The 143,175-nt window shown below is 50.5% G+C and overlaps 3 protein-coding genes across 3 annotated transcripts; all 3 read left to right on the top strand.

Annotated features, from left to right (window-relative positions):
- Positions 1 to 34,881: 34,881 nt before the first annotated feature.
- On the top strand, positions 34,882 to 47,743 carry LOC147916199 (cysteine repeat modular protein A-like). Its single transcript, XM_087435771.1, is given in 9 exon segments — positions 34,882 to 34,939; positions 36,482 to 36,599; positions 37,485 to 37,570; positions 38,338 to 38,451; positions 42,918 to 43,019; positions 46,346 to 46,537; positions 46,937 to 47,078; positions 47,409 to 47,676; positions 47,678 to 47,743. Coding segments are annotated over 9 exon segments (1,146 nt in total).
- Positions 47,744 to 52,019: 4,276 nt separating this feature from the next.
- On the top strand, positions 52,020 to 104,134 carry LOC147916198 (uncharacterized). Its single transcript, XM_087435750.1, is given in 44 exon segments — positions 52,020 to 52,143; positions 52,435 to 52,575; positions 54,635 to 54,761; positions 55,490 to 55,623; positions 56,951 to 57,130; positions 57,133 to 57,153; positions 57,782 to 57,931; positions 58,149 to 58,313; positions 58,983 to 59,099; positions 59,632 to 59,781; positions 59,956 to 60,171; positions 60,943 to 61,047; positions 61,584 to 61,725; positions 62,200 to 62,414; positions 62,714 to 62,923; positions 64,317 to 64,423; positions 65,584 to 65,652; positions 65,654 to 65,738; positions 65,949 to 66,052; positions 66,457 to 66,625; positions 69,085 to 69,202; positions 69,615 to 69,708; positions 69,710 to 69,815; positions 70,969 to 71,097; positions 71,100 to 71,178; positions 76,459 to 76,604; positions 77,249 to 77,408; positions 77,817 to 77,973; positions 78,290 to 78,458; positions 80,212 to 80,320; positions 81,904 to 81,974; positions 81,977 to 82,039; positions 82,433 to 82,558; positions 82,669 to 82,839; positions 82,950 to 83,174; positions 83,420 to 83,546; positions 84,380 to 84,579; positions 85,209 to 85,421; positions 98,361 to 98,506; positions 98,848 to 98,880; positions 101,366 to 101,493; positions 102,204 to 102,348; positions 103,375 to 103,441; positions 103,998 to 104,134. Coding segments are annotated over 44 exon segments (5,850 nt in total).
- Positions 104,135 to 104,900: 766 nt separating this feature from the next.
- LOC147916197 (uncharacterized) lies at positions 104,901 to 125,375 on the top strand. The gene is given in 13 exon segments (XM_087435749.1): positions 104,901 to 105,083; positions 105,777 to 105,955; positions 106,284 to 106,495; positions 107,297 to 107,456; positions 107,698 to 107,783; positions 110,511 to 110,671; positions 110,800 to 110,965; positions 114,390 to 114,505; positions 115,386 to 115,504; positions 117,950 to 118,057; positions 120,905 to 120,953; positions 123,217 to 123,354; positions 125,127 to 125,375. Coding segments are annotated over 13 exon segments (1,926 nt in total).
- Positions 125,376 to 143,175: the final 17,800 nt, after the last annotated feature.

Raw genomic sequence — 143,175 nt, 5'->3', positions numbered from 1 at the left:
ATACATTAATTATTTGGAGCTATGCACATATTTATTAATTTTGTTGTTCTTAATTTGTTCCTACTTCTCTATCCTGTTATCTGGGATTTTCTGCCTTCCTCTTAAAAAATATCCTTCATTATTATCCTTTAGTTTTATATTGTAGGGGAGCAGGAAACTTTCCTCTGACCTCTAGGTTCTTCTGGCTGGTCTAAGAATTAAATTGACATGAGACAGAAAAACAGGAGAAAATCAAATAAAGTTTAGTAACATGTATGCAAGGGAGAAAGCCAGGAAAACTGAGTAACTTGCCATAATATCTGAAGCCACCACCTTAAATAGCTGGTGTCAGGAGATAAACTGTGCTCAGAGATAGAGAGAGAGAGATGAACTGCTAGGTGTCGGAGTAGCCAATTAAATCAACAAATCCAAAATGAAAGAGTTAAGCCTGTAATCACTTACTGTGATAGTGTAAGCAAGAGATTAAAACTGGAGAAAATATCAACTCCTCCTACTTCATTTTCCCCATGGAATGGCTCACTGGTTGAGGGTCTTGTGGATCAGCACAGATGTGAGGGTCATCTCAGTGTTCAGAGACCCCAAACAAAGGCCGTGGTTTCTCTATGGAGCCTGGGGTCTGGCAGAGGCTTAGGGGAGTGGGCGAGGAGTGGGAAAGTATGGGCTACTGAGTCAAGAGGTGAAAAGTGTCTTCAAGTTTTTCTCTTCCTGTCCCCATAAGGAATCTTCAGCAGAGGTGCCTGAGAAAGACTTCTGTTGGAGGCCTCAGAGAAAGAGACCTAGGAATGGAGGCTACATGGCTAGGAATGCAAATATGGGAAGAGCATGCCTGGCTAGAGGGGCCTGAGTCCTTGACTGCAGTTCCCCTCAAAGACCACAGTGCACTGGCCATGCCCCAAGTCTGGAGCAGGGAGAGCCGCTTCCCCCGTGAGGCCAGTTAAGTAAAGCCTTTGTAGTTACCTATGGTCAGGCCTAAAAACTTGCACAGAGTGTCTTAGTCCATTTGGGCTGCTATAACCAAATACCATAGACTGGTTGGTTTAACAATGCACATTTATTTCTCACATTTATGGAGGCTGGGAGTTCGAGATTAAGTTGATGGCAGATTTGGTGACTCAGGAGGGCCTGCTTCCTGGTTCATGGATGGCCTTCTTCTCACTGTGTCCTCACAGGGCAGAGACAGAGTGGGGTCTGGTATCTTCCTCTTTTAATAAGGGCACGAATTCCATCATGGGGCTCCACCCCATGATATCATCTAAACCTAATTGTCTCTCCGAGGCCCACCAACACCATAACATTGGGGATTAGGTCTTCAACATATGGATTTGGGGGGACACAAGCATTCAGTGCACAGCACACAGGTTTGTAACCAGGAGCTGGACTCCTCAGCTTATGCCTAGTGATTCCCATGTCTGGAGCCATTGCTCATCTGCTTCTATTGTTGGTGCTCCTTATGCTCTCCTTTATGTTGTCACATCTCCACATTAGCCTAGTTATCTTTGATTTTAAGCTACATATTTCATTTACAAAGTTATTTGTGGAAATAATTTAAGGCCTAAAATATCTTCTTCCAGGGCTTGAGAGAGGACCATCAATCTGGAATCTCCTTAATCCAAGGTTAGGGACTGAGATTTTTGTGGGACAACAAGAGAGCTCAAAGGTGGGTTGCAGTCCTTACGAGAGCTTAATTATTTCTGGTTCACCTTTATTCCTAAAGTGTGGCTGTTCAGGGTCCCAGTCCAAGTTCCTAGGAAGGGGATTACCGAAATGCCAGCCTCAGTGGGCTCTGGACTCAAACACTTGTCCCCCAGCCTTGTCCTTCTGCCAGAAGTGGAGGTTGGCCTCTCTTTGGCCTCCTCTAGATTTGCAAATGGCCATAAGGCAAAAGCAGTTGGAAAATGTCACGTGCAACTCTCTGGATTTCTATTTTATCTGAGATCTTGGCCTAGCAATTCTTCATTACAATGTTAGGTCAAAAACACCCTCCAGGAGATGTTATTATATAAAAAGAGAGACAGAGAGAACTCTCAGTTTGCATGATTCCAGTAGGCACAAATTTCAATTACTATGGTTTTGTTAAATAACAGCAGTACCCCAACAACGTGATTCTAATTTCAGTTACCACAGTTTTGTTAGCTGTGATTGCAAGAAGGACCAAGTTCACTGCAGCCTGTTCAGTCTGCAGTCACTGCATCAACAGCAGACATGCACCATGATCAGCGACCGATCTTCTCTCAGAGCCCGTCAGTGATTGCTTGGTGTGTAGCTGTTATCCAGGTCACACACACACAGCAAAGTGTTTAGTTGTGTTGCCTCCCCATCTCCTCTAAAAAAATGGATGATCAAAAGAGGGAATCGCCCAAGAAGGATAAAAGTGCAGCAAAGAAAAAGTGATGGTACTGGAAGTGACCTTGGATGTGACTAGGAGACAGATGAGCGTGGATATGATGACACCGTCACCATGTGAGAGACTGTAGATGTGTGACCAGAGGAACCGAGTGCAGGGGCTTATCAACATGAAGGAGGACAGGCTGAGGACATCCTGGGGAAGGGATACGGTGAAAGTTTTTACATTAATGGAATTCTGAGAGACATTTCACAACATTGAAAGTGCAAAGGGTAAAATGTCAGAAGCCGATCTAAACTTAGAAAAAATATGACAATCTAGCAAGACAGAGAAAAGATATGAGGCAAAGAAGGAAGCACTATTCAGACTACTTTTAATAAGATTTTTTCAAAAGAAATTAGACACTTTAATTTTCAATGTTTTGCTTACAGTATACTAAATAAGTACTAGCTCTGCTATTTTTAAATTTCCCTATACGCTTTTAATTGTAAGAGAGTTTCTAATGTTTTGACCAAAAATTTTGGATATTGTAAAGCAGTTGTATTTTTCCCATTGATTTTTAAATGCCTTCATGGTCATTTTATGGTCCTGCATTACCCTGCAAAGTGAGCACTGTCTTGTGTTTGTGTGTGTGTGTAACTGTGTCAATAAATACTACACTATAACAGCAGTGCATTTCAAATGTGTGACTGTTGATGAAGAAATTATCCCATCTGTCATTACACAGTGTCCATATCTACCAAAGCTGTCAAAGGTCTCCTTAATATTTGACTCCCCTGGGTAAACACGGTTGTACTAATTATCTAGGGCTGCGTAACAACCACCCTAAAATTTAGGGGCTCAGAACTACGACATTTATTATGTTTGCAGATTCTGTGGGTCGAGACTGTGGACAGGGTACAGAGGGTATGGCTTGCTTCTCCTCTGTGATGTCTGGGTCTTGGCAGGAATACTCAAAAACTGTGGGCTGGAGTCATGTGAAGTCAACTTCACTCCCATGTCTGGGGGTTGATTCTGACTGTTGCCTGGGGGGTTTCATTCCCTCTCCCCTCAGCTGCTCCACATGATCTTTCCTCATGGGCAACGCTGGGCCTCTTCTCTGCACAGGAGCGGTATTCCACCACGGCAAGCCAACCCTATCTGTATCATGTTTTATGACCTAGCCTCAGATGCCATGTAGCATCAGTTAGATTCTCCAATGGGCCAGATTTAAAGGGAGGGAGCATAGACCCCCACCTATCAGGAGAAAGGGTATCAGTTAAATTGTAAGAAGTGCATGTGGAATGGGATAAATATATTGGTGTGGTCATCTTTGGAAAATGCATTCTGCCACAAGAGTGGACCCTCTATGCACCCTGAACTATTTCCTGCATAAATACTCTAATCACTTTGAAACCTATGTTATCAGGACCTATTTCAAAAACTTATAAAGTTTGTGAATTTATGACCTCAGGGTCCAATCCCCTTTCCCCTTTTGAATCTTATTAGACACCACATCTCCTTTCTGAGGTGATACACCCCTACCTTCACTGTAGGCCATAAAGCAATTCTAAAGGGGTCTTTGTATTTGTGTATAAACAAAAGTTTGTATTATTAGTTAGGGAACCTGGGATGGTTTCCAGTTTCTAGCTGGTGAACACGACACTTTGTACTTCTTGCTATACATAAATTATATACACAAGGCTTTCTTTTTAAATCCTGAATCCATTTCTTATTGTATTTTTATTTTTATTTATTTTATTTATTTATTTTTTTGTGTGTGAGGAGATCAGCCCTGTGCTAACATCTGCCAACCCTCCTCTTTTTTGCTGAGGAAGACTGGCCCTGGGCTAACATCCGTGCCCATCTTCCTCCACTTTATATGGGACACCGCCACAGCATGGCCTGACAAGCGGTGCATTGGTGCACGCCCGGGATCCAAACTGGTGAACCCCAGGCCGCCGCAGTGGAGCACACACACTTAACCGCTTGCGCCACCGGGCCGGCCCCTTATTGTATTTTTAAATCCATACCCCTGTTGTTCAATGTTCGTTTGCTTCTAGTTTTTCAGTATGATACACATAAAATGAATATTCCTTTATGTATGCCTTTGACAGTGCAAAATCAGGCTCTTTTAATGAGTTTCACACGAAGTGTGTGCGCTTCCACAAGGGAATTAAAATTTGCCTATGAGAAGCATCCCTCTCTTGATCTTCATTCTGGAGTAGAAATCTCCTCTGTGCTGGTCCGGCAGTATTTCCACCCTGGTTGCACATTGGAATCACAAATTCCAAGACCCCACTCCATGTCAATTTAATCAGAATGGCTGACTTTAAGTCTGAGGTGTAGGTATTTCTAAAAGGGCCTTCATGTGATTCTGGTGTACAATCAGAGTTGAGAAGTTCTGCGCTGGTGCCCTGGAACACTGAAATCAATCCCTACTTATCAGGAGGAGTTAGTTACCAATCACTTTACATCTCTGAGCATAAAACTTCAGTTACAAACTAAAAGGAGGGTTTGGGCATAACCACCTCAGCGACTTTTAGGGACCGTGAAAGATCATAACTCTGTGCTCCGTGCATAAGCCTGGTGTAAGATATTGGGGATATTTTCTGTGATAAACTGAAGAGTGCTTGCCCCACCTAAATCATTTAAATCTTCCTCTTCCTCCTCCTCCTTCTAACATCACAATGGCTGATCAAAACATCTCTGAAGCCAAATTTGGCTCTTGACTCCTGGATTAGATGACTGTCTAGGTCCCTTCTAGTGTCAATACCCTCCGCAAACTGAGGTCCATCACTGTAGAGAGTGGATGTTTGATTACACTGTCACATTACTCACACAAGTGGGGAGAGTTATGGGAGACAATCAGACTCTAGGGAAAGTGACTAATACATTTGCAAAAGTGATTTCCACATTTTTTCATTTAATTTGGTCATTTTCTAAGAAATGAGAAAGTAGAGACAGGCAGGTACTTGAGTTCACATATTTTTACTGGAAGATAGAAGTCTGGATTTCTCAAAAGTAAGAACTAAAGAAAATAAAAATTGGCCTTTCTATGCTGAGAAATATCTCTGTGCAGAGCTCTATAAACATTATTTTCCCTCTGTGTGTGTATGTACGTGTGTGTGTGCACCTGTGTGTGTGCATGTGTGTATGTGTATGTGTCTGCACTTAACTAAGAAAACTGCAAGGCAAGGCCTGCAGGTGTCTTTGGAGGGTCATATACCCACAAGGCAGGAGCCGGTTTCTGGGAGTTGGGGGCAGAGTGCTACAAGCCTGCTTCAAGCAAACGCAACATTTCCTCTTTCATGTCTAGAGCTCTTCCCCCACTTTGAAAAGTTGCCCATTTTTGCTTATCTAATCTTCTTCTCTAGAAAAGTACGTCAAATATGGAGCCATGGATTTTTGATGTTGTTAACGCAGAAAATGGGTCAAAGGCAGTCTTGTTCTATGTTAGCTCAATGGAACCCTAAAAATAGATTTTTGTGAAAACTGTCACCAAGGTCATGTCTTATATTCTCTCCTAAAATGACTTTCCTTTAATCTGAAGGTTCTAAACATAAAGTTTATTTCTACACACTAGCAATAAACAATCAAAAATGATATAAAAATGTCCTTTACAATATATCAAAAAATATTAAATACTTGAGGATAAATCTAGGAAAAGATGTAAAAACTTGTACGTGGAAAACATACAAAACATTGCAAAGAAAAACATTTAAATAAATGGAAAAAATACACACGCTTTGCTCAGAGGTTGGAAGACTATATATTTCTAAGGTGTCATTTCTCCCCAAATTGATCTGCAGACTCAAGGTAACCTCAATCCAAATCCAGACAGACTTTTTTTGGTAGAAATTGAAAAATTCATTCATAATTCACATTAACATACAAAGCATCTAAAACAGCCATAACAACTTTAAAGAATAAAGTTGGAAGACTAACATTGCTTGATTTCAAGATTATTATAAAGTTAATTGTCAAGACCGTATATAGAAAAATACACCAGACATATACAGAACACTGGTTTTCAAAAAAAGTTGCAAAGGCAACTCAATGGAGAAAAGATGGTCATTTGAACAAATGGTGCTGGAACCATTAGATATCCATATGCAAAAAAAAAAAAGAACTTCAATCCATGCCTTGTACTATATAAAAAAATGAACGCTAAATGGACCATAGGTCTAAATGTAAAGCGTCTACAAGAAAATAAAGGAGAAATTCTTTGTGATTTTGGATAACGTCTTAGATATGACACCAAAAGCACAATCCACAAAAGAACAAATTAATAAATTGGGATTTATCAATATTAACAACTTTTGCTCTTTGAAAAACACTGTAGAGAGAAGGAAAAGACGTCACAACCTGGGGAAAAAATTCCAAATCCTATCTCTGGTAAAGAACTTGGAGTACATACAGAACTCCTAAAACTTAACAATAAGCTGTTTTGTGCCAGTCTCAGCCTATCAATAACCAGGGTTATGGTTGGACCAGCCCTTGTGGTTCTTATCACGATTGCAAGATGCCCTTCAGCAATAGCCATCAGGAAACTTTGAAAAAATAAAGATTTAATACTTTCAGGACCTAGAAATTACACAGCACATCTGGGGCAACACATCGAAGCTTTGGTTAGAGACAGAGAATGCCCCTGGGGTTCTGCTTTTATTGGGGTGGACGGTGGGGTTCTAGCGTTTCACGGGCTCACTCTTTATCCATGAATTTAAAACATAAGAGTGAAATTTAAAGCATGAGAAGAGAGAAAAAGAAAGAAAAAAACCCAGGCGGCCCAAATGGCCAGTTATCTAAATCAACCAAGGTCTCTAGAAGAAGGGAGCCTCAGTGGGAGGAGGTGGCCTGGCTCTTTATTGAGTCATGTGGCTGACACGTGACTCAATGTTTGTTCGATATAGCTATCTTTGAAGTGGATGTCTTTCTGAAATGGATGCCTCCACAATCAAAGCTTAAGTCAGGGACTTGCATTTCAAAAATGAAAAAAACTCTCAAGGCTTCCACTACACCATGGAATGGGAGAAAATATTTTCAAATAATATATTTGCTAAGCAGCTACCATTCAGAATATATAAATAACTCTTATAACTTGTGATGGTTAGTCTTATGTGTCCATTTGGCTAGGTTATACTACCCAGTTGTTTAATCAAACACATCTACAATCAGTTGACTTTGGAAGATCAACTTCCAGAAATGGGGCAAGGTAAACAGCTGTGGTCTCACTATGGGGAGGGTGTGGGTGTGGAAATCAGAGACCCCCTTGTTCATGAACCTCTCCGGCCCTATCCTTTGGGTCTTACATTGATTGGGTGAGCTAGGTACACAGGGCTGGGGAGCCCATCACATTGGCTGGTGGGGGAAGGGGCTGGCATCAAAGACACCTTCCTGGAGTAGGAGCTATTTCAACCCAACTGTGAGAACAGGCAAGTCCTGGATGGAATTGGAGGGAAGGAAGGTTCATGTGTGAGCAAAGACCCCATACTGGCTTCTTGCCCCTCTCCCCACTCCCCGCAAAGCCCCTGAGAGGTCCCCCCCCCAGGTTCTATTTCCTGTCCTTCATCTGTCCCAGCAATCAAAGTAATCATGGAGATTCAGCTGCTCCAGGAGGCCTCAAATCAATACAACCTTGAACTTGAGCAGTTTGGGGCCTGATTCTAGGCCGTGGAGCCCCTTAGCAAGGATGAGAGATGAGGTGGGGGAGGAGTTGGACAAGGGCAGGGAGGACTCTCTGATGGCCAGCTCCAGAGCCAGTGGCTCCCTTGCCAGCCCCAGACATTGTTGCATGGTGACCCCTGGGTCACTGGGACTCCAGCTGCTAGCAGGCTCTGGGAGGGACACCTGAGGTGTGGCTCCTGGTAGCTCACAGGTCCATTCTGTCCTCTAGCTACAGCCTGTCCTGCCAGCTGGAGCCCCAAATACAGTGGGCCAGCAAGATTTGAATGTTCTTCAAGGCCAAGAAGAACCTACTATCTTCCAGCTTAAGACTGAGTCAGTGTCCAGACTGACAGTGGCTAGATCCAGGGGCTCTGTGAAGTTTTGGGCTAAGTGTGGTCCTGGGGAGTCAGACAGCCAGTGCTGGGTCCCAGCTCCACTACTGAGCAGTCCTATGATGGGTAATTGCTCTCAACTACTGGGGCTCAGTTTCCCCCTCTGTGAAATGGATGATGCTAAATAACAGTTCCCATGTCGGGGACAAATGGGGTGGCGTTGATTGAGCTCTCAGCACAGGGTTTGGAGCACACAGTGCAGTGAAGGCAGGGAGGTGGGCCAGGATACTGGGGAGGCCCCCAATAATCAGTCTCTTCTATTCAGTCATGAGGCCCCCAGCCCAGAGCCTGAGCCAGAGGCAGGTCACACTCCTGAGACCAGATCAAGTGCAGCCTCTTCCTCAGCAGTGGGGACACAGCTGGGACACTCAGAATGCACTGGGCCAGCTCCTTTCACCCTTATGGGAAGGAGAACATTGTAAGCCTTTTCCGGGAGTCCCTGAAGCCCAAGAGAGAGGGGACAGACTGCCCCAGCTCCCTGACATCTGTACCCCAGCACTTATTTACCTAGTGGGGAGGGGCAACATTTATTTGTTGTTAATAGTAAATGTTAGATTTAAATATTATATTAAAATCCTGTTTCTTTTCTAGCCTGGGAGTGGTGGTGTGGTTCTTCCATTTCCTGTACTCATGGAAATGAGACATAGAATCTCACATTCGTCCTTGAATTAAGGAATCTTGCAGGGTCTCAGCTTATTGTATGTGGAAGAAAGGAAAAGAGCCAGCTCCCCTCCCCCACTGCTGAAGGACACACCCAAGTCCCCCTTCCTCAGAGGACAGGCTCATTTCAGTGTGGTTCACCTGGACCAGGAGCAGAGACGGCCCCTCAGAACTCCCAGGATTTGGAGGTTGGAAGGACTTTCACAGGCAGAGCAACAACCACTGAAAATGGGTATCCTTAAAAATTGCACTTACCTAGATGATGTCGTGCCCCAAGGAGATTTTCTGCTTCTCTACAGCTTTGGAGGAAGGAGTGTATTCTGCTTGTCTTGTTGAGGTTTCTTTTGACCAAATATTAGAAACTTGTAGTTTTCTATTTCAAACTCTGGATTACACAGCACTAAATGGGGAAAAGCATATAAAACAGTAAAAATTTTTATGTGGAAAGGACAAGACCAGAGGAAGGTCATTTGCAGGTGGACTAAGGGCAGGCAGGACTCTCCCTCCTCAGGCCCCCTCTAAGGGCTCTCTGATCCCCCTTTACTTAGATCGGAATGCTCCTCGGATCTGGGTGCATGACTCTAAAGTCCCTTTCCTGCTTGTTTTGTATCCAGGGAGGAAAATTTGTGATGCAGGCTACGTGTGGGCTTCATTTCATAAACATCACTGCTCCCTGTGAACTAGGATTTCCAACATCCCTGCACTTCCTCATATGATTCTTTTTAGGGCAGATATTCCCCAGAAGGCACCCACCCTCTCTGTCAGGTGCATCATGGCCACTCCTCCCTGGCTGGGTCTGATGGATCAGGGGTGAGCTGTGGTTTTCCCAGATAATGGACCATAATTCTGGCCAGTGAAAGACCGATACTCTCCCTTGCTGCCCAAGGTGAATTGTCTGGGCGCATGTGGTTCTGAGGTCCAAGGTCTCAGACAATCACCAGTGTACACACTCATTCTTGTTGTTACTGACTCATCCTAAACGGGATGCTGGGCTGGAACCCATACAGTACATAGCCCCTGAGATGGCTGTGTTCTTTTCCCCAGTCTTGTGCTGTGGTTATATCAGGCAGCTGTGAATCTTTTCTGTTGGGAGCTTTGAAAGATGAGGCATGCAAGGGGTGTGGGTGGAAGGTCCATCAGGGAATGCCACCAAACTGATGATCCATGGATGTGCATGGACACAGCCTTACCAAGTAAAATACTGAAGTTCTTCCCATCTGGATGGTAAACAGACACTGCTCTGAGCTCACCCTGAGAACCCACCCCAAGACCAAGAGCTAAAGTGTTACCACCTTCATTTTGAACATCTTCCCCTGGAAACACCCTGTAAGACAAGGGCCAGATGAATTTCTTAGCACTTCTGAGTTATCCCCTCCTTTCTGATGGCTGCAAGTGTCACTCAGACACACAGCAGGCTGGACTCCTCTAGTGAGGCCATCTCAGGACAGCCAGCAGCTGAGGATAAACCCTGGTTCCTGGCAGCCCAGGCCCTTCTCAACAGGACACAGCCATCCAGGAAAGTGACTTGCTAAAGGAAGGACTGGGAAGGCTATACTTTCCCTCTGAAGAGAAAGAGAAGTGCCAGATCCCAGGGCTGGGAGGAAGGCACCATGTCCAAAGGGTTTCTCCAGCAGGACTGTGAGGCCTCTGAGAGCAGACCCAGAATGTAGCAACATTTAATGTCTTGAACTTACCATATGGCAGAGGAGGGACAATTTACTGCATCTTTGGGCATCCATTGGCCAAAATGCACTCATGGTCACCCAGAAGAGACCCATGTTTGCAGCAAGGGTCTCATATCAATATTTTTTATACATATAGTTTAGCTCCAAAATTTGTTTCGTTCTTTTTTGTGTTTCCTGTTTTTGAGCTTTTCATTTTTTTCTTGTCCTGTTTCCCGCATTTCATTAACTTGTTTATCTGTGTTCCCTTGTAGCTTTCTGAGCTGCTTTAGAATGATTATTTTGGTACCTTCTTCCACAGTACACCAGGGCAGTTTAATTTTAGTTTGTGTTCTCCACCTTTTGGTCCATATTAGAGCCAACTAACTGAACAGACTGTCAGAACTCTCCATACCCCCTCGAGACACAACCTTGAATAGAGAATCTCTGCTTAGTGGGGCCAAATCAATGCATTCCCCCAAATCCAACTGTGTGTTCCTTCCACCATTATCCCAAACCCCTACTATGCCCCTTCTTCACAGTTTTCCTAGGTTTCTGTCTGTGTGAACTGGGAAAAGGATACAGTTATTTTGGTTGGATCACAATTCCTCATGAGTCCCCTTTTGTACCTCATGCTTTGGGACCTGCGGGGAGTTGAGTTCACCTCAATGGAGTCTTAGTCTAGAAGCCAAGAAGGCTGTAGGTCCTGAGGTGGATGAGCAGTGTCTCACAAGGCAATGACCTCACGGTAGACCATTACAGGTTCCTCAGGAAAAGCTGGAGGAGGAAGAGGACTTCTTCTATTGACAAGGCAGCCTCAGCACGATTTTGGAGTCTAATGTTCCAGCTTAATCAGGAACTGCCTGCATGTCCCCATTCCAACTTTCAGGACCCCATTTCTTTTACATCAAATCCATCACCTTCAGCGCTGTGTGGATGGGAATTCCATTTGTGTTGTAATTCAGCCACTTGCAGGAGGAGACTGTGAGTTAGGTTTTCAGAAATCTCGCTCTGGGGGCCGGCCCGGTGGCTTAGCGGTTAAGTGCGCGTGCTCCGCTACTGGCGGCCCGGGTTCGGATCCTGGGCGCACACCGACGCACTGCTTCTCCGGCCATGGTGAGGCCGCGTCCCACATACAGCCACTAGAGGATGTGCAACTATGACATACAACTATCTACTGGGGCTTTGGGGGAATAAAGGAAGAGGATTGGCAATAGATGTTAGCTCAGAGCTGGTCTTCCTCAGCAAAAAGAGAAGGATTAGCATGGATGTTAGCTCAGGGCTGATCTTCCTCACACACACACACAAAAAAAAGAGAAAAAAAGAAATCTCGCTCTGTAGCTACAGGCAACAGCTGTTTATTTCAGGGAAGATATAGAAACATCAGGTCAGTTATGGTGCTTGAGTTGAGCTGACAAGTTGACACCATCAGCTCATTTTTTGCTTTCCTCATTTAATCTTGTGCAATTAGGAGCATTAATGAATTTCATGACAATTGTTAGTTTGTCATAAATGATCTAAAGTATCAAATACATGGTCACTGAAAACCTTGCCTTTTATACATATTTGGTTAGGAATATCCAATGGTGATATTTTGCATATCTCTATTGCCACATCCTCCTACCATGGACTATCAGTGCCCTCTTTAACACTGGAAATAAGAGAACAAATTCCAGAAACCCCAGAACCATTTCAGAAAACACATATTTTTGATTCTATTCCTCTGGAACCATCCTCAGCACCAAAATCTGTGTTAGAGTTCTCCAGAGAAAAGGAATGTATATATTTATAGCATGAACATATACATTTGTACATCCATACATACAGTCATGTGTAGGTTAATGACAGGGATACATTCTGAGAAATGCTTCACTAGGTGATTTAATCATTGTGTGAACATCATAGAGTGTACTTACACAAATCTAGATGGTGTAGCCTAATACAAACCTAGGCTATATGGTACTAATCTTATGGGACCACCATCATATATGTGGTCTGTCATTGAGCGAAATGTCATTATGGGGCACACGACTGTATATTTATGTGTATGTATACGTATATGTAGTCACACTGAGAAACACAAATAAACAGATTTATTTCATGGAATTATGCTTTGATTGTGGGAGGTGGCATGTTGGAAGTGCAGGGAAGGCCAGCAGCCTAGAAACTCAGTAGGATTTTAAACTGCGATCTGAGACATAATTTTTTCTTCACCAGGAGATCTCAATTTTTCCTCTTATGGGTTTCAACTGAATGACTAACACCCACACACGTTTTCAAGACAATGTCAAAGTCCATCAGAAACAGCCCTCTTAGCCCATAACTAGCCCACATCCCCACCCCTTCTCATATTGCACAACGGACAGGGGGCAGACATTTCCAAAAACAGGACTTGGACCTGGGCCAGGCTCTGGGATCCAGAGCAGGGGCAACAGGGGAGCTGAGGCCAGAGACCTTGTAGCCCAACCCTCTCTGATGACAACAGGGAGACTGAGACTCACCTGGAAAATTATCCCCACATCTTCATCAAATGGTGAATCAACTGGTTCTGCAGAGCAGAGGCAAAGCTGTTCAGTGAGGAGAAATTCCTGAGGACTTAGTACTCTGGGGCAAGGGAAGAAAGTGAGCTGTGAGGGGGAGCTGGAGCCCTGCTTCCTCTGGCTTCTGTCCCCTCATAGACTTCTGCTGTCCTGGATGAGACAGATGCCCAGGGAATTCGGGAATGGCACAGCTGGGACTCAATGAGTGACACTCCCAGGCAGGAGGATTTGAGCTCAACCCAAGGAAGGAGTCCAGGAAGGAAGTGACCTTGTCATCACTGGGACTGGGAGTCAAGATCAGCGTGGCCATAGCAGGAGGGCCCTAGGGACTGTACAGGAGCTCAGAGCACAGATTCAACCCTGAGAGCTGAGAAAGGGAAGAAGCAGTTCCCACAACTCCAGAGAGGGCCTCCCTGGGGCCCCACAACTTACTTCAGCCACCTGGACCCAGAGCTCCACCCCCCTGGCCCTGTCCTGGGCCGTCATGCTCGGGTCCCTGAGGCATGTGGTGATGATGCAGTTGGCCGCAGTGTTGAAATGTGTGATGGTGGCATGGATGGTGGGCACTAGTTATGAATTTTCCCTGTCATCCCACCAGAACCAGATGATGTGCAGGCAGTGGCAGGGCACCACCTTCTTGAAGCTCCTGAGGAGGTTGGGGAGTGACACCCTGCCCTGCCACATCCCAGCTCAGTGTCCACAGTCCCCCACAGTCCCAGGCAGGGTCAGTGGGCAGAGCTGGAGCTCAGGAAGCTGAGGATGAGGTCTGAGAGTTGTGGGAGTCCCTGGGTTTTGTCTCTGTCCACTGAGTGTGCCCCAGCACAGGATGACCCAGGACACAACACTGTGAGGAATAGAAGTGGCATTTACACCCAACAAAGTCTCACTTCACCAAAGCACCAGAACTCAGCTCTCACCTGCCCATCTCAAGGGGCATCTTCCTCCCATTCTCATCTCTTCTTGGGCCCAATTCCCCTTTCAGATGCACACTCCCCTGAGGCAGCAACAGCCACTAGTATTGTTTGTTTGTCTCCCATGTACTCAAGTACACATCAGGTGCCTAATATGTGCTGAGGTTGTTGAGGCCTCTTGGGCAAATGGGGGATCAACCCAAGGACCTGGCAGCACTTCAGTGAGTTCCCCTCCCCCACCAAAGGGCCAGACTCTGCCCAACATCCTCTCTGTTCCACCTCATTCATCTGCACAGCCACTCTGTGCAGCAGGTGCTCTCAGTGTCCATCTCTACTGTCCACGTGGGGACAGCAAAAGATTGGGAGTTAAGAAAGTTGCCCAGGTCACAAGGTTGATAAATTGTGGAGCTGGGATTTGGACTCAGATTGTCAGATTCCAGATCAGGTACTGGCAGGTCTGGGGAGCTGATGGCACAGGGAAGGCTGGCCCCACCCGCCCTGAGAGCCCCACTGCTCACCACATCCATCAGAATCAACAATTCTGCCACCAGCTGCGGAGGGAACTCCAAGAGATTAGGCTTCTCCTCCCTCAGCAGTTTCCTGGTGGTCACAGCCCAGGTGCAGGCAGGCTCTGGGGCTGGATCCGGCTCTGTTGTTACTTCTTGAGCTGGAGGTGGAATTCACCCAAGAGCCCATGGTCCATTTGGCTCCAGCTCAGGAGCTGGCACTGGGGCTGAAGTCAATGTTGGTGCTTGGTCCTTCCCTGTAGGGGCTGATGGAGGTGACTCTGGCTCCAGCTCTAGCACAGGTAGTAGAACTAGAGCTGGAGCTGGCTCTAACCCAGGAGCTGGCCCTTGCTCTGGCTCTGGAGCTGTCAGGAGCTCTGGAGCTGGTGCTGGAACAGGGTAAAGAGAAGTTTCTCCCACATACCCGACTTTCCCTGTGTCTTTCCAAAAACAGGAAAGAATCCACTGCCTTTAAGGGAGCTCTGGCCCTTGAACCCCAGAACAGATAGTCTTCCCAGACTGAAGTCCCCTCACTGTCTAGTTCTGACTCACTGGGCTCTAGATGCTCAAGCTGAACCCAGAGATGGTCAGCATGGCCCTCCATGTCTGAGCCAGGCAAATTGACATGTACATAAGCCAGCTTCAGCTTGACATAGGGCAGTACAGGGGCTCCCAGAAGTCCTGCATGTGGTCCAGCCAGGTTCGCACCATATAAGAGATGGAGCTGAGGGGAGGAAGTTGGGCTGCAGAGTCAGAGGCCTGCCCTTTCTTTCAACACTGCCCACCGAAAGCACCCTTGTTTGAGTCTGGGGGGCTATGCCTGCCCCTTCCATCCAAGGGAGAGCCCCATCCCAACCCCAACCCCAGTGTGGCCATCCTGGTAGTGGCAGGTTTGCTCATCCAGCAGGTTGAACACAGAGTCTGTGTGAATTTCTTCTTCCTACTGACACTCCTCTCTAAATGGGCCTGGACACAGCCACCCAGCCTTCCAGGCACCTGGGCTACTAGATTGAGGAATGAGGCATATTTGTGAACAGGTTGCCCACACACCTCCTGTTCTGGGCCTGGTGGTGGTGGCCAGAAGGATTGGATGTGGAGAAAGGAAGGCAGATCAAGATGGGACTGTGGTGGGAATGGGCCTCTTGAGTACAACTCATCCTAGCCTCCCCTCTGGTTCCCAGGTGTCCTGGGACACCACTCACAGCTCTCTTTGACTCCTGTCCTCCTGGAGTGGAAGCCACCAGACCTCAGCCCTCCCACAGAAATTAAAGGATGCGTGGAATGCAGGATTCTGCCAAGCCCATCCAAGCCACAGCCCTCCTAGTCTCCCTCCACCCTGTTCTGTAGAGACAGGAGGCCCTCCTTCTGGACCAAACACTACTCACATTTTTAGTTGGTCTCATGGTCTGTAATTCTGGTCAGAATATGGGAATATGCCTCCAGGTGTTGAAGAGTCTATGAGGGCATCACATGTGGTGTATGGTGGACAGGACCTGCAAATGATAATGATGTCTACTGTGACTGTCTGACTTCTAGACTAGAATTGAGGCCCAAGTATTGTGTCTGCTTCATTCACTGAGTTATGCTAAGCGTGTCAAAAAGTCCTGTATGTAGTAGGTTAATATACATTGTTGGATGAATGAACTCCAACCAGAACCTTCGCAGATGTCTAAGTGGGCCTGGGGCTCCTCTATTGGCCAAGATGCCTAATTGGCTACACCAAAGACAAGAACCGAGACAAGCTGGATAGAATCTCAAGCTCTATTTGACAGGGTGCTTTCCATGTGCTTTTCCAAACTCAGAAAGGCCACATCCCAGTGATGTGTGAGGCCAACTACTTTTCATAGAGGAGAGAGAAATAATCACCATGAACAGCCACAGCATATCCCACAGTCCTTTCTGCAGAGCCAGCCACCAGGTAAACACCTGCCATGGCTTATCCAATGATTTCCTACAATAACCCTATGAGGTCTATCTTCTTACCACTCCATTTTTCAGAAGAGCAAAGTGAAGCTCAGAGAGATGTGTTGACATTCCCCAGACACACAATTAGTAGGTGGGAGACTCCCCACTGCGCTGTGGAGGGGGTGGGACTCATTTATGGAACAGCTGGTCCAGGACTTGTTGGGTGGTAATAAAGGCCTAGTACATGCATGGGAAAGTATGGATGTAGGAGATGTTTTTATCTGGAAAGGCTGGTACCAGGGACTCTACCACTTCCTCTATCGTGCCTGCCTTGGGGGTCAGCATCCTGCTGGCCTCATCCAGGAGCAGGATTGACTCCATTTCACACCAGGTGGACAAGGGCCACATCAGCAGCAGCATCACCATGAACTACCAGGAGGATAAGGATCTGAAGCTCAGAATAGAAACTCCTATCAATTTGGGAACTTGGGCAAGAGGAGGGACATGAAGGTCCACACAGAAAAAGGTTCTAGGCTTTAAAATCATAATTTGACTTTGAGGGAAATGATAAACAACTGGTATCTTCAGGCTGTGTGTTAGTTAAGGAACAGTAGCACCTCCCTGTATTAATAACCTGTATCTAGAGCATTATCCCAGGGAGTCAACAAACTTCCCTGTTGTAGATATTAGGAAACAGAGGATTTGGGATTTCAAGTGGCTGCTCAAGATCACACAGGTTAGAGCTGAGAACTGCCCATAGCATGGGCTGCATGACATTCCCTCTCAACTACCTGAGGCCTAGTCTTCTCCTGACACAGAGGGGAAGGCTCTGGGGAAAACACATTCCTGGGAGGACCCTAGGGGAGTTGCAAGATTCCAGTCTGGCTTCTGGGTCCACCCCAGTCATCTTGGGGTCCTGGATGTGGAGACCCTTCTGTGGGCACACTTACCCCAGAACAGTGTTGGCCATTGTTGGTCGCCTGATGCACCTGCCTCTTGTCTAAGGAGATGGAATAGTTGAACCCATTGACCAGCCCCTTGACTATGTCCTGAGTGGAGCTCTTCAAAGACAGAGCCTGGTACCAGGCCAGGAGGCACCAGGGGTCTTCCACCCAATTGGTGGTCCTGTGTTATGGCAGACTCAGCAAACTAACACAGTCTATGAGAACACACATAACATGCTCCCTGCACTACTGCTGAAATGGCAACATGACTGAATCATGTGAAGTTCCAACAACACTGAAAGGCTGAATCACTGTGGTAAATGACTTCCTTTACGGGATATTATGAAATCACATAAGGCCACAGCTCCTGACTTGACAGGGCTACAATCATTTGATGTGTTCTCTGTGATCACAAGTTGCAGAGAAATGTATAGGATCAAGTAACCCCCCCTCCCTTTGTGTACAAATTTCCCTACTGAGTGTGATGATTTGTAAGGCTTGGAGGAGGTCTGAGAGGACAGTGGAGCCTACTGTTTCACAGGATACCTAGCTGGGTAGTTGAAACAATCAAAACAGTACAAAATGCTAAGATACTCATGGACTTATGAAAAGTGAAAGCATTACTTTCTCTACTATTCCAACAAGTATGTGAAGAGTTTATTTCTACTTTACCACATAGTGGGTGGGTTACATGTGGAGTTCCAGATACCTTTGGGATCCAGCCTGTGACACTCATGTGGGAAAGACTGGGAGGGCCCCAAGAGAGGCCTCAAATTTGAGTCTGGGTTCTGGGCCCAACCTGATCATCTTGGGTTCTTGGGTGTGGAGACACCTCTGCATCCGTTCTCACCACAGACCAGTACTGGATGATGTTGGTGGCCTGGTGCACCTGCCCCTCATCTATAGAGTTGGAGTATTTGAGCCCATTGGCCAGCTCCTTGATGATGTCCTGAGTGGAGTTCTCCAAAGAATGCCCAGGAACCAGGCCAGGAGGAATCAGGGGACTGACTGGACATTGCCACCGGGGAAACTCCCAAGAGACATTCTTTTCCTCAGTTCCAGCACAGAGGGTCATCTGCAAAGAACTCTAGTCAGTGAGGGAATGAGATGAAACCTCTAGGGCTTGGGTAATATATGAGTAGAAGAGCTCACTTTCTCATGCTGCCAGCCGTGACCTGGGGTATGAACATGACAAGCCCACCAGGCTTCCAAAACCTGACCACCTGCTCCTGCCCAGGAAGCGCATGCCCCTCATGCCCTGCCTTCCCCCCTCAATACATAAACACACGATGAGGGGCCAGGGGTGTGGGGCTTCTCAGGTGGGTTCACAGTTTTGCCCTACCCTGCACTGAACTGCATTGGGCTGCCCTGCGTTAACTTTGGATGCCTCCTGCCAAATGACCAGTGGCGTCGGGGATGATGGCTGAGCCAATGTCTACAGAAACCAAAAATCTCTCAGTCTGGGCTTTCCATAGCCCAGAGCTTTTGAAAGTTGGGACACAACAGCAGAATATCCTGTTCTCTGGAGTGTCTCCAGTCAAGTGAGCTGGATAGGGGGCTGTGGGTGCCTGGTGACCAGAACGCTAAGTTATGTTGGGGCCATTCACCAAGGAAGTTAGGTCACTTTCTCAAGATTCCATTACCTGGCCCCTTCCTTCAAACAGATTACCCAAATCTGCCTCCCCCACCCCACCGCAGGCTGTTACACCTTCCTCCCTCATGTCATCCTCCTAACTGTACACAATGAGCCAACAGATCCCTAGCCACAGCTCCATAGAAATGAAATTAGGATCCTACTTTTGAGCAAAAAGCTGAATTCAGACCTCCTTTTTCTTACCAGTTCTCTGCCCTGGAAAACTCATTGTGTCTCTCAGGTCCCCCCCACCCCATTTCCCAACCTGCCAAATGGGGATCAGGCTAAAATCTACCTCCTAGGGACATCATCAGGTATATAGGAGATAATATCTATAACATCTGTGGGTTGTGTCATGTGTATCTAAGGCACAAACTTAGCGATGGAAGAATTACAAGAAGGGGTGGGACATAGTATGGAACACCACTCAAACCAGGTCTAGGTTCCAGCAATGTGATATTGGAGCAGTCACTTCTAACTTGGCCTCATTTGAATGTCAGAACCATGAGGGGGTTAATGAATGAAATTCAGACACTGTCACCCTCTTGATTAAAACCTGTCAATCGTTTCCTGTTATATTCAGAATGAGACCCAAGTGCCTCATCTTGGCCTATGAGGTGGGCAGCCTCCACAGTGGTCCCCAGTGATCCCCACCCATGGTATACACATCCCTTCCACATTCCTGTGTTACCACTAAGTGGTTAGTAACTGGCTTCTAACCAATAGAATACCAGTGGCCAATGGGATGGGATGCCATGCCTAAATCTTAAACACAAGAAGTCTCTCACTTCCTTCTTACTCCCTCTCTTGTGTTCCACCTCTGTGTGTGTGTGTGTGCATGTGTGTGTGCACGTTTGTCTGTCTCTGTCTCTCTCTGTAGTGTCCCTGAACTAGGGCATCAAGCACAGATGTTTTGAGTTGTCCTATGTAGAGGCCCACATAGGAGAGAACCGAGGCAGTGCCCAGGCAAACAGTCAGAGGGGAACTCACACTCTGGGTCCAAACTGCATCCTGAATCCATTGAGTGAACTTGGTAACAAATCTTCCACCAGTGAAGTCTCAGTTGAGGTTGCAGCCCAGCCTGTGAGACACCTTGAGCAGAGGAACCAAGGTAATCTGTGTCTCGATTCCTCATCCACAAAACTTGAGAGATATAAATATTTGTAGCTTGAAGATGTGAGGTATTGGGGCAATGTGTTCAGAGAGGAAAGGGTAACTAACAGCCTACCAGGCCCCAGGACATGGCCCTGCCATCCACCCCATCTCTTGTTCTCTCTTCCCAGGCTCCCTCCAGCCACACTGGCCACCTTTCTAAACTCCTCTGGTCAAGCTCACTTCTGCCTGTGACTCTCTGCACCAGTGGTGCCATCTCCCTGACACTCCCAGACTCGTGCAGGGCTGACTCCCTCTTGTTATTCTGGTCCCAGTAAAAGTCACCCCAGTAAGGCCTTTCAGACCCTCCTACCCAGTGACTGCCAGGCCCTCCCTCACAACACCCTGCTTTATTTTTGAATTAGCACTTACTCTTTTCTTTCACTTATCTTGCTTTTGTGCTTTTGTCCTTCTCTCCTCCAGACTGAAATCTCCTGGAAGACAGAGACTACTTGGCCATTTTCAGCACTGAACTGGGACCCTCCAAGGCGCCTGGCATAGGGTGAGTTCTCAGAGCATAGTCTCTGAATAACAAAGGGGAAGATCTTGGAGCTCTTCTTCCTGCCTCTGACCAGCTCATTCTGTAGACATGACCCCTAATAACAGGAGGTGTGTGTTGTTTCTGAGGCAGGGGCATGGCCAGAAGGACGTCTGCATGACTGTTCCTCCTCCGGTTGCTCCGGCAAAGCTCAGTGGGCACCACTAAAAGAGGAGGCTGCCTGCCCCCTGCTGGCCAGAACTAGCACTGCATCCCTGGGCAGAACCTTGTCCTCAAGTCAGACGCTCTCCAGTGTCCCGGGGGTAAAGGGACAGGACCTGCAGGGTTTCAGGGCTGTGGAGGGGACCTCAGAAGACACTCTTGCCCCCACGTTTGCCTCTTCCCTCTGGGGTGTCTAGTTTGCTCAAAAGGCATCCTCACTTTGTTATCAAACCTGAAGTGAGTTTGCTCGCCCATCGTGCAGCAAGTCAATCTCTGACACCGGGTGTAGTGAAAGAAAGTAGGAATTTTATTGCAAAGCACTGAGCAAAGAGAACAGGCAGCTAATGCTGTAATCCCAAACTCCTCAAAAAGCTACAAGCAAGGATTTTTATTTGGGGTTTTAGGTAGGGGAGGGGGAGCATGTGGCTAAAGCTTACAATCGGTCATTGTAGCTTCTCAATGCTCCTGTGTGATGCTTAGGCAGGTGGGGGCTATCGGCAAGCTGCTCTCTTATCAATGGTCTTCCTGCTGTTCTGAAAGCAAGCTCAGAAATGCTGGTTATTTTCTCATGTTAACCTTGTGGGTACAGGCACAGTTTCACCCTAATCCAGGGAAATTTTAACCCCTTCATCCTCAGTTTCAACCTCAGCCTGGGCAATGACTCCCCCTACTTCCAAATGAGGACGCTGAGGATCCAATTATGAATAGTCTTGTTCCGAGACCCCTGACTCTCAGTACCTGGCTGTCCCTCATTCTGCCCTACCAGGTCTTCATTCCCCAAGCCTCTCCCTGCCCTGCAGGACCTTCAGGGAGTAGAAAGCATTTATCTATGTCCTGGGATCACAGTGGGTCATTGGCAGAGAACCAAGGTCTACAGACTTTCCAAGCATGCAGAACCCTTGGGGTCAGCCACTGTAAGCATCTTGTAGGGAAGGAAACAGAGACCTTCTGTCCTGTGGTCCCTGTCTGTACTGGGGGGTGGGGTGTGCTCAGCCCAGTTCCAGGAACCCAGAGTGGTGGATGGCAGGACCCTGTCCTCTAGAGACTACTATGGAGATGGCCCCTGTCCAGGCAGGACTGTGGGGAATTTGAGGACAGGCCTCATGTTGTGGACCTCTGGATATGTTCCAGGAGAATACATGCCCCTACTCCATTACAGAGCTGTCTGCAACCCCTTTCTCCTGTTTCCCTTGTCACTTACAGGGTGTCTGCTCTTCTCAACCACCCTCCCATGGTCCCCAACTGTGAAGTCTGCTTCTGTTTGTGCATGCCTGTGTGCTTGTAGGGATGCAGGAAGGAAAATGGCCCAAATTGGGTGGGGTTCGGCAGAGTTCACCAAGATCTTAGGGGATCTCATTTCCAAAGCAAATATTATTGGAGAGGTTGGACCCTGGCCTAGGAAGCTGATGTCCTCATTTTTCTTCTTGACTCTGTCCACATACTGTGCCCTTGGCCAGTCCCTGCCTCTTTCTGGGCCTCAGTTTCCCAATTATACAAGGAGGGGTTGAATGCAGAACTTCATAAGTGCACACACAGCAGGATATGTCAGGCTCCATCAACACTGGATGGCATGTTGGAGTGGGCAGGCTCGAGCAGGCACAGGCCTCCTAACATGGGCAGATGCTGGTGGACATGGAGCAGGAGCAGCCAGGTCTCCTGTCAAGGGCCCAGCGCTCACAAGCAGTCGTATACGGGCCCCAGCACAGTGAGCACACCTGAGCCCTGCCTTGCCGCTGGCATGTGCTGGGTGCCTTTTGGAGCACATTTAGGGAGAAGGCTAGGGCTGGGGCTTATCTTGGGCTTCTGTCTGAGATCTGGAGATGTGGCAGGTGTGGGTACAGCTGGCCCCAGACCAGACCACTGGGAAAAGACCAATGTGGGCAGCATCCATCTGGATTTGTGATTGAAAGCAATAGAAAGAGCCTTAGGCCAAGATCAGGAGACCCAGCTTTCCTCCAAGCCTGCCTCTCACTGTGTGAACTTGGGCACATCATCTCACTTGTCTGTGCCTTTGTTTATCCTTCAGAAAATTAGGAAGTTGGACCAGATCAGTAGTTCTTAAACTGAGCTGTTTGAGAAATGGGGGTTGTACATGGAGCCTCAGGGGCTGTCTGTATGGCAAACTGAGGAGAGAAGGGGCCCCTGGGCCCCCTACTTCCCTTCAAGCCCACCAGAGCTGCTCCACTCTGATCTGCTTTGTTTGCTGGCCATCTGTATAAGACTGAAAGATAACCCTCTGCAAGTGACAGAGATGCTGGGTGGGGCACCTGTCCTGCCTTCACTCCTGCCCCAAGGACTCACCAGGCACCCACCATTGGCCGGGCACTGCACTGGTCACTGGAGCCACAGAGGACAAACTGACCAGGTCCCTGCTGTCATGGGCTGAGAGTCCAGTGGGGAGAGACCAACAATCTGTGAACAAACAAATAAGATAAATACCAGTGGTACTGAGTGCAAGTCAGAGAATTAAAACAGGGCAGTGTGGGAGTGACATCAGCATCATGGCGGAGTGAGCTTTCCCCCTTAGACTCTCCCCACCTAAGACATAACAAAAAGGACATTGTCATACCAACAAAGGACACTCACAATACAAAAGACATCTGAGAGACCCACCCAGCCTTACATCTGAAGGTAGAGGTGCTGGAACCCCTGGAGGAAGTGGGGAGAGGTATGGAGAAATCCTCCCCCTCCCTTTTCGATCAGTGACTCCAGGTCTGCGTGGTTCCCAGAGTGGGGGGAGGGGTGACCCTCTGCAGGAAAACTGTTGCTCTCCAAGTTCTCTCACAGCCTATGGGAAATTCCCATACAGAGGAGAGTGAACTGTTGCAGGGGTGCCATCAACATCTGAGCACCCCAGGAGAGCAGATAGGGAAGAATGAGAAATCCCAGGATCGAGCAGGTGAAAGAAAAAGCCCCTCCCCCCGCATGCCCGGTGTTTCAGCATAACCAGTCAGCCACAGTGCCCGCAGATTGCAGCGGGCTTAGAACACACAGCTCTTGACCACCACCCAGTGGCAGTGGGTGGAAACTGCGACCAGATATTTTTTGGATGAGGAAAAACAAGCCAACATCTGCAGGCACGATGCAAAAATATATTAAATCTGCAAACCAGAAGGAAAATGACAAACACCCAGAAATCAATCCTGAAGGCACAGAAATTTATAACCTAAATGACAGAGAATTCAAAATAGCTATCATAAAAAAGCTCAACAAATTACAAGAAAATACAGACAGACAATTCAATGAAATCAGGAATTTGTTCACAAAAGAGATTGAAACCATAAAGAAAAACTAATCAGAAATGTTGGAGATGAAAAACACAATGGAAGAGATAAAGGAAAATCTGCAATCTTTAAAGAACAGAGCTGACAATGTGGAGGAAAGAATTAGCATTATTGAGGAAAGGAATGCAGAAATGCTCCAGATAGAGGAGAAAAGAGAACTAAAACCAAAAAGAAATGAAGAAATTCTCCAAGAAATATCTGACTCATTAGGAAATGCAGCATAAGAATTATAGGTATTCCTGAGGGAGAAAAGAGGTAAAAAGGAACAGAGAGCTGGTTCAAGGAAATAATAGCTGAGAACTTCCCAAATCTGGGGAAGGAGCTGGAAATACCAGTGAATGAAGCCAATAGATCACCTAAATATATCAACATGAAAAGACCCTCTCCAAGGCATATAGTAGTAAAGCTGGCAAAAGTCAATGACAAAGAAAAAATATTAAGGGCAGCTAGACAAAAAAATAAATAACATACAAGGGAATTCCCATCAGGCTCTCAGCAGATTTCTCAACAGAACTTTACAGGCTAGGAGAGACTGGAATGATATATTCAAAATTCTGAAAGACAAAAACTATCAGCCAAGAATACTCTATCCAGTGGAAATATCCTTCAGATATGATGGACAAACAATAACTCTCCCAGATAAACAAAAGCTAAGGGAGTTCATTGCCACAAGACCCCCACTACAAGAAGTGCTCAAGAAGGCTCTCATGCCTTAAAAAAAAAGGAGAAAGGGGATACAAAGCTTTGAGCAAGGAGATAAATAGGTAGATAAAATCAGAAAAATTACAGCTCTTTATCAGAATAGGTTAGCAAAACAATTATAAAAATAAAAGATTAAGGGAAGGAAAACACCAAATGTAAATACAACCTCATCACTTTAAACACACACTCACAACAAAAGATGGAATAAGTTGTGACAATAATAACTTAGAAGGGGAAGAGGAAAGGCATCAAATCAACTTAGTCTAAGGAAATAAGAGGTCATCAGATAATGGACTATCTCGTCTACGAGATTTTTTATATAAACCTCAAGCTAACCACTAAACAAATAATCAGAACAGAATCACATATGATAAATAAAGAGAAAACTAAAACAGTCATCATACAGAACTACCAAACTGAATTGGTCGTCCAAAACACACAGGACGAGAAACAAAGGAAATGCAACAGAGTGATATAATAGCAACAGTAAGCCGTCATGTATCAATAATCACTCTAAATGTAAATGGATTGAATTCTCCAATCAAAAGACACAGAGTGGTGGGATGGATTAAAAAACAAGACCCAACAATATGCTGCCTCCAGGAAACACATCTCAGCTCTAAAGACAAACACAGTCTCAGAGTGAAAGGATAGAAGACAATACTCCAAGCCAATGGCAAACAAAAGAAAGCAGATGTTGCCATACTTATATCAGACAAAGTTGACTTCAAGATAAAACAGGTTAAGAGAGACAAAGAGGGGCAATATATAATGATGAAAGGGACACTCCACCAAGAAGACATATCAATTATAAAGATATATGCACCCAACACAGGAATACCAAAGTACATAAAGCAACTATTAACAAACCTAAAAGAAGGTATTAACAACAACACAATAATAGTAGGGGACCTTAACATCCCACTTACATTAATGGATAGATCATCCAGGCAAAAAGTCAATAAGGAAATAGTGGACTTAAACAAAAAACTAAATGAGTTGGACTTAATAGATATATAGAGAGCACTCCATCCAAAAATGGCAGACTACACTTTCTTCTCAAGCATGCATGGAACATTCTCAAGGATAGACCATATGTTGGGGAACAAGGCAAGCCTCTATAAATTTAAGAAGATTAAAATCATAACAAGCATCTTTTCCGACCATAATGCTATGAAACTAGAAATCAACAAGAAAAAAACTGGGGAAGTGACAAAGATGTGGAGATTAAACAGCATGCTACTGAACAACCAATAGATCATTGATGAAATTAAAGGAGAAATCAAAAAATATCTGGAGACAAATGAAAATGAATATTGTCCATACCAACTCATATGTGATGCAGCAGAAGCAGTCCTGAGAGTGAAACTCATAGCAATACAGGCCCACCTTAACAAACAAGAAAATTCCAAATAACAAACCTTAAACTACACCTAACAGAGCTAGAAAAGAAGAACAAACAAAGCCCAAGGTCAGCAGAACGAGGAAAATAATAAAAATTAGAGCAGAAATAAATGAAATGGAAACCAAAAAAAAAAAAAAAAAACAGGACAAAGGAACAATAAAACAAAAAGATGGTTCTTTGAGAAGATAAACAAAAGCGACAAACCCTTAGCCAGACTCACTAAGGAAAAAGAGAGAAGGCTCAAATAAAATTATAAATGAAAGAGGAGAAATTACAGATACCACAGAAATACACAGGATTATAAGAGAATACTGTGAAAAACTATATGGCAACAAATTGGAAAATCTAGAAGAAATGGATGAATTCTTAGACTCATACAACCTCCCAAAACTGAAACAAGAAGACATACAGAATATTAATAGACCAATCACAAGTCAAGAGATTGAGGGAGAGAAGTCAAGATGGCAGCATAGGCAGACTCTGAACTCACCTCCTCCCACGGACACAGCCAATTTACAACTACTGGTGGAAAAATTACCCCTGAGACAGAACTGAAAACTGGATAAGAGGAACCCCTGCAACAAAGGACAATCCTAATTGAGGTGGAAGAGGCAGAAACTCCCTTCTGGAGAGAAAAACCGCCGCCTTCACAAGCCGCAGTGCCTCATGGCTGCCTAGGAGCAGCCCACAGGTCTGCAGCCCTCCCTGGAGGAGCGGGGCCCTGAACCAGGGAGGGGCCCCACTGTAGGCATTTTGTGAACCCAGCACAATCGAGACAAGTGGTATAATATCTGACTTTGCCTGCTACTAAAACATTGAGGAGTACCCCCAGAAAAGCTGGTTCACAAAGAAATTAAAACCGGCTCTTAAAGGGCCCACGTGCAAACTCACCCATTTCAGAAAGCAACCTAAAATCACCAGAAAGAAAGGTGCACAGAGCTTTGGTGAAAAGAGACTCACCTGATAGTCTCTGAGTGCATTGCAGTGAGAGATGGACCTCTCCAGAGACTGGGACATTGGTGGCAGCCATTGTTGTGGCCTGGTGTGGGCATGCTGAAACAGACACCATTGGAGTTCTCCCTGGGTCCTGCTAGCCCAGGGTCTGCCCCACCCCCTAGACCACCAATTTAATCCAGCTCAGCCAGGGCAGGCAGCCCACCCTAGCGACTGGCCTCACCCAACAACAAGCCCTCAGGCAATTGTGGTCCTGCATAGATTGGTGACTGGATTCTCTGCAGCCTGGTGACTGTGCCCACTTCAGTTGGGCAGGGCATGCACAAGGAGCGGGTGGAGAGTGTGGGGCAGTGGTGGAGTGTGTCGGGCTCCTGCTGTGGAGAGACTGGGTCCATTTCAGGAGGTCGGGGTGTGCATACAGGGCAGGATTGTAATGACTGTGTGTGTGGACCTGTGGGCAGCGGGGTTTGTCAGCGGCAGAAGACCTGTTCTTCTCAGAGACCCACATAGGGGGCTTCCCCCACCTTCCAAAGACTGAAACAATTGGGTGCTCCCATGCCTGAGGACAGCCCCACCCAGCGGCAATTCTCAGAGAGCTGACAAGAGACCTAAAGGCTGGAGGCTTATAGCAATTGTAAGCCCCTAAGCCTAACAACCTGCCACGCTGGGGGCCTACTCACTTAAAAGAAACACTGCAACACAAATGTGGTATTAGAACTTGCAGCCAACTGTGCGGGGGCTTTCCACACCCGATAAAGAGACTGAAGGGCCCACAACAACTACAAGCAACTGAGCATTACAACAGCTGGCCAGGAGCATAACTCAGCCTCCCTGGCTGCCTACGGGAAGAGCAAACATGCCACAACAGAAGGACTCACATAGCCCACATAGGGGTCACTCCTGGAACATTGAGAATTGAGGGAAGCACACTGCAGGTCTCCTAAGGCATCACTTATATAAGGTCAACTCCCCAAGAGCAGGAGATGTAGCTGACCTACATAATACACAGACACAAGCATAGGGAAAGAGGCAAAATGAGAAGGCAAAGGAATACATTCCAAGTAAGGGAACAGGACAAAACCCCAGAAAAGGAACTAAGTGAAACAGAAATGAGAAACCTACCCAACAGAGAGTTCAAACAAAGAGTGTTAAGGATGCTTACTGATCTGGGGAGAAGAATAGATGAACTCAGTGAGAATGTCAACAAAGAAATGGAAGATATAAAAAGGAACCAATCAGAAATGAAGAATACAATACTGGAAATGAAAAACTCATTAGAGGGACTCAAAAGCAGAGTAGAGGATACAGAAGAATGGATCTTTGAGCTGGACGAAAGACTAGAAGAAATTACCCAAGCTGAACAGGTAAAAGAAAAAGTTAATTAATTAAAAAGAGGGAGGACAGTCAAAGGGACCTCTGGGACAACATCAAGTGCACTAACATCCGTGTCATAGGTGTCCCAGAAGGAGAAGAGTGAGACAAAGGGCAGAGAATCTATTTGATGCAATAATAGATGAAAACTTCCCTAACCTAAGGAAAGAAACAGACATCCAGGTACAGGAAGCACAGAGAGCGCCAAACAAGATAAACCCAAAGAGGCCCACACCAAGACACATCATAATCAAAATGTCCAGAATTAAAGATAAAGAGAGAATCCTAAAAGCCGCAGGAGAAAGTCAAGTTACATACAAAGGAAACCCTATAAGACTATCAGCTGACTTCTCAGCAGAAACCTTACAGGCTAGAAGAGACTGGCATGATATATTTAAACTGCCAAAAGGAAAAAACTTACAGCCAAGAATACTCTACCTGGCAAGGTTATCATTCAAAATGGAAAGAGAGATAAAAAGTTTCCCAGACAAGCAAAAATTAAAGGGGTTTGTCACCAAGAAACCAGTACTACAAGAAATGTTAAAGGGATTGATTAAGGGGAAAAGAGAAGACCATAAATAGGAAAAATTATCCATTTCCATGATAAGAGGGTAATGGATACAAATGCACAAAAAAGAGGTTAGATATGATATCAAAAACATAAAATGAGGGAGGAAGGGAGTTAAAGAGTAGAGCTTTCAGACAGAGGTCATACTAAAGAGACCATGAATTCTGCATAGAGGACTACTAAAACACTGAGAAAAAAAAGTGAAAAAATGGCAGTAAGTACATACTTATCAATAGCAACTTTAAATGTCAATGGACTAAATGCTCCAATTAAAAGGCATAGGGTGGCTGATTGGATAAAAAAACAAGACCCATATATGTGCTGCATACAAGAGACACATTTCAGACCTAAAGACACTCACAAACTGAAGTGAAGGGATGAAAAATATACTCCAAGCAAATAGCAATGAAAAGAAAGCTGGGGTAGCAGTACTCATATCAGACAAAATAGACTTTAAAACAAAAACTGTAAAAAGAGACAAAGAAGGGCATTACATAATGATCAAGGGAACAATCCAACAAGAGGATATAACACTTGTAAATATCTATGCACCCAATGTAGGAGCACCTAAATATATAAAGCAATTATTAACAGACATAAAAAGAAAATTAGACAGTAACACAATAATAGTAGGGGACTTTAACACTCCACTTACACCAATGGATAGATCATCCAAACAGAAGATCAATAAGGAAACATTGGCCTTAAATGACACACTAGAACAGATGGACCTAGTAGATATATACAGAGCATTCCATCCAAAAACCAAAGAATACACCTTCTTTTCAAATGCACGTGGAACATTCTCCAGGATTGATCACATATTAGGCCACAAAACAAGTCTCCATAAATTTAAGAAGATTGAAATAATACCAAGCATCTTTTCTGACCACAATGGTATGAACCAAAAATCAACTATAGGAAGAAAATCAGAAAAGCCACAAATACGTGGAGATTAAACAGAATGCTACTGAACAACGATTGGGTCAATGAAGAAATCAAAGGAGAAATAAAAAAATAACTGGAAAGAAATGAAAATGAAAATACGACATGCCAGAATTTATGGGATACAGCAAAAGCGGTTCTAAGAGGGAATGTTAAGGCAATAGAGGCCTATATCAACAAACAAGAAAAATATCAAATAAACAATATAACAATGCACCTAAAGGAACTGGAAAAAGAAGAACAAACAAAGCCCAAAATCAGTAGAAGAAGGGAAATAATGAAATAAATGAAATAGAGGCAAAAAAAAAAATAGAAAACATTAATAAAACCAAGTTCTTTGAAAAGATAAACAAAATTGACAAACCTTTAGCTAGACTCACCAGAAAAAAAGAGAGAAGGCTCAAATAAGTAAAATCAGAAATGAAAGAGGAGAAATTACAACAGACACCTCAGAAATACAAAAGATTATAAGAGAATACTATGAAAAGATATATGCCAACAAATTGGAGAATCTGGAAGAAATGGATAAATTCTTAGAATCATACAACCTTCCAAAACTCGATCAAGAAGAAATAGAGAATTTGAATAGAACAATCACCAGTAAGGAGATCGAAACAGTAATCAAAAACCTCCCCAAAAATAAAAGTCCAGGACCAGACAGCTTCCCTGGTGAATTCTACCAAACATTCAAAGAAGACTTAATACCTATCCTTCTCAAACTCTTTCAAAAAATTGAGGAGTGGGGGGGAAGCTCTCTAACTCATTCTATGAAGCTGACATTACCCTAATACCAAAACCAGACAAGGACAACACAAAAAAAGAAAGTTACAGGCCAATATCACTGATGAACATTGATGCAAAAATCCTCAACAAAATACTAGCAAATCGCATACAACAACACGTTAAAAAGATTATACACCATGATCAAGTGGGATTTATTCCAGTTATGCAGGGATGGTTCAACATTCGCAAATCAATCAACGTAATACATCACATTAATAAAATGAAGAATAAAAATCACATGATCATCTCAATAGATGCAGAGAAAGCATTTGACAAGATACAGCATCCATTTATGATAAAAACTCTGACTAAAATGGGGATAGAAGGAAAGTACCTCAACATAATAAAGGCCATATATGACAAACCCACAGCTAATATCATCCTCAATGGTGAAAAACTGAAAGCTATCCCTCTAAGAACAGGAACCAGACAAGGATGCCCACTCTCACCACTCCTACTTAACATAGTACTGGAAGTCCTAGCCAGAGCAGTCAGGCAAGAAAAAGTAATAAAAGGGATCCAAACTGGAAAGGAAAAAGTGAAATTCTCACTATTTGCAGATGACATGATTTTATATATAGAAAACCCTAAAGAATCCAACAAAAAACTTTTAGAAGTAATAAACGAATATGGTAAAGTTGCAGGATACAAAATCAACATACAAAAATCAGTTGCATTTCTATACACTAACAACGAAGTAGCAGAAAGAGAAATTAAGAATACAATCCCCTTTACAATTGCAACAAATGAATAAAATACCTAGGAATAAACTTAACCAAAGAGGTGAAAGATCTGTACACTGAAAACTATAAAACAGTGCTGTAAGAAATTTAAGAAGACACAAAGAAATGGAAAGATATTCCGTGCTCTTGGATTGGAAGAATTAATATAGTTAAGATGTCCATACTTTCTAAAGCAATCTATAGATTCAATGCAATCTCTATCAAAGTTCCAACAACATTTTTCACAGAAATAGAACAAAGAATCCTAAAATTTATATGGAACAACAAAGGACCCCGAATAGCTAAAGGAATCCTGAGAAAAAAGAACAAAGCTGGAGGTATCACACTCCCTGATTTCAAAATACGCTACAAAGCTATAGTAAGCAAAACAGCATGGTACTGGCACAAAAACAGACACACAGATCAATGGAATAGAATTGAAAGCCCAGAAATAAACCCACACATCTATGGACAGCTAATCTTCGACAAAGGAGCCAAGAACATACAATGGAAAAAAGAAAATCTCTTCAACAAATGGTGTTGGGAAAACTGGACAGCCACATGCAAAAAAATGAAAGTAGACCCTTACCTTACACCATACACAAAAATTAACTCAAAATGGATTAAAGACTTGAATATAAGACCTGAAACTATGAAACTTCTAGAAGAAAACATAGGCAGTACGCTCTTTGACATCGGTCTTCGCAACATATTTTCAAGCACCATGTCTGACTGGGCAAGAGAAACAATAGAAAAAATAAACAAATGGGACTACATCAAACTAAAAAGCTTCTGCACAGCAAAGGAAACCATCAACAAAACGAAAAGACAACCTAACAATTGGGAGAAGATATTTGCAAACCATACATCTGATAAGGGCTTAATCTCCAAAATATATAAAGAACTGATACATCTCAACAACAAAAAAACTAACAACTCAATTAAAAAATGGGCAAAAGACCTGAACAGACATTTCTTCAAAGAAGATATATAGATGACCAAGAGGCACATGAAAAGATATTCAACATCATTAACTATCAGGGAAATGCAAATCAAAACTACAATGAGATATCACCTCATGAAAAAAACAAACAACTCGATCAAAAAATGGGCAGAGAATATGAACAGATACTTTCCCAAGGAAGATATACAGATGGCCAAAAGGCACATGAAAAGATGTTCAACGTCACTAATCATCAGAGAAACGCAAATCAAGACTACACTAAGATATCACCTTACACCTCTTAGCGTGGCTATAATCACCAAGACAAAAAACAACAAATGTTGGAGAGGTTGTGGAGAAACGGGAACCCTAATTCACTGCTGGTGGGAATGCAAACTGGTGCAGCCTCTATGGAAAACAGTATGGAGATTCCTCAAAAAATTAAAAATAGAAATACCCTATGATCCAGCTATCCCACTACTGGGAATCTATCCAACGAACCTGAAATCAACAATCCAAAGAGGCTTATGCACCCCTACGTTCATTGCCGCATTATTCACTATAGCCAAGAAGTGGAAGCAACCCAAGTGTCCCTCGACTGATGATTGGATAAGAAGATGTGGTGTGTGTATATATATATATATACATATATATATACACACACATACAATGGAATACTACTCAGCCATAAAAAAAGACAAAATTGTCCCATTTGCAACAACATGGATGGACATAGAGGGTATTATGTTAAGTGAAATAAGCCAGAAAGAGAAAGACAAACACCGCATGATTTCACTCATATATGGAAGATAAACTAACACACTGACAGAGAGAACTGCTTGGTGGTTACCAGGGGGAAGCGGATTGGGGGGTGGTCACAAGGGGTGAAGAGAGGCATTTATATGGTGACTGACAAAAAATAACGTACAACTAAAATTTCACAATGTTATAAAATATTAAGACATCAATTAAAAAAAGACAACAAATTAAAAAAAACGGGCAGTATGGGGAGAGTAATAGGATAGACAGGAAAGCAGTGATATTTAAGCACAAATCCAAAATGGTCCTTAAGTGCATGAGGAACAGAAAGGTGGCATTCTGGCAGGGCACAGGGGTGAGGGAGAGTCGTGTGACGGAGGCAGGAGAGGTGGGCAGATCCAGGGTTGGAGGGCTCCGAGGTCCTCTGAGTCCCTCCCCACCATAGATCAGCAGCTACAGTCAATATCACACTCACCGAGACCACCATGGAGGGGTAAATCTTCATCCCGGCCTGGCAATACCTTAGACCTGAGGAGTGTCCCCCATGAGTCAGACCAAAACTGCAAAGCCCCAGCCCCTACCGCCCGGCCATTACGGTCCCAGTCCCTCAGGGAGGCCAGCTCTAGGTAAATAAAGGAACACCTACATCCATGTCTGGGCAGTCCCCTGGGGCCCCCAGAACCACAGACTTCATCATGGGAAGTGTGCTCAGTCAGCAAGGGCTTCAGCACACACAGGACAGCTTCTGCCGCTCACTTGCTGGCCACCTCAAGCAAGTCACTGTTCCCACCGCATCCGTAGAGATTACACCTCTCAGCAGGGTTTCTGAGAAAAGTAAATGAAACCTGGCCCACTGGTTTATGATGACTATGTTTTAACAGTCTCGGAATCTTTCAGTTCAGCTCTAGGGACGTGAATGGGGACTTGCACTTCTCTGCCCCTTGTATGCTGCCGGACAAGCGGTTGAACACTCTGTAAATGCTTGGCAAATGGAAACATGAATTAGCAATGATGCTGAGCTTGTGTGTGCGGGCACTCCTCTGAGGACACCCCAAGACTCCTTTAGCCCTCCCACAATCCTAGGGGGTAGATACTCTTGTCACCTCAGTTTTACGGCCAAGGAAATTGAGACAGAAAAGGAATAAGTTATTTCCTGGATCCCACAGCTGGTAAGTCTCACAAGGCACCAGATCCTGGCGTCTGGCTCTTCTTGGCTGCCACCTGGAAGGAGAGGGGCGTAGCACTGGGCAAAGAGCACGTCCCGCCTGTCTTCCTCTGATGCTCTCAGGGAGGCCACACTTCCCCGGGGACCTCAGTGGGAGGCGTACTGGGTCTGGTCCTAGACAGCTGCAGAGGGTCAGGTTACAGCAGCATGGGTCACATGCTCCAGCCTGGATAGGCCAAGGATCTGGCACATTCTCTGGTCTGGACTTTCCCATCACCACTCCAGCATGCTGCAGCCTGTGCTCTGGATGACCCTGGCCTCTTTGCTAGCTGCTCTCAATGCAGGTGAGTCAACAACAGGATCAGTCAAATAACGGCCATGACTTCTAGGTGCATGCTGTGTGCTGGGACACTGCATTCTCTGTGAGAACTCTCATCAACTCCATGCATACACATGACTAACGCTTGCTGTCCAGGCGAGGACACTGGGGCTCAGAGAGAGGAAATCACTTGGCCAATAAGTGCTGGGTCCAGGTACAAACCCAGCCCATGGCCTTCATCACTGCTGGGTCAGTGCCCTAAGGGAAGGGCCGGAGGGAGCACCCACTGCCGGCCTCCCTCTTCTGGGTTTCTCTAACCTGCATTTGTGTTCCCCTCATCTGCAGGCCTCCACTCTCTCCTTGACCCAGGTGAGGCCACCTCCTGCACACAGCCTCCCTCCTTTCCCAGGTTCTCAGAGTCACTCCTTCTCTGGTCCCCTCGTCCTTCCACTCTATACCTTCTCTCAGGGCCTGAATCACAGGCAGCCCTGAGTGGCTCCAGTGCCCTATTGGGTGCTGGCTTTTCTCTGTGAACTGTCTGCCTCTCTGGGCCTCATGTGAAAATAGTACTCGTAGAAGGCATTATCAAATGAAAGTTTTATATATATGTATAAAATCTTATATATTTATTTAAAATATGAATCTTGTATACAATCTTGTATCTTATATATTTCATATATAAACATATAAGTTTATATGTACTTATTTATTTAATATATAAATCATGAATATATGAAATCCTTGTCATGTATTGTCCACAGTTCTTTGAGGTAGGTACCGTGTCCCAATAAAACACAATAAGAGTGAGGTGGAGAGAAGTTGCTAACTGGTAGTGTGTGGAGGAGCCGGGATGTGAACCAGGTCTGTCCGTCCCCAAAGCCTGTGGCTTCCCCACTAGAACCGGAGCCTCTTGGGGTCCCCCATAAGCACTTGCTGAGCAGTTTTGAGGGAAAGCTCAGGCAGCCCTTCCTTGGGTGGGTTTTCTTGGGGAGCAGGGTGGGGACAGGAGCACAAGGGAGGAGCCTCCTGAACTGCAATGTGGGCACTGGCAGGAGCCCTGTGCATGACCCACCCCCAGCCCTTCGACCAGGGCCTCAGGGTGGCTCTGGCCAGTCACACAATCCCTCTGAGTCCCAGCGTCTTCACGTGTAAAGTGAGAGGATTGCCCAGATGAAATGTCAGGTCTGCTATTCTATGATGCTGGTTGCAGGATGCTCTGGGCGCCTGGAAATTCTAGGAGGTGAGGGTGACAGCTGAGCCATGAGGCTTCCTCACAGTGTCAGGTTTCTGGGGCCTCAGGGAGCATCTCAGCCCACCTGTGGCCCCTGTTACAGGATCTTTGTGCTTTTCTCTTCACATGTCTCAAGCTGGCTGTGTCCAGAAGAGCCATCATCCTCACACTGGCCACTGCACCCCACATTCTCAGTGAAGGCCCATTTGTTATGACAGTTTGCCAGTAAGTGCAGGCTTTTTTTGAAGTCACATCATCACAGGAGAAGGCCCAGCTCAGAACGGGGAGCAGCGCTTTCACGCCAACCTTGCCCCTCCTCTCCTTTGCTCTTTGCAGGGACGGCCACCCTCTCTCCCTGCAGTGGGGCCCGCTGCCCCCTCCTGTGCCTCGTCACCTGCTCACCAGGCCAGCACTCCATGGATGGGAGCTGCCTGCAGTGCCCTTTGGGCTTTTAGTAAGGAGCAGACACCCTCCTACCCTAGGCGGAGAGGAGGGACAGAGCAGGAAGGGCAATGCTGCAGGGCAAGGGGTCGGGGGATGCTGGGGCTGCCCTCTGTCTGGAGCAAAGGGGTCTTGTGGAGGGAAGCCTGTACAGATCCCTTCCATGATGGCCCCAAGTGTGATGAGCTTCCAGGGGGCTGAGCCCTACCTGAGGCCGGGTCCAGTGAACGTGGTGACTTGATCCTCCAGAGCTTGCCCAGGACCCAATCCCTGCAACTTCTGACCTCAGTCAATCCAAGGTGGAGGGTGGATGCGGAAGACATGGGGTCTGCTTGGGCTCTGCTTTTCACCCGTCCTGTGACCTGGTGAGTCCTCACCTGGGAAGTGGGCTAGCCATCAGACCATCTGCTCTCTCCAGGGTCACTGGTAGCAGCTCCTGCTGCTGGTGGTCCCTCCTCAGATCAGATGAAGAAGGTCATGCCTCAGCCCATAACTTCACAGCTCCAACCCCTTCTCTTTGAGCCCCCAGGGCAAGCCCTGAGTGGTAAGACTGGTCTGGGGACCCTGCACAGACAGCCTGGGGCAGGGCCTCCCAGGGGCCTATGTAGGACTGACCTGATCCTCAGGCACTGGGCATCAGCTCTGAGTCATCCAGTCGGGGACACTCTCCCCTCTCCAGCCAGCCAGTCCCGTTTGGGGCAGGCAGACAGTGGGCCAGATGGTGGGCCAGGCGATGGTCCACCCAGGCTGATGGCAGACTGGAATGTTCCCAGGCCAGGTGTGAAGGGCCTCAGTGCCACCTCTGCTGCCATCAAGGCCCAATTGTACCCTGGCTGGGAGGCCTCCCTGGCATGCAGGGGCCTCTCCTCAGCTGCTCAGCTTCCTTTGGCATTTGCAGCTTCCTGGGGGGCAGGACGGCTCTGCAGCCATGCCCAACCTGTGGAAGCCCCGGTGAGCTCCCAGGACTCACAGAAATCGAGGACTGCCAGGTGACCCTCAGGGGAGGGCAGCTCCTGTCTCAACCATTCCTGGGTCGGGAGCACGGAGGTGATCACGAAGTCCCCAGCAGAGACTAAATTTCTTGGGATCAGGAACAAGCCTCATCCTCCCTGACAGGGTAAAAGCCGGGTGGCGATGACGTCCCTGGGGAGGCAACTGACACTCCCCCCACTTCCAACCCAGCACCTGGGCCTGGCGCAGCCAGCTTAACCTGGAAGCAAGCGTAACCCACCTCTCAGGCTGCTGTGGGGATCAAATGAGAAGCTACATGTGGAGTGTCGGGAGCTTCAGTGCCGTTGTTCCCACATGACACGCGGTTAACATAGAAGCTGTGGAACTGTGGGGCAAACACCCCCAGCAGCCACCTCAAGACTCAGTCACTCCCCACGTGGCACCAGGCACCTACCGTGTGCCACGCGGGGTACAGAGGACAAGGTCAGGAGGCCTCTGTGCCCTGGGAGCCTGCCACCCTTCAGATCTGTGCCCCAGCAGCAGCTACACTCAAGGCGGTACATGCTGGAGCTGCAGCAAGCGTTCCGGGGGGAGGTGAGAGCCACCCCTCAGCCGTGGAGCACCAGCGCTGGTGGTGATTTTCCTTTACTGAGGAAACTGGAGGGACAGAAAGGTTAAGTGATCTACAAAGACACTTGGCAAAATAAGCATCTGACCTGAGATCCCAACTCTCAGCAGCATCCAGATACAGGTGTTAGTCTTAATCTACCTGCCCTCTCTTCTTTTTTTCCCTTGTTGTCCCTCGGGGTACCTGCCCAGACAGGAGCCAAGCTCGCAGAATGCTGGCTGTGTCTTCTGCCCTCTGGGCTACTTCTTCACAGACAGAGGCCCCGGCTGCCAGCCCTGCCCCACAGGTAGGTGAGAGTGGGTTGGGGACCCTAATGACATTTAGGAAGAACTAGCACAGGGTGGGCCAGGAGGGTGATGGGGGTCTATAGTGCTCGGATTGGCCTGCACACACCGGGGAGTCCAGGTGGTCTCTGAGGGGCGGAGTCCAGCTACCCTGGGCCCCAAACACACTGTGGGTACAGGGCTGTGGGGAGAGCGAAATGAGACAATGCAGAAGGAAGGAAGCGTGCAGAGTGGCGAGGGGCATGAGCATCAGAAGATGGTACACAGGCTGGTTCTGCTCTTTAACCGGATATGTGATCCTGACAGAGTAGTACAGTTCATCAGGACAGGGCCTGCTGCACATATTTTGTTAAATTTATCTCCAAGTATTTCATGGTTTGGGATGTTATTGTAAGTGGAATTGTATTTTTTATTTCAATTTCCAGTTGTTTGTAGCTAATATTGACTTTTTTAAATTTGTTTTTTATTGTGGTAAAATACACATAAAATTTACCATCTTAACCATTTGTAAGTGTACAGTTCAGTGGTATTAAATACATTCATAATGTTGTCCAACCATCACCACCATCGATCTCCATAACTCTTTTCATCTTGTAAAACTGAAGCTCTATACCCATTAAAGAATAACTCTCGGGGCCGGCCCCATGGTGTAGCGGTTAAGTGCGCGTGCTCCGCTGCTGGCGGCCCAGGTTCGGATCCCGGGCGTGCACCGACGCACCACTTGTCAGGCCATGCTGTGGCAGCGTCCCATATAAAGTGGAGGAAGATGGGCACGGATGTTAGCCCAGGCCCAGTCTGCCTCAGCAAAAAGGAGGAGGATTAGCATGGATGTTAGCTCAGGGCTGATATTCCTCACAGAAAAAAAAAAAGAATAACTCTCCATTCCCTCCTCCCCCAGCCCCTGGCAACCACCATTCTACTTTCTGTCTCTATGAATTTGACTACTCTAGGTAACTCATATAAGTTGAATCATACAGTATTTGTCTTTTTGTGACTGGCTTATTTCACTTAGCATAATATCCTCAAAGTTTATCCACAGTGTAGCCTATGTCAGAATTTCCTTCTTTTTAAGGCTGAGTAATATTCCATTGTACGTATATACTACATTTGCTTATCCATTTATCTGTTGATGGACACTTGGGTTGCTTCCATGTTTCAGCTATTATGAATAATGCTGCTGTGAAAGTGGGTTTACAAATATCTGTTTGAGAACCTGGTTAGTATTGACTTTTTTACACTGACACCTGCTTCATTTATTTGATTGAGATGAGAATATGGTTTTTCTCCTTTGTTCTGATAAGATGATGAGTATCATTTTGAATGTTAAACCAAACTTGCATTCCTGAGACAAACCCCACATGGTTGTGACATTTTATCCTTTCTACAAATCATTGAATTTGATTTGCTAATATTTTGTAAGAATTTTTGCATCTATGTTCATGTGATATATTAGTCTGTAGTTTTCTTTTCTGATTTCTTTGTCTGATTTTGATATAAAGCAATACTGATCTCATAAAACTAGTTGCAAAGTAATATCCACTCCTCCATTTTATGAGCGTTTATGTAAATTTGGTATGAGTTATTTCCTAAGTGTTGTATAGAACTCAGTAAAGTCCTAGGGCCTAAAGTTTTCTTGATGAGAAGGTCTTTAATTACAAATTCGCTTTCTTGAATAAGTTTAAGGCCATTCAGATTTTCTGTTTCTTCTTGTGACAATTTGGTAATTTATGTCTTTCAAGGAATTTGTCCATTTCACTTAAGTTGTAAAAGTTATTGTCATGGAGTTGTTCACACTATTCCCTTACAATCTTTTTAGTGTGTCATCTGCAGTGATATCCCTTTTTCTTTCCTGATGATGGCACTTTGTGTTCTTTCTTTCTTTCTTTTTTTTTTTTTTTTTTTTTGGTCAGTATATCTAGAGCTTTATCAATTTTATTTGTCTTTTCAAAGAACTAGCTTTTGGTTTTATTAATTTTCCTTATTTATTTTTCTATTTCATTGATTCCTGCTATCATTATATCCTTCCTTTTACTTGCTTTGGTTTTAATTTGATCTTCTTTTTCTAGCTTCTTAGGGTAGAAACAGATAATTGATTTTACCCCTTTCTTGTTTTCTAATGTAGGCATTTAATTTATAGGCGTTTAATATTTGGAGATATTTAAGCCTATAAATTAGAATCTATGCACTTCTTTAGCTATATCCCACAAATTTTATGATGTTGGGTTTTAATTATCATTCAAGTTAAAAGGTTTTCTATTTTCTTTTGTGACATTTTTTGACCAATAGATTGCTTGGAAGCGTGTTGTTTAATTCCCAAATATTTGGGGGCTTTTCTATATGTCTTACTGATTTCTATTTTAACTCCGCTGTGGTCAGAAAACATACTCTGTGATATTTCGATCTTTTAAAATCTATTGAGACTTTTCTTATGGTCATCTGTGTGTTTGGGAAGGCTATTTAAATTTTCCTCAAGCCTCTCTTTCCTTATCTCTAAAATGGAGTTGATAATAATAGTGACTAAATATGCCTATTAAGTGAAGTCATATGTCAAAAGCTCAAAGTAGATACTCAGTAAATGGTAGATCCTGTAGTCAGAACCAGGCTCCTCACATCAAGCTGGGAACTCTGTGGCTAAAGAATGACTAACAGGCAATTAGATGCCTCATCTCAGGTACAAGGTCTTTGTCACTTCCCAGCAGGCTCTTCTTCCCATTGGTAAGGAGCCTTCTCTGTAAGCCATGCAGCCTCCAACACATACAATCCCCCTATTCTTCCTCTATCTCCAGCTTCTGAGTGTTCAATAAGCCCATCACTGCCCGTGTTCTTAGAAGTGGGAGCAGGATAGACAGACAGGAGTGAGCTAGGGAGAGGCCTGGGTGGAGCCATGCTTCATTCCAGAGCCCATAAATGGCAGGTGGAAAGGGATAAAGAGGTCCTTTCAACCAGTTACCTTCCCTCCCCACTGCTCTGATGCCTACAATCCTTTTATCTTCCCTCTCAAGAGAGGATGCTTGGGGAATCCCGTCCCACTCAGGGGTGCACAGATGATGCCGTTGCCACGCAAGGATAGGTTCAGAGTGACAAAGACCATGAAGGACACTGAGGGCCTGAGGGAGGAGAATGTATATGGAGAAAATAAGGGACACCAGAGAGTACCAAGCCCCCAACAACCAGGGCTCCCCAGAGCTCAGAGCAGGGTGGCCAGAGCAGGGGAAACCAGGAGTTGGGCTTCAAGATGCCCCCTCCGGCCCATCAGCAGCACTCATATGGCCACAAGACAGATGTGTTCTGAAGATCAGAAAGAGGACATCTCAAGGCATTCATTATTTTTATTATTGTTAACTTTGGGACTGTGGAGGGGTTGTTTTTCAGCAGCAAAAGATTTATCTCCTTAATTTTGTTCCAGCTGAAAATGAAATGTATCTGCCTTCCCAGTGCACTGGCCAAAGGGCAGCGGCAGGGGCGGGGGGAGCACCTGCACCCATGGGCAGGGAGAGAAGCAAGGCTGACATGCCAGGTGCTGACACCTGTGTGAGCAGGAGTGGCTTCCCATCTCCTCTCCTCTCCCTCTGCGAGGGATACTGCCCCCACCTCAATGTCACTTAGCTTCTCCTGTGCCCACCTGCTCTTTGGTGTGAGTTGGGGAGCAGACCAGGTGCCAGGGCTGGGGGAAAGCCCACTGTATGAATGGTGGGCAGCAGAGAGAAAGTAGACTTAGGCTAAAGAGCCATTCCCAGTGGGACAAAGAGGGCCCCTCAGGGAGAAGCACCCTGGGGAAGTACATGGCAGAACCAGAGTCAGGCAAGGGCCTTGGCTAAGTGTCGGGCTGCCTCAGAGGGAGACCAAAGGTTACACTGCAGTGGCAGTAGGGCTGGACAGGTGGCAGTGGAAAGAGGAGTGCAGCCGACCGGTGGCCCCACTGGCCCGCCATCCACCTCTGCTTTGCCTTGCACACTCCTTCAGCACCTGCACATCCAGACACTAGGCCAGAACCCAGGCCCCAGGAGCTCCCCATCATGGGAAAGATAGACACCTGAACCACCCCTAAACTGCAGTGTGGAGAGTGTCAAATCAAGGTAGGGACAGAGCCGTTGAAGCTCATACAGAGGCACCACTGAGAGTCTGCTTGGCAAGGGAGGCTTCTTGGAGGAGTGGACATTGCAGCCAGGCCCAGAAGGTGCCAGGATCCGATCAATCAGTCAGGGAGGGCAGGGAGAGCCCTCCAAGGAGAAGAAGCAGATTTTTGGAGAGGCAGAGAGCAAAGACTTTGCTGCCCTGACCTTCTACCTGCCAGTGATGCCACCCCAGGGCCCCGGTTGGGGCCCAGCCATATCTTGGGTGGTGCAGACTCCCTCAGAGGTCAGGCCTGGTCCAGGACCCCCAGCCCACCCTCCCTCAGCCTTCAAGCTCCTCCTAAGATGCAGCCCTGTGCCCTGGTGGGACCCACCAAGGAGGCTTCCCCTCACAGACCACATCTGCCCAGATGGTGCTGTTGCTACACTGTGCCTGGCTAGGAGCTTCAAGGGCAAGAGAGAGACTCCACACTGCAACACCGGCTTCTGCTCAGCAGGTCAGTTCTCAATTGTCTGCTGTTTGCACAAAGGGAAGAGTGGGAAGAGTGACTTTGTTCTAACTTTGCTAATTAGGTGCTTATACAAAGGCTAACAGAGGCTGAACTTACAATGCTATGAACAGCAGCGTGTCCAGGCACTGCTGAGAGGCAAACACCAGGAAAGCCACACCCAGGGTGCAGCAGACCCATCAGGCCCCCAGCTCTAAGAGCCCCCCGTCCTCTCTGCTCAGCTGGGAAAATCAAGACCTGTTCAGGAAGTTCAAACACAGCCCAGATTATTCACCTGTCAACTTAAAAGGCAAATTTGCCTATTACTTTATCTAAAAATGAGTCTATTCTGGAATAGCCAAAAGAATTGCAGTTGGGGATGTACACGCTGTGGCAAACCATAGGCAAATCCAGAAAACAAAAGAGGGGAGCTGCTTTTATAGAGAAAAAGTGGGGGAGTAGGGAGAGGCTGTTGAAAGGAAAGCCCATTGGGGGGAAACAGTTCAGGGTGGCAATGGCTTCTCATTGGCTGAGCTACAGCAGCTTCTCATTGGCTGAGCTGCGGCATGTCTCATTGGCTGAGCTGCGGCATGTCTCATTGGCTGGGCTGTTGCCAGTTTGGGAGAGAAATCTTCCTTCAGTGGTAAAGTAGTTGTGCTTCCTGTGGGAGGTGCAAATGTCCTCTCTTCCTGTTTGGTGTCATTGACATGTGAGATGGGGTGAGAACCCCCCTACAGGCATTCCCCATTCCGGTTTAGTCGAGGTTTCTTTTATTAATTTCCACACAACATAGAGCATAAAGACAGAGGGGTGATGTGGCTGGGAACCACCAACACTGAGGACATGGAGAAAAAGAAATAAACAGTTTTAAAGTGAAGAGCAAGAGTGCTGACAGGAACAAGGGAAGCCTTTGGCGGGAGTGGTCAGGAGCAGGGGCTTGGAGAACGCCAGGTGGGGAGCGAGGAGGGGATGTCCCAGATCTGCTATTTACCAGCTGTGTAATATCAGCAACTTCCTTGACCTCTCCGAGCCTCTTCTTTAAAAGAAAGGCAGTAATATTTGTCTCCTAAGGCAGTTGTGATCATCAGATGAGATAATCTATATAAAGGGCCTCACACTGAGTCTGGCACCAATTGAGTGTTTGGTAAAGAGCTCCTGTCATCTTCACAATCACCATCATCAACAACTTCTCCTCCCACCTTGGAAGAATGTGTCTGGGGAAAGAGAAGGTGCATTTGTTCAGTCAGAGCATCCAGTGTCTGGAGGGAATATTCCCCCTCTCCTGCCTCGGCATTAGCAGATGCACCACCGCAGATCACAAAGCACTTTCACATAAGTGCTCATGACAGCCCAATAGTAATGGAGAGCTTGTGACCGTCCTATAGATGTTAAGAAACAGAGGCTGTGGAAGCTCACTGGCTCACCGAGGTCACATATCTAGTTGCTGGCAAAGCCAGGACCAGAACCTAGGTGTCAAGACAACAAAGGCTGTTGCCCTCCCCTAAGAGCCTGGGCAGGGTTGGAGCTCCTCAGCATCAGCCCTGGGTGTGGCCCTCTCTGCCCCATTGATCCAGCTACTGGGCTCAAGGTAGGCCACTACCCTCAGCAACAATGGCATGTGGCCTTGGGGAGCTCTGCTTGCCCCAAAGACCCACCAGAGGGAGGGCCCTCTGCCTCTGCTCCCTGCACACAGTAGGACTCACTGCCTCCTGGGTCTATCCCCCTGCCCAAAAAGGTCTCTCTCCTTGCCTGCAATCTCCACTCTGGTCATTCTCTTAGTGACATCTCTGAAGGCCACCAATAAATGCAGAGCTCCTGCAGGAAAATATAAGCAGCCACAAACATCTCCCCACTCGCCATGTGCCACAACTCAGCATCAGCTCTGGCCCCAGGTTACCCACTATGGGTTGGGTGGCGTTTGAGGCCATCCCAGCTCTGACATTATGAGTCTGTGACCTGGTACACACTACAGGTCTGACCTGGTAGTGAGGAAGGGCCCAAGCGTGGAGCGGAGCCCCAGGCACTGGTGGGATGGGGCTGGAGCACCTACTGGGTGTCCGGCTCTGCACCAAGTGTTACCACATATATTAGCTCCTGTAACACCATCTACCAGCCCAGGAGTTGGAACTCATAATCCTCTCTGAACTTCATAGGTCAACTGAGTGGCTTGGGTCACAAAGGGTGAGGTCACAGTGCAAACTCACATCTGTCCCAATACTCTGCACCATTCCAAAATGCTCCTAAGTCCCCCACCCCGGCAAAGGATAGGTGATGGCCAGGCTTTGAAAGGAAGAGAATGAGACCCCAGGGACAAACTCTTCAGAGCCTCCAGTTTGCCCAGTTCTCAGGCTGTTCCCCAAGGACAGGGCCCAGTCTTGGGTAAATGGTTCAAGGAAACAGATTCCTGTGATGGGGTCTCTGGCTGTTTTTCCATGAAGTTCTGAAGCCACCAACCCCCTGGACCATCCCTCGGAGCTGCGGGAGAGCATGCTCCTCACCCCACGCTGGTGTCTCCTTTGCTGGCCAGGGCCGAGGCCGGGCCCCACCCAGGGCCAGCCCCTGAAGGGGCGGGCCAAGCTGGGCACTCAGGGCAGACAGTTCTCGGTAGGAAGCAGCCATTTCTTCCTCGGGCCCCAGGAGATGGAGTGTGAGTGGCGGTCCCACAGCACCATCTGCTGTCAGACACCAACTCCTCCACCAAGAGCCCCAGTCCTCCCTTGAGGGCAGAGTGAGGGCAGCAGTTTTCTGGGCCAGAGCAACAGGCACAGCAGCTGGGAAGTCACCGAGCCTCCAAGGACAGTGAACGTGGGGCTGGCATGAGCCGGGGTGGCCTGCGAGTTTCACGTCTCCCAGGGGCACGGCGGCCGTGACGGGGTGACTAGCACCCGCTAAGGCTTGCCACGTGCCCGGCGCTGGGCAGAGCTCTGTCACGTTGACCAGTGTCATATTTAGTCCTCACAGCAAGCCCAGGAGGATGTGTTGCTATGATCTCCATTTTACAGAAAGGAAAGTGGGGGCTTGAGAAGCAGGGAGCGTCCCCATCACAGTGGCCCCTGGGCTGTGCTGCTGAGGCAACAGGAGTAGCACCGGCAAAAGAGCAGGGAGGCCGACGGTGCTGGTGGCCAGCCTCCACACGGTGGGGCAGGCCCCCACACTGCTCCTCGAGGGGCCTCCCTTCCTGGTAAATAGGGACAGCGGCCCACTCCCTGCACTCCCAGGCCCAGAGGAAGGTCAGGTGCACCAGGGCTTGGGGAGTGTTCACTGCTTTTCTTTTGAAGCCAGCAGCCCATGCCCTTCAGAGAGAACTAGAGTGACGTGGGCTCTTTTCTCCCCAGTTCTTGGCCAGTGTCTGCAGTGCCCAGTGGGACACTTCTGCCCCAACAGAGCCACTCACCCCATCCCGTGCCAGCAGGGCACATTCGGCCCCCACCCAGGCCAGGATGAAGTCACAGACTGCACCCCATGCCCAGCAGGCAGGGCCTGTACTCAGGCTGGGCTGCCTCAGCCAGACTCAGGGTGCACACTGGGATAAGAGGCTCTGATTTCTCAATGATGGGATGACCAGATGGGGGCCCAGAGTCCTCCCTCCACCACTGCTAGAGAGTCAGACCCTTGGGTTCAGGCAAGGCTTTTCCAAGCACCCATCCCCCTCGGTGTCCTGGGAGGGCCCTGCCTCCAGACCAGGGCTCAGTGTCACTTCAGCCCGGGGCTCCAGGACCTCCCACAGGAGCAGTGGGGCCTGAGCATGCTCAGGAGGCAGCTGGGGAACTCCCACCTTTCCGTGGAGAAAAAGGAGCTCAGAGAGGCCAGGTTACTATGCCAAAGCCACACAGCAGGCTGGTGGGCACAGTGGGATTTTACTGTGACTCTCCAAGATGTTAGGCTCTGCCCAGTGGGTACCCAGCTCCAACTCCTTGGGTGTCGTAGGTACGTGTGCCCTGTGGGCTCTTCCTGTCCCCACGCTCCCACCCACAACTGCTCACCTGGCATCTTCAGCAACCGCACCAGTCTCTCTGACCTGTCGCAGTGTGAGCTTTGCCCTGCGGGACTGGCCTGTCCTAGGGGTGAGTTAGGAGGCGAAAGGCACCCTTACTGACTACTGGTGACCCTGCCTTTGGGTCAAGAACCAGCTCCGCTCCGAGGCAGGGAGGCCAGGAGAACAGACCTTGGCCCACAGCCCCTTTTTTCCCCACAAAGAGGATAGTCCACCTCACCCTAGGAGGCCCAAGGATGGGAGCACGAAGAACACTCTGAGTTCCCGCCCCGCTGCTCAGGTTGGGTAGCTTCTGGGGCACTGCTAACCCAGATGACCCCTTCCCCAATGCCAGGCCCCAGCCCATGTCGCTGCCACTTGCCAGAAGCACATGGCTAGAGGGGCTGCTGCTCCTCTGGCCCTAGTTCAGGACTGTGTTGGCAGGAACCAGGGCTCCAAACCGGCCCCCCCACCTCCTGCCCAGCTGGCCATTATTTCCCTGGGAGCACCAAACAGCCAACCCAGTTCCAGTGTCCCCTGGGCACCTGGAGTAACCGGACTGGACTGAATGCGGGCGAGGAGTGTATGCCCTGTCCCAGGGGCTGGTTCTGTGTCAGTGGAGCCCAGGGGCCCTCAGGGACATGCAAAGCTGGGCATTACTGCCCACGAGGTGAGTGGGGCCAGAATCTGCCATGGCAAGGTCACAGGTGAGTGCAAGGAGGGAATGTCATGGGCCAGCCTGCACACCTCCCAGGATTAAGGTTAGATTTTAGGAAGACCTTCCTGAGAGGAGGGCTGGGACTGGTCAGCCACTGAGCATCCTGACTGGGGATTCACGGGGCATTTCAGCCCAGACAAAGGCTGGGTGCTGGGTGAGTAACACCCCCTGTCCCCTGCTCCTTCGTCAGTGGCCTCCCTTGAGGAACTGTCCCCAGGGAGTAGGATGAGGAGCTCTGTGCTTGGATGATGCAGCTCTGATCCCCTTCTTCCCTCCTCAGACCCCTCTCCTTCTCTCTGAAACAGGTACAAAGTGGGGTACCCAGTTCCCCTGCCCAGCGGGCACCTACAGCTCTCAGGCAGGCAATGGCAGGATGGAAGACTGTCTACCCTGTCCCCCAGGGGCCTTCTGTCCCAGGGGGGCCCCCAAGCCTGTGCTCTGCCCACGGTAAGAGAGGCTGAGGAGTGTTGCTGTTTTTGAAGTTAAGTTACCACCTGTTTATCCAGTACATGTTGGAGCCCGGCGCTGTTTCAGGCACCGAGGGATCTACAAAGAGAGATGAGCACTCGGCCTGCCCTCAGCACCTGGCAGTTTGTTGAGACAAGACACAGGGGAACAGGCGAGGCAGGGCCAGGGCTCAGGGCTGCAGGGTGACGGGCTGGTGTGGGCGCTGCACCCCACTGCCCATGGGCCCCAATGTTGAAAGAGAGAGAACTCACTCTGGGCTGGAGTCTGCGGGGAAGGTGCCCACACCCCTGCAGAGACGCTGCTTCAAACAGCCCACCCCACAGGCTGCGTGCTCTGGAAGCGAATTCCAGCCAAGGTCTCAGCAGAGATCATTTAGCCCAAGCTCTGGAGTTCTCTGTTGGTTTGTCTGTTTTATCAAGATGTGCCTTTTATTCCACAGGACAAAAAGTAAAACTTAGAGTTTTCACATTAAAAAAAGCAATACATGTTCTTCGTGTAAAAAGTGAAAACAGTAGTAACCGAAATAAGTTTCAGACCAAATACAGGTTTCAATGTAAAAAACAAAATATAGGATATTTATAAAATCTGAGAGAATGTAGAAAATCTAACCATGACATGAAAGGCAGAAATAATCTAGGAAAAGACTGCAGAGTCTGAATGCAGTGTTTCAAGGTTCTGTCCTTCAAAGGCGTCATAAACAAAGTTAAAAGGCAGATAACAAAGCAGGGATTTTCAATGTGAATGACGGCTAAGCATCCATCTTCTTACTACCTTATTATATAGGGAGTCTTACAAAGCTGTTAAAATAAGACGGAGATAGGAAGAGAGCCTGCACCAACAGAAAAATATAAGCAATGTGGCAGAAGAGACAACTTTAAAAAGAAGCGCTATTAGCCCATTAGCCTGGTTTTAAAACCTCTCTCAATGCACTAGGCCACGTTTGGAGCCACACCAGCCTCATCCTCAGCCTGACTCAAGGGCCTGCTGCCAGGCTGGGACTCAGCCCTTGATCCCTGTGGGTGAGACTGGGGGCAGTGGAGGGCTCCCCGCCCTCTGACAATGGTGGCCCCATGGGGATGACACAGCTCCTCCCCCAGGAAGGCTGCAGAAGCCCACACCATCAGCTCTCTGCTTCTCCTCTAGGGGAACCTCCCGCCAGAGTCTGGGTGTGAGGCTAGCTGTGGCCTGTGTGCTGTGCCCCGCTTGTCACCACTGCCCTGAGCCAGGCACCACCACTCCGTGGCCATGCAGCGCTGGCAGCTTCTCAGTAAGGGTTCCCAGAACAGACACCATCCCTCAGAGGGTCTGGAAGTAGGATAACCCTAAAGTCAGGGAGGCGGGGAGGCTTAGCAGAGCCTCCGTCTTGGGTGCCTTTCCTCCAGGCATTGACAACCTGTGGACCAAGCTAGATGCTCAGAGAGTACCTTGCTTCTACCAGCATCTGTCCTGCTCTGAGCCCCTCCCTGCCCTGCCCTCCTCAGAAAGGGAGGTGCACACACAGAGCCTGGGGCCCCAGACAGCAACATTCCCAATTCAGTTCAACACATTTTCTGAGTACCTGCTATGAACCAGGCCTGGCCCAAATGTTAGAGGTGTGGAAAGAAACCAACCTTACCGCCAACCCTCCTTTCCAGGGTCCAGGCCATCTCTGGTGCCCGAAGTGCCCAGGAGGAACACTGCAACCAGACAAAGCTGGCTGGCCCCACAGCGTGTCCACCCAGGCACTACTGCCCAGCCCAGGGCCTGCTGTCCATCCCTTGCCCCGTGGTGAGAAGCTCCCCTCAGCCTTCTGGCATCTGCTTGCTTCTGCATGGGAAGGCTCTGGAGCCATCGTCCCTGCACTGGGGGCTGGGATGGGTGACATCTCTTCACCGTGACACAGCTACACCCCAGCCCTCTGCCTCCTGCCCCCACTCAGATGAGGACTGGACCACTCACTTTCCTGCAGCTAGTTTCTGATAGTGGTGCTAGAGCTGATCATCACAAGGGGCAAAGTAACCCAGGGTGTCGAGGTAGGAGGGAAGCCGGGAGGAGGAAGGAGGGGCTGGGGAGCTGGAGGGGAGGCTCAGAAGGGGCACCCAGCAGGGACCGGACAGCCTTGGGTCTGCAGACTCCAGAAGCCCCTCTCTCTCCACTCCCCACCAAGCCGTGGCCTCCTCTCCCCAAGACACATCCCCCTCTTCAGATGACATAGTGTCCTCTATTCTATCTTCCCGTCTGCTGTCAAAATCTGGTGGGAGTCCTAGTTACCACGTTCCTTTCTGGGTGGGTATTTTGCAGCCAAACGCTTTTGGTCTATTGAAAAGTAAATCTCACCCATTCTTGCAAGTGTCATGGAGGCTCAGTTCCTTGAGCAAGCCATCTCCTCCTCCCCAGCCCTATCCATGCAAGGTAAACCTGGAGGGGCCCTGCTCTACTCCTTTCCTGGCAGAGCAGCCAGACTGTCCAGGCTTGGAGCCCCCATTCTGGCCTCCAGGACCTTGACCTTGGCGGTGTCCTCTCTGCCTAGGGCACTTTCAGAGAGGCCCCCAGGGCCGCCCACATGGAAGACTGCCAGCTGTGCTGCCCTGGGGCCTTCTGTGGCAGAACCAGCCTGGCCGAGCCCCAGGGGCTGTGCCATCCTGGGCATCACTGTGGGCCTGGTTCCAACACCTCCACCCCAGTGAGGGCAGGTCCCACTGGGCCTCCCGGAGGTAAGGCTGGCCTCGGCTCAGATGCCTTGGCTGGGGTCAGGGGAACACACCAGAGGGCGACGGCCCAGCTCCTGCCTTCTTGGGCTCACTGACTAGTGGGGTGACAGGGAACCCCCAATGAGGATGGGATGAAACTACTGCAGGGGCAGAGCCAGTAAAACCACAGCTGTCACACGTGGCCGTAACAACGTGACACAGTCAAGAAAGGGCCAGAGTGCTAATGTCGGTTTCCAGCTTCCACCTAAACAGGGACTGAACACAAATCTGCCATCACTAGGAAAAGGCACAGTGAGCTGACAGTGAAGGACACATGAAGCAAAGCTGGTTTTGTGTGACATGCATCTGCTCATTATCGAAAGTAAACAGAATTGCCGAAGCCCTAGGAAGGCACTGCTGGGGACAGAGTCCCTTCACCCACTGTGCCAGCCCAGGGCTGCTGGAGACAACCACGCAGATGCAGCAAGAGCCACCGGGCTGCTCCCCACTCTGATCCAGGAGTTCCAGTGTGGGAGAGACCCAGAAAAGGGAAAGAAAGTCATTTCTGTAAAGATGTTCAAAACACCACAAATTTTAATAGCAAAAACAAAACAAAAACACAAAACACCACAAAGGCCCAGTATAGGAAAATATCTAGGCAGAGATACAGCGTATCAACCTGGTGGGGTACTAGATAACTAGAAAGAATTCCCTTGCTCTTGACTTTTAAGCCTCAACAGGCCTGTCTTCCTCCAGGAGGGACTCCCCTTTGGTGACGTCTGCCCTCTCGGTCATTTTTGCCTGGCTGGCACCAAGGACCCAAGGCAGAGGCCCTGCCCAGTTGGAACCTGGAACGCAGAGCGAGGGGCACCGGATGTGAGCTGGTGCCTGCCCTGCCCACCTGGGCTTTTCTGTGCCACAGCAGGCCAGGCTGCCCCCAGGGGCCTGTGTGCACCAGGTGAGGGCATCCGCGCCTCCCCAGTGGCCTGGGGGGATGGCACCAGGCAGAGCACAGCCAGGCCTGCCACATTGGCACTGGCCTGGGACCCTCAGCCCCTGAGGCAGAGACGTGTTAGTCAGAGCCCGGGGGATGTGGGCCCAGGTCAGTGAGCCTAGACTGGGCTGGAATAGGAGGGAGGCAGGCTGGAGGCTACTGGGTGGGGATCCTAAATGCGGGGGCGATGCACAAGCCATTTGGATCATCTCAGCCCCGGCAGAGAGGGGCGCTCCTCCTCCAGAGAGAGCACTGCCTCAAAGGGGACCGTGACAACATTTTGACCAGCCCCAAGGACCTCCAGGATGCAGGTATGCGTGGCTCGGCAGGGAATGGAGTGGAGTTTTGGTCCAGATGGATGAGAGGCAGGCACTGTCCCCCACTGTCTTGCCACCCCCTCAACCTCCCCTTGACTCAGTGGTGCACATGGATTTGAAGGTGTGGATTTAAAGGGCCTAAATTATTAGCTCAGCTGGGATACCCATAGAGCCTGTTCCCATCAAAGCTATGATTGATGTGGCAGGACCTTCGTGGACAGGAAGGCAAGGAGCTGGGCTCCAGCCTCAAAAAGCAGACCAGCCTGAGTCTCTCTCTGCTTCCAGGATTTTATTGCCCAGGAGGGACACAGACCCCGAGACCCCTCAGTGGGCCATGGGGAGCTCTCATCCCTGAGGGCCGCACCTGCACTGAAGGCTCACTGGTGGCCACGCTGCGACCGGCCAGGCAGCACAGCAATGGCTCAGGTACTTGGGCTGGCTCCAGGGGCAGAGCAGAGCTGCCATGGAAACCGTCTACAGATGGGGTGGGCTGGGCCACAGGGTGACCAAAGCCGCCATGCTTTCCAGGCCAAGAGAGCCATCAGGAGAGGACCTGTTCCCCTGCTCATTACTGCCCCCAGGGCACTGGCCACCTCCCCCTGCCCTGCCCTCACAACATGTCTGGTCTGTGGCAGCGCCGATGCCAGGCTCAGGGCTGCTGGCCATGTCCTGCAGTAAAGAGATAGAGGGGGCAGATGGCGTTTCTCCTGGGGAGACAGGTCACGGCCACGTCTTGGGGCCTGAGGAGCAACAGCTCCCTGGAGACCTCCTCCCCCTGCTGGCCCAGCACCCAGGAGGCCCTGTGGACGGTGGCTAAGGATGGAGATTTTGGACTGGGCAGAAGCCCAGGGGCACCACCCCTTACTGTGGGAATCACGAACTCAGGTCCCACCCGTGCCCGATAGGAATACTAAGATTACAAGAGTGCGTGATGTTGAGGTGAGAATTAAATAAGTCACAGCATGGGAAGGCCAGTGAACAAAGACACCCCCAACTGAGGCTGAGAAGTGGCCGTGACACAGGGGAGCAGGTCTGTGCAGGAGACAAGGGGCTCGGCGTGGACCCAGTGACACGTCACTGGCCCTGAAGGGGGAGAGTGGGGCTGGCCTCCCACAGGGCAGGCTGAGCTGGGCCCCACCCGCAGCTCCATCCCCATCCATCCTTGGAGGGTAGGGGCACTGCAGGCCCGACCCCAGTGGCGCTATCTCCCCAGGTCAGCATGAGCAGGCCTTCTGGCAGGGTAAGCTGTGAAGTGTGGAGCTAAGCAAGGGGGGCCCGTATGAGCGCGAGTCAGAGAACTTCCAGGCTGGAGGAGCCTCAAAGAACAGGACTTCCCACCATGTCCTTCTTCCAATGACAAGACTGGGCCCAGCTGGTGGAGTGACCCTACCAAGGCCCGCCGAGGTCCTGTGTCTCCCGAGGCCCTGTGTGTGTGACCTCGGTGCCACTCGTGCAGGTTCTCTGTGGCCAGGGCTGGCACGCGGCTCAGGTGCAGAGCTCCAGGACTGTGCCGTGGAACAAACACCAGCCCAACAGGCCATGCCAGGCAGCACTTCTGCTCCTCAGGCATGTCCAGGGGTGCACTGGGGATGAGGTTGTGGGGCCCAGCCCCGGCCCTCCCGCTTCCCAAGAGGGCCCATGAAGTGAGGTGACTTCTCATCCTCCCCTTGTCACATCAGTGTCCTTAGAATTGTGGAGATGACTTTCATGCAAGCTGTGAGACCACAGATGTTTAAAAATGTGTCATTCTGCCTTCTTCCTCCCCTCTCGGCAGCCTGTTTTGGAAGTACACCGTGCGTCTGTGCAGTGCACCACCCGTTTCCTACGCTCGCACCCGCACACAGATGCTTCCACGTACGTGCTTCCATAGACAAGTCTGCTGGCTTTGGGAGCGGTCGCAAAAATGGGATCACACACTCTTCTTTCTTTTCTCTTCCCAGAACAAGCACTTCTCGTTAGAAATTGTTATGAGTATAAGTATGTGCCCCATCTCATCCCAAAAGGGTTTGAGCAAACTGTAAGGGGACATAATGGCACAAATAGAAATGACAGACTTGGCCAAGATAGGAACAGGCTTCCAAAACAAACGTCGCAGAGGCCTGCATTTGCTGCTGAGGCTCTTCTTACCGAGCTGAGCGTGGAGCCCCCAGCTCTCCTGTCCTGCACCCACATAGGCCAAATGCTGGCACTCCCATACTTTCTCCCCACCTTTGGGATCCTAAGCAGGCCCACTCAAGTAACCTCTAATTAATTCAGAAGGGGACCCATCTCAGGACCCACCCTGCACCTGGAGCCCCACCCACAGTCTCTGTGGAGGTGATGATTGGGTGGGACCCTGGACTTGAGAGCCACCTTGGCAGGCAAGGGTGCTGTCACTCCAGCTTTCAATCTCCAGGACATGTCCTACTGCGGAGGGTGGGCGAGGTGGGGGCTTTGGGCTGAGGAGGGCTACTCTGTGACCTCACCCACCCCTGACTTGGGGCAGGAGCTGGCATCACCCACCCCGAGGGAGCCATTCGTGCCATGGCAGGGAGGCCCTGCCCTCCCGGCCGCTTCTGTCCAGAGGGCACAGCAGTGCCCCTCCCCTGCCCTGTGGGCACCTCCTCAGATCAGTGAGTGCTGCTGCCCCCAAGCCCACAGAGTGGGCCCAGAGCTATCTTCCTCCTGGTCTTCCTCCCACACTGACCATCTATCCCACCAGTGACACCCCCCCACCATGGAGGAACATGGACCCCAGAGAGCAGGACTTCCACCTGGGCTATGAGGGCAGAAATCCCTGAGCAGCCGTAGAGGGAGAGGGAGGCAAGCTGGCCAGAATTAGGGCAGATGATGCGGGCTGTTGCGGGCTTGAGAACATGTCAGGCCTGAGAAAGCAAACCATGAAGAATCCTGTGTCTCTGCCTTGTCTTATTTGAGAGTAGAGCCCCGTCTCCCACCCTTAGGAACCGCCCAGCCTCCAAGCGAGGGCCCTGCAGAGCAGGGGACAGCTGAGGAGCCTGTGGCTGAAGGGCTGCTGGATGTTCTGACTACAGCTGCCAGACCAGGGGTGTGTGGCCCTGGACAGCCTGAGTGTGAACTGGGGGTTAGGAGGACAAGAAAAGTGTAACCAGGAGCCCATCTTAGGAGAGAGCCAGCATGCTGTCCTCGGGCACCTGCCAGACGCCTCTCTGGACCGCTGTGAGCAGGAAGACTCCCACCAAACCTCAAAGAGGGGAAATGAGACGGCAGCTCAGAAGAGCATATCCTTCGCCAGGATGTAGCCTATCTACCCTAAAGGCCTCCTGTCCCACTGACCCACAGTTTCTCTCTGTGTCACCACAGTTTCTCTCTGTGTCCCCAGGATGTTTCTCTCCACGGCCCCTGAGTGCCTGCCCTGCCCCTCTGGCCATTTCTGCGGTGCGTCTGGCCTTGCTGCTCCCTCTGGACCCTGCTCCCCTGGCTACTTCTGTCTGGCAGGAGTCTCCTCCCCAACAGGTAAAGCCTCGAGTACAGGAGCGGGCCCCACACCGGCCAGATGCCCAAAGTAGATGGGCATTTGGATGATGGGAGGTGACTGGGTGTGGGGCAGTCAGAGGATAGTGGGGAAGCATGTGGGCAAGGGGCCTGGAGCTGATCCTTGGTTAGAGTGTTTCGTGGTCTGACCACTATTCCTGGACCCACTGGCCCCCATCCTCGGTCCTCCACACTGCTTCTCACAGTGTGACTCACTGCCCTCCTGCACTGCGGTCATGGGGCTCTTGTCACACCTGCAGCTCCACGCCCACCGCAGTCCCACCCCAACCTGAATCAAAACCCCACTGGCCTAAAGGTGGGAACATCCCAGATTGGCAGGGAGGACCAGGGAGCTTCCAGAGACCAGCCAGCAGGTACCAGAATGGTGCCCAGTGGGCCACCCAGAGGTGAGCTGAGTGTGGACCTCGTCTCCCTTGGGGGCAGGGATGGTACAGTGTGGGGAGGTAGGTGCAAGAAGAGGCTCACAGGGCAGACCCTCTGCATGCCCAGCAAAGCGCAGGTGAGGCAGAGGGGCGTTCAGGATGTCCGACTCCCTCTAGTGGCCACTGACCTTGTCCCTGGAGGATGCTCCTCATTCCTAGGGAACATCTGATGGGGGGCACACAGCACTAAGCTGCAGCTCTGGTGAGGGCGTTGAACCTGGGCGAAGGCCCTTAAAATCCCTCTTCTTGAGCACTTGCATTTGTCCAGAAAACATCCGAGGCAGAAGTCCAGCTTCTGGGTGGAAGGGTAATTTCTGGGGAGTCAGGTGGGGAACAAGAAAGCAGGAGTCATGTCCTCGGTGCAGGAACTGGAGGGATACATGGGGCAAAGGGGGCTGCTCAGCCGGGACAATCCACCAAAAACAGAACCAGCCATCCTGGTTTATTACAACTACACATGAAAGCAGCATTCTCTGAATATGTTTTATTAAAAAATAAACGATCACAGAGCATGTCCTCGAGAGAGTACCAGGGGACTGTCAGACACCAGCTGAGTCCGGAGAGCACAGAGAGACACTGGGCATGATGTCACCCCAGTAAAACCAGCTCCTTATTCCTGCCCACCTATCAAAGAGGGCTTCTGCAAGGCTCGAATGATATAACGCATGTGTAAAACACATGCTTTTTGATCTGGAAGGTGCTATACTACCATTAGCGTTATTTCTTTCTAAAACCCTCGAACCTCTGACCCAAACCCAAGTCTGCATTTGGTCCCATTGGTGCCAGACCAGTTGCCCCAGGCTGCTCGCGCTCTGCTGTGACTGGGCCTGCATCCCTCACTCAGCTTCCTTCCTTCCTCTCCCCAGGCCACTCGGAGCAGGAGGTCCCCTGTCCCAGAGGCCACTTCTGCCCCAGGGGGACCAGCCTACCCAAGCCTTGCCCTGTTGGCTCCTACAGCAACCTGACTGGTCAAGCCTCCTGCTTCCCCTGCCCTGCCGGCTATTACTGCCCTGAGAACATCACCACCTTCCTCAACCACCCCTGCCCCCCGGCTTCTTCTGCCCCAGAGGTGAGTGCCAGGGCTCAGCTCCCAGGGGCAAGGCTGGACAGCAGGGGCTGATGTGGGTGCTCTAGACTCAGCTGGGGGCTTAGCACTCCCCACTCTGCAAACTGCTATGGCAACTGAGGAGCACACGTTATGTCCTCTGCTTCCAAGACTTGCCCACCACCCATCCCAGGGGCCCAGGGAAGGACCAGATCTTTCACAGGGGCTGAGCCCAGAGCAGCTGGCTTTGAGCAACGCATTTCACCCAAGTCCTTGGCTTTATCTTTAAAATCCATGAGAGTTTTACTTTCTATTCTATAACATATCCACATTAGCTAAAAAATAAAGATTTAAAATTACTTTACCAATACATTACAAATTTTGGGCCCCATGCCTTTCAGTAAAGTTGACTACAGGAAGATGAGTCCTGCGTATTCTGTGGCTTTGTGGACCCCAGGCCAGGGCTACACAGGCTGGGAAATCTGGTGTAGCCATTGGTGAGGTGGTCCCTCCTGAGGCTGAGGCCAGGAGTTTGCGGGGACAGGCCCTGCAAGAGCAGGTGGGTGCGTGAGCTGCACGGCCTCCTGCCCCAGCCCTGGGCCCTGCTGGACTCCAGCAGGCTGGGCTCCCTCCTCTGAACTTTGCTTCTCAGGCACCAAGTACTCCACCCAGTTCCCCTGCCCTCAGGGTTACTACAAGCCAGACCCACTGACACACAGCCTGGACAGCTGTCTGCCCTGCCCACTAGGCCACTACTGCGGCCAGGAGAACCTGACCCAGGCCTCTGGGCCTTGTGATGCAGGTGCGTGTTCCAAACCACCCTAAGAAGCTGCCACCTACGCCTGGGCTTCCCACTCCTGTCCCCAGACCTGGAGTGACCTGGACTGTCTCCCGGGGCAGCTGCTGGGAGGGGTGGGCCTGCAGCCTGGGTGGGCTTGGCATCTGCGCGCCCCCCACCCTGGGGTCACTGCTGGCCCTCCTGCCCCACCACCTACCCCTCCCTTCTGGTTCCCACCCAGGCTGGTTCTACATGTTGGCAGCGTGGACCACTCATCCCTTCGACCTGGACAACTACACCAGCACCAATTGCCTGTGCCCAGCCACAGCCACAGGGGGGAAGTGCCAGCCGGCTCCTTCTGCCCCGAGGGCAGCCTGCCCACCAGGCTCTTTCTGCGCCACCTCTGGTAAGGACCTGAGAGCCCTCTCTGGCTGTGGTGCTGTGACCCAGGCTCAGTGGCAGTGAGAGAACAGGGTGAACCCTGACCCGCTCTCACCAGCTGTGCTCCAGTGTGCAACCGCCGTGCGCCTCTGTAAAATGAAGACTGGTGTCCGGCACAGCCTCCCGAGGTCATGCTTGGCGCTCACAGGCAGGGCTGTGCCACATAAATTGTCCCTGTGGCCATCACAGCAGAGTGAGCACAGGGGATCACCACAGAACAGCACAGGGAGGAGGCAGGTCTCTCTGCAGGGGGCTCAGTGGCCCCTTGCTCATCCCTTCTCACTGCTCCCCTGTCCGAGTGACCGCACTTCCCAACCACCTACTGTGGCCAGACACTGCCAGTCACTGGGGACCCAGACGTGACCTAGAGTCTTCCTGCCCAAGATGCTTTGGCTCCTTCAGACTGTGGCTCACAGTGAGGTCAAGACCCCAGCCCAGGTCAGATCTCAGCCCTGCCACTTCCGACAGAGCCCTCAGGCCCTCTGTGAGATGACAGCAGTACTCGTGTCCCAGGGCTGGGTGGAGGACACTACAAGGCCTGATGCCACGCAAGGACCCCAGCCTTCCCCACAGGACCACCCTCTTCTCATAATGAGTCCGCTCAGCCCCAGCCTGGCTCCCCTCTCACCCCTAGGCCTCTCCACACCCAGTGGGCCCTGCCAGGCTGGCTACTTCTGTGCAGAAGGAGCAGTGTCCCCAGCTCCACAGGATGGGCTGACAGGGGCCCCCTGCCCCACAGGAACCTTCTGCCGTGAGTGTCTCCTTGGGCCCCACTCTCAGCCCCACTCGCCATCCCGTCCTGGGGCTGCTGACACTCTATTCCTCCACATATGTCTGGACCCTGGGGCAGTTGGGAGGAAGCCAAGTTGGGAAGGAAAAGAGGTGCCAGTGGTGATCCAGCCCAAGGCTGAAAAGTGTTGCAGAGGGGCATGGTTAAAATATACTCCGGGTGTTTTCTGTGGTTTAGGTTGTTTGGGTGTGGACAGCTGAGAGCCAACGGCAGTGGCCTTGCCGTACTGGGAGCCTGATTAGCTCCAGTGGTCTGAGCCCTGCTGTTGCTCCTCCAGCTACAGGTGAAGGGTCTGGGGTCTCTCAGTATGTTGCAGAGGGACCAGGGAGCCAGGCCTCAGGGAGGTTGGGCAGAGGTGGGCTTTACAGGTGATGCTATGATGGGCCCCGCCCCCTCTCTGAGGCTGAGTCCCTGCCTGCTGCCCACGAGAAGCCTGCTCCCTGGACCTGAGGCCTCCCCTCAGCCAGGCCATGCTGCCTCCCTGTGCCCTCAGCTGCAGCATCACACAGGCCCATACCATGTCCCGCTGGCACCTTCTCCAGCCTCCCAGAGCAGACCATGCCCTCTACGTGCCAGGCCTGCCTGAGCAGCTTCTACTGCAAGGAGCCTGGTCTCCAGGCCCCCAGCGGGCAGTGCCCAGCAGGTGAGAGGCAGTGAAGACCTGGGTATGCAGACAAAGGGGACGAGGCCAGGAGGGCAGCGCTCTGGGCCCTGGACTCTACAGCACAGGACTCTGAAGGCAGAGGCAGAGACCCCGGCAGGACTGACCATGTCAGGAAGGGGAGCACCCTCCCGAGTGTGCCTCACTCCTGGCCAGGTTATTACTGCGACTCTAGTGCTGGGCCCGTCCAGGACTTCAGCCTGTACCCTTGTCCCCAAGGCTACTACTGCCCTCTAGGCACAGCCGTGGCCACAACCCACAGCTGCCCAGTAGGCACTTACGGCCCTCGGAAGGGGCTGAGGAGCATCACTGAATGCCAGCTGTGCCCCGCTGGGAAATTCTGTGCGCTGGCAGGGCTCACAGCACCAACAGGTATGTCCTGGGGGTAGAAAAGGGCTTAAGCAGTGAGTGGGTTTGACTATGGGTCCCAGACCAGGCTGAGGAGGAGACACTTCAGGGAGAAGCTGCAGGCAGAGCAGCACAGGCTTTTGGGCTAGAAGGGCATCTATATCCCCACTGCCTTCCCTAGACCCCTTGCATGAGAAACAGCGTCCCTCACCCCACCCTAGAAAGCCAGGACAAGCGGGGTGGGGCCTCTCTCCACGGTGACTCTGCTGTCACCCGGGGTCAGGGGTCTCTGGTTGCTGCATGCCCGCCTCAGAGTAGAACTATGCTCCAGCCGCCATTCCCAGCACAGAGGCTCCACCAACTCCCCCGCACCAGACTCGGGGGCTCCTCAGCAGGATCTTTAGCGTCTCTGCCCCGCCCCCCTACCCCACCCATTCACTGGTTTGGGTAGAGGAAAGAAGGAGAGTGTTACTTTCTTGGGGTGTTTGGGTGGCTCTTGTATGAAATGACTGGAAATGCTTTGATCCGCAAGGAAAATCCAGGCCTGGCAGTTGACAGTCTCGGAGGAGGACAAACTCCAAACTGGCCCAGACCCACCCCCCGACTCTGACCCTGGAGCTTAGTACTGACTGAACCTGGAGGAGGGCGTCCCAGGGCCCAGGGCTGGCTTCGGGTCAGGGACTCCTGGCCGTCGTGAGGGATGGTGGGCGTAGGGAGAGCATTAGCGCCCTGCGCCTCATGCTGTGTTCTCTAGGGAGGCACAGCGGACTGCTGACAAGGTGTCTTCCCTCCTAGGAGACTGTGCTGCAGGGCACTGGTGCAAAGGAGGAGCCACCAGCAAGGACCCTGCTGACAGGGCACGAGGCCTCCTCTGCCCCACTGGACACTACTGCCTCGAGGGTACCTCACCACCTCTAGGACCCATCCAGTCTTGGGAGGGCGGAAGGAGGTCAAAATCCCTTCTAGCCCTCTGCTGGTTGAAGGCAGGTCTCCAGGGCCTTGAGCCCTTGTCTCAGCACAGGCCACAGTGGCCCTAAATGGTGTGCAGTGCTGAGCTGTGCAGGGCTGAGCAGAGGACCCTTCCCTTCCCCCAGCATCCCCTCTCCCCCGGAATGCCCTCCCCACTATGCTCAACAGTCCTCACCCTTCCTCTCCCCGAGCCTGGACTTTAGGGATACTTTTCAGGCTCTCTCATTCCTCCCCAACCTCGGGCCTCACTTGCAGGATGGCAAGCATCTTTCATTGATTCAGTGAAGTTGACCCAAGGACTCCAAAGCTGACCCGCTTCCTGGCCTCTGGAAGCTGAGAGGGGGAGGCATTTCTAGCCTGGTCTGCTGGGAGGGAGAGATCCAGGGGATGGGAGCCCAGCACAGTCCAGGGTCTCCCTCAGATCACTGGGAGCTGGGGAAACTGCCTGGCGTCTTTCCCTTCTGCAGGACCTTCTGTCCCAGCCTGATGCCCACCTGGTACCTGGTCTGAGGAAGGGAACCGAACCCCAGAAGGATGTCAAGATTGCTATGGAGGATGACTCTGCTCTGGTAGCCACCCACCAATCTGGCCAGCATCCTGCCACCCAGGGTGGGCAAACAGTTTGTTTCCTCTGATGGACAGGGAACAGTGTCCACAGAGTGAAGAGTTGGCTCCACTCCAGGGTCTGGACCCAGGCGGAGAGCATGGGGAGGGAGGAGCCACCCCCACTGGCCTGCGAGGCCTGTGGGCCACTCGCAGACGTGCAAAGTCAGGCCACACCGGATACAGCGTGCTGGAACCTGATTGCTTTACAGACGAGGTCACTGGAAGCACATACGTGTCCAGAATTGTGGCAGCACTTCTCATCTCTGCCACCTCCCATCCCACCCCTGAGCAGGGCCCGGCTGACCGTCCTGGGGGCCATGTTGGAGGGTGGGAGGCCATGAAGGGGGAGGATCCAGGAGCGAACAGGCTAGGAAGGGTCTTGGGCCCTTGCTGGAAGTCCATCCACTGCCCCTGGCTGCATGCTCCTCAGTGACTCTCCTCGGCTGAGGCCCTTTTGCTTGGCCCACATTTTTCCAGCATTTCCTGCACTGGGGTAACTGTCCCTGCTACCCCCATGGAGGGGCTCTCCGAGCGGTCCTGTTCCCCAGAGCCCATCAGTCCTCTGGGCATGGCTGAGCCCACTCCATGTCCTCCTAGCTCCTACACCTCCGTTACCCACACAACAAAATGTCACATCTGTCCCAGTGGCCACTACTGTGTTCCAGGGCTGAGGCCACAGCTGTGTCCAAGAGGCTTGTGTCCTGCCAGCAGCCTGGCTCACTGAGCAAGGGCCCAAAGCAAAAGGGAGGAGTGGGGGCAGTCACCTGCAGGGCAGTTAACATGCCTATCTCCCCCACTTCCCTCAGACAAAGGCCTGGGCTATACATTCTGATAATAAGGGGGTAACCCCTGCATCTAAGGAGCATTAACGTTTACACTGCTACACAGTGGCCTGGCCTCCATGCCAGGCCCCCTATGCCCAGAGACTTCTTTCCCCCACCTCTTCTGGCTTCCTCCTCAGGCCCCAATCTCAGCCCTGCTCTCTTCACAGGTTTCTATTGCCCTGAAGGGACAGGGCTCAACTGGCAGCCCTGCCCCCCGGACACCTACAGCCCCGTGCCCAGGCTGAGCAGTCTGCCAGGATGTTGAGCCTGTGACGGAAGCAGGTTCTGCCCCAGGGCCAACGCGACAGAGGCAGGCGGACAGTGCTTCTTCTGCTCCAGAGGGTCCACCCAGCCCAACCCGGAGGCCGGCACTGAAGGTGCTGGACCCTCCCCACTGAACACTTCCTGAGCCCCCAACTGGGAGGTAGGGGACAGATTCAGGGCTCTTCACCCACTCACTGGTCAACCCAGAGAGACTGAGTCTGTTCTTTCCGAGATACCTGGGGTACCTATCCTGGGCCACCAGTGTTCCTGGGCTCTCGTTCGTGGTGGGCAGAACACCGTAGCCCAGCAATGAACAGTGCTCTGGCATTTGTCTCTTCCACCCACTGTCTACCCCGGGCGGGACCCCCCAGGATCCCCATATCCCACATGGGCCAGGCTGAGGGCAACACCAAGGCAGCCTGAGGGAGCTCGCCTTAGGGGTCATGGTGAAGCAATCTGGGGCCAGGCCATGCATTTGAGTTGCCTGGTACATACTGATACTTGGATGAGAGAAGGGACAGGCCATCAAACCAGAGTACTTGGGCTGGGGACCAGCCAGGTACGGTCAATTTCTAATCTTCCCAAATGGTTCTCATGTATAGCCAAGGGATCATTCCGGTAGTTTTAATCTTCTGGGGGTCAAGTCCCCTTGAAATCCAGGGACTGCAGGACAAAATCCCATGATGCAGTCCAACCTCTGTTTTTAGCAGAAGGGGAAACTGAGGCTTAGGAAGAGGGTCTGCTTTGCCTAAGGGTATACAATCAGTAGCGAAGTTGGGCGCCCAAGCCCACTGACCCTGGTCCAGCCTCCTGCCACTCTGCAGCTGCCCTGCAGCCCTAAGGGTACCACCAGCCTCAGGGAGGCCTGAGTACTGGTGAGGACACTGGTGCGCAGCTCATCCCCCCAGCTTCTGACCCACCAGCTCCAATGGCCTAGTCTGCTCAGCAACAGCCCAGAAGCCCCGGTTCCCACGCTCAGTCACCGAGCAGCCCTGGTGGCAGGCCTCTTGGAGCAGGGTCCATGTGGGGCAAGGGAGAGAAGGAGAGAAGACACAGCTGGGTGGCTCTGGAAATGAGAAAAATGGGAAAACACAAGCCATTGCAGGGAGGTCTGCAGAGGCCTCTGCAGCAAGAACTGAAATGGGTGGTCATCCAGTCGGTCCCTTGACCCCATCTCAGATACTGTCCATCCACCAGACCCCAGGGCTTGAGTCTTCAAAGGAGGCCCTGCCTCCCTCAGGCGCCCCTTCCCAACGCCACTGTCCTTTGTCAGGAAGAGTGTCCCTGACCTCTTCCCGGTGTTAAGAGCCTCATGGGCTGTGGGAGAGGGCAGGTGCAGAGGGTGCAGCCTGCAGGAGGGACCTCTCCCAGGTGGGCCTTGGGAATCAGCAGCCTAATTCTTCTAGGGCCCTGAGTCTGTGCCAGCGATGCAGGGGGAGCTGTCCGGGGCACCTCTCCTCACCCTGCACTTCCCAGTGGCCAGGCTGACTTGTCTCTTGGGTCCAGAGGGGGCTGGACCATGTCCTCAGGGACACAACTGCCCCAGGGGCTCGGCTGTGCCCCAGCCTTGCCCTCCTGGTACCTTCAGCTCACGTGCCAAGCTCAGTTCAGAGGTAAGGGGCCCCCAGCCTGGAAAGGAGGCTGGGTGTGGGGAGGGCCCTGTTTGGATCTAGCCAAACTGCCCTGCCCCCAAGGTCAAAGGTTGTCAAGGAGATTGGAGAACAGGGCCACCTGGCCAGCTGCTTCCCTTCTTTCAGGTGTTTACTCAAAAGTCCCTTTCCAAAGGGGCCTTCCCTGGCCCTCCTTAGCACATATCACAGTCTAACATCCTGTTTACTTGTTGCCATTACTGATTTTCTGTATTCTCCACTAAAATAGAGGCCCCACAAAGCTGGGGAGTCCTGTCTTTGTGCTCACTGCCCTACAGTCAGAATAGTGCCTGGCACATAGCAGCCTCCCAGCATGTGTCTGTTGGATGTAGGCATAACTAGAACAAGCTAATTTTGGAACCTTGGAGGGAACAGCAAGCCCCCCTTGGGGACTGTAAGGAGCACAAGGAGGGTGCTGGGTGAGGGTGGGCCAGAGGAGGCTGGAGAGGGAGCAAAGGTCCAGCTACACAGCACCTGTGCCCACCATGATGACTGAGCTACTGCCTGAGTGGGATGGAGACCAAAGGAGGGTTTGAGCAGAGGAGTGACGTGGGACGTTACTTTCAATACACATTAATAAATGATTTATAAAGGGCCACCATAGGATACACAAAATTCTATTTAAATTGCCAGGTTCCAAAAGCAACTTTAATATCTAGTCCAATTCACGAACTCCTCCAAATTATAGTTTGTACTGCATTTACCAGACACCCTGCTGCTGTTAGACAGATATTCCCCGGAATGCCTGGCTTGTCAAAGGCTCCAGGAATCCCAGCTCTCGGGAGCACTTGGTCTCCTCGCCCAAATGAGCGGACAGGGCTTCCTGGAGGTGGACCCGGAGAAGAGGCTTCCCCTGGTGTTACTAGTCAAACTACAAAAGGGCATGGCAGTAAAGAGCAGAAGAGAAAGCCAGTAGAATGACAGGCTGCTGGAGCAGTGCGGAGGGTCAAATCCTGGTTGTAGGAGCCATGGGCTATTGCAGGGAGGCACACCCGCATGGAGAATGTGCAGGCAGAGCAGTGGGAATGCCTGTCAGGGGTGTGGTGCACGGAGGGAGGTGAACTAGGACAAGACACTCTCTGATCTGAGGCCCCTTTCAGTCCTCTTGGTGTGGCTCTCCTCAGGCTTCCTGCTCCTCCTGCCCGCCCGGCCACTATTGCAGCTCTGCTGGCCTTGCCAGCCCCTCTGGACTGAAGCAGCACAGGCTTCTTCTGCCTCAGTGGGGTCCTCATCCCCAACAGCTTCCTGGGAGACCGGACCAGTGGCCCGTGCCCTGCAGGTACCCCGGAGGCTGGCCTGAGGAGGGGTCTGGGGAGGTGGGGAATGAGCAGACTCCAAGGCTGCCACCCAGTGAGGGGCCAAGGGCCATCAGGAGGCTGCCAGTGGTCCCCTGGGCCCTCCAGGAACTGAGTTTAGGATGGGGCCACTCTGAGTGCCAAACAGTAGGATTTCTTGTCGCCCTGACCTGTTGGGTCTGCTTCCCTTTCAGGACACTTTTGCCCCCCAGGCACCGTTACCCCCAGGCCCTGCCCAGCAGGCACCCACAATGGCCTGGCCTCCCTGGGCCACTGTGACCCTTGTCCTAAGGGGTGAGTGCAGAGAGGCCATCCACGGACCCACGTGTCCAGCTGAGCACGCGGTTTGCATTCCTGCCACTGGAGGCGGCTGGACCAGATGCTCGCTAAGACCCCTTTCTGCCTGAGTTTTCTGTGACTTTAAGAAGACAGAAGAATTTCCACAACTTCTTCTAGCCATCTTTCTTTCTGTCTCTTGATCTCTTTGTTGTGTATGGCTGAGTCATTCCTAATTTCGCACCTGCGTCTCTTTTGCTGCATTTTAAGCCATTCGGCCTCCCCCACCAGTGCCCTGAGCTGGAACAGAGCTGGGCCCAGCCAACGATTACTCCTGAGGCCAGTGGGGGAGGGCGTCCCCGCACACTCCTGGCTGCAGGGGCCATACAGCCCTCTGAGATCCCTCCTCCCCCGCCCTCTCTGTAGTTTCTTCTGCCCAGAAACACCTCCTCTGTGGTGGGGAACGAATGTCCAGCCGGCCATTACTGCCCTGCCTCCACCTCCTTTGCTTCTCAGTTCCCCTGCCCCAGGGGCACCTACAAGCCACAGGGAGGGGGTGTTCAGCAGTCAGACTGCATCGCCTGTGAGCGAGGTAAGGGGTCACCCCCACCCCAGGCGCATTAGGCCGCATCCTCCCTGGCCAATGAGGGCAGCACTCGGGCCTGGCTCAGACGGGAACACTGGCCACAGCCCACAGCGCACATTAGATTAGCCCACGTTTACTGGCTGGGGTGTGGGGTGGAGGTGGGTGGGGAGGGGCAATCCCTCTGCCCCCCAAGCCCCGGGGATCCTGTCTTCCCCTCTTCCATACAGGCTCCTATTGTCTCCTGCCTGGGCTGGTGGCCGTGTCTGGGCCCTGCCGTGCAGGGTTCCACTGCACTCAGGGAGCATCTGTCCTGAATCCTACTGATGGGATCACAGGAGACCCCTGTCCTCCTGGCCACTTCTGTCCCCAGGGCAGCCCCAGGCCCACTCCCTGTCCCCCCGGTGAGTCACTGATGCATGAGCACCAGCAGTTCAGGGTCTGCTCTGGGCCCTTGAGAGGGAAAGGAGTGGAGGCCCAGCCTGAGGAAGGACCCAGAATAAACGCCCACATTGCACTTAGAGAGTGACATCCGTCCTGCATCCGTGCAGCATGGGGCGTGTGGTGGAGTGTGGAGGGGAATTTAGAGCTCGAGCCCTCTGGGGAGGCTTGACCAGGGAGGGGTGGAGGGCAGGAGCACAGCGAGAAGGGAGTAATTCCTAGCAGTGGAGATGGGGGACAAGATGCACCTCACCTGTGTCAGCTGAGCCCAGGCTCCAGCACCCCAGGTATAAGGTGGACCCGGGAGGCGAGGGGACTTGCAGTCACTGCTCTGTGAGGCTGAGCAGGATCATGGCTCTGCCGTCTGAGATGGGCCACCGCGGGGCTTCATCTGGGAGGCCTCCTGGCGGTGGCCACAGTGTGTGGACCTGCAGGCTCTCTCCTGCCCATCCCTGGGGCCACATCGCTGGAGGACTGCCAGCCATGCCCGGCCGGCTGGTTCTGGGGCTGGCCTGAGCTCCCCAGAGGCCCCGTGTGAAGGAGGCTCGTTCTGTCCCAGGGCTTCTGCCTCTGGGCACAGTCCAGGTAAGGGCAGACCCTCCTCATCTTTTGGGAGGGGGTGGGTGCTGTGGGACCTCCAGGGGGCCAGCCTGGAAGGGAGACATGGGCCGTGGGTTCTCCCTCTGCACTTAGGCTCCTGTACCCAAAAGCAGTGAGAGGAGCCCTCATGACCTGGGGCCTGCTGAGGAGGGGCCGAAACACCATGTGTTAGCAAGGCTCTTGTGCACCCAGAGCTCAGAAAGGGAGAGAAGAGAAGCTTGGGGTGAGGGAGAAGGAAGGGACAAAAGAAAAAGCATTAAAACAAAAACAATCAGTCAAAGATGGCAAATCCTGTGCTTTGGGGGAAGGAATACAGGTGCTCCGGGGCCAAGACCCTCTTGTCAGGGAACAGGCAGGGGCTTCACTCCTCACACGAGACCCAGGGCCAGGCAGAGAAGAGAGAGGACAGACCCAAGGACAAGGCCTTAGCCCAGCCGGCACAGTTCCGTCTTCTGGGCCAGCTCTCAACAGGCTGGCTGCAATCAGTTTTGAGATGCTGTAATTGTAATAAAGTGTCGGTGACCACTGGGCGCTGGGAAGGGCTAACCTGAGGGGGACGCTCCCTCTGATACTCCAGCTCTCAAAAGGGTGCCCCCACCTCCCTACCTGGAAGCTCTGGCCTCGGCGTGGAACAGCCCCAACCAACCCTAGAACATAGCTGACCTAGGACAGCATCTCCAAAACAAATTCATTAAATATCCCAGGAAATAAAGTTGATATGTAAAAACATAAAAACAGTTCCATCCCCCAGAATATGGACACAAAGTACAGGGTTCTGACCCTGCACCATCCCTTCCCGGGGTCGGCCTCCTACATTAACTCCACTGCAACCCAGCATCTCGCGCCTTCGTCAGTCATGGGCCCTGGGAAGCCAAGTTTGTGAGTGCAGACGGGCTTCCTCCTGCAGGCCAGTGCTCCATGTGATAAAGAGCACAAGGGTCTCCCCAGGCTTAGTGGACACACCATTTCCCAAACTTACACGCCCAAAGACGCTGTGTTTTGAGGAACATCTCATAGGACTAGGACCCCTGGGAACAGCTTTGGTGAGAGATGCTCTGACCTGGAAGCCTGGGGCTGCCTTCTGCGCCCTGTGAGGCTCCCAGCTCTGACTCCCAGCCTGGGAGAGCACGGTACCCCCGCCCTCTTGGCCCAGGCACTGCAGACCTGGCCCCTTCCCACCCAGGCTGTGAGAGGTTCCCACATGGCCCTCCTACATAGGGCTAGCTTTCAGCTGGAGCTGTCTCCCCTCCAGGTGCCCACAGGACCAAGGTGGCAGGGGTCAGGGCCAGAAGTATCATACGTCATAGGCACCACAAATCACACACCCACACTTCTGTGGAGGGAGTAAGAAGTAGTCCTTCTGGGCGCTGGCTGGAAGGCGATGGGGAATCTCCCAAGAGGAAACACCTACCTCCCTCGGCTTTTCTAGGCACTCTGTCCTGCCAGGCACGCCTGCCCCCAGGGCAGCCGGGAACCCCACCTCTGTCCCCCAGGGCAGTATCAGGATGAATCTGGACAGACTGTCTGCAAGACATGCCCCGCTGGAAAGTGAGGACCTGTTGCTGGAGCAGGGCTCATCTTCTATCTGGGTGACATGGGACCTTTCCTGCCCTCCCTGAAGCCAGAGGGGCTCAAACATGCTGCAGGGACCAGTGACCATGGGCCCCCCAGGCCCCATTGCCCTAGAGAGCCCCTTGTAATAAACACTCAACTGCTGATACAGGAGCCTTGGAGGGCTACAGGGCTTCATGCAAAAGACTCAACAAGCCAGGAGGCTGTTGTCCACCCTAACGTTCATTTCCTCCAACCTCGGATGGTCCTGTGGGGGTTTGGCTTCTGCCCAAATGCTCCAGGTCCCTGCAGCCTCCTTCCTCTAGAGGACCCTCACTTCAGTGAAAGCCTGAGGATATAGAAGGTATCAACTCCTTCATTCCTGACCACCCACTGGCTGTGTCCACAGGTTCTGTCCCTTATGGATCCAGGGACCAGGAGCCAGCACCGTTTGGCCAGTGGACTGTCCTGCCAGCTACTACTGCCCTCTGGGTACCCAGACGGCCCACCCAGCACTCGTGTCCCAGAGGCACCTTCCGAGAGAGGCCCGGTGCACGCGGCACTGAGGATTGAAGGCCCTGTCTTGCAGGACAGTTCTGCTCCAATTTGGGTGACAAGAGCCATCTTTCTGGGACTTTGCAGGGTCCCTGACTGACCCACTTGTCCCAGAGATACTTAGCCTGCCTGCAGGCTGCCTGCAGGGACACCCCAGGTCCCCTCGCATCGCGTAAGACCTGCAGCCCCACATAGGGAGCACCCCTTGAGGCCTGGGCGTGGGGATGGGAGGGAAAGGCAAAGGTGACCTGCCCTGACCCTGCAAGTCCACAGTGGGGAAGGAAGGGGAAGGGACAGCCAAGCGCACGAACGCCCCAGCCCAGGCCCACACAGATCTCTGGTGGACGTGGTGCTCTGGGTGTCCTGGGTGGGTGATCCTGGGACGGAGGTCCGGGCAGCACTGGCGCCGTCTCTGAAGGCCCCCAGGCCTGAGCCAGTGGGGTGAGAGCAGGAGGCTGCGGCCATGTTCAGGAGCAGGGCTAGACCCAGAACTGTTGGGGGCAGGGCCTCAGGGAGATCCCACCAGGGCTGAGCCCAAGGAGGAGAGCGTGGACATAGCGGTAACCACGTGGGGGAAAGTGTGGTGTGCATTTGTCCATTTTAGCCATCTACTCCATTTATATGTAAATCACCTAGAACAAGAGACAGCTGGGCGGTAAATAGACCAGTGCCTGAAGCTGGCAAGCAGACAAAGGGAGATGTGAGTTCCCTCAAATGGTCCTCAGGCCCCCAGGGGTCCCCACAAAAGCACAGGTGTGTCACACCACAATAAGGCTTGAGATATGAGGCATTGGCCCATCACCTGCAGCCAGGGCAGCAGAGCCCTGCACAGCTTCAACCACCACAGCCAGGCTTGCATGTCTATGTTCCTAAGTCAGCACTCTCTCACCTTGGCTCTGCATGCCCATTGGATGTGACCAGACAAGCCTTTTAACTCATTTATCCTCACAACCAGACTACTATTTTACAGATGAAAAGCCTGAGTTCAGAGAGGCCCCCTGCAGAGTGCATAGGTAGTGAGCAGCAGAGCTAGGAGGGGACACAGAGTCTGGCTCCAAAGACTTGCTCCTTGAGCTCCAGGTCACACTGCCGCTCCAAGCCTAGATGCAGCTCAAGACACTCTTCCTGGTCCCTTTTCTCCTTTTCCTTCTAATTTGAAGCCAGGCCCACTGTGGTGAACTGAGCCTGTCTCCACCCCCTCTCCACAGGGGCCGGGAAACGCTTCCCAGATGGGCCATGCTCAGCAGGTTATTACTGTCCCTCTGGCCAGACCTCAGCCACTCCTATATCTTTCCGGTGCCCCCGTGGCTTCTACTGTTCCGAGGGATCTCCCCAGCCACATTCCAGCCCCAGGAAGCAAAGAGCTCCTGTGAGCCCTGCCCTGCAGAATTCTACAGTGAAGCCTCTGGCATAGGTGGGCTCACTGGGGCTGAGCTCAAGGCCTCCACAGGGCGCTAGGTCCCAAGAAAGGTGCTGGTAGTGGGAGCACCTAGCTCTCCATGAGCCCCTGCAGAAGCAATGCCTCCTTGACGACCAGGAGTTCCCCTGCCCTGTTAGAGAGGGGGAGGGACTAACCTGGGGTGGCACAATGAGACCCCTGGTGTCCCTGTGTGCCTTCCTTTAGTATATGTCTCCAGAATTCTTACGCCAGAAGTTTGGCTGTCATAGTCACACAAGTCAGTGCTGTGATCCACAGGCAGCCCTGTGAACCGACAGCAGAGTGGAGGGAGGGGGCCCTGAAACAGGCCGGGTACGAGGGAGGGGCATGTCAGGGACTTAAATAAACCAGGACAGGGCATTGCATGACGACTCATCAGGATGAGGTGTCCAGCCCAGCTCTGGGCACAGTAGGCACAAGGTGCAGGACAGGACAGTCTGAGATCTAGGACCCTAGAATCTAATTGGCTGTGGCCTGACTGAGTTTCCCAAATGTACACGCTGCACACATGAGGTTGCAAATGGCCTTGGCCATCTCTAAACACAAGTGGCTGCAGGCCACTAAGCGAACTGAGGGTGTGGCCCCAGTGTGACCAGTGTGGATGAGTGCCATGTCCTGGAGAAAGGGAACTTTATGCTCAATAGCCAGGGCCCCTTGAAGATGGAGATCTTAGGGGCCCACAGAGGTTTCCTGGGCAATGTACCTTCTGATGCAATGGCAGATGGTCAGCCATTGAGGGCCCCCCTCCCAGTCAACACACCCAGAATTAGACAAAGAATAGTGCATCTTGACTGTGGGGCTGGGCCAGGGCAGGTTCAGAGCCCGGGGGTCCTGAGTCTCCAATGGTGAGGCTCCCACCACAAGCTAGAGCTGACCCTGCCATTGCCCCCTAGACCCCAGCCTCTGCCTCCAAGGCTACTTCTGTCCCCCTGGCTCCCACTCAGCCACTGTCCACCCATGCCCTCGGGGGATATTTGGACCCAGGCAAGGGGCCACTGCAGAGCTGGATTGTGAGCTGTGCCCGGCAGGTTTGTAGACTCCAGACCCTGGGCCCTCAGGAAGCCTGGGCTGAAGGGTTGGGGCAAGAGCGAGGAACAGTGGAAAGAGGGTAAGCAACAAAGTCATGAGGGAGCACATTCCCCGGCTCCCTGGGCCCACATCGTCATGGCAGCACCTCACCAGTCCAACAGGTGGGACACGGAAAGCAAAGTCAGGCCAGACGTGGGCCAGGGCCCCATCGATCTCCTAGCAGGACCATAGCCCGCGCTGTCTGGATTTTAGGGCCTCCCTATGCCCAGTGCCCCAGCCCACCCCACAAGCACTTCTAGGGCGGAGGACAAGACCAATCCCATGTTCTCTTCAGACAGCAGGTGTTGCTGGAGAGAGAGGACTGCCCTGGTCAAGGCAGCTCCACATCTCTAGCTCGTTCCTCCCTCACTCCCCCTCTTTCTGCCCATCACACCAGCACCATGCGCTAGTCACGCCTAGGGAGGGAGAGAAAAAAGTGGGGAGGGAGGGGAGGGAGGAGAAGGTAGAGGAAGGAGGGGAGGGAGGTGAAGGTGCGGATGGAGGGGAGGGAGGTGAAGGTGGGACACAGTGCAAGAGAGTCCGGGCTGGTGCCAGAGCAGGAGGGAGGTGGGAGGGGTGGCTCTGCTGTCCCTTGGTTCTGCTTCTTCTAGGGATGTTCTGCTCATCGGAAGGGCTATCCCGGCCGTCGGGGCTCTGCCACTCTGCCCACTACTGCACAGGGGGAGCGCTGTCTCCCACCTCCATCAAACACAAGGTACAGAACACTGGGCTGAGCACCCTAGACAGGTGTCTGAATCCACCCTGCAGCACCCCACGTGTATTGGCTCAGGACCACAAAGCTCGCCAGGGGTTCCTGCTGGGCTCCCACCCAGGTTGCATCTCCCTGAGGGCAGGACTCTCCTCACCTTCGTGTCCCCAAGGCCTGGCACTGGGCCCAGTGATATGTTATTTCAATGATTCTAAGATGTGCATCTTTTTCACATTTAACATCTCTAAAATCAGCAGCACCTTATCATCCATGGCATCTGGCAATCAATGGCAGGGATTTTTTTATTTTAAATTGCTCAACTTCCAGCAGATAACATCTTGGGTTAGATAACATGTGGCAGTAACAGCAGGAAACGTGCACAGAGCCTTTCCTCGTGCTGGGCCACATCGTGGGCTGCATACACGTTGACTCAGCAGTCCTCACTTGGCCCTGGAGGAGGCCCCAGGGCCGCCCCACTTTAGACATGAAGAAACTGAGGAGCACATGGGGTAATGGAGTTTCTCAAGGCCACACGGCGAGAAAGTGACCATCAGTCTGCTGTGTGACTATACCGTAGAGCAGTGTAGTGCAGTCGGTTGGGTGGATAAATGCACGGACCGGTGCTGGACAGACAGATGGACAGATGTGCATTGGTGTGTTAGTTGACTGGCTCTGATTCTTGTTGGTACTGGCTTGCTGTGTGACCTTGAACATACATGCCCCTTGCCCTCTCTGGGCCCTGGCTTCCCTTTTAGAACAGAGACTTCCCCTTCTGGAAGTTGCCGATTCTACATCAACACTACAAAGAGAATAGGCCAAGAGATGAGGAAGGGAAAGGAGGGAGGCCATTGAGTCAGTGCTACGATTTAGAAAGTGGGGACCCTCCCCCGCCTTCTCCTCACTCATCCTCCACGGGCCTCAGCTGGCACAGTTAAAAGCACATATTAATGGGGTGATTTTGCATGTGATGTTCTCGTGTGCAGTGCAGCCTCATTTAGGTCCGTCCTGGTCTCTGTCTTCTCATAGCAGTGGGGTTTGCAGCCTGAGACCACAGCTCTAATTTGAAATCCTTTCTTCCTTCTTTCCAGCTGCACAGGTAGAGGTCCCAGGACTTTCTGCGAATGACATCTGCCCCCCTGGCTTCTTCTGCCCCAGGGGAATGGGCTCCCCAATGCCATGCCTGCCTGGGTTTTACTCCTCTGCCCCAGGCCTGGCCAGCAAGGACCAGTGCCAGCCGTGCCTCCAGGGGCACTACTGCAGCCATCCTGGGCTGTTCCACGTCCTAGAGGCAAGGATCTGCCATGCAGGGTGAGGGGACCCTGGCCCTGAACTCCTGGGAGCAGTGGCCTGAGGAGGGAGGAGGGTCCCTAGCTCAGGCCTGCCAGGTCCCGCAAGTCACAGACTAACCCCAATTTCCATGGTCTCTTCTCAGCCCCTCTGAGGAGCCCCGGCCAGGGTGACTATCTCCCCCAAGCATGTGGCCATCTGATGAGCCATCCCTTAGCTAGGGCTGAACTGAACACACCCTCACGGGCCCTCCAAGCATTGACCTTCTGAGGTCCAAGGAGCTCTGGGTGTCCCGCTTGGTCCCCAGGCAGGTGGCCCCTACCAGACCTTGGTCTTTATCCCGTTGGCCAACATCCTCTGCCAGCAGGTGTCTGAGATTCCTGACAGGTGGTGCGTCTTCCTCTCACGGTCAAAAGGACTGGGGACTGGCCATGGCCACTAGAAAGCTCAGCTGGGCCCCATGTGAGAGAATACCTACCCCACGTGCTCAGGGGCCTTGAGGACAGAGCAAGGTTGGAGAGGGGCTGTACCCATTCTGGGAAATGCTGGACACTTCCCAGAACCAATTTCCTGAGCTCTACTACTTAGTTCCCATCGAGGGGCTGGAGCATGTGTCAGAGCTGAGGGCCAGAGGGCTCCTTTCACCCCAGGGAGGGCCCGTGGCCATGGCCACCCTGGCCTTACCCCCAGCACAACTCTGATGACTGCGGTTCCAGAGGCTGCACTTCCTCTCGCCATCTACCTGGCCAGGACCCCGTGGTCACGCTGGAGGAGGTTCAGCCACAGTTCTCCATTTCCTCAGGTACATCTGCCTGACAGACAGTGCTGTCCCCTCACCTTCCGATGGAACCCACGGATACAGATGTCCCCCTGGCTTCCTCTGTCCCCCGGGGGCCCACAGCGAGCTGCCCTATGAGCCAGGCACCTTTAGCCCCTTGCCTGGGGCTGACACCTGCCTGCCCTGCCCAGGGGGCACCTACTGCCAAAAGGCTGCCACCGTGGAGCCCACCACCTGCCCCAAAGGTAATGAATGCCCTCAGGCTGGCCTCTGCCCTCGCTTTTGGGGGCAGAGGGACATTGGGCATGCCCACAGTGGACAGAACACCTCAGGGTTCAGTGTAAATGGGACCTCCCCCAGCTCCTCGAGCTTGGCTCTGTCCCAGAACTCCATGCTTGATGGCGAGATTTCGGCCCTCTTTGGCAGCCGGCAGCACGCCTATAAAGGGGGCTGATCATGCTGCAGTGGGAGGACACGAGGTGAAGATTGTCAGGGAGCCACACCCCCCGGGGACAATACCAGTACCCTCCTTCGTTCGGCCTGTGACCGAGCAGCACCTGGCTGGTCCTCAGCGTGTGGCTGTCCTGGGGTGAAGGAAGGAAGGGGATGCCAGACAATGGCCGAGCAGCCTCATGTGTCCACAACTTCCTGCTTACCACAAGTTCCTAGTGGTTGCCCAGGAGATGAGCAGACACGTGTTATGGATGGAAGACCACAGGCCTGGGAGGCAGGGCATCTGGTCAGTCCTGCCCTGACCCTAAGGAGCTGCTGCCCTTGGGCAGCCATAGCCTGTCTGCAAAGAGAGACCAGAGGACCTGAGAGAATGCCCTGGCGGGCTGACTCCCTCTCAGGAAATACCCCAGACCCTCCAGCGTGTCTGGTAGTGAGACTCTCCACACCTGGGGGCCAGGCTGCCTGGAGGGGGCTCCTAGGGCAGCCAATTCTCCAGAAGAAGCACTGGAGGGTTATGAGTGAGCACATGACCCCACTTTCTCCAGGACAAGAAACTCTTCCTCTCAGCACCACAGAGCCAGGCACATCTCTCTCTTCCACTCACTAAATAATGACCCCAGAAACCTCAGTGCTGATGTCCCTAAGCGCTTGCGCACACATGTACACACGCATCCGCGCACACATGTACACACGCATCCACGCACACATGCGCACACACAGGCACACCTTAGCCACCCGACAGAGCTCCACCAGAGCCCCCAACCACCGGCCTGGAGTCTGCACCCTCCTCGCCTCTTCCCACCGCCAGGGCCAGCGCCTCCCCACTCCATGCCCTCCGGCTGTGCTCTCTGCACCCCTCAGGGCTGCCCTGACTTAGATGCCATAAATGATGGGAGGTTGGGGCACAGGGAGCAGCTGTGGGCTCAGGACATTCCGTGCTCACTCCCCAGGGCCTTCCCCCCAAGTCACTATTGCCCAGCAGGGACGCCCTCTGCCCTTCCCTGCCCAGAGGGAACCCTGAACCCGCAAGAAGGCTCACTCTCCCCCAGGGCCTGCCAGCCCTGCCTTGCAGGGAGGTATTGCCCTGGGGAAGGTAATGGGCAGCCTGAAGGTAGGTGCAAGCACCCAGCAGAGCTGTGTCTGGCCCCTCCATACAGCCGCCACTAGGGCTCTCCACAGCAGGGCCACAGCCCGCCTCAGTGTGGCCTCCTGCCACTTCCTCCTTGAGCCCTGCTCCTCCCTCCTGCCCGAAGAGGTCCAGCTTCAGGGCCAAGAGCAGCCTCAGTAGCCACCACCAGAATTCTCATCCGTGCTCTGCGCTTCGTGCAGGTGTGACCCTGGACCAGTCACTTAACCTCTCAGACCGCAGTCTCCCCCCGATACAATGTGGGTGATAATGGCCCCCAGACACACAGTTGCTCTGGGGAGTGCGGTCCTTACAGGTCAGGAGCTCAGAACAGCACCTGGTGCACAGTAAGTGCCCACAGCTGTGACCTCCTGTTGTCACCCTCACCCTAGATTCCAAGTGGAAGCCCCGGCCCAGGGCCAAGGACACCACAGCTGCTCAGTAATGCCTTGTTTCCCTGACTTTTTCCTTCTTCCTACTTGAACGTCCATGATTCTCCCAGGTTAGGGACTGCAAGCAGGGCCCAGGGGAGGGCACGATCTGGGCCTACCCAAGTACACACAGGGTTTGAGTACAAGCTGGCAGGTTTCTGTTGCTGCCTTCAACTACCATGTCTTTCTGTGTCCAAGGACCCTGCTTGGCCAGTTACTACTGTGAGGGGGGTGTTGCCAGCCCCACTTCCTGAAGAAACTCTGCCTTCCCCCTCAATGGACCCTGCCCCCGTGGCCACTACTGCCCACGGGGGACTCTGTACCCCGTGCCCTGCCCCATGGGGACGATGAGGAGCAGCCCCATCATGAGCGTCTGCCCTGTGCCCCCTCTCCTCCCAGCTGTGGGCCCCTCCTCCTTCACGCATGGAGGGGACACAAACAGCACGACAGGAGCAGGGGTGGTTGGGGCCTCTGGTCCCACTGGGGTGACAGGCCTGTGCCATGGTGTGGATGTGAGGACCTCCCACCCCCAGGACAGGATCCACTCCTCCACCCCATAGGCTGGGCTCTGCCCGCAAAATGCAAGCTGTGCTCTTGGCCAACCTGAGGGAGGCCCTGGCCAGCAGCTGTTTCATTCGACACACATTGTGCTAGGCTCCATTCTAGCACCGGGGTACAGCAGCGAGCCAAGCAGTGCAAAGGCCCTGTCCTCAGAGTTGATATTCCAGTGTGAGGACACGGAGCCCGTGCACTTCAACCCTCCCTATCCAGGTGGCATCTCCAAGGGGAGCTGCAGGCCCTGCCCAGCTGGCTCCTTCTGCCCCAGCCTGGGCCTCAGCTCTTCAACTGGCTCCTGTGTGACCCTCTCCGAATGGCCCTTGGACCCCAGGGCCTCCAGCCCTGTGGCTCTCCCCTGTCCTCAGGTACCCCCCTGGGAGCTGTGGGAGGGAGCCCAGTCCCACAAGAAGCCAGGGATCCCGTCCAGGATGCAGGCTGGAGCCCTCCAACTGTGGGCCTCAGGCCAGCTCTCGGTGCCTCACAGGAGAAACCTCCATACCCCCATCTCCCAGACTCCTCCTTTCCCCAACTGTCCCACCCAGCCTCCTGGCCTCCTGCACTCCAGATCCCATGGCCTGAACCAGTCAGAGGCGGGACCTCACATTGACTATCCCAAGCCCTGAGCACCCCAATCACGCCCAGCCTGGTTCTCAGAGATGTCACTTTGTGTCCAATGCCCAGGGTCACTTTTGCCAGTCGGGGGCTTCTTGGCCTGCCCCATGCCACCGAGGAGAGTACCAGCCCTCCCTGGGCTCACACACCTGCCTCCAGTATCCACCTGGCCTTCACTGCCCACATGCTGGCACCAGAGTACCCAGGCTCTGCCCAGCACACGCCTACTGCCCAGCTGGTATGCCCAGGAGCCCTCAACCCCCTGTGCCTCCCGGGCCCTCTGCTTCCTCCCCAACACCCCCATCTTCCTTTCAATCATTCTTTCATTCAAAATTCGTGAAGTGGCATGAGGACCACCCATGACGAAGAGCATGCTCATAGCCTTCAACCTCCTCTCACCTCTACCCCCCCTCCCCGCCCCCGGTTTCTCTTCTCTTCATCTGTCCACTCACCCATGCTCCATGCCCTGCCTCTTTCCTGTACTCAGTCTGGTGGCCTAGGGTGATCACCTGGACCAGAGATGACTGCAAACAGGTGTCATCAGCTGTGCCAACAAGCTGGGTCAACAATCTGGAGTGGCTTCCTGAGCACCACAGGGAGAAGCCTGGCAGTCGTGTTGGCGCTGCAGAGGCGGAACCCGGCAGATCAGACGGTGGTGCCGCAGCCACCGCGAGTTTGCTGTCTTCGAGTTTGAGTCCAGTCACCCTGTGACTGGAATACACTGTGCATGAGCCCATACTCACACAAACTCACACACACACACACAAACTCACACGGGCATGTGCAGATACATACACACACGCACACACGTACATTCATACCCTCTCACAGTGCACACACACACATGCACACACACTCACACAGCACACAGTATATACAAGCACACACAAACACATGCACACGCACATACATATGCTGTCCCCAGGCAGTGCAGCAGACAAATAGGTGTCCACAAAAGTTCATAATCTTTGTCACACCTTAGATAAATTTGGGGAGAAATCTTCCTGCCAGCTTCAGGAGTTGTGAGCGCATTATGTTTGCAAGTGTTTGATCCACAGGTAACCAGACATTTGTCTTTCCCATGACTATGGTGTGAAAGGTACACCTGCCCCTTTTAAAAGAGTGACCTCTTACCCAGAATACTTAGAACATCCCAAGTTCAGAGAGCCTGGTCTGTTGTCCCCGTGGTGACATGTTGTACTAGTCACACACACACACATCCCCCCAGGGAGGACGGCCCCTCTGTGGGGAAGCGCTGTGCTCCCGGACCCCCACCCCACCCTTGCTGAGGAGCCGACTCGCTTACTCCCTGCCTCCTGCCTCCTCTAACTAAACTCGCACCCTTCAGCTTCCTACTCCCATGCCTGGGCAGAATTTTTTTTCAGTAGATCCAGCTGCTCCCTTTAAAACTTTTCCCCTGTTGGAGGATTTCTTCTCCTATTTCCCATTCAAGGTGCATACACTGTGTGTCCCTGGCACCTAGCAGCACAGCCCACGAGCACAAGGAAGTACTGAGGCCGGCAAAGCCAGAGGATGGGGCTGGGCGGAGGCCTGAGTTGGAGGACAAGGGCAGCTGGCACTGGGGGTTGGTGGGGGCCTTCCAGGTGAGACATGCTTGGTGTGGACCAACATGGTTCCAACTTAGTCCCAGAGAGCCCACAGTGTCTGACGCCCAGTAGGCACCCCACTGGCTAGATGAATGGCACTTGCCCCACGTAGCTTCCCTGCTATCTGGAAATCCTCCGTGAGGTAGTTACTCCTTTGTAAAGGGACAATAATTCTAGGGAGAGAGACTGAAGCCACTGCCACTTCATCACTTCATCGCCTCTGAGAAAGCAGCACAAGACTCAGCACCATCAGGGGTAGCAGGATGCTGACAGGTAGGGAGCCTGGCACAGAAACGCCCGCTGTGCGTCAGTCCGGGCATGGAGGAGGCGGGTCCACAGGCTCTGACCGACCACCCGTCTTCACTAGCTGCTCCCATCCTCCAGGAGCGTGGTCCCCTCCTCCGTGTCCCCCAGGGACCTTCACTCCCCAGGACGTGTCAGGCCTCCAGGAAGAGGGTGACTGCTCCGTCTGTCCCTCTGGTCACTACTGCAGGTTAGTAACAGCCCAGAGTCATTCACCTCAGGCCACTGCCATCAAAGTGCACCCTCTGGGTGACGAGGCGCAACGCACCCCCTGGCCTGTCCCGAGGCTCCAAGGCCCCGGACCATGTCGGGGGAGCGAAGGTATGAGGGGCCGGCTGTAAGACCTCAGCCCCACCTGGCAGCACAGGCCTGAACAGGGAGGGAAAAGCCTGACAATTAGGTGAGAGAGCCAAGACAATCAGCACAGACCTAGATCTAAAAGTAAATAAATAACATACATTCCAGCAGAGGGAGGATCAGTCTGAGAGGACAACAGCTCTGCTCAGTCTCTGCGCAAAAGTATGGGGAAGTTTCTTAGAGGCAAAATCCTCTGTGCCTCTGGGCCATCCCCAAGTTCTACACACACACTCAGGGAAGAGGGACAATTCTCCCTTCTCCTTCTCTTCCTGAACTTTCTACAATATGAATAGCTTTTGTAATCAGTTGGGCTGCAAAGACAAACAGTACCTATAAAGAGAGTGATCAGAGGGCAGGCCTCAGGGCACCCAGATTCCACCTGACTATCCAACACCCACTCGGGTGTGTCAGACATGTGCTTTGTGCCTGGCTTCCGTGGCTGTGCGAAGTGGTCATTCTCACCAGAGCAACAGAGGTCACTTGGGATTCAGAGACTCATAGTCCCCAGGGCTGGGTGGGGGGGTCCCGCAGCCTCCCCTGAGTCCTGAGGGGCAGGTCTGGCCCCTCAAAGTGGCCCTCAGCCCATCTCCCCCAGAGTAGCCAGACCAAACCAGAGCACACTGGGGCCTCTGGTCCAGGGAAAGCTCCCAGCATTTGCTGAAGGCCCACACCTACTATTTCCCAAGACTGGGAGTAGGGGGCGTCAAAGGAAGGGTTGCTCTGCATTTCACACAGAGGTGAACCTGCTTCATAGCAGATTCTTTTCTACCCAAAAGGTGACAGCAGAGGGTTCCTCAGACAATCCTTCTGGAGGTTCGTCTCCCTATGCTCAGGAAGTTCATCCTTAGATCTAGCCTACTTTCTCTCGCTGCAGAGTTGGAGATCAGACTGGGGGCTCTCAGAGCCCAGGCCCAGGGACCTGGCAGGCCCCAGCGACCCAGGCATCCCCTAGAGGCAGTGCAGGAAGCAGGTGGAAGACCTGCCAGTCTCCTCCCTCCTCATTTTCACAGTGAGCGCAGCCGGGCCCTCGTGTTCCTCCAGGAGGGGCTAGTCCTACTGTTGGCAGCCCTGAATCCTGCTCTTTATCCACTGAGCTCCACAAACTCAGTGGAGGAAAGACATCCAGGAATCCATCTTTTCCTGAAAGATGCAGGTTGGGGCTTCAGCTGCTGCACTGGGCTCAGGACCCCGGGTCTGAGCCTCACACCCGCTTTATTGCTAGGTGAATTGTCCTGTTTCTGTCTTGCACGTGGACATATTCACGCGTTCTTCTGGGGCAGAGGTCAAAAGAATTTCACACTGTGGGTCACAAGAAAACTGACAGCAGGGCCTGGTTCCCCTCTGGTGCTGGGTGCTGGGCTCAGATGGGCCCTCCATCTGGCCTTCTCACTCTTCTCCACTCTCTCTGGCTCTTAGACGTGGACAGGTGTGGGGGAAATGTCCTGCTGGTTATTTCTGCCCACCTGGGACCTCTGAACTGATGACACCAGTCCCAGGGAGTCCCAGACTCCCTGTCCCCAGGGTCAGCTGTGCGCCCAGCAGTTCCCACCAGGTAACAGCCCGTCCCTTGCCTTTGGGATGTGAAAGATGCCAAGACCAAGGCTGCCCAGCTGTCACTCCAAGACCCACCAGGGCAAAGGAATTTCTTTTGGTCAAAAACAGATTCTAAAAATAGTTGACCCCCAGTATTGTACATCTAATATGTATATACATAAGCATGTGTATGTAATTACATACGTCATATGTATATGGTTACTGATTTGACCAACGCAAAAAGCAAGTGGAGTCAGGACGGGTGTCCAGGCTTCTCAACTCCTGGGTCCATAGAATCCCCCAGGCCACCCCTGGACATGTGCCCCCACAGTCCTGGTGCTGTCCCCCCTCTGCCACAGTGGAGCAGCCTCACAGCCTTCCAAAGGACCCAATGGAACCCCACGTGCTTCAGGTTTTTACTGCCCAGAGGGCAATGGAGGACCCACCCTGTGCCCACCTCACACCGTGGCGGCTGCCCCTGGAGCCAAGCAGCAAGAGGACTGTGGGCCTTGGCCCCCGGGGCACTGGTGCAAAGCCGGTGAGGCACCCGCACCGCAGCCTGGAGTGCACTGGTCCTGGGAAGGGCATGGGGAGGCCCTTTGGGCAAGAGGGGCAGGATGGAAAGTGAGCGCAGCCCTTACTCTCTAGGGGACCTGGCCACCTGCCCCTGCCCTGCGGGCCACTACTACCCTGGAGGGAGTGAGACCCGCCCAGGAACCCCCCAGACCTGCCCTGAGCACACCTACCTGGCAGCAGAAGGAGGCCAGGGTCAGGCAGAATACCTCCTCTGCCCCGCCAGGTACTACTGCCGGTCCCCAGGTGAGAGGCTATCTCCAGGCTGGATGCTGAGACCTCTGAGAAAGAGAGATGAGAGCTCATTGGGAGGCGCTGTGGGGCATCCTTTCTTTGCCTGCTGCTTTTGCCCTCAGGTCTCTCTGCCTTTGACGGCCATCCTTGTCCTCCAGACCACTGGTGTCCAGGTGATCAGGGTGCCTGTCTCTGCCCACCTAGAACCTTTCAGACAGAGCCAGGAGCATAGTTGTGGGAAGACTGTGAGCTCTCTCCCCCTGGCTACTACTGCCCTGAGGCTGAGCTGAGGGGCCATGCAAACGTGTTTCCAATCCCCTGCAGAGCTGGATCTGAATGTCCTGCAGGTGAGACTGCTGGCCCTTCCCTCCCTTCCCAGCCCCTGCCCTGACCCTTGAAGCTTAAGCCAGGGGCTCACATAGGAGGCGCTTATCAAGCACAGAGCACATCACACAAGCACGTCATGTCCGCCTGCTTGCCTTAGCAAGCCATCTGCCCAGCCCCCCCAATGCCCACCCAGTCTTTGGTTGGGTCTGTGCTACCTAGATCTCCCCAAGACTAAGGTGCCTTGGTCTGTTCCTGTCTCCCTAAGGTGCTGTGGCTGAGGTCCCATGCAGGGCTGGCTGCTAGTGTGGGCCCCAGACTGGAGTGCCCCCACTCTGCCCTGGGGGCTATGCCTGCACTGCCGGCTTCACCACCTACACCAGCCCAGGGCAGCGGTGAGTACCCTCCCGGATCTGTGTGAGTCTAGGCCCCCATGTCTCAGCCTCTAGGTTCTCCAGACAGGAGTCAGCCCTCAGTATCCCACAGGATACCGGCCAAACAGCAAGGCCCAGAGACAAGTGCTGATAACCCTCTGCGGGCACTTCCCAGCTCGGGTGTTCATGTGCCCCAGCCCCTGCCTCTGTCTCGGGGAAGGGAGGGTGAGGAAGCAAATGGCACCGAGATGCCCTTCATAGGTTTCCAGGGCCATCCTGTGTAAGGTGACCAGAACTAGCAAATAAAAACACAGGAATCCCAGTTACATTTGCATCTCAGGTAAACAATAAATAAATTTTCAGTATAAGTATGACCCGTGCAAGATTTGGGATGTATTTATGCTCATTGTTTACCCAATGTTAATTACTAATTGTTGGTCTGAAACTCAAATGTGACTGGGCATCTTGCGTTTCATCTGGCAACCCCCAGCCTGTGTCCAGGACTGACACCCCAGCATACCCAACTGTGCCCCCTAGCCAGTCAGGTCCCTTCCACACGCCTTTCTCCAGGGTGAGGTGAGCAGGGAGCATAGGCCTGGACACTGCCTGGGGGCCTGGCCACCTGGGCATGGCTCAGCCTCTTCTAGGAGGGCACGTTGACCTGTTTAGGCCCCATCGGACAGAAGGCCACCCCAGGGCCCCCTGCCTGGGATAATATCGGAGCGTCCCCTCCCACTGCCAGCTTAAGACCCAGCCTGGGGAATGTCAGGGGCCCCGCTAGTGAGAGGAGAACAATAGCACACACAGACCCCATCAACATGAAACTGGGGTCTGGGGGTCTTGTCTCTGTGCAGTTGTGTGTTTCCCTATTACTGCCCCCTGGGCAGCGCCCATCCACTTGCATGCCCTGGGGGCTCCGAGGCCCTGAATGGGAGTGGCCTCAGGGTCTCCAAGGAGTCTTGCTGCCGCCTCTGTCAAGTGGGCACCTACCGCAACTGGGCCCTGGACGCCCTGCCCTGCCAGCCCTGCCCGGCTAGATTCAGCCGCCACCAGAGTGAGTTCGGAAACCTGGGCAAGAGCAAGAGAGGGGGCCCAGGCTTTCAGCCAGAACTGGGCAGGGCCTGGTGAGGAGGACGGAGGTGGCAGGCAGGGGCTCCACAGGCCCTGGGAGTGTGCAGGGGAACCGGCCTGTAGTTTTTCTCAGCTAGGCCAGTCACCTGGTACAGGCCCAAGAAGGTGGAGAAGACCCATGCAAGGGAGGACTCAGAGCAGTAGGTGCCTCGTCTGTGTGATGTGAGGTTTAAACAACCTCTGAATTACAGACAGTGCATAGCACTCTGCAGATTAGCCTGTCAGAGCCAGCAGCCCAGGTGCTCCCGAAAACAGGACAACCACTGCCCAACGTGTCAGCACTGCCCGCTATGCCCCCATGTCTGCTAAGAGGGACAGAAGCATGTTCCAAAGCACCCAGGAGTCCAAGGGGACCGTTGGGGAGTGGATACAATAGAGTACAGAGCCTCCACTGTCCTCCCTACAATCTAGATTCTTCCTGTATTGGCTTTGCTGTCTCCCCACACCCCCACGCCCTCAAGCAAGCTCATTCTTCCCCTGGACTCTGCCATTTTTCAGTCCCCTCCTCAGCCAGAGTCCATGACTCAGAATTTCCCCTCCATTTCCCTCCAGGGACAGACTGTTACCACAGCCAGCCCTGCCCCGTGGGGCACTACTGTCCTCCCAGGACCCACAACCCCATGCCCTGCCTGTTGGAAACCTTTAGAAACAGCAGCCAGGTGGAAGCAGCTAGAGAGTGCCTGCCGTGCCCCGCAGACACCTTCAGCACCAGGCCTGGGCAGACTGGCTGCCTCCCCTGCAGGACCTCTGCTTTCTCTCCACCCGGTGAGTCTCACCTACACCCACCCACCCCCAACTGGCTAATTGCCCTCATCTGTAGACACTGGCTCTAAACACACCAGTTCTCCTGTCCTCTGCAGCTTTGGGGGTCAACAGTGTCAGCTTTCAGAAAAACACCTTATCTTATCGTTGAGTGTAGTTATTTAAGGAAAGCTGCAACATGTGAGAGAATGGGTGTCCCTCTGGCTCCACGGTCCCAGCGTGGTGTGTGTGTGGGGATGAAATGAATCTGTGGAGGGACTTCAACAAGCAAATGAGTGAGTGCAAGGAAACAAGCTGAGAGGGGCTGAGCAACTTGCTCTAGATGACTCGGCTGGTGGGGGAGCTGGGACTCTGACACTCTCCACAGGGTTCTGGGGCTGCTGCAGGCTCTTAATGTAGGCAGCAGCCATACCCAGTTTCCCCAAGCCCATCCCTGTCTTATAATCTGTGCAGCAGGAGCAGGTACAGAGCTGTAAGCACAGCTTTCAGCTTAGACCAATGGCTTCTTGCTGATCCCCTGCCTTCTCCTCATTTCAAAGAAGTGGTCTTCACATGGTTTTGCTCTGTGAACCATTTGCACATGGTCCGCTGTGCAAGCAGGAGAAGTAACCAGATAATCCCACAGTGGGAAATTTAAAAGGCAACCACTTCATCTTTAGCCTCAATGGGGGTTCCCTCCAATCCTGACCCCTACTGAGGGCTGACCCCAGATCTCTGCTGACGGTGCTGGCAGACTTTATCTAGAACAGTAATAATGTTACCACACAAAATTGAAGTTCTCTTGCCCAATGCACATTTTAAAAACCAATTATTACAGTATCAGCTTTTGGGAAAAGAAAACAGCTTTATTGCTAGATCGATCTGCAAGGAGATGGGGCATATGCTCTCAGTTCTGTCTCTTTGATCCATGGCTTGGGGCAAAACTTATGAGATGAAGGGCATGGCAGTCTGAAGTGTGGAGATAGATGATTGGATGTAAGGAGAAGTGAGGTAATTGGTGATCTGCACAAGTATAGTCAAGCTTCATGGCTCTTCACAGGATGCATGTTCACAAAATGGCAACATTACCATGATCTGAGGGTGGAGTTTTTAGCTCCTTGACATCAAAAGGGTCACATATGGAGCATTTGGGCAGGCCCACTTGATGGATTGATGGTCTCAACTGGCCTGAACTGGACAACAGGGGACTCTCTCTTCCTCAAAGACAACTCTTAATTACTCTGTTGATAAGGTGGGGTCGGTAGAACGGGTCCTAGAGGGCCCGTGGCTACAAATCTCCCCCTTTTTGTTGTTCATTCTTGTTGTTGTTCATTCATCCCTCAATCTTGAGGGATATAGGGTGATGACTGCTCTAGCTTCTTCCTACTGATAAGGGGCATAGGTTGTTCCATCTCATCGAACCAGTCTCTTAGTAAAGTGATGATGCAGGTGGGCTCCCAAAGTTAGGCCTATATTGTGTAAGCAAGTAACCAGGCATTTAATAAGAAGCATTTCTAGAGAGACAAAAATAAAAACAAACTTAATGGTTGGAACAAATTGTAAACCATTTTCTGAGCCCAGGGAGCAGCCAGTCAAAAAAATTTCTAGATGTCAAGGTCAAAGCATCTTGTGCAGTTTGAAATGTCTCTGATGATGTTGTCAAGTGTTCAGGTATCTTTCTGAGTGGCTCACGTAGCAACAAGAATGAATCTCTCTTAAGTTTACATCAAGTTGTCTGGCTTCAGTTTGCAGGGCTTCAGGAAATAGGGTGGTTTCAGTTCTCAATGAGTCAAAATGAAAATGATGGACAAAATTGAAAATGTTAGTTTGGAGATTTGTAGCCAGATATTTCAGGAGGCTAGGAGAATTCAGGATCCAGTCAAGTTTACAGATATAAAACAAAACCTCAAAGACAATTAACAGAACTGGAATCTAATATCCACAAATGTGTACTATAGTTTCTATGGAAACATAATTTTTCTCTCTAAAGTCACTCTCATTTTTACCAAAGATAGTCAAATTAAGACTAATTGATTTGCAAAATAAGTCTAGTTTCAATAAAATGGACCCAATTATTTATATAAGTACAGCAAGAATAGCAATTGATCATATGGGCTCTTTTAAATATGCTTTGCTGGAACTTTTTATAAGGAATCTCAGGTTGAACTTCAAAGGCCTCTGAAGGCCAGGAAAACCAAGCTAAGGACTTGTCATCAGACTCTGCCTGCAATACCTTTAGATTTGGGTGAATTCCTCTCTTCTCTTGAGGTTCCCCAAAATATCCTGAGGTTCTTTGCACCTGCCAGGGAAGTGACCTTCTTCACTCACCTGGTAGGGTTGCTGGGAACCCTGTAAGCAAGGTACCAGGCCAATATATCTAAGTGGCCTTATTTTATAAAGCCAACCTTCGTTCCTCAAAAGCTGTCTGGTCATATCTGAGTTTGCATGTTTCTCTCAAATATGACATTCCAGTCAAAGCCTTGGTAATATAACCAATGTTTCCAATTGTATCCTGCTATAAGGAAAACAGATTCTTATTGAATGCAAATAACTACAGTGCCATGAAAATAAGAATACTCACTCATTAAGAGTTTCCAAATTCTGGAGGGATTAGGTAGGAGGAAAAAGAATTGTTTCAATTTTGCTTACGAAGGTATAATTTTACCAAATTTCTATAAGTCATTGTTGGCTTAAGAGAAACGAGAAAAAGATTTCCTTAATCTGGAAAAACAAAACATTAAAAATCAGCAATATCTAAAATAAAAAGTCATAAAAAGTATAATCATCCTCATTGGTTCATTTAGTCCCATGTAATCAATTCTTGATGTTGCTCTTCTCGTATAAGTTTTATGAAGCCATCAGTTTCTCCATTAGAGTTCTGTAATTTCTTACCCAGCTCAGTTTTATAATCTGAAAGTTTATCAGAAACCTGCATTCTACAGCAAGTGTCAGAGTCCTATCTGTGAATCTCTCTGAAGATGAAATACACCTGCAAAAACATGAGAGTAAAGCAACAACTGTCTGCAAATGACAAAAGACTTAAAAGGGCAATTGACAAAGAAACTTGGTTTTTTCTGTGATATACGACACTTTAAGATAATAACTAGAATTATGGCTGACAACCAGGACAGATCAGAATTTTAGGAATGTTGTATAATTTTTTTAAAGCACTTATATTAATAACATTCACCCACATGATATAACCTAAGAAGGTTTATCATCATTTATTTGACAGTGCTTCCCATGTAATTTAACATAAAAAATAAGCCTAATTAGTTTAATATCTCCCTCTTTATAAAAAGAGAGAACAAATTCCTTGAGAAGTCCCAGGAACCCATTGTAAATTCTCAAAATTTAAATTTTGGGGAAGTCAAAACTATCAAAAGGTTTTAAAACACTTGGTCAAATAGGAAACAGTGCTCACTGTGAAACAATGCTTAGTTATCCATTTAACCAAAGTGACACAGAAGATGTTAAAGGCAAACATACAGAGTTAAATTGTAAAAAAAACCTTAGGTTGTCTTAATAGAGAGACTTCGGCCTTTTAGAACACAGGAAATTATTTTGACAAGACTGAACTTCTATTTTTTAGGTAGACTTACTGAAAGGTAATGAAAAACCTTTATAATATCTTTCTCAAGAGCAGACTAAAAGTTCAAGAAACTTATCCTTTTAAGAGAGAGAAAACCAAATTCTAATTTTGCACCAGCTTACTTTTGATATCAAAACTTATTTACTTAATTAAATCCACTTTAATCTTACCCAATTTGACCATGCACAAAACTCTTTCCTCAGGTTCCTCTTCCACAAACCTTCTATGACTTTCTATTTACATTCAGGATTTGTCCCATGCCTTCTTTCTTCCCTCCTAGTACTTTAGGACAAATTTATGTTTCTTGAAAAAACAAAATATATTTCCATTCTTTATACCTTCTTTACTGAAAACATACATCTTACTTTCCTTGAATACAAAGATGTTTTCCTTATTAACTTTTAGCAGTTTTAATCACATGTATTAATTAGAATTCTTAACCCTTACATACCTTAATTTTTACTGAAAACTAAGAAGTAAGCAATTATAAACTGTCTTTTACATTAGCATTCTGTGGCTTGGCAAATTTATAAATACTTTTTATAATTTCTAGAAACATGCTACTTCACAGTACGATCTTTTAAAAAATTACAAGACATGGTTACTAATAGAGCCAAACATCTTTTGGTTTCTCTGTAATAAGAAGCCAAAAGTAGATAAACTTAGACTTGCTTAGCAATAATGTTTCAGTATTTTACCTTATTTGAAAATGACCTAGATGTTCAATGCATTTTTTATCATTTAATTTCACCTAGCAAAACGTCAATGTTTCAAGTTACTAAAGAGATTTTGGAGTTATTTTAAATACACATGCCATAACACATAATTATTGTTTGAAGGTTTACCCAAAAATTTTCATCTACCTTACATCTATTTAGTTTACCTGTTCCCAATAATTATTTAGATTCCCTACAAAAACTTCATGAGACATTAGACAAAATCAGCTATCATTCTAAGCTATTATTTTTGCTGGCAAATTTTGTAACAGTGATAACGCGAGCTTATTTGGCTAATAAAGGCTGCATGTCTATGTCATATCCAATGTTCATAACTCTGAGGACAGGTCTATATCAATCAAACCAACAAACAAATAAGCTTTCATTTACTAAAGATTAATTTATATCATGTTAACTTGAAAGACATTTGGGTTAGTTTCTATTACATTTAGAAATAATTTATATAAGTGCTTATTTTAAGCCAACTTAATAGAGCTTTTTAGAAATTATACCATGCAGAGGTAACATATCACACATATATAACATGTATATAGACACACATACACAGAGACTCCACAGCTATTATTTTAAAATTACTGTCATGACTCAGGTACAGTAATATAAGGCTCACTAGTTATGAAAGAATAATGGAATCCAAAATTTTTTTTAAGCTTTTTCTACTAATATTTGTGGAGAAGACACCCAAATGCTAGATTTTGGGGAAGGGCAATCTATAGGCAGTTTCTCTTTCCTTTTTTCTTTTTTTTTTTTTTTTCCTTCAGTCTTATGAATTGGTGACAGACTAGATAACAGTTCCCAGAGAGGCTATAAGCCTTTTTGAGATAAAAGAAATGGGTGGAAGCTAGACTGCCTCTAGAGCTGCATTTTCAGTTTTGCAAGGATTTTTTTTTTAAGGACAGTTGCTCTTTTTTTTTTTTTTGGTGAGGAAGAGTGACCCTGAGCTAACACCTGTTTCCAATATTCCTGTTTTTGCTTGAGGGAGAGTGGCCCTGAGCTAACATCTGTGCCCATCTTCCTCTATTTTGTCTGTGGGACACCTGCCACAGCATGGCTTGATGAGTGGTGTAGGTCTGCACCTGGGATCCGAACCTGTGAACCCTGGGCCACCAAAGTGGAGCTGGTGAACTTAACCACTACACCACCAGGCCAGCCCCAGGACAGTTGCTCTTAATTTCTCAGAAATTGGGTTGTAACTTAAATGGCATTACTAGTTGATCTACCTGTCCAACTACATCATCCCTAATTTCCTTCTTTCCCTCTGGGAGCTTTAGCTTTATTTTAACTTAGGGAAGAAGGCCCCAAAAAAATCCTATCAGGCTCTGAATACGAGCTTCCAGTTTGGCTGAATTTCTGATTGTAAGTTGCTAAATCCTTTCAAATATCTTGTCAGGTTTCATCCGGGATGAGCAGTAATTATACCTCAAGGTACTGAACAGCAGTTTCCCAGAAAATCTCTCAGAGTCCCATTAACTCTCAGAGTAGATTACACAGTGTCAGTAAAGCCGTGACCCAATAGGCTTTTCTTTTAGGTGCCTTTTATAACATTTTTTTCTTTTTGCAAGAAAACTTTCAATGAGGTTACTTGGGAATTTTGAAGTCTTTGCTTTTAAGTGCACTTTTAAGTGATCTTATCTAATAAGAACTTTCCTTCTAATGGCCAATGTAATTCCCCTGAGGCTGGCAGCAGTATCATAGGACCCTTAGTTTCAAAAGGGAGTGCAACCCGTGTTTCTGTCTTACCATCTCTGACCACAAAATGGGGTGAAACTGCATTTTTGTCCAACCACATTTTTGGGACCTCCAACCTGACAATTATCAAGCCAAACCCTCAAGACACTAAACAAGCTGGGTAAGATTCAGCAGTCTTTGTAAATATTTACTGCTTCTGAAACCTTTAGGTTTTGAGCAATTGTGCCAGAAGATGGAGCACTCAACTCTTTAAAGATTCAAGATTTCTTTGTTTCTTGATTTGAAAGCTCAAAAGGAGCCCAAAGTATCCATTGTAATTTTAAATTATCCCAGATTATCTTGCCAGCTGTTTATAGTTATTTCTATCTTAGGGGGCTCTTTGCAAGGTGGCCACAACAAACAAGGTAATTTCTAAAGAGACTTTGTTACAGTCACCAAGAAACTCAGTCCCCAAAACAGCCAATCCAATTTAGACAAACATTAACGCACGATACAATTCTATATAGAACACAGGCCAGAATACTGGCTAGTTTGCCAGGAGTAGCTCAGAACCAGTGCTGGGAGCTACTCAGAACCAGATTGCCTGGACTTGCCCAGATCCAGAAGCAACTTCACAAGTGAGCCTCTTATTCTGCCTCTAATTACCTTGGGTGGTTCAGGCCCAGGGTTCAGGACTCAGCCCACCAGGATTCCCCAGAATACAAGCCAAACTTATATATTTTTAGGGAATCAAACCAGAGAGACAAGGTAAAGGACAGTCACTTTCTTAAAGTTACTCACCCAGAGCCGAGAGACATCTTGATCCAGTAGCTGTTTCTCCTCCCGAAAGAAAGCAAAATGCCTTGGGGCCTAGAAGGAAATGGGAATCTGATCAGACAAGCCTCTGACAAAATTTCTATGCGGCTGCTTAGGGTTGATAAAAAGACCTTGCGACTCGCTGGGGGTTACACAGCCTCGGGAAGGTGGTCACAGGACCTGTTTCCACCTGGGTTGCCAAAGTTGTGACTGCACAAAATTGGGGTTCTCTTGCCCAATGCACATTTAAAAAGCCAATTATTACAGCATCAGCTTTTGGGAAAAGAAAACAGCTTTATTGCTAGATTGATCTGCAAGGAGACAGGGGCATATGCTCTCAGTTCTGTCTCCCTGATCCATGGCTTGGGGCAAAATTTATGGGATGAAGCATAGGGTGGTCTGAAGTGTGGAGACAGATGATTGGAGGTAAGGAGAAGTGAGGTAATTGATGATCTGCACAAGCGTAGTCAAGCTTTATGGCTTTCTACAGGATGCATGTTCACAAAATGTTGGCATTACCATGATCTGAGAGTGGAGTTTTTAGCTCCTTGGTGTCAAAAAGGTCAATTGTCAAGCATTTGCACAGGCCCAGTTGATGGGTTGGTGGTATCAACTGGCCTGAATTGGACAACGGGGGACTCTCAGTTCCTGAAAAACAACTCTTAATTACTCTGTTGATAAGGTGGAGTCAGTTGAACTGGTCCTGGAGGGCCCGTGGCTACAGTAAGAGCACTTCCTATAGGCAGGCACTGCTCCCAGTGCTGTTGCAATATCAACTCATGGCATTCTCATATCAGTTCCATGAAACAGGCACAATCACTATCATTCCTGGTTTACAAGGCTGTAAACTGAGCCACAGAGTTTAAATAACTTGCCCACATTCAGACATTTATTGGCAGGACCAGGATTTGAACACAGGCTAGCTGACTCCCAAATTCCTGCTCTTAACCACCATGCCATACCACCTTCAAATGGTGTGATTTGAGGTTGTCAGGGATTCTGCCATCATTTCTTGTCTTCTGGATAAGGTATTCTATCTCTTAGTTGAGCAACCCACTGAATCCTGTGACACCCCCCCCCACACTTACCCGGAGCGCAGGGCCTGGATAAAGTGGGTCCCAATGGTTGTGTCATTTAAATTACATATCACTGGCTTGTACATAACAACCTAGTACAGCCAATTGCTTTAGTTATTGAGAAGTATATTTTTAACTGGTTTATTTTGGAGTGATCATCATAGAATTAGAGTTACGCCTTCTGTGAGCACATGATTGTAATTTTTGCGGTGAGATGACTTTTAGGTAGCACTACTTAAAATGTTTTCAGGCTAAAATTATTGCAGCCATTCTCTGTGACATAGAACCCTTGGGCTGCCAACAGAATACCACAGTATGCATGGCTTAATCAACAGAAATTTATTTTCTCACAGTTCTGGAGGCTAGAAGTCCAAGATGCAGGTGTCAGCAGGTTTGGTTTCTCCAGAGGCCTCTCTCCTGGGCTTTTAGATGGCTGCCCTCTTCTGTGTCTTCACTTGGTCTTTCCTCTGTGTGCAAGCACCATGGTGTCTCTGTGTGTGTCCAGATTTTCTCTTCTTATAAGGATACCAGTCAGATTGAGTTAGGGCCCACCCTAAAGGACTCATTTTAAGTTAGTCACCTCTTTAAAGGCCCTATCTCCAAATAGAGCCACATTCTAAGGTACTGGGGATTAGGACTTCAATGCAAAAATTTGGGGGTAACACAGTTCAGCCCATAACATGAGCCTTGATCACCCCTGGGTTGAATGTTGAAATAAGCCAACATTCTCTTCAGGCTTGTGTTCTGATTAGGCTTTTTAACATCTACAAGAAGAAGTCCCACTCCAGTTAATATATTCTTGCTTTTTATTTCCTAAAGGTTTTGTTGATTTATTGTGTGGGGTATGAGTTAAGGGTCAAGATTCATTTTTCCCAAATAGATATCCAATTGGCATAGCTCCTTTATTGAAAGATCACTCATGTTTGTCCTTAATTAAACATCCCATGTACATGTGGGTCTGTTTGGGAATCTCTATTCTGTTCCATTGTCTTTTATCCTATCCTTCTATACACATCACCCTGTCCTAATCACTGTAGCTTTATAATAAATGTTAATATCAGTAGTCTAAGTCTTCCAATTTTGTTCTTCTTTTCAAGATTGTCTTAGCTGTTCATGGTCTTTGAATTTCCACATAATCAGATAATCGTATCCTCAAAGAAAGTTGCTGGGTTTTCTATTGGATTGCATAGAAACAACAGATCCTTTGGAGGAGAAACAACGACTTTATTACATTGGGTCTTCTAATCTTTGAACGTGGCTTAACTTTCCTTTTATTTATGTCTTCTTTAACTTTTCTAAGAAATGATTTTTGTTTTATTGTATTTTCTGGGTAGACCCTTTGTATATATCTCATTAGGTTTATTACTAGGTATTTGATATATTTTGATGTTATTGTAAATGCTAGTAGGTCTTTAAATTTCATCCAATGTTTTGTTTGTCTACAAATGTCTTTTTTCAGCTTTATTCTTGAAGATATTTTAGCTAGGTAGTGAATTCTGGCTTGACAGTTATTTTCTTTCAGCATTTCAAAAATAAGCTTCCATTGCCTCTGCCTTCCATTATTTCTGTTGAGAAGTCTTATATAAGTCTTTTATTTGCTCTTTGGAAGGAAATGTCCTTTTTCTCTGGTGCTTTTAATATTTTTCTCTTTGTCTTTGGGTTTTAGTAATATAACTATGGTTTTCTTCCTGTAGTTTTTTCTTTGTATTTATCCTATTTGTGTTTCTTTAGAACTTCTTAAATCTGTGGTTTGATGTCTTTGACTAATTTTGTGAAATTCTCAGCTGTTATATTTTAAAATATTTATTCTGCCCTATTCTCTTTCTCCTTTCCTTTTGGATCTCCAATTACACATATGTTATCTCTTTTTAACATGCACATGTCTCTTGCACTGTTTTGTGCATTTTTCATCTTTTTTTCTCTCTCTGAGATTCAATCTGGATAGTTTTTTCAGGCCTATATTTCACTTTATTAATTTTCTCCTCAGCTCCATATAATCTGCTATTAAATGTATCTATTGGTATTTAATTTTTGCCATTGAACCTTTCAGTTCTAGAATTTCTATGTATTCTTTTATAGTTCTCTATTCTCTGTTTAAATTCTCCATCTTGTCATTTGATTTATCAAACATACTAATCACAGTTTAAAGTACATGTCATATCTGATAACTCCAATATTTGGATCTTTGAGAGCCTGTATCTATTGTCTGGGGTTTTTTCTCTTAATTTCTGAACAATTCTTGTTATTTTGTATGCCTTGTTATTTTTTACTGAATACTAAACATTATGAATGAAAATCTGAAATTCTGGATGCTGTTACCTTTCCCCAGAGAGGAGTTATTTTCATTCTGAAAGGCAGTTGCAGTAGGAAGAAATCATCTCAATTCATCAAGAATTTAAAAAGTCAGTGCTGGGCTCCAGGTTTGAGAGAGTTGGTGTTCTTGCAGTCAATGCTTACTAGGGTGTAGCCCTTCAATGGCCCCAGTTGAAAGCCTGTGATATCTACCAGAGACCCTCATTCTTGGTGGGCCCCATTTTTGTCCCCTTAGATTTATGAGACATTCTGAAGCTGTATTCATCTTCTCAGCCTCTCAACTGAAGTGGCAAATGCCTTTAGGGGAGATGTGGTGCCAAATGTGGGGCTCATCCCTCTAGATTTCTGTTCTCTCCAGAATGTTTTTCCTTAAGTCCTCAATTAAGTTCTTCATTCCTTCAATTAGATATTTCCTTTATTTTTTTCTGGCTTTTCTAATTGTACATCATAGGAATATTGGCCTGAAATACAGTAGTCCGCCCTTATCCGTGGGGGATACATTTAAAGACCCCCAGTGGATGCCTCAAACCATGGATAGTACCAAACCCTATACATACTATGTTTTTTCCTATACATACATACATATGATAAAGTTTAAGTTATAAATTAGGCATAGTAAGAGATTAACAACAATAAGTAATAATAAAATTGAACAATTATAACAATAAAGTATAATAAAAATTGTGTGAATATGGTCTCTCTCTCTCTCTCAAAATATCTTATTATACATACTCACCCTTCTTCTTGTGATGATGTGAGATGATACACTGCCCACATGATGAGATGAAGTGAGGTGAATGACGTAGGCATTGTGATGTAGTCAGGCTACTGTTGACCTTCTGACAATACAGCAGGAGGATCATCTGCTTCTGGACCACAGTTTACTGCCGGTAACTGAAACCACAAAAGTGAAACTGCGGATAAGGGTGCACTAATGTAAGCTGTTCTGCCGTTGCTAGAGTCTTGTAAGTATATGCACTTTTGTAAACTGCCTCTTTTCCTTTTTTGATAAGGTGGAGAGTTTTTGAGTTAATTTATTTTAAAGGTTATCTCACAAACACTAACCTCAAATTATTGTTGTTAGTGCCACAAAAGCACTGTGGAAGATACTAAGATAGGTATAATAGGAGGAAAGAAAAAAATATAAAACAAATTGGCAGAAGTGTCAAATGCCACAAGAAAAGAAAAGAAAAAAGTCTGGACAGTTCAAAACAGGAAGGAATTGCTTCTGCATGACAGGATCAGGGAAACTTTATGGAAAAGGTTGTATCTAAACAGGAACTTGAGGATGAGTAAAATCTTGTTGGACTAAGATGGTGGGGAAAAGATATTTAAAAATGATACTTTTAATATAGATTCATGGTCATGAATGGCAGGCCAAGGGTTCAGACTTTTGTTCAAAGTATTCTTTAGCAACAAAACACTCTTTCAAAAGAATTCTCACTTAGGGAATTAATATAAAACATGTAAAAGCAGAGTGGCTCAGATCGAACTAAGGGTGATGTCTCATAACTGCTCCCATTTAGTCACTCCTCCACCCAAGAAGTCTCCAAGGCACACCTGTAGAACCACAGGCTCCACAAAACCCAGTTTGAAGCCCAGTGCTCTGGACCATGAGAAGACATGGAAGACTCCCAGGGTGCACAGGGTCTCAGCAGGGCTCTGGTCCAGATGGGCCAAAGAACATTCTAGAGTTCAGGATAGTAGAGAAGGCTTAACCATGTAGAACCTGTCTGGTGGGAGAACATTCCCTGTGTCACTTCAGTATTGAGTAACTAACTCCCTTCCTTCTCTACAGTAGAAACAATTCTCTCTCTTGTTAATGGTTCCTAAATTCTTTTGGGGAAAGAATGTGACCATGTTAGCAAAAGAAATGTCAACTTTCAATCAATTTATTCAACAAGTTCTGCTGAGGGTCTGTTGGCTACTGTGTGCTGTGTGTGTGTGGTCATCTGCAGTAATCTGACAAGCGTTAAACTTGAAGTGAGTGTTCTTATTCTTCCTGAGCAGACGCCAATCTCAACAGAGGCACCCAGACCAGGTGACCTTGGTGAGGGCTCAGAATCACAGTGAACCCTAGTCCACCACAAGGGCCCAGTCTCTACCCCTCTCCCAACTGCCTCTCCCAAAGAACAAATTCACCTGAACTCCTTTTGTCTCCCGAATAAAACCTTGAACCTCCTCACCCATCACCTTCTCTACTGAGAATCCCTGTCCTCCCAGCTCTGCCCTTCCAATCAGGTCCATCCTTCAAGCTTCTTGAGAGGCTTTCAGGCTCTGCAGAGCTCTCTCCTCTTGTCTAGAGACAGAGGCCTGTACAGTCCTTCAGGACTGACCCCGCATGGCTTTGAGTGATCGTGGATAGGAACAACGCCTTCCACAAGGTGTCAAGTGCTTTCAACTGCATCAGTGGGGCTCAGCCCCTGCCGCACATTACAGCGCTCAAGGGCCTTTTAGAACAGTAGATGCCCTGGCCTCACCTCAGAGAGTTTTATTTAATTGGCCTAAAGAGGACCTGGACATCAACGTCTTTTAAAAGCTTCTCAGATGAATCCAATGCAAAGTCAGGGTTGAAAATCACTGATTTAGAAGATCTCACTCCATCCCCACAAAGACCCTCTCAGCCAGTACTTTGGTAAACGTGGGTGTCTGCTCTGCCCCTTGGACTGCAAATGCCCTGTGGACAGGGACAGAGGGGTTACTCAGGTTCTGGCTCACTGTCAGCTGCCTGTGATGGACTACAGGACTTCTCGGTCCCCAGGTGTCTCCCACTGCACGTGTCAGGGCCTGAACAGGGTCTTCCAGAAGTCGGATGGCTCCTGCATCTGCCAGGCAGGACATGAGTCCTCCAACAAGAGGGGCCTGGAGAGTGACGAGAGCAACGGTGCTGAGGACTGTCAAGCCCAGGTAACACCCTGCAGCTTCAAGGAGGGGAAGGCATGAGGGGAGTGAGGGGAGGTAGCATCTGTGGAGTGGCTCTGCGAGCCAGGCACCTTCACTGGCTGTCTGGTTGGTGTTCAGTCCTTTGTCCGGGTGGATTACCTCCTGCACAAATGAGAAAACCTCAGAGAGCTCAAGTCATGATAAGACACGTGTTTCTCCTATCATGAAACCACAGCACCTCAGCATTATAAGGGGTCTTATCAGAGTAATTCAGTCATTCCACCGCCTCTGCACTGTGGGTGAATCTCTTGTTTGAACTGAGGAGCCTTTTGTGGGAGCTGACAGGGTCGCTCTGTGGGCTATAGGGTGAGCATCCTGCAGAGTCGCCCCTGCAGGAGGTGAGCATTCCTGTGTCCGTCCCTGGAGCATGGTGAAACAAGGAGCTGCAGGCATCAGAAAGGGCCACATCCTACACGGGCTTGCAGGCTAGCGGACGAGCACAGCGTCCCCTCCCCAGGCACGCAGCCCTAGTGGCAGCTAGATTCAGAGGCCCTCCCTTCATAGCCAGCTCTGAAAGCTCTGGATCAGATTTCTTTTTAAAAGGCAGCAGCATCTCCAGGGGGCCTCTCCACCCAACCAGCCCTGTGGCACAGAGAGCCTCCTGTGCTGTCACACTGCTCAGAGCCCCTCCCCCGGGCTCCATCTCAGACAGCTCCTGCCTGTTCAGAGGTTTCCCCTTTGAATCCAAATCTCCCATCATCAGTCAGTCCTAATCCCACATTTGAGCCACAGAGAACAAGACGACAGTCAGGACCCCAAGGCCGGCCTATCCCACCCAGATCCAGCAGGAGCTCAGTCCAGAAATCTGAGGAAGAACGAGATGCACTCTCACCACCTTCCTCCTCCTCCATCTGTACCCCTCGTCAGGCAGCTCCACATTCCCCTTTGAAGACCCTGCTCCTTGAGAGGAGAAAAGTCAACAGGATGAGTCAGGCGCTTCATCTCCACCAGATGGAAACAGTTGCCAGCCCCTGGCTGTGGCCCCTGCGCTTCTGGCTTCCAGCCACCTGGCCCTCACTTTCCAGCACTCCCTGCTTGTGTGTGTCCCTCTCCCGTGTGCACAAATGGCTCTGCACCCTGCCTACTTCCAGCCTAGTGGTTCTCAAAGTGTGGTCTTTTCACTAGCAGTGTCAGCATCACCTGGAAATTTGTTAGAAACGCAGATCCTTGAGCCCACTCCACACCCACTGAATTCAGAAACTTCAGGGCTGGGACCCAGCAATCTGGATTTTCACAAAGCCTCCAAATGATTCCGATGTTCACTCAAGTTTGAAAACCACTCATCAACCCAGCTCCCAGGCCTTGCTCAAGTCTCAGCTCAGCTGAGGGCCCTCACCTTGGACAAGTAGTTGGCTCCCTAGAGCAGTCTGGGCATCTGTCCTTCATGTCACCAGCTGGCGCTGGCTCCCTGCATTCTTACTCAGGCTAAGGCCAGGGCCCCTACAAGTACATAAGGAGATGGGCTCCCTCCCTCCCTCCTCTGCAGAAAAGAACACCAAATCCTCCCCACCCTCTGCATCTCTCTAACTTCCCTCAGGCACAAGCCCCCCTCCCTCAGGGCTGAGCAGCAGGGACAGCTCCTAACTGGCTCCTTCCCACTCGGAACTGCTTCCCAGCCTGAAACCTTGAGGTAGCCTTACCTGCATTGAGCCTGAGGCACGCTGCCTGGCCCCACCAGCCGGCCGCTGAGGGTCCAACATGCCTCCCTTACACATGAAGAGAGTGAAACACAGAGAGGTAACTGGTTACCAACATAACGCAGCTAGTTAGTGGTCGGGTTCAACTCTGACATGTGACCTGGATCATATGATCAGAGGAGTGGCTTATTTCATGGATATTATCTAAAACTCATATCTGATTTTAACAGGCAAACTCCCTCACCTGTCACCCCTACTGCCCCGGTCAGAGAACAGGGAAGGCTCTGGGCCTCTCTGAGCACATCCCAAGATGGGAGTGCTCAAGACAAGCCCCTGGGGTGCAAGAAGGAGACATCACAACCATTCATAATCATCTTCTTTCTCGTTAGTTTTTCATTTGTATTTTAATATATATTTTATATACAGTACAGTATATATTATAATAATATTTTTTACAATAATTTTTTATTCTTGGGAGCATGATCAAAAGTCTGGCTACCACTGGCCTAGATAATTGGGTTGTCCAGGTGGGCATGTATGTGCCTTTCCTGACAGGACCCCAGGGAAGGAACTTCAGCTGCCCCGTCTTCCTCCACCCTGGATCCACACTCTCAGGAAGCAAGCAGATAATGCTGGCCCAGAGTAACATGGGAACGGCCACCCAGCCTGTTCACCAGCCTCCCTCAGTGCTGCTTCCTCCCGCAGCCCCTCCACAGCGGCCCAGCCCACTGGGCCTGCTCCCTGACACACTCTGGCCCTTCTGACCTCTAACCCTCCCTCCCTCTGCAGTGTCCTGCTCTAACAATCCTACTTTGAAACCAGGCTCACTGTCACCTCTTCCCAGGAAGCCTTCCCTGACTGGCCCCTGCTGTGCTTCCTGCTGATCCTTGTTCACTTCCTAGGATGGCATCTTAGCTGCTGTGTGTAAACCTGGGTCCAGTCTCCCCAGGTAGACCTCCCAAATCTCCCCGAGGCAGCAAACTTGTCTTCTATTACTTTGTGGATTTCCCTCTACCCTCAAGCCTAGCCCTAGTCTTAGTGTGTTAACTAAATGACCTCTCCACAGAGCCTGGCTCCTCAGAGGCCCTGCCCCCATCTCTGGAATGTTCTCTGATGCTGAAAGCATCCCCACCCCAGGCCTACAGGGGTGCCAGAGCCAGGACTCTCCTTCCATACCCTCCTACAGGTTGCAAAGTGCTGCTCACCTGGAGATGTTCGCCTGGCTGCCACCCGCCAATGTGTGTTCCCCCAGCAGCACAACTGCTCCTCCTTCTGTCACCCTGTGGACAGGGAGCTCAGTGCTGAACTGGGCATGTGAGTGACAAAAGCCACTGAGAACAGAATGAATCTACCATCTCCAGACAGATCCTGACCATCCCCAGAGGGCCTGTCCAGAAGGGTGTTGGCTGGACCCAGCCCTCCTGGGACATTGAGCCGAGTGCAAGCTCCTTCCAGAAGCTCCCAAGAGGGGGTGCCACACCATCCAGGGCAAGCAGCCCAGGGCCGATGAGGTGCTGGCAGCGAGGAAGAATGAGGTCCACACCCCAGGCCCCCTGAGCCAACGGCCAGGAGCTGACCCTGACGAGACACCAAGCCAAGAGGCACCCTGATTTTCTCCTTAGTTCTAGTCCTCATACTGACCTGTGGATTGGCCGGAGTCGCCCCAGCAGGCAGGGGAGGGACAAGCAAGGGGGACCCACTGTGCTGGGAGGTGTGCTGAATAAACGGAAGTACTCGAGCTGAAGAGCTCTTCCCCTCTCCCCTCAGCTGTGCCTCTCGACCAGGACGAGGCTCTGTCTCAGGCACTGCTCCCCTTCTGGGAAACACCCAGCTGGTGCAGAAGCAGGGGCGAGCGTACACTTTAACAAGTCACTCATGGATTTCCATTAAAAGTGCAGTCACTGCTTAGGCACCATAGACCGCTCGCGTCCTTCCAGAGGGGCCAGCACCTGCTGAGGGGTGTCGGGGGCAGACAGCTGGTCCACGCCCACTGGGGCAGGCCTCTCACCCTCTCCTCTCCACAGCTGCCCGTGTCGGGAGTACGTCTCAGCGGAAGAGCTCTGTGATGCCCAGTGTCTGGCCAGGGCCCCCCAGCTCTCCCTGGCCTGGGGCCCCAACAGACAGCTGATCCTCACTGGGAAGGGCGAGGATGGAGACAGCGTCCAGAGGGTGAGCCCAGCTAGGGAAGAGTTGGAATAGCAGGGCAGGCTCTGCCCACTGGGGACAAGAGAGATAGAGCCACCTAGGCACCCGTGGCTGCAGAAAAACCAGGCACCAAGTCTAAAGAAACCAGGTGGTGGAAGGAAAAGTCCGTCTGATAACCAGTCTTCCCTGCCTAGTCTGTTGCTATCCACATGAATTTCCATTCTGTAAGCTGGAGGGAAGAGCAGAAGGAGGTAATAAGTGGTATTTCTTATGTCAATGTCAACCATCCAGTTTAAATGCCAGAAGGGACCTGAGGAAGCATCAGCTTCACTTTACAGAAGTGCGAAGCAAGGCCCAGAGATGTGAAACCACTCACCATGGTCCCAGAAATGGTGTGGACCCTGCCAGAGCCAAGCCTGAGCCTCTTGTCCCAGCCCAGACCTCTGGTCACTGGGCAGGGCCGTCTCTTGCCCACCACAGTGTTGGCCATGTCTGTCTTCAGGGTCTCCATGCTTCGTTGAGATGGGAGGGGCAGAGGACCAGGGCCTGGATGCAAGTCCAGCTCCCCCTGGGTATTTGTCTGCCGGAAGGTTCTGGGTGGCTCTGTCTGCTTGCCACTGACAGGGTAGGGAGGATCATCTGACGTGGGACTGGACAGCAGATTTGGGGTGATAGGGAGATGTTTCTAAGTTGTTCCTTAAGTACGACATTTGCAGGTAGAAAGAACAGAGAAGCAAATGATGACTCAGTACAGGGGCCTGAGTTGAGTCACAGGTGTTTTCTGAAGATGGGGAGGGGCCCAGGCCATAGGAGGCCACCTGGGCAAGTATCAGTGAGGAAGGAGGCTGACAGTGGGCTTTGCTGAGCCCACGTCACCAGGGGCTGTGCCCAAGGGCTCAGTCTGGTTTCTGTCCCCCATTGCTGGAAGTCTTGTTGCCCTGCCTCCCCTCTCCAGGCATATAATGCTGTGCTGCATGTTAGCAGGAAGTAGCCAGGACTCTGGGCCCAGATCTGTTCTTCTAAGGGAGTGCCAGGGTCCCTCTGGTCCAGTGTGGCCTCCACAGCATCTTCGGCTTTGTCATCTCCGGCATGGACAAGCTTGGCTCCCTCCTCCTAGGTAAGCAGAGGGGGTACCAAGCCCAGGCGTTCCCAGAGAGAGTGGATGGGGCGAAGGCGTGGCTGCTTTCCTCCAGGAAGGGGAAGGCACCCAGCACTGCCGCGCCCACTTTCAGCCCCTCAGAACCCCTCTTGGGTTCGGGAGGTGAGAGTCTGGCAGGGATACAGAAGGCCATGTAGGAAGACAGTCCTTGGGGAGGCAAGGGCCCTGGAAGGGCTAGAACTGCTCTTAAAAAGGAATAGAGACAGGATGGGGCCAAGAGGCGGGCGTGTGTGCCTCCCCAGACAGGCCAGGTCCTTCAGCTTTTTTTCCCCAAACTCTTCCAGGACCACCTGTGTCCAGCTCCCAGCTGCAAAGGCATCATTGGACTGCAGACAGGGAACACCCTGTCCCCCAAGCTCCCAGCATCCATCCCCACATCCCAAACCCAGTGGTCTGCCTGGTAGAAGGGGATGCGATTCTTTTTCAGCTTCATATTCACCCCCACAGTGAGTTTCACCCCTCGGCCCTGCCCTCCCACCCTGGATCTCTCATCCCTCCCTGTCCATCTGTCCAGTGACATCACATACAGACTACGCCTTCAAGAAGCGAGTCACAGGCCTGTGCTGTCGCCCTGCTCTCGACCTGATCGACCACTTCCCCAGGGGCCTCAATTCCACATCTTGGAGCAGGTGCTCCAGCTCCAACTTCTGAGAGTCCTCCTGCAGTCAGACTTCTGTGCCTTGGGGGGAGGTGGGGACTCACCAAGGGGACCTCTAATCTGGGCTCCAGCCCGCCTGCAGGTATGCTCTGTGCCACACAGTCATCCTGCCAGGGCCTGAAACCCTCCCAGGGCCAGACCCCTCAACCCTTCCTGGCAGCACCCTCCATCTTGGGACACCTTGGTTTGTAACGATTGTCCTCCCTGCAATAAGCATAAGCCTGTCTCCCTGTGACTCCCACCCTTGGGAACCTTACAGAACAAGCTTGAGTCCTCCTCCAGGACATAGCCTCACTGATAAGATTGTCTCTTGCCTCTGGGCTCAACGTCCACATTCCCTGCATTGAGTGATGGTCTGGGCCCTCTGGAGAACTTAATTCCCTCCCATCTCTGGCCAGGCACTTCCCCAGGGCACTGCTGTGGGGCGGATGGGCATCCCCTGACCCCCATCCACCTGCTCACACACGCACGGCGGATGACCTGGTGCGGTCCCACCAGGATGCCCCAGGACACCAAGTAGCTGGGCTGGCTGACACAGGGACAAAGGCATGAGAGACAAAGAGGGCAGCCAGGCCAGGCTGGCTTTGTTTTTTTGCTCCAACAGATTTTTTCTTTTGTGAAAGGAATGGATTTTCAGGAGAAAAAAACATGGAGTAGAGAGGTATGGAATAGAAAATAAATATAAGTGTAAGCTGTTTTGCTAATTGTCTTATAACCACGACAAATTAGTACAGAGAATGCCCTGCATGGAACAACACAATGAAGGTTCGAGATGGAGGTGATGCTGAGGTTTCGGTCTCTGGCGTGTGGAATTCAGGCACAGTCCTTGTCTTTGGATGGACCAGGTGTGCAGCACAGCCTGTGCTTTTCACCAGGTTTACACAGGAGGATGGCCACTCGGCCCAGGTAGAGGTCGATGAAGGGTTTGGTTTCATGTGTCACGTAACCACCGAAGTTCCTCCCTGAGATGCAATGCCAAGGCAATGAGTGTCAAAGAGGGAAAGGAATCCCAGAAAATGAACTCCACATTGGACATTCGTGCCCTTTTTCCAGGCCCAGCTCTCCCATAAACCACTGGGACTCGGGGCAATCTCCACCCTGTCTTCGCTTCGGTATTTACGTCTGCCAGTGAACCCAGTTGCGTTCCCCCTTCTCCCCCTGTAGGGGAGGGGAGATCAGAGCCCCATCATGCAGGACTGGGGGGGTGCTCAGGAAGAACTGACACCTGCTCATAGGTAAGGCCTCCTTGTGCAGAGTGGACATCTGGGCAACATCCGTCTGTATTTCTGCTGGCGGCCCCGTCCACCTCCTTAGCTGCTCATTCTCTCAGCCATCCCACAGCATGCATTGAGTGCCTGCTGCATGCCCACACCGTGCTGCCTGCCAAGGGTACAAAGTTGAACATGTCCGCCTCTGAGAGTGCCAGGGCATCAGGCTGGGCTCACACACAGAAGGGCGTAGGGCCTGGGGGCCCCTGCTCAGAGCATGCCCTCTCTGTAGGCTGAGAGAAGGAGGGTCTTGCCCAGCAGCGTGATTACTAAACGCATGTTACATACATGGGAGGAGGAGCCGCGTCTCAGCTGCTCAATCTCCTTAGCACCAGATGCTGGGCCCCCTGGATGTGTGCTGCCCCAGGCTGGGGCTGGGGAGGACGCTGGGACCCAGCCCCACCCAGCTCACTCCCCAGATCGCCCAGCCAGTCACTACCCCGTGTACCAGAAGCAGCACCTGTTCAACAGCAACCCCCACTGGGACTTTGGGGCCTTCAGGAGACTTGGCCACCTGGTGCAAGAGACTCACGTCAACTTCTCCAGGTGATGCAGCGGAGCCGCGGGAGACTCAAGGGGCCATGGGTCCGTGCGCAGGGGTCATGGCCTCTTCCTTGATGGCCGATAGGAGGACACAGGGGAGGAGGGGAGGCTGCAGACTATGTGGGAGGTGAGGCCAGAAGAAATCACGGGCAGGTGAGGCCTCCTGAGGGCACAGGTGGAAGGAGTGGGGGTCACAGGCAGCTTCCCTGGACCACGTTATTCCCATGCATCGTTGGGGAGGCCCTGCCACGGCTCACGGTTGCTCAAACTCAGCACAGTGAGAGCAGCCCATCAAGGCTGACTCTCCATATTCTGGCCCTTCACCCCCCAGGTTTGTCCACCAGTTCCTGGACCCAGGCACATATGTGTTTCAAGACAGCTCACTTCCCGAGAGCATCGCGGTGGTGCTGGTAAAGGAGAAGGGGGTGGCCTGCGACACTGGCCTGTCCCCCGTGCAGCCCTCCTCCCCGTAACAGCTCATCAGGCACGGTGTCCTCAGGCACAGGCTGCCAAACCTGGACCCAGACTGGGCAGCGATCACAGGTACTGACCACAGCCCGGAGTAGCCGGGACCTGGGAGGGGAGATGCCAGGAGGAGTGTCGCACAGCAGAACCCCTAGGCATGTGTCCAGCCCCATCTGTGACTCTGGGCACAGCCCCCAAGACTTCGGGTAGGCACAAGGACAAGCTTGTCCTTGAACTGGGCCTTTACTTGCCAGGCAAAGAAAATTGAATTTCCTTCCCTGGGGTCGCCTTTCCCCCACCTCCCACGCCCCTCGCTCCTGAGAGCTGCCTTGGGGAGCAGGGTCCCTCCATGGTGAGTGGAGTCACAGGATCACGGGGCTGCCTCTTCTAAACTCCTCTGTGGATTTTCCCATTTTCTTTCCTTCTTGTCTCCATGAGTCAGCAATCTGCACTGAGCTCTCCAGCTGAGCCCAGAATGTGGGATAGTCATGGCCCCGCCTGGGTGGGCAGAGAGAATGCTGCCCTGCAGGGGCCGAGGCACTAAGCCACCTGGGCACTGGGCAGCCAGCAAACCACACAAGGCACAGGCTAGCACTGGGACGTGCCAGGGAGGCCAGCAGTGTCCTGGGAGGGGTCCTTTCATGGCGGGGTACAGGAGGAGGAAAATTCCCAGTAGGACACCCGACATCATATAGCCCCAGAGGCAGGAAGGAGGTTCTTCTACCGGGAACTGTGAGGGGTTAAAGCCCAAAGGCAGCAAGACTGAGAGACAGGGGCCACTGAGGCAAATGCAAAATGGCACTCTCCAGGGCCCCGTGCAGCCTGGGGAGGTTCTGAGTGTTCATCATATGGCCCTTTCCCTTTCCCCCCAACTTTCAGGGGTGCTGCTGGCTGTCGGCTTGGCAACTGCGCTGCTGACAGGCCTGGGCCTTCTGCTGAGACCCTCGCTGGCCCAGGCCTGCCCTGTGAGCACTTGGAGACCCCAGTGGAGGGGCCTCGGGGAGCCTTACGTGCCTGCTGACTATGTGCCCCTCAGGGACAGGGGAGTCCCCTTCTGCCACTCACACCTTTCCCAGCCCTGCCGCAACCTAGGGACCACGGCAGGTCTGGCCACACCCTGCTCTGGCCCTGCCCACACTCATAAGCCTGGTCCTGGCCCTGTGGACTCAGGAAAGAAGGCCTTCCTGATCTGACCTATGGTGTTCCTCACTGGCACTCCAGGCCCATGCAAGCCCTGCGCCACCCATGTGTGTCTGTGTGCTGAGGCTGCTGCTTCTTTCCAGCCTCACGTTCCATGAAGATCTTGGTCCTCGTGGCTCCGGGGAAGGAGCCAGCTGCAGGGAGGAAGCCATTCCCCGGGGCACAGGCACCATGCTGGTGTGCGGTGAGTCCCCTCCCCTGTCTTCCTGCCCTCCACACCCCTGCACCCGTGTGTCTGCAGCTGGCGGTTTGTAGGACACGTCATGCTGACCTTTGACCCTCACAGCAGCATCGAGAAGTGAGTGTTTCCAGGTGTTGGCCTGTCCCCACGTCATAGACAGAGACTGAGGTTGAGAGAGATGTGAGTGACTTGCCCAAGGTCCCCAGGCAGCAAGGGCTGGAGAGAGGGTGCCACTGGGTTTGAGGCGAGAGCTCTCTGGTCCTCACTGTGCTGGCCAGGAGCTCTTGGGGACCCCAGGGCAATTCTCCAGCTCGTGGCTCGCTTGCCCGAGCTCACCGCAGGGGCAAGAGCGAGGACTGTTCCACAGGCTCCTTCACAGGGTCACTCACCTGCCCCTGTCAGTTCCTCTTCACACCTGGAGAGCTGGGTGTTGCCTCGGGGACACAAACCTCCCCCTGCACCTACCCCCAGCGCCAACTGTGAGCAGGAAGCACGTGCAGAGGGGTGTGGAGGTGAGGCTCCGTGGAGGTGGGACCTTCACCTGCTTGGGGTTAACAGCTGGGCTGCCAACTTGGGACAGCATCAGACAAGGGGACAGGGGAAGGGCCCTGTAAGTCCTCACTGACCTGGTTCACGCAGCTTGAAGGTCGCCTCCACTGGTTCTTAACTGCAGAGTTGCAGGGACCCCAGGAAGTGGGCTGAATGTGCAAGGGCCGGGGCAGGGGGCAGGGAAATGAGCGACTACAAGTGTGATCGCGGGCTCAGACCAGCACTGGAGTCTTGCTGGGCGTGTGAACCTGAACACAGGCCTCCTCACACCACACACACCCTTACACACACAAGCACATACAAGCACGCACACATGTGCATGCACATGCCATACACATGCATATACATGCCCACACATGCACACACACCATACATGTGCACACACGCATGCACACTCATGCAGGCACACGCACACACTGTCCAGGACAGGCCTGGCTTTGTGCTGTCCTGACTATGCCTTTGCGTGGGGATTAGAGGCAGGTCCTCTCTCCGCTGGTGACTGCTCTGGACAGTGAGGACAGTGCCTTCCCAATGGGGACACCGAGGACTAACTGAACCCAGGACAAGTCGACCCCTCCCAACCCACGGCATCCCTCGCAGGTGATCTGCAGGGTGGGCTGTGCTGAGTGTGTGCAGTGTGGACAGACTGAGGGGCTGCATAGAGTCTGCGACTGACCCCAGCACTGTAACCCTCAAATGCAGCCTCTCTTCAGGGCCCAGGACTGCTGGGAGCTCCCACGGGAGGAGGGGGGCCAGGCAGGCCTCATCTGGGGTGCCAGGACAGGGTTCTTTTGGTCAGAGGACTGGTCCCTGAGGGGAGGGTGAAGTGCCCCTTTGCTGTGGGGTTGTGATGGGGCAGATGGAGAGGGGCATCTCAATGGAGTGGGAGGTCTTAGTCCTGTCTTCTAAAGATCTACACTCCCACCCTCGTCCCACCTGACCGGCTGGTAGCTCAGGGAACGGGTCCTAAGCTGGCCACAGAGAGGGAAGGATGGAAAGCTGGCTCCATACGAGCTGGGCCGGTGCTTGCTCTCAAGGTGAGAACTGCCCCTGTCGCCTCGCCAGCATGGATGGGACTTCCCCTTCTCCCCACACGCATGCCCAGGCCTGGGACAGGGCAGCGTAGGGGCTGACAGTGGGCGCTCACTCAGCTTCACACTCATGTTCCTGCAGGTGCTGCCTTGGCTGAGCCCCAGGCCAAAATGCGGCCTCACTCCACCTTCCTTCCTTCTTCCTTCAAGGCCCAGCTCCACACTCCACAGGGGAAAGGCCACTGGAAAGGCCTCCCTCCCTCCCACCTGTCCTTCTGGCAGAGTAGAGGGGCTTTGAGGGAGAAGGAGGTCAAGGGGTTAAGACTCTTGGCCCAGAGATGTTCCTGAAGGATGGGAGAGAATCCCACTCGGGCCCAGAGACTGGGCAGACAGCAGCCTCCGTGGGGTTGCCCAGATCCCCTCTCCTGGAGGTGGCCTGGGTCACACACTGCAGCCCAAAGGCCAGAGGAGGCCCCTTAGCCAGAGAAGCACTTGGTGAGCGTCTGCCGTCTGCTGAGCACAGCGCAGGGTGCTGTGGGGCCCGAGGAGAAGCTCCTCAGCCCGGCTAGGCAGGCGTCCACAGAGCAGGGGGACAGACAGGATGAGAACTGCACAGGACAACACAGGACAGTTGTGGGAACGTGGGGACAGCGAGACGAGTTCAGGTGGAGGGAAGGGGCAGAGGTCACGCAGTCAGACACAGCCTGGAGGACCCAGCGAACAGCTTCCTCGGTGGCTGGCAGGTTGTCCAGGAAAGGGAGGTCCACCCTTAGCCGCGCAGTGAGGTGGTGCCCACCACCCTGCTCTGGGGTGACTCCAAGCCAGACGGACAGAGGCTGTGGGCCCTGGTCAGTCACACCCACACCACAGAGGAGGCTCTCTGCTGCCCCTGCCACCTCCTGCCCCTGAAGGCCTCCCTCCTCCTCCTGCTCCCATCAAACCTGACCTCCATCTTTCTTCTCCAGAGCCAACCCTCCTCCCCCACCATCTTCCTCCTGCAGGCAGTCCTCTGCTCTCCTCTGCCCTGCCCTGATGGAAGCCCTGATGGGAGGGAGCGCAGTAGCTGAGCCTGCACCCCCAGGCCCAGGGCTCCTGCTCATCACACCATCTCACCCCAAGACCTCTTCCGCAGGGGAGCCGTGCCCTGCGGAGACCCTAGAGGACTTCAGCATCCGTACACTGTGTGACAAGCTTGAGGACCAGAGCCTGTACGTGGCGGTGCAGCTGAGCAAGCACAGGAGTGACGCACTGGCCTTCTACAGGGGCGCCAGCCAGCAACTCCAGGGGCTCAAGGTCAGCCCCCAACTCCCAGACAACCAAGCTACCATCACCCCCACTGCCCTGGGGAACAGCCACTCACCCCCTTCTTGAAATTGCCTGGGCCAAGAAGGACACTCATAATGCAGCCCTGGTTCTTCCAGGACTTTCTGCGGGGCCTCAGCACCACTGAGCAGCAAGCTCTGGGCAGGGGCAGAGACCTGGAGCCGGGGGCCAAAGCTGCCGCCGGGGCAGACACTGGGCAGAGAAATGAGCGGTGGGGCGGCCCCACTGCGGCTTCTCCAAGGGAGCCCTGGCAGCGTCCTCTAGGTGAGAGGCAGGGCCCCCGGGGCGGGGCCGTGACACCAGGTGGAAAGTCATAATATGAACTTTAACCTCGTAGAGTGTCTGCCTATGCATCTCACATCTACCATCTCACTTGGTGCTCAGCACTCCTGTGCGGTAAATGACAGCCTCAACCCTGAACACAGGGAATGGTCCTGGGCCCAGGGAGGGGCGTGGACTCAGATACATGGTGGCAGAATGAGGTCTCCCCCAGCTCTCCTGCTCCCACACCCACCACCGTGTTCTAGGGCTGACCTTGAACAGGACGTCAGGGTGACGGGGACCCAAAGGCTCTTGACAGTCTCCCTAGTTTATACCTTTAGTTTTGTTTTTCTAAATGGCAAAAGTCACACACGCCCCTTACAAACGTTCCATCAGTACAGAGAGTATGTATATAAATGGAAAGCTGAAGTCCACTTGACCTCGCAGCCCAGCAGCCCCAGATGTCTGTAGGTGAATATTCTGAACGTTCGTTTGTTCTTTTATGGACCCAGTGGAAGCCCCTCCCACAACAGCTGATTCTCTGAAATGCTCCTGCCCCCCCAGGGGACTCGGAAGCGTTTCCAGGTTGTCACGGCTTCTTCCTTTAGGACCTGGGTGTTGAGCTGCGCTGCAGGGAAGCACGTGTTCAGGGCCCACTGGGGCTCCAAGTCCTCAGACAGAGTGTGGCAGGACAGGGACAGATGTGGAGGGACATCCCTGGGCCCCCCACATGCTCTCTGGCTTCAGCCACACTCAGAGTTTAAAGAGCCCAAAACCAGGCATCCCCCTGTGTGGGTCCAGTGGATGACAGCTCTGGGTGTGCAGTCTCCCAGCTACCCCTGAATGGCCCTGATGTCCCTGTAGTTGGGCCATTGAACGAAGCACAGCTCCACCTGCCATGGAGTGTGACCTGCCTCGTGTTGTAAGTGATCAGAGTCTGTCACCCCCTCTGCTCCTGGCCCCTCTCCCACCCTGTGAGTGCCCAGCAGAGGCCAGCCTGGGGAGGGAAGGGAGCCACCACATGCTTCCTCCAAGGCTGTGTCACAGTCCACACAGGCAGGGGACTCCAGGACTTAGGGCTCTGTAGTCCCCTCACCCAGCCACTCTGACCAGCCAGGCTCACCCCCAGCTCTCGCTGGCAGTGGCTGCACTCTGCCAGACTCCGCAAGCCCTCTCTGTGCTCTGGAGACAGGGTGAGCGTTCATGCCGCCCTGGCCAGGACCTGTGGGCACCGGAGGGCGCTGTTCCCTTCTAGGAACAAGCAGTCCCCAGCCCCAAAGCATGATCTGCGAAGGCCCAGCCTCGAGGCAGGAATACCCAAGGTCATTGCTGCAGGTCATCGTGTTTGAATCCAGGCATCAGCCCGAAACCAGCTGATGTCCATCTCCCACAGCAGTTTGTGAATCTGCAGCTTGTTAGCTTACTGGAAGTCAGTTTAGTGGGTTGCAACTGGCAAAAAAAAAAAAAAAAAAAAAAAACTAGAAAGGAATAAAATTGAAACTATCAGAAGTAACACATGTATAAAAGGTAGCATTGCTTCATGCAACTTTTCTTGCAGTTTTATATACCCATACATACATACAGGAGTGTATGAAAAATGAATTTCTTATTGTGTTATTTAGAAGTTTGGAAGCCACTGTCTAGGAGGAATGCTAATAGTAGGATAGACTGCCCGGCGGTTCTGTGCACAGCGCCCCGGGGCTCTCAGGAGCTCTGAGACCCCAGCGTCTCGGGGCGCTGTCCTCCACAGCCCGGGTGCTGTTGTGAGCTCTGGGCACGCGTTACCTCATTTAACCCACTCAGTTGTCACAGGAAACCTCTGAGTGATATTATCATCATCCACATTTTATAGAGGAGGGAACTGTGGCCTAATGAGGCTAAAGGACCTGCCCAAGGTCACACAGAGAGTGACAGAGCCAGGCCTGACCTCTGTTACCTCCCTTACACACCCCTGCCGTCTCTAGCTGAAGGGCATAAAGGAGCTCACCTTGCTAGTCTCCAGGTCCTGTCACTCACCACCAGGCTCCAGCTTCCAGAGCCCAGCCACAGTCCTTCCCGTGGAGTCCCCGGGCCCGTTTGGGTAGGCAGGCTGGCCAGGCCAGGCTGGGCTCTCACCCTTTGTTCCACAGTGTAGGTCACTCTCCACGAAGGAGTGTTTGGGGCTGAGGTCCAGGCACTTGTGTCACTTTTTTCACGACCGCAATCCTGGAATAAGGGGTCCATCTGTCCTCATCAGCCCTCCAGATCCCAGCCGTAGGGAAGAAGCGTCGGGAAGCAGGTCAGACAGATGCCAGAGACCCTCCCTGGCATGTGCGTGTGTGTGGTGTATGTGCCTGTGTGTGAGTGTGGGGTGTGTGTGTGTGTGGTGTGCATGTGTGTGTCTGTGTGTGTGGTGTATGTGCATGTATATGAATGTGTGTGTGGTGTGTGCTTATGTGTGGTGTGTTCATGTGTGGTGTGTGTGGTGTACGTGCATGTGTGTGTGTGCATGTGTGGCCTGTGGAACCTGGAGACCAAGCAATGATTTCAACAGCCTCCTTGATCTTCTATCCAAACCATTCCCCCTTCTTAAACTTCTCGGCAGACACTTCTGGGCTGGGACATGTGGCCAAGTGATCATGAGAAAGAGAAGGACAAAGAAAGCCACTTTCCTCAGAAATTTGCCTGAGACTAAGCTGTAAAACCCTGTGTCCTAAAGATCCTCTCCATGGGCATGGATGGAGCTGGCTGTCAAGGGTTGAATGAAGCCCATTCCATTCTAGCTACTGCTAACCGAAGCAGACAGTTTCCATTTTTTTCTTGGTGGCGGGCACTTTTTTCCAAAAAAGGTATGTAATGAAGCTTTAGCAAATTAAAAAGAAAAAAACAATTAATCAACACTTTGGTGAAATTATCCTGTAACCCAGAAAACGCCCTCTGGGCAGGTGTTCCAGGCAGTCTCGCTGCGCGGCCCTGGGAGACCGTGCTCGTCACAGGGCTGCGCTGGGCGGTGGGCGTCGCGGGTGCCTGGGAGATGCACAAGCAGCACAGACTTAGAATCGTTAGAGCAGTCACGAGTAACAGATGACGTGTCAATAAAAGATGGGTAGAGCTGTAAACATTTCTGTGTTTAAGCAAAGCAAGAAACAGAATGAGATGTGTAGGAAGCGAAGAGACCCTGCATACAAACAGAACCATTCATACACAGAATACCACGCAGCTTTCTGCACCCGTCCACATATACTCAGCACACGGGAACGGACACCTCAAGGAAAGAGAGTGGTGGAAATGGGTTCCGGGATGAGAGGGTAAAATAAAGAGGTGAGAGGCACACACACAAGCACACACGAGGCTACAAAAATAAGGATGAGTGAAGTAAACGTCAGGCGGGGAGTCTGTGGTCAGACGAGATGATGTGTCTGAGGTCCTTCTCGTTGTCCTTCCCCAGGAGGCACCCCCAGCGTGTCTCCCCAGGGCTTTCAGCTGAAACTTGACAGAGTGATGGCAGCCCTAGCACCTGCACTTTCTTATGCACGGGGGCAACCAGCCAGGGCCAGCAGAAAGGTGACAGACTCCCAGGGGCCGCTGAGCACACCTGTGTGTGCAGAACAGCTTCCCTGTCAGCCTGACCCCATGGAGATTCAGTAGGCGCGCACACACACACTCACATGCATGTGTACACTACATACAACCACATGCACGCACATTTACATTCACACATGCAATACACCACACGCTCGGGCCATATATTCACACTCACACATGTGCACACACATGCACTCACAAATGCACACATTCCCACTCACACAGACTACACACACTCATGCATGCACATACATCACACACTCACACATGGCACACACGTACACACGTTACACCACACACTCACATTCACTCAGGCCTCATGCTCTGCAGGTGGCCCTGCACTCTCACCAGAAACCCAGGTGCGCGGCCTGTGCTCATAGGTTAACCCCCGGCTTCAGCTCTGGATCTCCTCCAAAATGTTTGTTGAAAACAATCTCCCCAGTCCGCTAGCTGATCTGGCCCCTCCCACAGAGCTCAGGAGGGAAGAATAGTTCACGGATCCTACCCTGAGAGCAGTACGTCAAAGGGAAGGAGGATGCAGAGGACCTCTGGCCAGGAGTCCTCGCGTGGTACACACCCAGTGCAACAGGGCAGAATCCATGGTGGTGGCACATGACCTCAAGGGGCCTGGAGGCATTAATAAAGGAGGCCACAACCCACATTGGGTCTTAACTGCCACGGGGCAGGCACCTGGGGCCCCCAGGAGCACCAGGTGGTCCTCGGCCACACTACAGTGAGACTTGGAAGCCCAAGCTCAGATCAGTGCATGTGCCCATGTTGATTAGAACGCTGCTCTCATCACTGTTCTCTTCTGGGCCCAGAACCAAAGGAAAGTTACAGGGCTGTCCGTTTTTCCTAGGCCTCTGCTCAGGGGGGTGAACAGCCTCTTCCCTCCTGTCAACAAGACCCTCGACTGGTGAGTGACATGCTCCTGAAGCCCCAGCCTCAGCTCTCGGATGAGGAGCATCAAAGTGCAAGGTGGGGGCAGGCATCAGCACCAAGGCACCAAGCAGCTGTGTTCTTAGGGTGTGGCTCTCAGCTCCCTGGCACTGAGAGTCTTGTTTTTCATTCATAACCAGAAACTAATTTAAAGCCTTAACCCACTCAAATCCAGCTGTAAGTTTTCAGGGCTCCCTGCCCACAGTAACCCCCACTTTGGTTGCTGAGGGGTTCACTGATTTGAGGAACTCATCAGAAGTCATGTCATTTATTGGGGTTGTTCCCACTCGTGGGAATGAGACCACATTCACTCTGGCTGACCCCAGACATAGTATCCCTACCCCATCTCCTTCCAGCTCTCTCCTCTGATGCACCATCTCTCCTGGGGCAAAGCCACGTGGTCTCTTTGTTCTTCCTCCAAGTCAACCAGGAGGCTAACATGGGTTTGTTTGCTCATGTTGACTTGATTTCTATCCGTGTGTTTAGATGCACGGTCTGCTTTTCCCTGCATCCTCTTTTAATAATGATGAATGGTAACAATTACTGCCGGCTGTATTTACTGCTACTGAGATAAGCACTTTATCTGCTATCTACTTTAACCCCACAACTGCCCTATAAAGTAGACGCCATTGCTAACTGCATCGTGAAGATGAGGAAATGGGCTCAGAGCTGAAGTTAACGACAGAGCCGGGATTCCAGCCCAGGGGGTCTGGCTCTCAGAGCCCACCCTGACGGCGTGTTTGCACTAACCTACCCTCTATCCCTCCACCAGAGCCTCAGACAGCCTTTCCTCCCAGAAACATCTCTATTGATTTTCTTATTGAAGGTGCCTAGAAAGCTTATACGAATAAAGTCTCCTACAGGCCAGGGGAGAGGAATCTAGACTCTTCTGCTCAAGTCCCAGGGCCTGGGGCCCCCGGAGGATCAGGGACTCCAGAAAGAAGGGTCACACAAAGGAAAGGCAAGTTCGGGATCCCAAGCCCTGGACTTCAGACTGATTCTGCCCTGAATGGCGTGGATCTTAAGCAAATCCTTTCCCACCAGCTCCATGAGCTGCAGTCTGAGGATAATGTCACTCAGCAGATACTTATTGCTGTCTGTAACACAGGGCTCAAGGGGTCAGGAAGAATAAATGATTATCATAAAAGGTTCTGGAGGTTTAAAGAAGTCTGCAAGGATCAAGAAAGGCTTTGTGACGGTCATATCATTTAAGACAGGCTTTAAAATAAGGGCAGGGTCCTAAGGGTCGGCGGTTTGGGGGAAGGGTTTTCCTGGAGTAGGGTAGCACTGACAAAGACACGGAGGTAAGAAAGCTCAGATCTGGCTCCTGAACTGAGACCAGTTCCAGAGGCCCGAAGGCTCGCTGGAGATAGTCCAGCCCTCTCATTTCAAGGCATGGATACTAAGATCCAGAACTGAGTTGCCCAAGGCAACTCTGGAGAGTACAGCCATGTATTGACCAGGGTCCTAGCAGGAAGCAGTTGGCACATTCTGGACGAAAAATTTGAGGAGAGTATAATAAAGGATGATGTATAAAAGTGTGGGCAAGTACATGTAACCACACAGGTCAGCACAGTTCCCTGGGATGACCTCACTGACCCCCAAGTCTGAAAGGGTGAGGACAGAGAGCAGTGACTGGACCACAGAAGGGGCACCATGTGGAGAGGCCCTGATGGCCACAGCGTCAGCAGGTGCAAAGCCGGTCTGATGTAGGGAAGGGAAAAAAATCCTTTTCCTCTACCCATCTCAGGTTCTCCGCCTGGGTCCCTGTAAATTAGACTGATCAAAGGCAGATCAACAAAAGAAAAATGCAAGTGCAGTGGCATGTGCATGGCACAGACGCATGGAGCCCCCAGGATGAGTGACTCAAAGGGATGGTTAGAACTGGGGCTCATGTGGCATCTTAACAAAAGAACGATAAATCTGTAGAGCAGTGAAAAAGAAAAGGACTTCAAGTGTCTAGGGTGGCAAATTGTGAGAAGGTAAATATGAGAGGGACGAGTGGCAGATGCGGGCTGGTCTTAGCAGGTTGTTGTGTAGGTTCTTCTGATGCCGTCTCTAGGCTAAAATCTAGAGTTGTCTCCAGTGATCAGCTTCTGTCCTTCCTAATAGAGCGGGGAGAGGGATACCTTTAAAATGTGCGTCCTGCTTTTAGGCAAACGGGGAGGGCAGAGACCTTCTCTAGTATCTGCTTCTTCTCAACTGCCTTCAGCTCCAAATGATCCTTATGCCAAGTTGGCATATTCCAGGGTGGCATACCTGTCACTGACAGATGACTCATCTGTGAGGCAGAGAAGGCTGTGGGGGTGCGTTAGCCTCACTTCAGGGAATCTAAGGTTTTGTCAGTTTCCCTGTCACTTCTCTAATCTCAGCCACCTCAGGGAGGAGTTAAAAGTGGCCAACGTCTTTTTTATTCTGGTTGGGGGTATGTACTACTGGGCAGCAGAGGCCCAGAAGGGTGCCTCTCATTCCTCTTATTCCTAGCCCCCAGGAGGACCCAGGACCTCGACAGCTGCCCCAGGGTACCACCAAAGGAGGGGACACCGGGGGCGCAGGTCTCGACACAGGCACGGAGCCTCTCCTGAGCTGCAGGTAGGAGCCCGGCTCTGTGAGCCAGGCCCTCTCTACATCAGGGGCACTCTGGGCCACCGCGTCCCCCGCCTCTCACCCCGTGCCGGTTTGGTGCTGTCCAGCTGTCCTGCCTCTCAGCCCTGCTTGTTACCTACACACCAGGGGCAACTCTGGGAGACAGAAACCAAGCACAGGGTTGAGAAAAATGACTGGGAAGAGATTTTGTAGAGAAAGAAATTAGGATTGGAGACCACTGGTAAAGAAATCACTCATTCCATCAACAAATGTTTATTGACTGTTAGAATACTCACAGGGCAAGGGGTGGAGCCTGTGAAGGTTTAAAGGGATTTTCAAAACAATGGAAAAAATCACTAAGGATGGCAACAATAGATATGATCGTGTGATAATATAAAACAGGATTCTCTTGGTCAAAAATGGACCATTAATAGATACTGTTACTCCATTAGAAAAACATGTAAATGGCCCTACCAAAAGGAAATACAAACAAGTAAAATTATAAGAAAAATGTTCCAAGAATCAGAGAAATGTTCACTAAACTAGATGCCTTTTTTTTTCTACCTAAAACACTTCACAAAAGTCCTCAGTACTTGTGAGGATTCAAGAGATGGACACCCCCATATCCAGCTGATTGAAGGGCAAAAAATTAAAACCTTTCTGGAAAGCAATCTGGCAATTTGTATCCAAAACCTCTAAAATATTCCTTCTGTTTGACTCAATATCTCCAGTTCTAAGACACTCTCTAAGGGAAATAATTTTTTAAATACAAGCAATAAAGAAACATGTTGATTGCAATTTTTTATAATATAAAAATAAATAGAGATGACCTAAATTTCCAATAACATAAGGGTTATCTGAATTCTGTATCATGAAATATTAATGCCTCTACTAAAAATGATGTTATAGAGAAGTTTTAATATCTTTAAAGTAAAAGATGAGGACAGAGAATTGCACGTATGGCAGAGTTTCATATGTGAGCTTCTGTGTATTCTTAAAAGAGAGAAAGGAACAGCAGAGAAAGAGAGTCCCCAAAAGTGGAGCGAGCCCACCTGGGGGAGGGAGAGAGACTGCAGTGTGCGAATGAGGGCAGGCAGATGGGTTAGCTTGTGCCGCAGGACCGACCACACAAAACCTCCGCGGTCAACAACAGTTAAGTGTCAGGGCTCAGCTGCTCTGCTCCAGCTCGCCCGGCGGGCCCAGTTCCGGGTCTCGGCAAGGCGTGTGAGCGTTTGGCAGGGCCCCAGCTCTAGGCTGGGCTTGCCTGGGGCTCTGTAGTGGGCTGGCCTGGTCTTGGCCTTCTCAAGGCGTGGCGGGATCACAAAAGGCTCTTGAGGCCCACACTCAGGACTGGCACAGTGACTTCTGCCTATCCTAATGGCCAGAGCAAGTCAGAAGGTGGAGCCCAGCATCAAGGGGTAAGAAGAACGCCCCCCACAGTGTGAGGACACAGGAGCAGAGAGAGGCGAAGATCTGGGGCCCTCAGCACAGCCTACCTCAGTGGATTAGGATGCCATTATTGTACTTTTTCATACGCTTACATGTTATATTTACTAATATTCTACACTGAACAAGGGTTACCTTTGAAATTAGAAAAACAAAAGTTGGGGGGCCGGCCCAGCGACGCAAGTGGTTAAGTGCACGCCCTCCACTTCGGCGGCCCGGGATTCGCAGGTTCTGATCCCGGTGGCGCACCAACGTACCGCTTGGTAAGCCATGCTGTGGCGGCGTCCCATATAAAGTAGAGGAAGATGGGCACGGATGTTAGCTCAGGGCCAGTCTTCCTCACAAAGAAACGAAAAACAAAAATTGGGAGATTTTTTGTTCTGGCATATTTTTGTTTTTCATTGTCTTTTTAAGGGCAGATCTAGTGCAGATCTGATGTGAAAGGGAATAGAAAGGGGAAGTAAACCTATAAAACATAGTTTTTTGTCAATAGAGCAGCCTCAGAAATCCCTGTTTTTGCCACTCATTTAAAACAATTGACTCTGCTCCTAAAGACGTAGCCGATACTACAGCTCTCACTGGCACTATTCCTGCATGCATCCTGAGGTGGGCACAGACCAAAAAACTCTTTCTCTGAGAAGCACATTTTTTCCTTTTCCCTCGTCGTGAAGGTGAAATAGCAGATACCATGACAGTCCGTGACACTACGGAGCTACACGACATGGGGAGCCACCGGTGTCCAAAACACATACAATTTTATCCCTCATTCCCGCGAACTAAGCCGTGGGTAGTTTTCTCTCTGCCAAATACACAGGGAGCCACATCAGAGCCCAAGTGGAGCAGAAAGAAAAGACGTTCTTTCCTGAGAGCCTCCTCGGAGCCAGGCCCTGGGGTCACCACTGTCAGAGAGAACTCCCCGCCTGATCCTCGGCAGCCTTTGAGACAGACCTTCCTCTCCCGCTCCGTGATCAGACACGAAGGCTGAGCTCAGAAAGGGGAAGTAACTTTGCCCAAGAGAGTTTCAAATCCCATCCTATCCACATCAAAAACGTGTGCTTTTTCTTCCGTTTCATGCTGCCTGACCTCATTCAGAAACACAAATGAGGCAGAGGAAGGAGATCTTGCCCTTAGTTCCCTGTCTTTTTCCACTGGCGCTTCCAGTGAGGGTCTGAGTTGAGTGAGCAGGGGACTCAGCCATGACAAACCCATCCCGCTGCTCAAGGAACTGGCAGTCAGCTCAGCAGGGCACCTCAGAGTCCACACACAGTACAGACAATACAAACACTTGTAAAAATGCATATGCCAAAAAGTACCATCTATTAACGGACACTGCTAGACAGTACTTAAAATTTCTACCTCCCTATTTCTTCACTTCTCCTTGATGTTTGCCATCTATTTGTCTCTCAGTGCTACATTCCCGGTGATTCCCTCAGAAGTTTCTACAAACTCACTACAGGTAGGTCTATATGTAATCCATCAATCACATTGTTATTCTCTTGACATTTTTTCATTTCTAGATTTCTCTTTGTCTCCATAATGTTCTTGTTCTTGCTTTTTTGGATTCTATTCTTTCTTTTGTCTTTCTTCACACTTTAAACAAGTTTATCTGACAATTATGCTCAGATCTCACTGTTATCTCTAGTTTCTTGGGTGTATTTTCATCATGTCTGCTGGTTCTCATGCCATTGGGCTTCCTTCTGTTTTCTGTTTTCGTCTGAGTCACCTTCAGTGGGATTGTCCTCTGTGTGAGCCTCCCTGTGGAGCCATTGTGGTTGTCTCTACTCGCACACTATGGGATTCGCTGCTTCCAGTCCTGTTTGTAGGTTAGTTTCCATGTCTTTCATCTGGGTAGAAGGTTCTGGCCTTCTGTGGTATGCTGCACAGCCCCGTGGTTCCAATTTCTTACATCAGTTCTGTTCCAACCTCAGCCCTGAACAAGAAACCTGTTCAGCTACAGGGCCGTATGCACAGGCAGATGTAGGGTTTTTTTAATTCCAGTTAAGAGAAGGGACAACCACTTCTTGGGTCTAGACTTTACTCAGGCAGCACTGGACCAGTTCCCACCAAGAATGACCTTGTGGCCTCAAGGCCTGCCCAAGGTGGGAGTTAAAGCCTCAGCCTCTAAGGAGGAATACCCACATGCCACATGCCTTCAACTCCCTCCTACCCCTAACTTGTCTCTTCATCTCTTCACTCCCATTCAGACATGGTTCTGCATTTGTATTTGTATTTTGTCTGGCATTTCATGTGTGGAGCAAGAGGTGGGCTTTCCGTGACAGCTGAGTTCACCATGCAGTCAGACATTGTATTAACTCGTGGGATGCCCCACAGATAGCTCAATTTAATATGTTCAAAAGCAAACCCATCACCATCCACAATGTCCTATGAACTCTAGGATCCTTCGTTCTATTTTTCCGCTTCATGACCCTTAACACATGACTTTCATCTTCATGGTCACTTGTGGTCACAAGACGGCTGCTGGAAAGGCCAAAAGGTAAAAGGGCACAGGCCAACTAAGTCAGCTCTCTTTTTAAAGAGGTTTTGCAGAATCCATCCCCCCAACAACTTTCTTTTACATCTCATTGGCTAAAACTTAGTCATATGGTAATCTCTATCTATAAGAGACTCTAAGATAAGCAGTTTTTCAGCTGGGCACATGGACACTCCCAACAAATCAAGTTCTATTAATAAAAAAGTCTCTGCCACAGTAGCTGAGACTAGCACACCAGGCCCTCCATGGCCTGCCGTCCTCAGTTCCTACCTCCATTTCTCCAGCATCATCTCCTTCCACTTTTCCAAACAAATTCCACGCTACCACCAAACTGAACTTTGACTACTTGCCACAACAAGCTGAACATCCCCTCGGGTAACACTCATCACTCATAATTCCTTATTCTATGTCTGCCTTTCTTGATAGACTATAAATCTATGGAAGTTCACTAATGGAGTTCCAGGACTGACCATTGGCTTGACATATACTGGGTGCTCAATAAGTCTTTCCTTACTTATGAGTGGATGGATGGATGGAAGGATGGATAGATGGATGGACTCGCAGGTGGACAAACATTCCCTATGCTCTCTCATATGAGTGGATGGATAGATGGATGGATGGATGGATGAATGGATGATGGATGGACTGGCAGGTGGACAAATATTCCCCATGCTCTCTCATATGAGTGGATGGATGGATGGATGGATGGATGGATGGATGGATGGACTGACAGATGAATAAATGTTCCCTGTGCTCTCTCATATGAGCAGGTGGATGGGTGGGTGGATGGATGGATGGATGGATGGATGGACTGAATGACAGGTGGACGAATGTTCCCTATGCTCTCTCATATCTCTGTGTTTTCATGTTCCCTTTGCCTAGCATGCCCTTCTCCTATTGTCCACCCAGCTAATTCCTATTCATCATTAAGACTCAGCTGAAATGTCCCCTCTTCCAGAAAATTCTCCCTTACCACGCCTACCTGGGTTAGATGTCCTGCTTTTTGCTCCTGTAGCCCCTGTGCATTCCTCTACAAAGCCTTTACCATGCTGTATGGTAGGTCTGGGTTTTCTTGTCTTTAGGCTCTGAACTCTTTGAGAGAAGATCTGACCTCAACTCTTATCCAGTGCTGATCCCACTGCCTGTCATGGAGGAGAAGCTCAATGGATTTTTAATCAAATTGGAATACAAGTAAAAGTAATGAAGACCATATGTCCCTTGTTTCTAGAGAAAGATATGGCAGGTGGAAGACTCTTTGGATGAACCGAATGAAGAGTTCTTCCAGCTCACTGCTCAAGTCCTAGAGCTTCAGACAGAAGAGAACAAGCCAGGCCAACTGCCCCCAAGCAAACACAGTACATTTGTGGTAAGCCCAGCAGACCACCATCTCAGCTCCTGTGGTGTCCACAGACAGCTGGGTCTCACGGTGTGGGGCTCACGGAGTCTCAGCCCTTCCATGGAGAGGGTTGGGATCAGAACAACCAGCTCTGACCAGAAAGCCCATCAGCCAAAGTCCAGTTTTGCTTGTTTGGTTTGGCAAATGGGTCTAGAGACAGGGAAGCACACTCAATTAGTGAATGAATGGCCTGGAAAGATTGAGGAACAGCATGAAAAGGGAGCAACAAAAATAGCTGTTCTAGATGCAGCATAACTAGAGGCACACGGTTCTGGAACAAGGAGTTTTCCATGAGATGCGTCATCCATCTAGATTGTCCTCCATCTTAACTGAGGCTTCTGAAGGTGTAGACATAGGGAAGGTTGAAGGGGAAAAAGACAAGAGATAGATGTGATAATTCAGTTGTGTCTTCACTGTGCTCGGTAAAACTTTGTTTACTAAAGCAAGCAGCTGGGCCTTAGTTTTGTTTGATTTTTTAAAATACTGCACTAAAACCCCATTTCTCTTGACCTGAGTTCTTGGCACCCACTTGACTTTCGCCCAAGCCTAGGGCCTCCCTCCTCTCACCCTCATCCCTGCCTTGCTAAGTTGCTGAAAATGGACAACACTCTGGGTGGTGGAGGGCAGGGTGGGCACTTCCTGTCACCAGCTTCCTGGAGCAGGCGTCTGCGCCGGGACTCATGTGTCACCAAGGATCCCCTCTTCACAACCGGGGGGGCCACCTGCCATGGTGACCCTGGGAGTGGGGCCCAGAGGGGCTGGCAGTGGGGAGACCTGCAATGTTCCCTGAGATCGGAGTTCCATGAGAACATCATGTGTGCCTGGACCGTGATGTTGGGAGGTCTGGAAAATCAGTTCTTGGTTAACTGACCTTTCTTTTAAGACAAAACAACAATAAAGGCACCCGTGGTCTCAAAGGACCGCAGGAAAATTTATCTTGTGTGCAAACCAGGTATGGTGGGGCCATGTAACAGCCACAAAATGCACAGATGCCCTTCCCAAGGGGGCTGCAGGAACTGTGTCTCCTAAGGCATAAAGGGTCCCTGAACCCCATAACCCCTGAACCCCGAAGGTTGTTCCTCCCTGTGAAAACCAAATGCAGGTGCCAGTCTCTCATTGTGTTCTCTTCTCAACATGTTTATCATTCATTCTCTGGGCTTCATCCAGACTCCTTCCAAAGAGGTCACACCAAGCTGTGGGGTCGGTTCCTCTGTAAGCAGCCTCCCTCCCCTCAGACAGACAGCTGTGATGCCAGGGCCACTGTGGGGGGACTAGGTGCAGGGACCTATCATCGGATGTATTGAGGGGCTCAGATGATAGTGATTTGATGAGGATAAAGTAACAGAAAACTCCATGCTTGAAGAGACATTATACAAATATCCCTGGTATGAAGGAAGGGAAAAACAGGACGAGCTGAGGGGCTTTAAATGCCGCAAGATTTAATTATTCAATAATTGTTCCAAATTATTAAACATGATGATTGTGTAATGATGTAATTAGTTGTTGTTGTGCATTAATGTGGCAACATAAACTCAGGGGACACTGTGTCTTTATTAGTCAATCGAGAGGTCAGTCTCTGGAGGTAACTTGTTGGCATCTTCCCAAGTGTTCCAATGGGTGTTGTTGCCTAGAGACTGCCAGAGTGACAAGGGTCATGCCCAGGTCACATGGTGGGTTCAGGGCAGAGTGAGCTTAGAACTCTCAGGGGTCACGTCTCCTCTTTCCATTTGTGTCCTTTTTAGGTGGTTCCCAGCATCTTCCCTTGTGCATGGCAGGAAGACAGACCTCACCGAGCAGAAGTAGATGGCCCAGATGGAAAGAATACAGGACACTGGGCCCTGAAGAGTGAACAGGCCCTGATGCTGGAGGCGAGAAGAGCCCACTTGGCTCAGAGGATCGAAGACCTGGAGTGGGAGCTGTCCCTGCTCCTCCAGGTGGCAGAGGGCAGCACGTGTGCAGGAGGGAGCCAGGCCAGCCTGGGGAGACACTGAGTCACACAAGATGCTGTGATGGCCATCTGTAGCAGTGCCTTCTCCACAAAGAACATGACCAGGTTAATCCACTCACCCCTGGTAGGGAGGCGTGGGCGTCTGAGGGGCCACCCAGGCTGGGAGTGTGTGCTCGGTTTATGACCTGCTCCTATCTGGTAATACCCAGGTTTCTTTCAGAGCCTGGACCTTGGCTTGTGCTGATTTCTGTCTGTGATCCTTTGGGGTGAGGGAAAATAAAGTCACACAAGTTGAGAAGATCATTATGTGTTCCCATCACTGAGTCTGACCCTCAATCATCCCATCAGGACACTGGCCATTGGGTGCTGTGGTCCCCCAAAACTTCACTTGGGGCACCTGGCCTCAGGGGTGAGATGTGCTTGGGGGAGGGACTATGAGAACTTAGGTGCAGCCGCAGCTTCCACCCCCCATCTTCCATCACTGCTGAGTCCTCGTGGGGAGCCCAAGTGAGCCGTGTTCACTTCCTGGCTCCAGTGACCTCCTGGAGGACAGAGAGGTAGGCAGTGCCCTGGGCTGGCCTCCCGCGCCGCCCTGAGTGCCTCCAGCACCACAAGAGCCTCTCTGCATCCCCTGGACTACCCATCACCCTCGGGCCTGTGCTCAAGCAGTTCTCACCTCGGAAAGGCCCTCCTCCCTCTGTCCTGTCACACCAGCTGAAACTCTCTTGACCCTCTAAGACCTACCCCAGAGGCCACCCACTCCACGAGGCTCTTCCTGAGCCCTTCCCATCTCTCTCCTCCCATGACTCCTCATGCCGTCTTGTCTCTACCGTTTGTCTGATTCCTATTGTAGTGGTTTGTGCCGTGTTTTATCCTCCCTTCTAAACTATAAATTCCTTAAAGGCAGGAGGTGTGACACACACATACCCCACTCAGCACACTGCTTCCCACATATAGGGTATCATGACCCAGAAATGCTTCCTGAAGGTAACTGGCCACATGGATACAAACACTAACCCTGAGATCACACCATCACGTCGGAGCAACAACAGCAGACAAGAAACTGCAGAAGAAAACGGCACAGAACTGAGTGCCAACCTGGTGGGCAAACTGAGACGGACTGAGGAAGACACTCGGAGGTGAGGGAGATGGAGCTCCGGGGCTGGAGCACGGGACGACTTCAAGGAGGAGCTAGGACTTGACCCAAGGTGGGTCAAGGTGGGTTCCAGGGTGGGAAACATGGATGGTTGGAAAGAGGTAGGGAGAAGGGAGAGCATTTCAGGCTAGTTAGGTGGCTGGAAAGAAAGAGAGAAGAGAGAGAGGAGCATGCAAGGTATTGGCTAAAAGAAATCAGGGCAGAATCGATTTAGAAAGAGGAGACCCCAGAAAGAAGTAGGAGTGGAGTGTCCCAAAGCCCCAGGAATCCCCAGCTCCTTGGCCTCCCTCCCTGTCCGCAGCTAGTGCTCCTCGGCCCACAGCCAGGCCAGTGCTGAGGCTGCCAGGCCAGGGCACAGAACCATGTCCAGCCTCTTCTGATGGCCAGTGTTGAGGCGAGGCACTCAGCCCTCACAGCTACCAAATCAAGCCACACCTGGACTCCCTTATCTTGTCAACTTGATCAAATGTGTGCAGTCCCCTCTGTGGAGCTGTGCTACAGGCAAGGAACCTAGAGGTCTCAAGCAGAGGTTCACATAGGGCCTGTAGGAGCAGGCCTCGGCCTGCCACTCCTTGGGTCTGTCAGTGTGGTCACCCCCTGTCATGCCTCAAACGCTTCAGGAGGGAGCTCTCTGGGGTGACTCTCCCCCTGCCGGGAGCTGCCACTGCATCAAGGGTGTGGGTCTGTAAGATCTCTTCTGCCTGTGAGATCCTACAATTCAGAGCTCCAGGCCACTGATTAAGGGACAAGCTGCCACAGGGGCCAAAATCCCTAATCAAGTCCTCGTTAGTGGGCACGGGGTGAGAGGAGGGGCTCTGCTGACCCCCATTGGTTTTTGTTTCTCTGGTTGGTACAACTTTCTCAGAAACGTTCATCACTGTTCTCTGTGGAGGTGAGTGACCCCAGTCTGTTTTAGTAGCAGCAAGTCCCTGGGCCAGGACAGAAGGAAGGTCACTCCCCACTCCGGGGAGAAAGAAAACAGCAGCAATGATGCTGTCTCCCTGCTGCCCCCGGGACCGCCAGGCAGCTCTTCACATATCCAAACTGCTTTCCCATGGCCTCTGGGATTGATATTGCTGACCCACTAGTGACCTAGAAATCCCATTCTGGCCACCATCAAACACCAAAACACAGCATAAACGTATGTCTGTCTGTCCATACTCACATCAGACACACGGTTCAGGGTGGACCAAGGCCCCAAAGTGAGCCAAGAGTGAGAGGCCTAGGGGCCCTCAGTGGTTGTCTATGGGAGGAGTCCTACGCATAAGTCTGAAGGGTCACGTGGAAAGAGTCAACTGGAATAGGAGGCATGTCCACCCAGACCTGAGCCCAGGACCACCTCTTAAGGGTCCTAAATCAACCATCAGAGCAGCCAGACATTTAGCAGACTCAGATACCACCCTTCACTCACGGAAGGGAACCCAGAATGGAGAGCCACTGGTCCAGGCATTCATAATGCTAGGACTCCTAGGCCTGGAGCAGAGTGACCCCCAAGGAGGTCAGAGCGGGAGGTGGGCTCAGTGCATCACAAACTCCATGTGCAAGGGAATTGCCAGGGGTCTTCCTAAAGTGCAGCTGCTGGCTCTAGGGGCAAGAGTGTCTGCATTTCTGACAAGCTCCAGGAGAGATGCCCGGGCTGCTGGTAGGTGGATTTCACTTTGAGTCCCAGGTCATAGGCCCTGGTAAGAGAAGTGGATATTATTTTAAGGTCATCAACCAGGAGAATCAGATAGTCTGGGGGTATACAGGGTTGGGAGGGCCAGGGGGCCACGAATTCCGTTTGTTCCTGAGTTTGAGCTGCTACTAGACACCCAAATCCCGTATAAGCTGTGCATATGAACCTGGAGCTTGAGGGACATGGGAGCTGGATTCAGGAGAGCCCCAAATGATCCCCGTCATCCTTGAATCCATACAGCACCCAGCGGTGTACACAGTCCTCAAGCCCATGGCAGCCCCCCAAAATAGTTGTTCTCATTCCCCCTTAGTAAGCACTTTCTAAATGCCAAAACCTGGGCTAAGAGCTTTAAAGCCATCATCTCGTCTAATCCTCACAAGAATCACCTTGGTTAGGTGGTACCATTTCCGTTCTACAGATGAGGAAGCAGAGGACGGAGAAACAATGATCCACAGGCACTAGAAAGTGGCAGAGTTCATATCGAGACCCAGGTCTGTCTGACAACAAGACCCATGATCTTAACCACCAGGTTACAGTGAGGCCCAGCCATGGGTTCACTGGCAAATGTTCTGACATCTGCAAGTGGTTGGTAATGAACAGCTAAGGGACATCTCTGCCTTGCCGGGGCCGTGTGTCCCCACACATGCTTCTCAGAACACTCAGGTCTGCCCGGGCTGGTGTCAAAGGTTCTACAAGGGTTCACCTTCACTGTCTAAGTATAACTTCTTAACTATTTCTAAAGCCAAAAATTAAGAAAATACATTCAAAGATATAACAGCCAACATGCAAATCATTGGAAATCACCCAGTGTTAACTCCACCTGCTGGGTTAGTGGATTTAATGCAGACCCCAAAGCAAATACCCTGTCTCCCTCATTTTAAGGTATTCTGAAATTGCAAAGCGAGATGATTTAAACTTTTGGAATTTATAATAGTTGATCTGTATCAACCGTATCTGTATGAATCCAGATTTTTCTCAATAATGTGCCACCAAAAAACATAGATAAGTGAGACATTGGCAGCAAACGCCACCCACACCTCCCATTTAGAACGTCTGTATCTGTTGGAAAATACTCACTGTTCTTATTGACTACGTTACAATTAGTTAGTTTAATAAATTTAACCCTGTAAAATAATTTATACACTAAAGGGTGGTCTTTTTTTCTATTTCATATACTGCCTCCTCGTAAGATTTTGTTGGCAGTAAGATTTCCCTGCTTACAGAGAGCCTCCGCGTGCCTGTGGGTCCTGCCCAAGCCCTGAGGCTCTGGGGCTGGGCTCCACTCAGAGTGACCCACCCTGCCCCTCCGGTGAAGCCCTGGGCCTCAGCCACTTTTGTAAAGAAGGCCGCATCATTTCCCCTCATGGGCAGCGTCTCTGGGGAAAACACCTCAGCGTTTCCATGTTTGGAGGCACTCCCAGCCTGGTACATCCCTACCACAGAAGAGGAACGGCCCCCAGCACTCAGTAGGGCCTTGGGTCATTGCCCTGCCCCATCTCGCCCTGCATTCCTCCCTTCCAATGTTGTTGACAACAGTAACTCAGCACTGTCACGCCAAGGACAGTCCAGCCTCCTAGCATGCCCCCCGATTTCCTAAGCACTGCTACAGCATCAGAAAGGTCAGAGAACTGATGCAAAGACATCCCCTCCACCACCTTCTTAATCACTGGAAAGTGTTCTCACTTCAGGAAGAGGGGGTCGTCCACCCTTGCAGCCCCTGCATTCAGCTTTACCTAAGGGAGATGACCTGCTACAGAGACAGGCACGAAGGGCCTGTGCTGCCACAGACGCTTATACTCCACCCTGGGCAATGGAGAAACAAGTGAGGCAATGCATTTCATACACAGATGAGTCTGGGACCAAACAGAAACTCCCCGCAGGGTCCAGGGACTGCAGATCCCTCTTCCACAGGAGAAGCTGTAGCCTGAGACGCAGCACCCTGCTCACTGCCAGCTGTGCCACCTCCTGGTGGAGTGGCTCTGAGCCAGTTACTTTAACTCTGCACCTCAGTTTCCCTGTCAGTAAAACTGGGTGGTTAACAACATGCACTTGGCAGGGTTGCTGCTAGAATTAGAAACACCGTGCATTAAGCTTTCTACGTGTGCCTGACATTCTATAAATGGCAAGCTTGTTAATTTATCATTTTCACTTTGAGGAAGTTCTGAGATGGTAGAAAGTGAGGGGTCCTACCCCCAATATGAGAGGTGGGGACTACACAGCCAACGAGAGAGACAGAAGGAACTTGGGAAAGACCGTTCAGGTGACATTTGAATCCTATTTGCGGTCACCTTCTCCTCCCAGGGTTTGCACAGAGTCCTGCAAGCATCTGCCATTTGTGTTGTGTCCGGGGTCTGAGGAGGCCTCACATGACACAGACCTGGCCGCAGAGCCCCAGCTCCACACACACAAGCTGTTCCACTTTGGACTTGTTCCTCTCCAAACTTCAGTCTCCTCAGAGGTAAAAGGATAGTAATATATAAATCACTAGGTCACATCAGGATTAGAGGAGATATTACAAGGTATTTTCTTAGTGCAACATCCGGCATGTAGTAGACATCTGGTAAGAGGGAGCCCCTGTCACCTGTTCCTGGTTCTGTGGAGTGAGGGTGGCAGCAATATCCACCGCAGGGTTGTTTTGAGGATTAAATGAGTCAACATATGTAAAATCTTTAGAAGAGCTTTGATACATAGCAAGTACTTCATAAGTGTTTGCTGTTGAAATATTACTTTACTATTATTGTCATGTATTTCAGGCCAAGGTGGCCTGAGCAGCACAGAGCACAAGTTTCCTGTTCCCCTCTTTAGAACAGCTTAAAACGTCTCATCCACGGCCCACTCGAGACAGAAGCGCCCCTGCCTGGAGAATCTACCACACCATTCCCGTCGCACCCAAACCACAAACATAAAAAGTGATGTTTGGTTTTTATTAAACGCGTGGAGTGTGTTATTAATTCATGCTGTAAGTCCCTGACATCTTCATAAGCATTAGATATTGCAGGAAATCATGTCTTCCAGATTTCTTGTGCAGGGAGCACGGGGAAAGTGCGGAGGGCGACGGAGTGGGACTCAGCCTGCTCTTCAATCGCATGCTCTAAGCTGCTCTCTGGCCTCGCACAGGGGTCTTTCTTTTGGAAGGAAATAAATATACAGCTCTTAGGGCTCAAGGATTTGGCCCCGCCTTATAGGCAATGAGGAAAGTGGTTCAAATCCAGCTCTACCCCTTACCAGCTGCATGACTCTAGACAAGTCACTTAACCTCCTCGACTCCAGTTTTCTCATCTCTAAGACATGGACAGTGATGGGACCCACCTCACAGGCTGGTGGTGAGGACTAGAAAGATGTACAAAGCCTTCAGACAGTACTTGGCACACAGAAATTGCCAACCAACGTTACCTAATAAGAACTGGTGATAAGTCCATAATAAGAATTCAGTTGGAGAAGTATTTTTATTGAGAACTTGATGTATATAAGGCATTCTTCTAGACACTGGGCCTGCCCTCTCCAGACCATGAGGCTGACATAAATGTAGAACTAGAACACTCAGGAGATTGTGGCAAATGTTATTTTCTTAAAAGTACAGGAAAGGTCGTGGAAACACGGGGGAAGAGTCCAGGAGCAATCTGGGAAAACTTTGTGGACAATTTGACACTGAAGCTGGACCTGGAAGCTGGGCTTCTGCAGTCAGAGATGGTGGAAGGAGATGGAACTTTCCAGGCAGAGGGATGGCATGAGCCAGGGCCTGGAGGCTGGGAAGGGAGCACGTTCAGGGAATCATGGTCTGGTGCAGGGCGCCAGCCCTGAACAGATGCAGTGGGCCGCACCGCAGTGTCCTGAGCAGGGCAGGACCTGAGCCCAAGGAGCTGGTCTGAGAATGGGTTTGGCTACTTCCTGGGAGACCTTTGGTGTGTTATTTGACATCTGACCTTCCAACTCCTCAGATGTGAAATGGGTGATATAACACTCCCACCTCACCGGGTTATTGCAAAGACTGAATGCTTAGCCATGTTTAAGAAATGCTGTGTAAACTGTAGATCATTATGCAAATATTAGTAATCTCTCTTGTGGGCCCTTCCAGGAGTCAGAGGAAGACAGGCCCGGTGGCCTTCTGGGTGTCCATTGCAACATCGGGGCGGGAGGAGTGAATCTCTGGGGCTGACGCGGGCTGTGGGCATTTCCTGCTGCTACTGGGACCTCTCATTCACTGCCATCACCCCAAACTCTGCGGCTGGCCCATGAGGCAGAGCCATGGAAGCACACTGTGTGTAATATGAATTTCCAGGTGGGTTTAGAAGGCTCAGCATCAATGCACACTTATGTAGAAGACAGCAAAACCCTGGAAGAAACTTGAGTCAAGTGCTTTGCAGACAAATGGATTTCAAATTCGGTTCCTCCTCGTCCTTGGAACGTATTTATTAAAAACAAACAAAAAGCTTCTAGCAAAAGATATTACTCCAGAGAAGTGAAAGCCTTTCTTTTACAACTCTTCTGCATATTTGATTTGATTTGCACAGATAGGGGTTGGGAGAGGGGAAGACTGATGCTCCAGAAGGTTGGTGGCTTCAAGGAAGTCAATTACAGATTCAACATTAAAACTCGGGTCTATCAAATGTCTTTCTTTCCCAATGCCTTGACCCCCACTTGCAAGGGTTCCAGTATTGAAACATCAGTGATTTTTATAGAAAATCAGTTAAGTAAATAGAACAATAGAAAAAAAGCATAGGATCCCTGTAATTTCCACCTCCTTAGAACCCTGCAGATGACCACAGCTGTGGCACTGAGTTTGGAGAGTTTTCATTGAGATGACATATGTGAACACACAGTAAGTAAACCCCTGGTCAGTGATGGACACCAAATCAACGTTAGCAGTTTTTATTTAAAAAAATAGCAGCTGTTTTTAATTTTAAATAAGTAACCAGCAATTCTGTATCAATTGTTAGGCACTCTGGGGACAAGAGGAGAAGCAGGAGTCCCCAGCTGTAGCTGGGATGGATGCTGGCGTTCTATCAGGAAAGACACTAACAAGGGGAAAAGGACTCACCACCAGCCCCTCACTGTCTCAGCCAGGAAACTTCCCCTCTAAGCCTGCAGGTCCTGGTCTCCACAGCCAGATGGCATTCTTGCCTAAATAGGACACTACATACGTCAATATTCAGCTTTCTGCAGTGAGGAAGCTGGGAAATGTGCAACTAAAATGCACGATCGTAAAAGACAAGCTAGGACAACAGCAGAACACTGAGCAGTGAGAAGCAGGAGCTGTCTCTGTCAGGCTTGTTCTTTCTGCCTAAGGAGCATATAACCTAACCAAGGACACTGAAACAGGCATAAAACAAGGAGGGGGAAATGTGTTAAACTGCAAGACCACCGCTAGCAAGTGGAAGTTCCAATCAGGGCAAGAGTTGTCAGGAGGCTTCATCCTGCAGGTGGAGATTGGAAGGGCCTTCAAGAACACCTAGTGCAGAGGTAGAGCAGGACAGTGAATAAATACTCCACAGCGGGCAGGACTTGGAACAAAGAAACATGGAGGGATAAGCTTGGACTGGGGAGTAGGGGCCATATTACAAGGGGTCTAAAGCAAAAGGCAAAGGAGTGCATACTTGGTGCAGCAGCAGAGAGTCCCCTTGAGTCCCTAGGCAAGGCAGTGACTGACGACAACTACATTTGGGGACAACAGCACTAGGCCTAAACCAATATCCTTTAGGCTCCCAGCCTGGTTTGGGGGAGGGGAATGTATGTTGATTTCCTTTCAGCCCGTACTTTCAGACTAACTTCTATATGAAAGGTTCCTGTAGTGCAGATTTTCCATGAAAGAGTAAAGGAAAAGAGGTAGGGATGTATGTGTGTGTGTCACGTGTGTTGGAGGGGAGGAAGGACGGAAGAGAATGGTAAGAGAAGGGAAAGGTGCACAGGGAATGGTGAGGGAGAGGGAGGAAGGGAAGACAGCATCCTCCTCACCTACTCTGTCAGGCCCCAGGGAGCACCGTGCCATGCATACAGTAGGTGAGGGGCAGAGATAGCTAGAGACAGCTCCCAAAGAGCCGTGCTCTCCTTCAGAAAGAAGAGCTGTTTTTGCTGGGAAGCATCTGCCCAACCAGACTTCATCTCCCGGGCCCCTTGCAGCTAGCCGGAGCCATGCAAGTGAGTCTGGGCCACCAAGAGTGGGCAACAGGACTGGCCAATGGCGTCCTCCTAAGGGATCTTCCCACTCTCTCTTCCTCGTTCCCTCAGCTGGGTGTTGACACACAGGGCGAGGTCAGGGAGAGCCTCCTTCAACCCTGGACTTCACATGAGAAATAAACTTCAAGTGTGCTAAAACACCGAAACTTAAGGGTTTATCAAATACAGTAGAAAGGTTTTGATAAACCTGCTGAATTGATGTGAATTTAATGGAATTCTTTATGCCTAGGAGTTACACATGTTCTTCGATCTAGCCTACCAGAGGGGCTAAAGCATCCATCGTCCTGAGAGCTCCTCAGCCTATTTATTTCAATAAAATGTGTACTTGGAAGGCTCCAGGGTCCCAACAACCACTGTGAGGACTCCCCGGGGGGTGAGGGAGTTGGCCTCTTCAAATAGTTTCTGATAATTTTCTTAAAGTTTCTAAGACTTTTTACAAGACTTTAGTCAGAGAAATCATGTGGGCAAGGCTTTGAATTGCCAATTGCACTTTAAAGTACTTCCAGGCCAAAAGCAAAGTCATCTTAGATACTCCTCTGCCCAGCATTCTTCTAGAGGGGAGTCATCCACAAATTCTAACCCTTAACTAAGCATCAGAAGGGATTATCGAGCAAGACACTCCCACACAGCAAAAAGGCTCCTGAGATTTCATAGAAAAGATCTTTTTTATCCCTTTCCAGAAAAGGAAGCAAGGTTTCATGGCCCTGGAGGTCCCCAAAATGGCCCAGATTAATGAGAAGTCAGAAAACCATGTCCAGCTCTTTACAGAGAAAAGCATCTATACTCATTCTTTTTAAGCCAACCTTCCTACCCAGCATTCTTCTCTCCAGCTCTTTACCAAAAAATCAACATAGTCGGGCATTCTTGCAGGGTGCCATCCGAAGTAAATTCTTCGTTTTTGTTTTTGTGAGGAAGATCAGGCCTGAGCTAACATCCATGCCAATCCTCCTCTTTTTTTTTTTTTTTTTTTTTTGCTGAGGAAGAGTGGCCCTGGGCTAACATCCGTGCCTATCTTCTTCCACTTTATGTGGGACGCCGCCACAGCATGGCCTGACAAGCAGTGCATCGGCGCGCTCCCAGGATCCGAATCCGGGCCACCAGCAGCAGGGTGCGTGCTCTTAGCCGCTATGCCGTGGGGCCGGCCCCCAAAGTAAATTATTCTTGCTTGAGTTCTCTGGCAGGGAGGAGGCAGGAAGAAAGCATTCTAGACACAGAGAAGTAGAAAGACAACAAATCATAGAAATGATGAAGGGTTTATAAATACCAGGAATTAATCTAAAGGAAATTAGTATCAGGCATAATGAAAATCAGGAACTTTGGCTAACAGCACCCAGCACAACTCGGGTACAAAATCAGCTCTTCATAAATACAAGCCCCTGCACCACCTTTCTGTCTTGCTCAGTTTCATGACTTTCAGGTGAGGGTTTGTGAGGTGAAGAGACACAGGTGATGGTCCCGCAGAAATCTGTGTTCGCCTAAGTGTTGGGTCAGGAGACTCATAGAGGTAGGAAGATACCCTTGAGTTCATCTAATTAAATGAAAAGTGAATTAAAATTCACTTTATAGATGAAGAAGCCAAGCCCCAGTGGGAGAAGCGACTTCCCTGAGCTCATACACTTTGTTAGAGGAAGAAGAAAGCCTGGACCACACCGCCCGACTGGCCTTTCCACCACGACGAGGAGCAGGACACAGTGAACCGGAAGCCACATGAGACAATGGACAGAGCCGTCTTTGAAGCCAAGTCCTCCTACATGTGGATGTCTCCTCCTCTGTGGGCAAATCCCTTAATTTCTCTGGCGCTCAGCTTCCCCACTGTACATGGGTATGTTACTACGCGTGGTGTGGAGAAGCTGGGGGAGGAGCGCCAACACAGAGCACCTGGCACAGCTCGGTGCTCGGGGCCTGTTACAAGAAAGAGGAGGAAACAGTGAAAAGGCGGTAGATGGATGCAGACGTTGCAAAGCTGGGGAAACTGAGCAACAAATTGATGTTGCAAATTATTTATAAAGCTCCAAATCAACATCCAAGTGAGTTTGTCCTGGCTTTGTGTGAACAGTTCTGTCTACTACCCAAGTGAAACTCTTGAGCCACCTGAGAAGGAAGAATTCCTTTATCCCTGGTAATTCTCCTGTATTTTCCTTTCCTATTGAAATGGAAATATCAAGTTCAAGATTCTTATGCAAAGTAGGAAGAGAATCAAGTCAGTCTTTCAAAGTCTCCACACCCTTTGCCAGCTCCTCAGGCAGAAACAGAGCCCAGGCCTTTTCCATTTCAGCCAAGAGTGACTCAACCCTCCTCTAGTCCTCTCCACCCGCCACAGGGTGGGCCTTGAGTCAGGGCTTCAGCAGGGCCTTGTGCAGGGCCTGCTCTGGGCACTGTGGAATGATAAGAAAAGATGGAGACAATGTCCCCATTCTCAGATACACACACACAGCAAAACACGAACACTCAGGCTCTGACTTCCTGTGGCCACATATGGAGTCACTTCCTGCAGCTTTTGCCACTGTTTCCTACCCTGTGGTGTCTCATTTCTCCTTCCTGGTTTCATTCATTCCATTAGATCCAGCCTTCACTGACCAGGTGCCATGATGGGTGCTAGAACACGTGAAGGAATGCACAGGCTGGCCTGCAGAGGGCTCGCCGTCCTTGTGCTCGGACCCAGACTTCGTGGAAAGCTGACTGGCCACCATGTGCCACTCTGTGTGGGCATTTCCACATTTGTCCTGCACAATCACCCCATAAGCAAGTTATTCATATCCCCATCTTACAGCAAAGGAAAATGAGTGTCGGAGAGGCTGTCACATGCCCATGGCCAGCAAGCAGCAGAGCCGGATTTGGACCCAAGGCTCTGAACCTGAAGCCTGCAGCCTCCTCATTCTCCTGTACTTACTCACCTGGGATGACTCAGATGACAGATAAAAAGGAGGAGAGTCAAGAAGTTGTACTCTAAAACTGAGGCTCTGGGGAGCTTAGAAATGGTTTTATCACAGTTCTTAGTTTCCAGGGAGGTGAGGGGATAATGGCAAGGATAATTCCCATTTATTGGTAGCAGTTACTCTGTGCCAGGCACTGCATATGTCAGCATCTCATTTAATCCTTACTATGATCAGGTAAGGCAGGTATTATTGTCCCAATTTTATATCTGGGAAGACTGAAGTTCAGAAAACTATCAGCCCACGATCTCACAGCAAGATTAGTGCCAGAGCTGGGACTGAAACTCGGATGTAGAGAATGCCAGAGCTCGTGCTCTGACCTGCTGCAGCGCACTGCTCCCTTCGGTGGGCATCCTCTCGCTTCCCAAGGGTTTGCTTATGTGTTGGCATAGACCTGACCACCTGGATACAGATATGCAGTATGTATAGCACACGACGATGCAGACATGATTTTACAACACCAGCAGCGGGGCCTGTCAATCCCGTCACCACTGATAAGCAGGAACAACAATACATACTGAGAACTTACCAATTTTATTGGTAATGGTTTCTCTTTCTGGTAATGTGGCTGATTTAAATTGCCTAAAATCCTTAGGAGTGCTAAAATAGAACAATGTTTTAATGCAAGGCTGATCTTTACACAGAAGGAAGTGTGGGTCACGGTGGGGAAGGATAATTCCCAGGTGCCATATACTAGGAGGAAGCTGAAAATTGGCACATTAAGTGTCTGAGCTGATGCTGTTGCTGCCCTGGGAAAAGGGTGGTCCCAATCCCCCCAGAGCTTGAACAGAAGACAAGACTTTGAATCCTCACAAGGAGGGTCATTGGAACTGAGAACACAGCCTAAACGCAATAGTACATAGTTCCAAAGTTCCTCACATAGAGGGGTGGGCGAGGAACATCACAGTCCCTGACACAGGCTGTTGAAAGGAAGATTATCTGCTGGAGACACTGGGGGAAAGAAGTTTACCTTCGAATTCAGAACTCTAGGCCTCTCTTCAAGTGGAGATGGAGCTTGAATTTGCATCACCCTAGTATCCCCAAGCCACGATATTATCATAAAATAGGTTGCAAAACTGCTCTGGAAGGACTTTCACAATGAAGCCCCAAGAGATTCTCATGGACGAAACAAGCCCCATGAAACACAAGCTCATAATCAAAAATGACAAAACACACAAGGAAACAGCCAATGGTGAGTGAAAGTCAACAAACAGAATGAACAGGCAAGTTACAGTCCTAAGTCCTATTTGAGATAATAGAATGGCAATATGAAAGAGAATGTAAAAGTATGTTGAACCATTTAAAAACAAAAAAAAATCAAATTTCTAAAAAAAAGAGTAAAATCCTACTTAGAAATAAAAGGACGCAGGGCAGATTTGAAAAAGTACCGAATAGAACATTCAGAAATGAAAAGCATACAGTAGTACAGTCATGTGCCGCACAGACAGTGGTCCCATAAGATTAGTACCATGTAGTCCAGGTGTGGAGTAGGCTACACCATCTAGGTTTGTGTAAGTACACTCTCTGATGTTCCTACAACGAAGAACTCACCTAATGACACATTTCTCAGAACGTATCCCTGTCGTTAAGCGATGCAAAGCAATGTGTAAATGACTGTAAAGCAATGGGCAGGGGAGGAGATGCTAGGGAAAAGTCGCCTGGTTTAATGAAGATAAACTGTACATTTCCATTAGCATTTACCAAATCTTGATTACTGCAAAAGTGGCTTTCCTCTTTGCCATACTTACTGTGTTCCTAGTATGAGTGTTGATGGTCTTTATTCCTACATATCTGTAGGGAGAGACCAGGAACTGCTGTTGACACTGTCTGAGATGATTGCCCCACCCTCACTCTGCACCCCCATCTCACAAGTGTAGTTGTTTTCACTCCAGTTTTATTATCATCAAAATTAGCCAGTGCAATTTCTCACAGAAAGGGCATGTGGGCACAACTATTTATCATCATTATATCGTTTCTCCTGTTTGGGCCATGAACACAGGGGCAATTCTCACAAACACAATTATCCCCACACTCCCTTCTTCTAAATTTTTTTACACCCTTTTTTCCCCAAAAAGTTTGCCAATTTTAGAACAACTATTCAGTTGGGAAGTGGTTTGCAATGAAAAGTAATATAGATTCATATTTCTGGAATAAACTATTTGAAAGTTATCTTAAATTTACCCCCATATTATCTCATGGAAACAAAGATATATACAACATTCTCGAGCTGGGAAGGATCTTGGACATGATTGTTATACAATCACACACTCACCTGGTGTGAAATTGTTTATCCTCTTTGAAAGATCCTCCAGAATGGATCATCTGTCAGTAATGGTTTTAATAGCCCTTTGGACATTTTCAAATATCAAATATGCCCCATTTCATGACAGTGGAAATGTTTTACTTAAAATCAGGAGTTCAATAAAATGAATCAAAAAAATATTCTCCTCACTCAAGGCTTTGATTTTATATTTTCCATTCTAATATTGACTTTTGCTCATTTAACAAAAGTAATAAGCATATCTAGCTTTCGTCCTAAAGTAAAAAAACAAGACTGTAAACATATAATTGTCCTTGTCCCCAAAATGGCCTCTATCAAGTTCTTTAATCATGTTTAAATGACTGCACATAAATGTATTTCTGTTTATATCATGAGGATTTCAGTAAGAGAAAGCGTTTCTTTCTAAAATCAATTCACGGACTGATAAGATCACTTTCATATATAAAGTAACTGCTACCATTTGACACACAGATCTTTTGAATTGTATGTATCATATATTAAAGTATGTTTAATACAGGCTTCTATTCCATAAAAGACACAACAATGGCTACATTGACGAGTGCTCACTACCTACCAGACCGTATGCTGAACATTCCTGGGAGGTGAGTGTGTTGGCCCCGTTCTACAGGTGAGGGAATTAAGGTTGTGAAAGGGTCCCCTGCGCAGGTAGCTCTGAACCCCCACTCGAAACTGCCTCTTCATAAAGCATGGTGATAAAAAAAAACACAATGCAACTGAGTACATTTTAAAGATCTTATTGGCTTAATTCAATGATTCATGAATTGAGCAATATCCCATCTAGCAGGTAGAAAGGAGCTCTGAGGAGCTGTACAAAAATGAAAGACTTTTACAGGCAGAAGGGAGCAGAACAAGGAAGTTATACTAGTAAAGAGCAGACTGATTGTGGCAAGGTCACCTTCCTTTAGGGGACGGACGGCAGGGGTCTATCAGGCAGATGATCTCGCTAGTGTTGACCAGGTGATTCCTGATTGACTGGTTTAAGATTCCATTTCCAGGAGAGGCAGAAACTGTTAAGTCTCGGTTTGGTGACATGGGGCTTAGCATAAGTGACTCCATTTTAAGCCTGTTTTCCTGTTTCTAACATTGGCAAATATTGTTCCAATTTCTGTATCTCGATCATTTAGAACTAGAAAGAACTTTTATACAGCAAAATACAAAGAATCCAGAAAAGTGCTTGAGACTCTTTTCCATGTCACTGCAACCTCCTAGAGTATTTAGTTGAGATGAGTATCATATGCATAAGCTATCTCACCATTTCTGTCTAATAAGCAGAGTTTTAGCCTACAGCCAAACGACTCTCTGACATTTTCCTCCTACCCCTGAGTCCCTCATGAGTCTAGAGGATTGAACTGAGGGGATAATGTGGAGCCTGGCACAGCCGTCTGCATCAGAGCCTGCAGGAAGAAAATGCTGAAAATAGGAAATTGCTATTGCTTAAGTTAAGCCTAAGACAGGTGAGCAGGAAGCACTGCAGCTCCTATGGGAAATCCACTGATTCTACTCTGTCCACTCAACAAGGGCTAATTACACAGTTACCAAGCTGACTTAAAGGCTCAGCAGTCCAGGGCAGCATTTCCACACAGTAACCTCCCTGGCAGGAAGCGTTGCACAGTGATCTGGGTCAACTCAGGTATGAGGGTGCCAGGATAGGCTGAACCATAAAAGAGTTTTCTATTCACTGGCCTTTCCTTGGGCTTGAAGCTATTTTTATAAAACTCATGAGTAGAGCAATGCACGCAAGAGTGTTTTCTGCTATGGATTTAAGTGGGTGAGAACTGGAGAGGAAAAACACGGTGAGTAAATAATTATTCTTGAACACTATGCAAATGTTTTGCCTCCTGAGCCCTGACGTGGGCGGAACAGGGAAGCAATGTGTGATTGTCATCTAGAGGTGAGGTGCTGGCAGAGCCCTGACAACAGGCAGGGGGAGGAGGGACACCTGACACACCTCTGTGGTCCCTGCTTATGCGTGCACCTGGGTGGGTGGGGGTGTGCCCAGGAGCAGGTTCTAGGAGGCAGATCCCTGTGGGTTGTTTGTTGAGGTGGATTCTCCCTATGCCTAAACTAGCGAGTTCTTATAAAGTGGCTTTTACTAACTCTTAAGATCACCACTTGGTAGTTTGGAACTAAATAGGTAGGTAGAGCATGCTCTAGTCAGTCTCATTGCAAACACACACTTTTGGCCAGGAGAGGGCTGGGGAGGAGAGAGTGGAAGGCTGGGTCTCCCAGGGCTGTGGCTCAGGGACTCACTGCTGGCTTGGCACACTGGTCCCGCCCTGTGGGGTTGTACAGTGCATCCCTTCTGTACTGCTACATATGTTTCGTATCACACTGAGGATGACCCCGTCGTCCCTACAGAGGGAACGGTGGCCCCACACCAGCACCACCTGCCACTGACAGAGAGCCTCAGCACTGCCTCTGAAGTCCCAGGAGGCTCCGCTTTCTCCACGTCTCTTCACAGCACCTCCCGCCGCGGCTCCTGCGCAGCTGCGCGCCCTCACCTCCTCACACACTTGTGAGCCTGCTTCCTGAGAACCACCTGCCTGCACCAGACTATTACCGTTCCTCCCAAGAAATCCAGTGCACCTCTGACAGTGAGCCCTGGGCTCTCCCTCAGCCTGGTCCTGGTGCACTCACGTTCTTCTTTCTTCGAGCGGACAAACAAAGCAGACTTCCTTCTAGACACTCATCGCCGCCACCTACAAAGACCGTTTCAAATCCGCCCAGGCTGTCATTTTGCCATCTTTTCCTACGGGTGTCAAATGGGACTCTGTGTCTAGGTGTGCTGCAGGTCTTCCGCCGCCAGCAAGGGGAGACAGGGGCTTGCTCTGATGTGACTTCCACCAGTGCGTGCTCTTTGTGCTCACTAGCCTGATTTCTGCAACATGCTCAACAGAAAACAAAAGTTAAAAATCACTCTTTAATAATGTGTTCTAGACTTTTTCAGGGAATGGGCATCTCCCAGAATCTAGCCTTTCCTCCCTTTTAAATGTCGGACATTTACCCTTCTTTCCCCCCTCCCACAGCTCTCCTCCCCCCACCAGAAGCCCCTGCCCTCCTGCCTTTCTGAGGCAGCCCGCCATGCCTGCCCTGGGAATCGCAGCCTAGGCCCTCTGACACAACGGCCGCAGACTGCCCACTGTCACAGCATAGTGCAGAGCCTACTCATTCAGTACAGACTGCACTGAACAACTACAGGGTTTGCGATGCTCTGCTGAGAACTGAGGAGGATACAAAGAATTCTGCCCCTCAAATAACTGACAGGCTGGTTTCTCAGGCCTTGAAGGTGACACGCTTACTATTTCTGACAAACTCACACTAGAAATCAATGACTGAATGTGTTACCCACCCAGAGATTTTTTAAAAGACTTATTATGATGTAATTTACAAACGGCTTAAAAAGTTTCCAGTGAGAATCCTGAATTGTAGATAATACTAACAATGCAAGCAGAAGCCATGGAAAAGAAAATGGTCAAGTTGGCCATTCTACTTCTCGTGCAAGCTCTCTGTAAGTCATGCTTTGAAGAAAAAACAATGGTAATTCTAATGAGATTAGCCCAGAAGTCAACAACAAAAAATGTGTATCGTCTAAGAAGACAGTTT

Source organism: Ceratotherium simum, chromosome 10 (genome assembly GCF_057802395.1).
Source record: "Ceratotherium simum simum isolate JZ-2026a chromosome 10, ASM5780239v1, whole genome shotgun sequence".
Taxonomy (NCBI): Eukaryota; Metazoa; Chordata; class Mammalia; order Perissodactyla; family Rhinocerotidae; genus Ceratotherium; species Ceratotherium simum.
The sequence above is the reverse complement of the archived record's forward strand: the minus strand, read 5'-3'. Positions and strand labels throughout refer to the sequence as shown.